Here is a 116,436-nt window from a genome sequence, read left to right on the forward strand (position 1 = left end):
TAGTGATAAAAAGGCGGGATTTGTAAAACTTCACATAGAAAACTGGTAAAAGCTGAATAAATTAAGAACTTTTGGAAGCTATATGAACTATTGTATAGGTTTATTCAATAACAAGTATTTTCCTGAGTAATCTTTTTTCCTTTATCACATGGCCAGAAAAATATACTCAAACCCAAACTAACCAGATGTCCAGCTATTAAAAATTTATTCTAAAGCAAACTGATTCAGGTCACGTGACAGCAGGAAGGGTGGCACGGAATGGAGTTCCAGCTGCTCTCCGGTGCTTCAGGCAGCACAACGGTTACCGTATTCCCAAGGCAGCGACAGAAGAGGATGTCAGAGGCAGGAATAATCTCCAGAAAGGGGAAACGCTTACCGTGGAAGGAAGTCATTCACTTCCTTCTGAATGCTCCTGCTTGCCCTTTAGGCTCAGTATGAGCCCTCTATAGGCAGGGCTGAAGCCAGTGGGTTTGTAATGTATTTGTGATTACATCTCAGTGTGCTGGTGTTAAAAAGCACCCAACCTATTCCCCATTGATGTATTTGAACCGAGAGTATAATATTTAAATACAAAATGAGAGAGAGGAATGAACAAGGCAAAATCAAATAGCTCTTCTTCAGATAACAAAGGCATCAAATCAGAAAGGAAGCATTTTACATATATTTTGCCCAAATATGGCAAACAGTTACTGAAATTAGTGAAGTTAGTGGTTTGTCAGTCATCCAAAGTTGTTAGAAAATTTGAATGAAGGCCTTAAATGAGAGTTTCAGTAAAATTTAAGTGATGCAAAAGCATTATGTTGACCTCTGCACCTGAGAAAATGTCACCCTTGCTATATTTAATGGTGGTACAGTGGCCTGCACGAGATGATCTGACAGTTTTAGACAGCTTCATAGGAGATAAAAATCCACATGACAAAAGGCTACGGTAACACAGACGCAGTTGATAGACACAGCAGAAAAAACAGTGCTGAGTGACCAAGATGGTTAATCTGCTGTTTTCTCCAAGCCATGTTATGAGACACATCGGTGAGGCAACGTGGGACACAACTTCGCATTGATTTTGCCACTGCTGTATCTGATCCATTATTAAATATCTACAAAACTATCCCAATTATCCATATCATTAGTATTAATTTTATAATACTAAAAGCTACAGGAAAGCGCATCAAACGTTTTCTTTAGTAACAGTCCTAACACCAGTATTAAGATATGCTTGCATAGTTCTGTAGAAGGTTTGAATTAATAGAAAAACAGGTTTAAAGAAATAGAAATTTAATTGTAGAGAAAAAAGTGAATGACAAGCAGCAATCAAGATACTACATCAAGAAATCACAATATAAAAGACTACAGGACTGAAAAGTAAAACTAAAATTAACCTCACATTTAAATAATCTACTTATAAAACATCTATGTTACAAGAAAATAGTATTTTCTCACTTTTAGTTTCACAGTTGGCAACCTGATAATCAGGATCACTTCAGAGAAATTAATACACAATTGATAGCTCTACGAAAACATGTTCAATGCTCAGTAACGGCCAAATTAAATGTTAGGAATTATTAGGACACAGAACAAAACGTAAAGCGTTACTATGCCGCTGTATAAATCCATACTGCATCTGACACCATTCAGACTTGAATACTGGCTGTGATTCCTGTTTCCCACCTTGGAATGATGTGGCAGTACTGACGGCACTGGGAAAAGTGGAAAGAATGATTCAAATTATGGAACAGCTTCATATAAACAATGACAGTAAAGAGTAGAAGTCTTTAGTCTAAATAACAGATAAACAAGGAAAGGTGATGAACGCTCGTCAAATCACAACTGGCACGGAGACGCTGAATAGATACTATGCGTCTCTGTGTCCTCCAATACTGGTATTGGGTGTCATTAAAAGCAGCAGGTTCAAGCAAAGACAAGGGGGTACTTCCCGAGAGATCTCATACCTGTGCTGTGAAAACCTTTGCACCTGAACACATCGTGGTCTTTTGGTCATGTATTGAGAGAGCAACTGGACAAATTCACGGACCATTTCAAGCCACCTTACAATACTGCTGATACAATGTTTGAACGAAGTGCAGCAGTGAAAAAATAGCTAACCTAAAACATACATATACAGTCTCAAGAGAAATTAATAGTACTATTTTGTTCTATGTTATGTTTCTAGCGTAGTTATAAACAGCATCTGACATCTGAGCGATGACAGGCATTGCTCTGCAGAGATTAATATACAGGAACTAAAAGGCAAGGCCATTATGCCTCCTCTTCTGCTGATTCACTGGAGGAAACAACATTCCACCAAGTCCCCTTTTCGGATACCACTCACCGTCAATCTATGTTAACCACTGTGTTGCTGTGTACTATACTCCTGTAGTTGTATGGAGTTTTTTTGGTAAAAGATTGGCTCCATTGAGGTCAGTGGTAACACTCCCAGGGACTGTGTGTTTTGTGCTACCTAGGCACAGCGGATTGCAAAAGAAGAAAGAAAACACTGTTGTGCCAGAGTGAGAGACAGACTGAATGAAGGCAGCGTCTCCATCCCCTTGTAGAAGGGGAAGGACAGGTCCCAGGGAGATCACGGAGCCACTCCTGTCAGATGGACAAGTGGTTACTCGCAAATAGCACTGCTGTTACTGTTGAGCAAGTAGGAATGGGCATATTACTGTAACATTCAAATACCCTACATTAATTTCTTTGGCCTGTATTTCATGACTCATGCAGTAGAGCTTCCTGCACTAAGTATCTGTTTATGTGTAAGAATAAAAGTGTTAGCAGTTCATCTCAATCTTCCTCAAATAAAAAAAAAAATCCATTGCTTAGTATCTAGCAGTTGTTGGGAGTTTGACTGTTACTATTGGGGGAAAGAAGTGGTCAATGTTAGCCTCAGGAGACTTAAAGGTACTGTTTGTGCTAAAGAGGAAGGATGAAATAAAGCTCATCAGCCAAGCAAAAGTCAGACTGCTCCTAGAATAGGTGGCATAGGCAAGAACATGTGGTAACAAAAAGTGAGCTGCATTAGGCAAGTAACTCTTACAGGTTTTATAACAATGCTATCCCTATTTAAATGAAATGTGGGACACTGTAAGAAACTAAGGACCGCAAAATCCTGAGACAGAAAGAATTTAATTTGTACAGTTGGCTCCCTTTTTTGTATTGCATGGTGATCAATCATCTAGGCCAACATGAGAGGGGGTGGATACCTTCTTCTGGAACAGAGTACAAGACTCTCTTAAAAATGATAATCAGGAGAATGAACTACAGAAGAGAGACCATAAAACAGTGGTGTTCTTCCTTCCCCTATTAAAAGAAAAAAAAAAACCCAAACACCAAAAAACTGTCTTCTTGTCCACTGTAGTCTACAAATACTGGAGGGCAGAAATGGCAATCACATTTGTTTCAGAAGACCCTTCAATTTGATATGCTGTATTTAGTTGGACTACATTTACACCTAATTTAGTGTCAAGTCACCATGGTTGATAATCACTTCACATTAAGTGCCCCTTACACTTCTCAAGTCATTGATTTGTGTCTTTTGATTTTAATGCCACAAACCTGGATCTTAATCTCTAAAATAAAACTGGGTTTAAATAATGGCCCAAAGACTCTTATTCCAGACTGACATACATACAAACATTTCAGCTTCATGTACACGGGTTGGTTTCATCACAATAAGATTACTTAAGATTAGATTAAATTGGATATTGTCATAATACATTCAGGACTGAACATTTTGACTAAGTTTTTTTGAGCACTGTCCTACTCTCTTGACAATGTGAACAGTCCATATTTGGATTTAATGCAGGTAGTAAGTTTACTTCATTAACAGATATTTTATAAGGTGAAAAGACTACTTAATTGTAAGCATTCGTGTACAACATTGGTCATATTTGATGACATTTTCATCAACTAGGTTAAGACTGAGGGCAAAAATTTGACAGCTGCTATAAATGTACGAACTTGTCTTTAGAATCATTTAAAGATGGTCTCAGAAGTGCTCACAAAGGAAAAAAATCTATCGTTTTGTACTTTAAATAGGAAAAAATAACTTGTCTCTATAAATGATGCGAAATTCCTTTCCTGTTCTTTTGCAAGTTCTCCGTAGAGATGCAGATTATTTCTTTCTCTGACAGCCTTGCATTCATGTTGCCAAAGGCATTTTTTAACATTTTTTAAACTACTGACCAATTTAAAACACTGGAATATTTTGTCATGAAAGATGTTAACTACACAAATTTTTAAAGTCCATTCCTAATTTTTTAAGATCCATAGCTTTTGGGAACTGACATCCTTTGTCCTTTTCAGGACAGGCCTTCAGGGCAACTAAGCTTGTTTGATCATCAAAGTTGGCTGGGAAAGACCAGGCAATGCTGCAAGCAGGCTAAAATAATCCCTGTGGAAAGAGAACTGCAGAAAAGAGTCTGCCTCTTTCTGTCCAGTCCTGGAAGAAACAAGGGGCACAAGGGTCAACACAGTAAAGCTGCTGTAGCATATCCTGGTCATGGAAGTATTTTTTATTTGTAAATTCTTGTTTGAATAAAACAAAAATACATTTAGAGAGAAATTCACATGGATATTATTGCTAGTTATTTCTTGGACCTGAAATTTATTTCTTTGTTCTCAGTATGAAAGGATTTCTGTATAATATACATTAACTGTACAAGAAAAATATATTTTGAGCTGTAAATTGCTTGCTAGCCTAGAAGTTAAGATTTAAACAGTGTACATAGAATTGTCTGAGTCATCAAAAGATAACTGAAGAACTAATATCATAATTTATGGGAGTATTATGACATATATTATTGGAGTTTTATGAAAATCTGTTAAGCTTTTTATTTCAATCAAAAAGATTGGCAGTTATTATTTTAAGGTTCTGAGGATAAAAGATCAATTTCAGTGTGCATATAGCTGCATGAACTCTTTCAAATATATTAATTGCTACTGTTGATTCATATTGTTGGAATTATTTTTGAATGAGTATACCTGAATCAAAACCAAAGCGTCATCAAGCATTCAGCAGTGGATATATACCATTTTGAGACAGACATCTACGAATGATGCACAAGTTCATGAATGAATACTGTATCAGTTATATTAGTGATGAAATTTTTCAAAATTTCTACCTATGAAAGAACTAAGTATAATTGTCAGCACAGATTGGAAATAACAGATGGAGTGATACAGAAATAAAGCCTTTGTAATCCATGAGACCACTAATGGATCCCATTTCCTTATGACAGACATTATTGTCATATTAAATTAATGGCTAGGCAAAGTATTACCTTCTTAGTTATGCATTTATATTCCATAAATATTTTACAATGAGTACTTAAATGTACATCACAATAAAATGTTCACAATGCTTTTGCCACAGCTATTATTGCCAAAAGTTTCTGCCTGAAAAATGGAAATACATTCACATACAGAAATAAATTTGCCAGAGGCTATTAGACCAAGTACTTTAAAAAAAAAAAAAAAAAAAGAAAAAAGAGAGAGAAGACCCTAGGAATGACTTACTATTCCTGGCAAGACATTAAGGATTTCTATGACACTTCTCTTTACAGGCATTTTCAAGTTCCATGGGAGTGTTAAACTCAGTGTAATAGTCAATTACTATTTAGGCAACAATTCTGGTAGTTGGGACCACACTTTTCAAAAAGTGACTCAGCCCATTCTTAGCATGAATTCAGTTTTTGATTAGGAAAGACTGCAATACAGAATTAATATGCAGGAAAAAATAGATGTTCGAGTAAGCTTTAGTCTTAAAAAGTCTTGCTGTCATCAGCCAGGTTTTTTTTACTGTTTGCCAAGCTCCTAATTTTGCTACATGGATTTTAACAGCTTTGCTGTCATGCATATCCCTGTTTTCACAGTACAAATTTTATTTGGCACTGCCATCTTTATTGCATATATTCCTAAACTAACAACAATGCAAGCAGAAATCTAAGCCTGTCCTGACAAATGTGAGAGAGCTTCTGGCAGTGTAATGTCCATTGTCTGCAATCGTTCTGACAGATCACTGAGCTCAGACAGTGCATCATACATGCTTAAATTATGAACAAATTCCATTGATGTAAGAATAATTCTAAATCCAGAGTATTTGGCGCAACCCTTGGCTTCTAAGCCTGGTCCATGGAAGGATTCAGTGATGGGCCTGAGGGCTCTAAATTAATTCCAGACCGCCTCGATATAAACCTGCCTTGAAACTAGCTAGTGAGCATCTAAAAATCTCTGCGGTAGTTATTAGCATATCGCTATATAGTCAACACATCTGCACATCTGGTTTTGATTTTAAGAAGTATATATCAAATAAATTTGTGACTACAGATGTCTCATTCACAACAGATTCTGTGGCACCAAAATATTTTTAAGCTGTGTTTATCACATCATTAAATGAACAGGAATAATAATTCTTCAGACAAAAGGTATTACCAAATGGATGAGTTCATATTTGGAATAGGGAAATTTAAAAAAAAAAGAATAGAGAGCGTGAAATCAGAAGACTATCTTTGCATTTGTATAGACCCTTTCAACTGTGTTGTAATAATTAATAAAAACAGGAAGATATTTTCCAGGTTGGAAATTGAATACTTACCTTAGGATTTTGAAGAGTGACCAGTGATAGAAGCTATCAATTTTTTGTTATGCACCTTGAAATGCATTAAGGCAATACAATTACCAGAAAGCCCTGGGTACCTCCTTGTTTCATAGTGAGCAGCAAATATGAATGGATTTGTATTTCTCTTTAATACTGTGCAAAATCACATAGGTGAAAGTTACAAAATAAGCTACTCTCAAACAGAATGCTCCCTTTATGAAATTCTGTATTCTCACTATTAACTTTACACAATACTCAGCACATGCTATTTAGATTAGTTTCAGACAAAAATAGTCTTCTTACCACTAAAGCAAAACATTAAGTTAATTTGTTTAAGATCTTATCCAAAACCCACTTATACAATGTAATTTGAAGTATGGCCTGATACTGCTGCCTTATCAATAATTACCAATCTTCACCCAGGTATACGGCTTGCCCTTTCATAATGTAGCTTTCTACTGAAGTGATATCAATATATATTTCTAATGCAAATCAGACTGATTAAACATTTCTTCAGAACATATTCAACCCGAGTTTTAAAATCCAGTTTCTGAGTTACAATCTTTACATCATTATCAGTGATTTTTTTTTCACTGACTTCAGTATAGCCACAGTTTTACTTACATCTGGAACATGTAGTTGGTACTGTCAAATTTAAATCAAATGAAGAAAGTATATAAAATATAGTTTATTACTGCTTTTATTGAAAACTGGTGGGTATGTTTGTGTATCTCCAAATTTCATATCATAGCATTTGCCTTGTGAATTTAAAGGATTAATCTAGATACTGGGTATCAGCCTGCAGCAACATACCTGTGAATGGTCTTCTGGGTTTTAGCCCAAATCTGATTACCCACAAAGAAGGAAAGAAATTCAAAAATATAACAGGAATTGACAGAATAACAACTTTATTATGCACATTTGTATTTTTACAAAAGGTTTTAATAATACAGCATTGTGCAACTGTAGCATACAAGTGGTTTACCTCTCCTTTAAGAGACTTTTGAGCATTGGTATCAAATTGACCAACTTTCTCTGGTTTCTAGCCAGGGATGAACTCATTATACAATCACTTCTACAAAGTGAAGTGAATATGAATTTCATAGAATGTTTGTCAGTTCAGGAAATGCCATTTCTTAAGTTGCACTGCTGCACGTACGCATATCACCATTTTAAGGTCTTGTCTTTAAATAGTTGATAACAGTTTTAATATATATCTAGCTTTGCATGTGTTCTTCTTCCATACTTTTTCTTTCTTAATGCATACATCTTTCCAAGATTAGCATAAGTTATGAAGGACCTGTGATGAACATTCACAAGCACTTCAAAGCTCAAGTGCCATTTCTGACCACTCAAAAAGTGTTCAGAAACAGAGGAAACAACTATGATATTCAGATCCTACTTGAAAACTAGGACATACAGGAGAAAAAAAAAATTAACAAACCTTCAAGATATAATTACTATAGGATCAACAAAAACAAAGAAGCCACCAGCCTGGAAGTGCAGAGCTGAAAACAGCTGTCAAATAGATTGAGCTGATAGAGGAACCCAACGCCATCCAGGAAATAGAGCAGAATTCCAGACAATGAGTCCAAGGAAAGGAAAATTGGCTTTTCTGTGTATCACATGGCAAATTAAGTCTACTTGGCCAAATAAATTTGCCTTTTATTTGTTCTTCTATTAATTAAGGTATTTCTCTGAAGGGAAAAAAAAATTCTCTAGGCATTTAAAAAAAAAAAAGGACTTCAATAATGAAGTTGAACAGAGAAGTTGAAACGATGTCAGATCTGCCTTAAGTTCATCCTTAGCTATCAGAATGATCATCATTATCCTATTTTATCTTTCAAAACAACTATGAAAACACATGCATGGTTGACATGAATGCATCTGTCTCCTTTAACAGTTGATTACAAAAGGGTCTGGAAGACACTCTGGAGTAAAAAGGATGGCATTTCCTATTCATGTCCATGGGAAGAATAGGTCTTGGTTAACCACATTCTTGTAGAAAAGTCTCCAGAACAGTCATGGACTTCCTGCTTGTGATATGGATGCTTGAAATGACCTCATCTGTTTTCCAGCTCATTCAAGAACCCAGGCAGATTGCTAGCAGAAACGTCTGATACTTGATATACTATACTTCTGGGGAGGACAGCATACCTCCTTCCGATCTCAAGTCACCCAAGGACAACTTGGGTTGTCAAGAAAGCAAGCATCTGTTACAAAGACCTGGAAGAACGGGTAATTGGAAGAACATTCTAATAATAATGTTGCTCAGACTCAGCCACAAGAAGTCTATACTTCAAAAAAAGGGCAAAACTTCACTGAACAACCAGTAGAAGAGTAAGCTATTTCCTACCGCTTCTGCTTGCTTCTGATACGATGTTCCAGCTCACACCCCTTGTGGTCCATAATGTTCCTTTGGAATGGATGCTAAAGAATCTCTTTCTTTATAATTGTTTTATTCTCCCAGGAAACACAGAAGCCAAGAAAATTGCCTAAGAAATAAGGAGGAGGTGAAAGCACAGACTGCTGTCCCTGCTGCGTCAAGTGGGGCTTGCAGGATTGTTCTAGATGACATATGACCCTCAATAATTGGAGTGTCAAACTTCTGGCAAAAATCTTTGAGCAGTAATCTGATAAAGGTCACTAGATGGTCAAAGATCTTGAGCATATACTTTGAGAAGCACACAAGGTAGTTCCAAATGTGGAATTGAAGCGAGGCTGAAGAGTCCAGTCTTTTATGGAGCACAAGTAACTCAGGAGTTCTTAGGAAAGTAGCCTTGGAAAGCACTTATGAAGCACTGAGGGGAGGTGAAGATCTAGACCACAGAGAGATCTTTTCCTTAACAACATGATAATATGGCAATAGACTGTGTTAGGGCTCTCTGGAAAACAGGTAGTGTGATGCTGCAGGTCTGACAAGCTTCTCCAATTGCCACAATGGTCATGGAGCTGACCCACTACTAAGGTCTTGCTCGGGAATCAGAGGGTCCCAGGTATGGAGTTTTGTCTTTGTCTGGAGTACAGCTCTTTCCCATCCTGACGGAAACAGGGTGTTCAAAAGCAATTCTTTAGTTGTGTTGATGGGACAATAAGCTATTTTGTTGCTACTTGGTCCTGAAGAACCCACAAACCTAATTAACAAATGCTCCTGAAGCTAGTGCTAAAGATCTCAGTGAGCAAAAAGAGAAAGTTACCCAGGAATATGGGCTATCAAAGCAATGGGAATGATTATCTGAGATCAAGAAACAATTGCCAAGATCAATGCACCTCTCAAAACCCCAAAGCAGAACCTAAATAAAGTAGCATAAAAATACCAGCAGTAGCTAAAACTCAGCTGTAAAAAAACTGAAAAAGTTTCAAAGCTGGGAGTCAGTTTTCCACACACCACAGGTACTGTATGAAATGAGGAATCATTTTGATTCAGTAGACATTTAAGAGCAATTGAGTAGAAAGAGGATTCTGCTTATTGTCACATTGACATTATGCAGGGGTTGATACTTGTGCATGCTCCTGCTGCTATCAATAAGATTATCTGACCTATAGTGCTAGGTACAGATATGCTCTCAGCGTGAACATAAACATAGATCAGCTGATAAAGAGAATATTGAATCCTTGCCTAATTCAAACAAAGTATGTTTAGCTTACTATTAATCATCAAGAAAACTTTTTAAGAAAGCTAGCCCTTAGAGAGTCCCATAGCCTGTCTATATGGAAAAAGGAAAAAGGAGGGGGAAAAAGGGGAAAAAAAGGTGGACAAGGAGGAAAAACAGATGACAGATTTCTTATCAGAAGAAACGGCTTTCAACTCTTGGAACATATTGTTTGCATTCCATGTCTAAAAAATTTACATTTGCATTTGTGAACTATGTTCAGTGATTAAGTAATTAAGAATACATGGAAAGTACCTGATTCTATTGGTTAAGGTTCATGTAAGCTGAATTTCTGCAAGTCATTTTGTCATGTAAGACTAACTTTCCAAGTAACTGGGAAAGCACGGCCTGACTTCACAAGCATCTTATAAAATGTCATGTCCATTTATAAAAATAGTTTATATGTGTTTTGGATTAACACAAACAGAAAACAAATGTAGTTGTGCATACTGCCCTGGCAACTGGAAACTTGTTACCTTAGATATAGTAAAATAAACTTTTATATACTTATTTCATTTATGTCCCAAGTCAATATATTCCTGTATCTGCTATAAAACCAAAAGCTTTTAGCTAGACTTCTCCGAAGCATGATCCTATTTATAGATCATTGCTGCCTAAAGCCTCAGTATAAAAAATATATACTAATATAGCCTATCCTCTCTAAGGCTCTCTTATTTTGCTGGGCAATGTACAGAATCAGGCCTCTCAACTCAAAACCTGAAAATTCCTTAGTTATTTTAATTTACATACCAGATTAACATATTTTACAGCAATTCAACGTTTTTCTATTCAGATATATGTTAATTGCACCATTAGATTTGGTACAGATCTATTCGTGTAGGAGACCTGGCTGGGGAGGTAACTAAATAGGATAGATCCCAGGATTTCAATTAACACCATAACTGCCCCATGTACATTTTAACAGTTCCTAAACTATGAAGTATATAAATTAAGTCTGGAAAATGGTTATCTTTTTTTCCCTAATATATCAGAAAGCATTGAAAGTTTAACTAAACATTTCCTTAAAACTGGAATGCTGTTTTCCTTCTTCCCTCCACCCCTTTCACAACTTGCATGAAAAATGTATCAATTGTGGGAAGGGGACATGTTAATAAATAAAAGCAAAACTAAATTTATGTGTAAAGGATAGATTCCTCACTTTCAGCATTAAAGAAAACAAACATGCCAAGTACATAATATTTTAACAAACAGGACTATTTAAGTAACTTCACAGTAAGTAATCAAGGGCAAAACTGAAGAACATAAAATCTTGTTTAAATCCAACCTTTAACAATACTACCTGACATCTGATGTTGACTTTTTAATATAAAAGTGCCTCAGAATTAACAGCAGCAATTTGAATACATGATGTAAGCAACTTCAGTTAAAGTATGTCACTCAGCTTCTTTGGTATTTAGCTAACCCCCTGGTACATAGCTTTTTTGTAATTTTTATATATCAGATAATGAAAGCAGTGTGTAGTGTTTTAAATCCCAAAGGTTGCAAGCATCTAGGAGACCTACATTTAGGAAACTACTACATTGCAATAAGCCTTACAATAATTAAGTACTAAAAAACAGAGTGGCCAGGAATCATAAACTTTCAAACCATTATCAAGCACACATTGGTACTAAGCAGTAATTATTATGAATTTTAGAGTCTTTGTAATTAGCAGCACAGAGAAAAAGATTACAAATCAGCAAATTTTACAAATTAGCAAGTAAGTAAACAATAATAAAGGGTAATACAGGTACATGTTCACTTAATTTACTTAATTGTACTGTTTGTTCACTATGCTTTTTTCTCTAGCAATATTTTGGCATAATATTAACGTTTAATAAATATTCTAATTCTAGTAAAGAAGACATTTTGAATATAGCAATACAAGTAATCAAGTAAAGATAGCATTGCAGTTTGTTGTAGATCAGCGCTAGTGAATACTGTATCAGTGAAATTTATTATGCAATACCTATTCCTCTTGAAAAAAATTATTCGAATGCTAAGTAAATAAAAACCTCTGTAACTCAGCTCATGGCCAATGTTATGCTAATAGTTATAATAAGATACATGCGTTTCATGTAACTTGCAATTGATATAACATTTCTTCCAAATGTAATTAGAATTCCATCAAGGTTGAACTAGACAGATTTTCAGGTCTCAAAAAACCCTCAAGATTTTTTTCCATGCTTCCATAAACTCATACATAATTTAAACAATCACAACAGGAATCGTTATGGAATGGTATAAATGATATTGCAAGTACATGATAAATAAGAAATCAGTTCATGATGTAAACTTAAACATAGTTCTTCACTGATACAGTGTTTGAGTTTGTTATATTAAGCATCAGTCATTGCTACCTAGTTATGACTAATTGAGCATAAGTGCAGAGATATCATAATGTAAACTTCTGGGTTTCATTAGTCAGCTCTGGTAAAACCTATTGCTGTGTCCAGTTCGCTGTCTCTCAAGGTCCTTTCCTCTCAGGTTACTGTTAATTCAAACACAAAGACTCCAAAGCAACAAAAGAACCCTTCTAAATGTGTTGCTTTTGTTATTGCAGGTCAATTATTATTCTTTCACTGCAAGAAAGATCCAACAGGTGCACATGGCCGATTGTTTCTACATCATTACTTTGTACCCCAGTATGCTGGACATGTTTTAGCTATAAATAAGCACATAAAATTTAATCAGCTGAAGTTAATACACTTGCATTATCTAGATTCAGAATTTGTAAAATTTCCATAGCATACCCTCATTTTTGCTTATGTAGTCAATTCAGACAGGTTGTTAATAATAGGGGAGACAGGCTTTTTATGACGGACTAGTCTTTGCTGCTTGGGTAAACCCCACAGAGATTAGCAGTATTTTCTAAAAGATCCTATTTATTCTTACTCATAAAGCCTATCACCTGACAAAAGTGAACATCTTGGAAATATTTAAATACATTTTCACATCCAACTGTTCTTCCTCTTCTTACTGTAACATCATGCCTAAAGGTAATAGGCGCTAGTTTTGAGCACAAAAATAGCTGAGTTAAATGATCAAGCCACTTATCTCTTACTCGATCTTGTGAAGCTGCTGTCTGCTTTACCTACATTTGTTTGCCTTTGGTAACTAAATACAATCCCTCAATGTTTGTAAATAATCATGATGTATCATTATACCATACAGAGGAGACAAAAGCAGCAAACCCATCAGAGTTACAAAAATATTTCAAATCTTTAGTTGGTGTGCAGTTTCTGATGTGGTAAATTCAGGCTCTGAGTTGTCTTAAGCCCAAAGCACACAATGGGTACTGCTTTCGATAAACTGTGAATGGTGAAAGGGAGCGGGAGCTTCAGCTAAGATGCTAAGAGCAGGCTGATAAATTACTGCAATTGTACGCAGTATTGATTATGAATGCTAAACAGTCCTATTGCATTATATGAGGAAGAAAAGTAGCTTTTAGCTAAAAAAGTAGACTTAAATAGGAAAGATTACTGAGACAAGTTGTTTGAAATTGCAACGCTCGCTGCATGTCATGACTTCCTGGACAACATAGAAGGCTCAGGTTATGTATGATGAAAAACTTGGTCTTTACAACTAATAAAAATAAAATTAACCTAAGAAATGCTGGTGCCATGCTTAGGTTTTAGAGGACAGACATAAAACACATAAATTTATCATCTTAAAACCAGACAATTTCTGTCTCCTACCACAATTTATTCCTGTCTGCTTTTTTACTCAGATGAATTCCTTCTGTGGTTAGAATGACAAAATACTTCCACATTAATGAGCTAATTAGCTCAATTGCATAATTTTGCTATTTTTTTAATCTCATGTTGACTCTCCAGAAGAAATAGTTACTAAGTCACAATTACAGGATTCTGTTACATTTGTCCTTCTTTTGGGGGAGGGGGTGGGGAGGAGTTACATTTACATGTTCTGGAGATTTGCTTACATAGACTGTCTTATTAGACCATCATTACTTTGAATGCTAAAATGAAATTAATCTCCAAACATTTTAGAAGTCAAGATAATGATATATCTTTGATATATCTTATAATCTTTGAATGCGTAATATTGCAGATAATAATTTTTTTTTATTCAAGAGGTAAGATATTGTACATATTTCCACATATTTTCTGTCAAAGCACTATTATTCAGACATCTGCAGCCTGATACTTCAAGTCAAAGGTTTGACTTTATTTAATTAGTTTTATTAGTTTTATTTGTTTTATTTAAGTTTTATTTAATTGTGAACAAAACAAATAGTGAATACGTTAATACTATTTTCTTCTAGGTCCAAGCTTTTACAATACTTACCATAAGAAAGCATGAAGTATGATGAACTTCTGAACACATTAAGGCCTACAAGGGTTTCATCCACAAAACTGAATGAAATAATACAGCCAAACAAAATAGTTGATATTATTCTCAAGCATGTGCTGAAACACAGGCCAGACCCTGAAGGGGTATAACTCAGCACGATTTCTTTGCTGGGTTATTTTATGCCTGCTGACAATATAATGTAATTTTAGCAATTTAACGGAATTTAAATGAATGTTAATTAACAAGGACCTGTCTTAATGATTTAGGGTCAATAAAATGGGTATCCGAAAGACATGGCAATGAGAGAAGCTGTCTGATTGATTCAGCTCACTTTTTTTTCCCCTCTGCCTCCCAATAAATGACCTGACTTGGACTGATTTTGATCTTTTTCAGAATATATTTATGCATCTGATGCTCATGTATTAAGTCAGACTTCTCTGAAAAACCAAACCAGCTCCCTAGTTAGATTTAATCTTTAGCACTATTAATGAGCAGAGTCCATAAAATACCTCTATTTCAATTCAAGACAGAAATTTCAATTAGCAAGTTAAGGACTGAATTGCCATCGAAATATTAGTATGTATTCTTAAGTTTAATGCTATTTCACTGAAGGTGTAGATTTTGTAATAAAAAATGATTCAGCATAAAGTAAACTTTTTATAGAGAGATGCTACGTATGAAGAAAGTCACCTATTCTCTGTTTTATTATTAATCTTCAGTTTTGCTTACACCATAGGATGACAAATTGTACTCCAATAATCAGCTTTGAAAAAGTGAAATCTGGCAAAAATTTCACATTTGACAAATTCCTGCATTTTTATTATCAAAAAATTAAACTATCCCGCTATTCTCCAAATAAGCTCATGTAAAAAAATCAGTACCATATATAATTACACAGTGCTCTCATATCTTAAAGCCAGAATTTTGACAGCTATTTGTTGAACTTGATAGCCCATTATCTTTATTTTTATTAGGAAATAAGCATCCAAATTCGTGGTACCTTGGGGAAAAAATTCAGCCAAAGACATCCTCATTTATTTAAATGGATAATTTCTAAACAACTTCTCAAATATTTTAATTTATACATTATATATTGCATAAAAATGATGTTTTAAAAAGTTATGCAATTTCATTAAAACTTTCCATAAAGCTAATATGAAGCGTTAGACTATTCATGTATTTGAAGGAATACAAAGATTATACGTGGCCTGACTATTGAAATCACATCAGCATCAATAGATTCTGCTTGTAAAACATTAAAAATCAATGTCTGTTGACAATTTCACCTTTAAAGTGAGAGCTAGGGCATGATCAAAATACATTTCAGCTGTAGAGGTGCACATCATTACATGCTTATCTGGAGATGCACATGTTGGTCCCTTTCAGAAGAGTCCAGGTTTGTTCAGATGAGGAGGCTGATTGCTTAGATTTAAAAAATATAGTAGTAGAAGCATCTGGATACAGTAGCAGAAGCCAGCATGCTGCTGCTTCTCTTCATAAAAACAAAAATGTGGGCACCAGAAAAAACTTGAGAGACCAGATAAAGATTTGTGTCCTAGTTTCTAAAGAGTTAGTGTTTAATTACGTTAATAGAATATTTCTGCTACTCACTGATTGTTCCTCAAAGTTTGTCGCTGCTTAGCTACAGCTTGGATCATCGCACCGATATTTTCCTTTGCCAGAAATGGGAAATCTCACCTAACAATGGCGTATCATAGCAGCTCCATCTTTCTAGTGCTATCACCCACGCTTTTTAAACTGACAAGTGCTATATCCACTACAGACATCTTATCATACAAGGAACAACTTCTTTCCACTACTCCTTTCCAGTTTTCTTTCGCATGTGCCTGTTTTTGCCAAATTAAACTAAAAGATGTAATTTGTAGTAACTTGATCTTTGCTGCCACATGATGAAGATCAAAATGTTGTGACTTACCTTTGAAACTGACTGCTTTGCTTAATGTGGAATGCAACTGGATCTCTCTTTCCTGCCCTTAGACATGACAAATACATTAACAACACCTTATTGCAAGCATACTGACATCATGCATAGTGAATACACTTGCACAAGAAGCTTCTTTTACCTGTATTTTTTAAATTCCCTTAGTAACTACATCTCGGTATCCTTCAGTTGCTTGTTTCCATTATGTCTGGTTGCCTATGAACCACAGATCTCTCTAGGCCTTTAGTGCTGAAGACATATGAACATCTTGGCAGTTGGTATCATGGCCTGCTTCTAAAGGATAGCACATTACACAGATAAATATGAGATCATCCAAGCAGCTCTAGTTGCTAGCTGCAGCACGTTTCTACAGTTTACCAAACAGAGCAGCCACAGTGTTTGCCACAATACAAAATCAGAAAGATAATACATAATACTGGTGTTTCTCCAAACAGTTATTCAAGTTTGGTTAAGACTTTTGATTTCCCTAAGTGAACCACACTTGTATGGGTTTTCTGGAGGTGTAATATTTCTTTTGTTTGTTGGCCTTTTTTTGCTAACTGATTATGGCTGTAATAATGCCATTTCTTTATTTATTCAAGCATTTGATGTAAAACTCATAACAAAGTTGAGGTACACGCAGTTACTGCCTGCATCATCTTAACTGTCTTTATATTAATTTACAAATTAATTTCTCAAACTGTAATATTCTAAGAAAAAATAATGAAAAACATGGTATTCAGACATTACCTTCCTCATGGACATGAATGAAAGAAAAGCAGCAAATGCAGTAACTTATTAACTCAGAGCTCCAACACATGTCCTCTGTTCCCACCTTTTTTTTTTTTTTTTTTTAACATACGCTCTACACTACACCAGTAGTCAGGTAGTAGAATATTGTTCCCTGAACAAGGCATCAATTTACCCATTCTTCAATAATACACAAGAATTTCTACGCAAATGATCCCAGATTATGATTAGAAAGCCAAGCTATTTAAACCATGTAGCTGGTTTAAATTTCTTTTGTTTCCAATTTCAAAGAACACTTTGTTTAAAGAACTTGATTACATCTAAGTCCAATATAAAAAATGAATCTCAAATAGAACAGATGCATTTTGGCCAAGATAAAGTTCAGTCCTCAGGAAAGCTGTCAATCATATCTGAGACAATTTTGTCACAGAAATACACAAAAAGGAGAATCTAGAAAGCATTGATGTGTCTCATCATTTCCTGAAATATCACCCTGTGAAAGTTTCCAAGTTAGGCATCATATTGTTAATCTCTTTCCCCATGTAAAAAGGGCAAGGATTACAGTCAGGGCACAATTACATACAATAATAATTAGATCTAATTATTATTACTTTGATAAATACAGTATGGAAGGCATGAAGAGAAACTTTAAAGAGGACTTCCTAGAATTTGATTAACCTTTCTGTGCCGATACAAGAGAAAGCACAAAATGGTTTTCTGAAGTGAAGAGCTGGGCAACTGTGTCCAAAGTTATTAAACAGATGCAAAAGTTGTCCACATGGTGACAAACTGATTGCAATCGCAGGACTCAATTAGGAAGGAATAATCAAATGTTTGTATGTGATGTGTCTGAAGAACAGGAGACAACAAAGGTACTTTGAGGTGAAAACCACAGCAATTTTGAACAAAACTGATCCCTGTGCACACCAAGATTACAGGGCACACAATAGCCAGGGCATTGACAAAAAATAAATATTGGGCAGTGCAAACAGAAGGGAATGATTAAAACTTAGAAATATTCAAGTGGATGTGGTAAGATTTAGACATGTTCTGGATGTGTGGGTCAAAGGAGAGAAACAGGCCAAAGAAGATGCCAAGATTACAGCCTTGAGTGAAGAGAGTCATGGTTATATTCTCTGTTCTTTCTAGTTACTCTGTTTTGGAACAAAGAACAGACAATGGAAACAATAACTCAGTATTTTGAAATATTATAGCCCAATTTTCATTTAGAACCTTACCAAATAGCAACAGAAGACATTTGTTTTTATGTTGAGGCCATAGTAGCAATAGTCACTGTTACATAGGTGCAAGTATTCTATCATATGGTACCTTAAGAATCAACCAAAATCACTAAACTACGTATCTTCTTTTGTTAGTGAAACTGAAAGATGACAACAAAAAGTACATTACTCTGAAATCAATTTCTTCATTCCAATTTAAATGAAACACTTTATATTTTTCTGTATTTGTTTAAGGAATAGTAAATGAAAAGGTATTTCTTTATTCTAAAAATTATTCTGTCACAAGGAGAAATTTAGTTAACGCTCTTCTAGTTTATGACAGATGATAAACCAAGTTTTCTTTATACTGAAATTTTTCATTATTAGATTGTAAACTCCTCAGGACAGAGACCTGGAATATGCTAGGAAGAGTATTGTTAGGCAACAGAGATGCTACTAAAGAACAACTATATTCCTATTACATTTTGGAATGAATTGCGTATACATTTCTTCAGGGTGTTTTTGCACAGACATACCACTGAAATAAAAGCTAATTAATTCATGATAAATGATCTGAAAACAAATAAATAGGTGGTGAAGTATGCTGTTGATACTAAGTTACTGAGGGTAGTAGAGAGCTGGCTGAGGGAATCTGCACACAGCCTCACAATCCTGATTGCATAGGCAGGTGAAATTTAATGTAGATAACCATAACGTAAACACAGAAAAAAATCCTATCCTTACCTATAAAACTATCTAGTGGATGCAGATGTTAACAGTCAGAAAATAGATCCTGGGATCTACATAGTTAATGCTACGAAAACAATGTTCAATGTTTGTTCAATGTTCAACAGAACAACATTCAACAATGCTCAGTTTATCTGCTTTCCCACTTCCCTAACAAAGCAAAACAAATAAATGACAGGAATTATAAGGAAAGAACTGGATAGTGACATGAAAACCATTATTTTGACTGCTCTTGTGACTTGAATACCGTGTGTAACTCCTGGTCTCCTCATGTCCAAAAGCATATAGTAGTGCTCCAAAAAAAAAAAAAAAGAGAGAGATTAATAGTAACATGCAAAAAAATCAAATAGACTAAAACTGTTCAGCTTGGAGAACACAAGACTGAGGAAAGATATAAAATCATGAGTTGAAGAGAGAAGGTGACTAGAAAGCAACTGTTCATTGTTTCTACCAAAATTAGAAGAATACCAACTAAGACAGATAGGAAACTTGAAAAAAACAAAACCACATTTCACACAATGCATAAAGTTGCATTGAGCAAGGACCTCTTCCTGTAGTACACTGCAGATGCCAAAAGCCTATGTGATTGGGCAAATTTGTGGAATAAAAAGCTACTGAGAACTGTTAAAAATAAGACACCACTTCTGATTCAGAAAGTGCTAAAGCCACAGATGGTTGCATTCAGGGTATTAAGGGATCACATGATGTCTGATCTCTGTACTCTTCCTTAGGCACTTTCTAGCATCCACTGCTACAGACATACACACTCAAATATGATGTTTTAATGAAGACTACCCTATCTAATTATTTCTGGAATGCATTTATTTATAGCTGAATTCAAGGGAATCAAAAAATAAAGGATATGCATAATAGCAAGATACATCTCAGCCTTGAAAACATTTACATATATACTTGATTGTGGTCCAATTGATATCATTAACATACGAATAGAAGTAAATGAAAGAATATAATCTCCAAAGGAATATCACATTTTCTCTTTTGAAAACTTTTTAACATGGATTCTGTACCATCATATTGGTACTAAGTGTACCAAGTCAGGACAGAATTTCTTTTTCTTTTTTGGGAAAGAGTGTAGGAGTATTTCTAACAGAGGAAGGTGTACGACAGTCTTAAAATTCCATCAATTTGATCTGCCTTTTGAAAAACAAATGATTACTTATTTCCATCTTATGTACAGAAGTTACTTTGTTTGTCACTGCATATTGTATTTTCTGTCAGTAATCATGCTGGACGACTTCTGCATATTGTGAACTTTTAGGCCTGTATCCTGCAACAGCACTTCCTGCTACACCACAGCTTCCCCAAAGCAACTGCTACTCGAGTGCTATTCAAATGTAGCAAATCACAAGCAAAGGCACCAAGAAGAATTCCATGTTGCAATAAGCAAGCAAAAAGTGCAATCACCCACTTACCTGATCTGATTTCTAAACCAATTTAAGTAAAGCAGTAGAATATTATGTGGAAACATGGCTCAAAGGACATTTATTTGAGGTAAATAAAAGGTAAAGATGCACAGTTATAACTTCAAAAGTGGTAAGCAGCTACTCTTCCAGAAACAAACAAACAGGATTAATGAGCAACGGCATTACTCAAAATCCCATTAGCTGCCTATTTTCACTTACAGCAGTCTACACACTTTTAATAGTCTGGGCCAAAATGATTATTTTGGTCCATTCCAAAGGGATTAGCTGTGCAAATAATCAAACCTGGTCGAGCAATGCGGTCTAATCTTTAACTTAGTTAACAAAGACTGAAAAAAAAAGCGTAGAAAATTACTCTAATCCATACTTACTTTTCAGGTGTCAAAAAAAAAAAGAAAGGGATGGTCCTTAAAGGGAAAATACTTCGATACTCTTTGTGTGCTTTAAAGCCCGTACTAGCAACTTTTCCGTGGTATCTCAAAACAAAAAGACAAGATAAAAAAGAAAGTTAAACCAACTCAGCGTTTCTGTCCCTAAATCGCTTGACCAGATGTCCCTTCCCGCCGCTGCGGCGCGGTGGCGAGGGCGGTGCGCTGCCGCCCGGGCTCGGAGGGGCCCGGCCCGCTCCCCACACGCTCCCCCGCGGCGGCGGCTGACTGTCGCGCGGGCTATATATACATTTTCAAAAAGATCTCGTTCATACACACGGAAAGCGCCGTTCCCCGGGGCCCGGGCGCCGCGGGATTCCTCCGCTGGCTGCGGCGGGTGCCGCTGCGGGGGCGATCGGGACGCCCGGGCCGGAGCCCCGCCTGTCACCTCTGGGCAGGCAGCCGCCGGGCACGGGGCGGCGGGAAGGAACCGGCGGCTCGCGCCGGGCGTGGAGCGCGAGCGCGCCTCCCCCTCCGCCCCCGCTACCGTGCGGCCGTTAGCGCGTGGCAGTTAGCGCGCAACCGCTCCCGCGGCGCGTGCCGCCGCAGCGGCTTCCGCGCGCGCCGTGTGCAGCGGCGTGAGGCAAGGCGGGCGGGCCGCCGGCCGGGGGCTGTTCCTCGCCTCACTCCCACCCCCGCCGGGGCTTCGCCGGCAGCAGCGGCTGCCGGCGAGCGCTGGGAGGCGACAGCGAGTCCCTGCCGCTGGATCCGCTCGGGGAAAGCGAACGAGCGAGCGAGACTTTTACCTTTTCTCTCTTTTCCCGTCTTTACCCACCATGCTGCGGACGCCGCTGCCCGCGGAGGAGAGGCGCCAGGCTGAGCCACCGCTTTTCTCCTGAGGACATGAGGGAGGCGCGGCCGGGCCGGAGCTAGCGCGACCCGCGTCTCTCCCCCGTCCTCCCCCCTCGCGCGTCCCCGACCACCATGAGGGAAGAGAGAGAAGCCGCCGCCGCGGCCGCCTCCCACCACGGACCCAGCAAACTCCCGCTGCACTGCCAGCAGCCGCACGGCGGCGGGGCGGCTGCCCCCCTGGCGCTCCCCGGCGGCAGCGGCAGCAGCCCGGAGAGCCTGCGGAACGGCTACGTGAAGAGCTGCGCGACCCCCCTGAGGCAGGACCCCCCGAAGAGCTTCCTCTCTCTGCTGCTGTTCCCTACCGCCGCCGCCTCCTCCTCCTCCCGGGCTCTGCTCAGCCTGGGCGCCCTGGCCGCCGTTGTCCTCTTACTCCTGGCCTTTCACGGCCGGGGCAGCGCCGAGGACCAGCAGGACGGGAGCAGCTGGCGGAGCCCCCGGCCGCTGCACGCCTTGCTGTGCCTGTCCCGCTGCCTCAGCCCCCTCTTCAGCATCGCCTGTGCCTTCTTCTTCCTCACCTGCTACCTGGCCGGCGGCAGGCGCGGGGAGCGCGGCGGCGGCACGACCCGCTGGTGGCTGCTGGCGCTTCCCGTCTGCTGCTACTCGGGGGACTTCGTGGCGCTGCAGTGGCTGCTGCCCGCGGAGGGGCACGAAGAGGAGCCACAGCCTTCCGCCGAGCCTCAGATGGTCCTAGGCAGGCTCCTAACAGTGCTGGGCTCGGTGGCAGCGTTGACCCTGCTGCAGAACTCCCTGAAGTTGCGCCGGAGCCTCCTCGTCTTGGTCTTCTCCAGCCTGGTGTGGCTGGTGTCGCTCACCAGCCTTCATTCGCTTCCCTCAGCCCTCAGACCGCTGCTGGCCGGCTCGGTCGGAGTGGCAGGCTGCCTCCTGGCACTCTGTGGCGGGGAGCACGGCATCTTCTCGGCTCAGAGCCGAGGAGCGCACCACCAGCATCATCACCACCCACGGCTCCCCAGCGTGGAGGAAAAAGTGCCTGTGATCAGACCCAGGAGGAGATCTAGCTGCGTATCCTTAGGGGAAACTTCGGCCAGCTACTATGGCAGCTGTAAAATGTTTAGGAGACCCTCGTTGCCTTGCATTTCCAGAGAGCAGGTAGGTTTCTCTGAAACTGGCGGGAGAAACTTTCTGGGGAATGAGCGCCACTCGCTTTTCCTAACTGCTGTAGATGTCTGTGCGGGATGTCTTCCAACTGTCAAACTCCTATTAGAGGGATGGAGAAAAATGTTAGTCCCATAGCAAGTTTCTCAGCTCGGTTCTGCAGACTCGATATAATCCTTTATGTCTGTATAGAAGCTAAATGATCATAATGTATTTGCTATAGGACAGAAGGCTCGCTCGCTTTTCGTAGGATCTTAAATATTAAAAAGTAGTTCTTATTGATTAAAACAAAACCCCAAACCAAACATCTTCAGCTGCCAGCTACCTTGTTATTTTGATTGTTTCTTTTCCAAAGCCCACCACCTCCTCCGCTTCTGGCAGACTTTACGAGAGAAAGAAACCACAGATTTCTAGCTGCTCGGCACTTCTGGTTCTTCGCGCTTTCTATCGACAAAATGATTGCCAAGTGCTAAAGAAATATCAGGTTTTGAGGGATATTATTTATCAACTGTTGGCGTTGAATGGCAGCTGTCCTTCTGCCTTGCAGATTACTGTTTCTTCTTTCTCTCTCTCCCTCTCATCCTCGCTCCACATAAGTTAACATTAGGTTTGGGTTGATGGGATTTAAGAAACTTCTTTTTACTGAAGAGAGAGCTGTTCAGTAGAGTCTGGAGGGATGCCCGAAACGCTCAGTTTTCTTGAATGGAACTCTGTTGGTTTCTACCTCCCGGAAAACTTTTCAATGAGTCTTGTTTTTTGTAGCGCAAAGCCCCGTGTGGGGGAGGAGTTTGTTTTTTATTTGGGAACTTGCACGTGAACTGCAGGAACATCGAGTTGTGTTGCCGGTGGAACTGGCCCGAGGCTGCTGCAAGTGGATTATCAGCCCGTTATAGGAGGGAGAATAAGGGGAGTATATTTAATAAACGTGCAACTGAACAGTTTCTGGGAAGTGATTGTTGCTGCAGAAACCCCCATCTACTACTGTTGTGGCTGAAATTCATGGATGCTAAATGAAATTTTCTAATTTTGCTTTGATATGTATTCCGTAATGCACTTCTTGTGATTGACTATGAAACAGGTCTGAGGAAATACGAGGTGAATCTGAAATGGTGGAGTAGTTTTCGAGCATTTCTTTCCCTGCATTTGCACAATAGAATAATGCAGCGGTAATTGTTTTTGCATAAAAGGTTAAAATGCAAGTATACTGTAACAGGCTTCAGAATTAACTCATTCAATAATTTTCAAATTATCTAATGCATACTATGAAAGAAACATTAAAATATTGTACTAGCAGTTAAGATATGTAGGGAATATTGTATAATAATTTACTTTCTCTGTTCCTTTCTGGATAGTAAATGCTCTCTTTTTCTGTCACATTTGTCTGCAGTACAAAAACCTCAGAAAATGTGGTTTCACTAACCTTTCTAGATGATAGAAGGTATTTGTTCTTATGCAAGTTACTAAATGCTTCCTTTGATATTCGGCTCACTTCCTAAAGGCATGCGTGTATTTCAAGTTAAGGCATTTATTATTCTTTAAGTAACATCATAAATGTCAACCATAACTAAATACGTAGAATTTATTGGCAGTACTTAAATCATACGTGTTCATAATAAAATGTAACTGTTTGGTAGACTTCCAGAATTTGATATCTTTGTTATCACTAGAAGTGAACAGAAACAACAAAGAGATCTGAAGTTCTTTATTTTCCTAATAGTCTATTATGCTTTACAATAAATATTTGTGCTTTATTAAGCACAGTTTAAATGGGATTCATAGATATATGTTCTGTGCAGTATTTTATATGTGATTTTATAAGGATAACACAGGTTAAATCCTCTGATCTCCTGTCTGACTTGGAGGGAGATCAGACATTGCAGAGCCGATAAAACATCAATTGTTTGGGCGTGGGGGGGAGGGGGGGAAGTAAGCCCATAATGTGTGACTTTATTTGAATAAACACTACAAGGTTTTTATATTGCTTCCTTGAAACAGAAGGAATCTATGCACTTAATACTTTTCAGAGAGCATTTATTATGTGAATTTTCTTTAAGGACTGATTGCATGTTTTGCAGATCTTCATAAAATACTACAATGATTATTTTCCAATATTAATATTTTAAGAGTGAGTTTAATGAGCATTGTTAGAAAGATCAATGGAGTACAAGGAATGTGCTGCAGGTCCACCATGACAGGAATACTCTGATGAATGAGAGCTAAGTTGCTATTGTGATTCCATTAGATGTATTTTGTATGATTGTTATGAACCTCTTGTATTTAGAGGTTTGCATGAACCTTTGCAAGCAGAGGCACATAAGAACAACATAAGAACAACACATAAGAACAGGCAGATGTATCGAATCATAGAATACCAGGTTGGAAGGGACCTCAAGGATCGTGTGGTCCAACCTTTCTTGGCAAAAGCACGGTCTAGACACCCTATCCAGCTGAATCTTAAAAGTGTCCAATGTTGGGGAATCCACCACTTCCCTGGGGAGATTATTCCAATGGCTGATTGTCCTCTTTGTGAAAAGTTTTCCTCTTGTGTAGTTTTTAGTTACTCTTTGAGGAAAATAAGAAATGCTAGTATTAACCTTAAGTTTTCAGTTACTTGTTGATTTGAAATTATGCCTGACTCTCTGTCTAGTTAAATACATGAGAAAATAATTATATTGAGTTGACTGTTTTTTTAATTAATGAGCTCAAGCCAACAATTCTAAGAGGTCTGTGTGCATGGAGAGTGTGTGTGGGGGGGAACAGTTATGTACAACCAGTAGTGTGTGCACACTGGAACTGGATGGAGCTATCACTGTTTTCTGGGATAGAAGTGGAAAGAGGCCCTCTGAGCATGGTCCTGTAAATGCTTTCTAATTTGAGCAATCCTTATGACAAATATTTAGATTATTGCTTTCTGTACTTGAACAGGTATGGCAACTATATTGCTGCAAGGTTGATAAAATTAGATTACCTCTATTCTTACCTTTTATATGAGTATCCATGCTTACTTTAGCCACCAAAGTCTAGAAATTCATGTTGTGTGTGGCTTTTCTGCAGTACATATGGCTAGCAATGTAGTTTGAGGTGGGAGGAAAGAGTCTTGAACAGATTATGTCTTTAAATTTTTATGTGAGTATACTGAAATGCCATTATCAGAATATATAAATACACATAGAAGGAAGCAATATGACTAAAATTAAGGCTAAAAATTATGCAAATGCAATGTCTTTTCTGAACTCTACTGTATTAACACTTCTGCTCACAGAAATTCATATGATTTTAGCAGTAAACAGGCTTTTTGTATTCTTACTCCAGTATTCATCTTGGACCTAGAGAGGAATTGCTTATTAGCAGTATGACTGCAGTATTGATTGGTATTACAAATGTTGTGTAGATGATGTTTTGATTGCATGTATGAATTGGATGCTAATCTGTTAGCTGTGCGTACCGCTACTGGTATCAAAGGGTTTATCTTCATTGGATGTTGCATATTTAGCACTTAATTTTTTTTTTTTCCCCCACATGAAAGCCAAATCAGAATTGGGAATCTAAAAGGTGCTTGTCAGTATTGCAGATCTTGTAAACACTTTATGTCCTGAAAAATATTGTAATAAAACATTTTTTTTCTTTAACAGGATGGTGAACATGTATATGAGAGCAAATAACTATGTGTAGGAACTCATACATAGGAACTCAGAATCCAGAAAGAATATGTGATTTCTAAAATTCATATTTTTACTGTAGTAAAAATAAGAGTAAAGAATAGGCCTTCCTAATTAAATATACAGGATATGTGTTCAAAACAGGCTGCAAACAGAGCTGATACTTTGCCTAGTTACCTGACTAGGTTCAAACACGTGGGAAGGCTGGGATATGTCATGAATAAAGACTGCTTTCGTATTACACTCTGTTAATTACAGGAAGAAATGTCTTGTGGTTAGGTTGTTGAATTGACTGCCACCTCTCCCCAGTTTATGTTCCAAGCTATCTCGTACCTTTGATGCATTACCTTAGGAGGATCAGGACTCGATTTCAAGAGTCTAAAATATTTATGTAACTTGAAATTAATGCAGTTCCTTATTTGCTTAGACAATTTATATCTGTGTCTGTTACCTATTTGTGAAACAAATTATACTTTGTCCTTAAGTACTTGGGGTACAAACTTTCTAGTGCAGAAGCTGTCTGTTAATATGTATTTTACAGTGTCTTAAAATTGTTAAATTCAGATACTGTTTGCAGCCTAGAAACATGTAAGCCTTTACCTGTTGATTGCATCCAATAACATAAAATGTAACTCCTCTTGCTATGTATTTGACAAACTAGCTCTTTGAAATTTTAAGCTTTCCCCTAATGATTACAATGACTGTTACCACAAGTGTGCCTGCATGTCAAGATTTGTTTCTGTTGTTAGCAGAATCTTCGTATCGCTTGGGTTTTTATTGTTTGTCTTATGGGGAAAATCAAGGTAGAAGTGTGGGTGTGTTGAACTGTGAATGTAACCAATTTCAATGGGATGCGAGTGAGTATGGGGAATACACAAAGAGAAGGATTACATGGTGAAATCAACAGTCTTGGAAAACTGTTTTTGCAACCGTATTTCGGATGAGTAGGATTATATTGTTTCTGTCTGGTTCTCTCTGACCTTGACAAAATGTTTTGTGCTAGATGAAATGTGAAATGAGAAGACTCTTGCTAAGAGTTGCATAGTTTTTTCTTTTTTTTCTTTTTTTTTCCTTTTTTTTTATCCTGAAATTATATTCTTGAAGTATTATACCGCAAAGAAAGAATGATTTGAACATGGTCTGCCCATAGAGACCTGTAGAGAGATCAGAGTTTAAGATGGTATCCTCTGGCAAAGTGACCACCAGGGCCATACAGTGGTTCACAGAGGATAACAAGGAATGCTATTAGGGAGACTGAGTGCAGTTAAGAACTCTGTTAGTTAAGTTTACCTTAAGCTGTTTTTTTAGATATCCAAGACTTGGTGGCAGTTCATGTTCTGGACAGGAAAAGTATGCTAAAAGCAAGGAAACATGTCTATAAGTTGTCAGTGCAGCAAAGGGGGTTGACTGTTTCTGCAGGTGTGGTTTCCTGGAAGGAAAATGTAAAAGGAGAAAGGAAGGAGATCAAAGACAACTGCTGTGGAAATGCTGGAGAAATTTGGAGGAAGGTGAGGGTGGTGTACTACAGGAGCAACCAGAGCGCCAGTAGGAAAGAAATGGAGGAAGCTGGGAGAGAAGGTTCCAAGAACTGCGTGATTGACTGTGTCAAAGAAAACTAACAGGATAAATTGGATAAAGTACTAATTTTCAGCTTTGACTAGGAAGACATTTTAAACTCATGAAAGAAAATTGTAGAGATGAGGAACAAAAGGTTCCCAGGAGAGTCTCTAGAATGGCAAAGAGGACAGCCTCCACACTGCGGTTTGTGAACAGTATATTCTGTGAGGGCTTGGATTCGTCAGGGCAGACTGTGCAATATATGAGTGAATGTTAGTGAACCATAAAAAAGATCAATAAGGATCCAGTGGAAGTAAAAGAGTACTAGAGCCTTCCAAACAGACAGGAACCATGGATGCTAGTAAATTAGAGTTCACAGGGTAACAAGTGGACTGACAGATGATGGTATTTGGGAAGGGGAAGTGTGACAGAAACAGATAGGAGAGATCTGTCCTTAAGGAAGACCAGTTAAGTGAATGGCCTTATTGGTGAGTGTAACAATATGAAGTGTTCTAGGAACTAGAGACAGCATAACAACGAATGACTGCTGAAATAAAATTATAGTTTCCGGAGCAGTTTTATATTTGAAAATGGATCATACAGCTTTGGGAAAGGGTGTGATTCATATAAATACAGGCAGCTGCTGACCAGGAGTAAGTTTTGATGTGTTGGGCCGTCCCTACTTTTTCATAGCTTTTATGTGTAGCACGTTCCTTTGAAACAAGTGCAAATTTACTGGGAGAGGGACAGAATAGGGCATGGATATCTAAGTAATTTTTTAATATCCCTCTATTTGTTTGATAGTTCAATATTTATGAAAATCAGTGCTGCTATGCAGAACATTCATGACTACCAGTGCTAACCTCACTTTGTACAGGAGGTGTGGAAAAAGCTGACATATTTCCAATTAAATGACTGATTGAATGGTAATCCTGACAAGTTTTGTTACCCAGTACTGAGTTGCCAACTTTAATGTTTCTTTATGCAAGTCCAAATACCTTCACTAAGCTAAAGGCATATTTGCAGCAAATGTTCCATTTGTTGTTCATTTGATAAACGGAAGTTTGTTTTATGGAATGTTAAAATGATCTTTTTCCTATACAACTTACTATTTTTAAACTATTCAAGATACCATAGAAAATGTACCATGTGAAGCTGTATTTGGGTGCTTTGGATTTGTTTTTGAGAGATCTTCCCTCTTTTATGAGGAACATTCTAGACTTTTTGGTATGAAGTAGCAATATAGGTATGTTGTTTTAGCTATATCCATGCTGGTAATAGTAATTGAGAAATATACATGGGGTTTAGTTTGAGGTGAGTACTTTCAGTATGCCCAAAACAGCCAGTGCTGCTCCCCTGCCCCAGAGGAACTGTACCACTGTTAGGTGGTGATACAGCAAGTCTGTGTCACACCTGCCTTTTTATATCTATTGTCAGTACAGTTTTATCAGCAAAGTTCGTAATATAGAATAAACTCTTCTGAAAGTGTGTGCAACTTAAGTTTTGCAGAGGGAAATTTTATCAGTTTTATTGAAATAACAACTTAACTATGACTACCTGCATAGACACTATGGTATTAGAGTGTCTCTTTTAACCTTCATTATTGGTCATGTTACATTTTCTTTTTTATTAGATTAAACCCTTTTAACAGGAGCTAAACTAAAGGCTAAAAAAGGCATTCTTATACTAGGCTCACTGTCCGCATTTTTAGCACGATTTTTGCTCCAATGTGACCTAAAATTAAAGGCCTGTATTTACATTTAGGGTCTTTTTATTTTTTTTAGAGTCAGTTTAATACTACAGGTTCAATCATAATGTATTTTCTGTGGGTTGGTGTGGTTCGTTTTTGGTTTGTTTTTTTTTTTCCCTCTCTCTCTTAAGCATTGTTGTGTGACACCTGTTTGCTACTTCAGGAATATTATTTTGTTCCTTCTGTCTAGCAGAGTCTCTTAAAGGAATTCTAAATTTCTGGGTACTCTTAAGTTACTAATATAGGATAAGAAGTACAGGTTTTTTTAAGAACAGGTATCGGTGAGTTTTTCTCGTACTTTTGGCTCTCCAGAACAGTTTCTATCCTTTCATACAAATTGCTGATACACCTACCGTTTTTCAACATTTGATGACTGATAAACACTAATCCTCAGATACCTCACTATCTTCTGTGTGAGAGATGTATGGTGGCCAAGGAACCTTACAGTGTGTATGCTTTACAGAAGTGGATGGCCTCTTAGCTGGGCTTGTAACTTTGGAAGTGAACTGACTTTTTGTGAGCTTTCTCTGAGGCAGGGATTGATCTCTATTTATTAACTGCTAATGATGTCCTATAAAATTCAGTGTCATGCATGTAGTTTAATGATGCTAACTTTAAAAAGAAAGGAATGTTTTTGAGAGAAGTCTTAAGTGATTATTGTCTTGATTAATGTCCACACTAGCCTTCATTTCATTTGGTTTGCCACCTAGACAGTGTAATGTGTAAATGCACTCACAGGCTCTTTGATACCCACTCTTGCAATTCCATAGTATGCTACGCATTCTCACTCCCTTAGAATTATCCTCATTACAAAGTATGAAATTAAATTTCAGTTCATTTAAACTGCATTTTTGTAGATACAAGCAGTTATGGTCTTATGTGTGGGTAGTAGCAGAGGGAAATTTGTGTTGAAACCTGAAGGTGTGATTAGCAGACTGAAAAAGTTTAGATCCTGCTGTGCCTGTGAAATGCCATCTGCTCTGGCACTGCCCTGAAGGAATTGGCTCAGACTGGAAGAAGTAAAGGCATACTAGCACACTTTTCCTCTTGACTAGCCGGATCTGCAAGAAGCAGGCTTTATTTTGCTCAGGGAAAGACGAATGTTGATCTGAGTTATACTGTTTCCATTGAGATTGTCCATACAAAAGTGCACAGAAACACAGATGTACCTACTGGGTATTGCTGCTTATAGACTGCGGTAAATAAACACAAACATTAATGATGACAGGAACTTGGTTCTTCCTAACATGTTAGTATAGGATAGAGCAGTATATTTCATATCTTAAGTAGAAAACACAAACAAGCTTGTGTTGTCCACCCTGTATGTGTCCTCTTTCTGTCCTTGTTTCAACTAACTGCATTTTTGGGGCAGCATAGTATCCATTTGGAGATCACTGAAGCACGCTTACAAAGCAAATTTCAAATGAAACTTGCAATGAGAGAATTTCAATTGATTATGCACACAGATGTTTAACTAGGCATCTTCTAGTCGTCTTTTTTTTTTAACTAGTAAAAAGCTGAGGAAAGTTACTTACGATCTTTCCAAAGATTAAAGAAATGTAGTATGTCTATCTGAAGTCAAAATGAGTGATTACAATGACGTAAATAACAGCTTTGTGTTGTTATGACAAAGCACAGTTGAAAGTATGTTGATTACAAGTGTCTGTTAACTTGTTTTTATGTAGTTATGGAAAAGCATTAATTAGAATCTGTATCAGAGTTTCTTGCTACTTTTTATTTACTATAGCAGAATGTTTCCATGCCATGGTAATATTGAAAATCTAATTTTTCCTTCTTTTTGGAGTTTGTGGTTGAACACACTTGATTAAGAAAGAAGAGTTTGGAACAGCTTTAGTGCTAATGACCAGTCTTTTTTGTCATTGCTTTTAATTAATTTATTTTTCATAAATGGCAGCCTGTTTGTTAGATACCAAAGAATTTTTAAAGAAGCTTGAAAATAATAGGTTTGCAAGTGATTTTCTATGATGTCAAGATAAAAATAAGAAAACAGGAGTAGATGAGCAGAGGCAGATGCTGGCTATTGCTTAAGGGTGACCTATGTTTTCAAACCCTCTGAGACAATGACAGTCATATCGGAGACATCTAGAGAATGTTCTGAGGAAGAAAATAGTACTGCAGTCTGTGTGAAGGATAACAATTTTTTATGAAGAGTAAAAATCAAAACTAGTTAAAAGACTCTAAGCTTCAAACCATCTTGTTAAAACCAAGTAAAACTCTGTGCTTACACGTGAAATTTGCGTAACCCATTATTAAGATCATTAAGGATAAAATTTCAGGAGGAATTAATTTAGAAACTGATGTTGTATCTGTAAATATGAAATTGATATCTTGTTCAGGAAAGTATCTTACAACTTTAGAAAAGATTCAAACTATGTTTCATATAATAAAGAGATGCTGTTTTGGGATTAGCTGCAAAAGTCAATACAGGTTTAATAATGGACCTACAAAGGCATATAGTTAGTCTTATGTTATATTTCTTGTATGAGACTAGTTGTTGTTAAAATCTCATTGCTAAAGATTTGTAAGCCTTCTATACTTGCCTTAACACTTATTCTAGTAGGAAGCTCCCTAGAGTCAGCAGAGCACTTAAGCTTTCAAGTGGAAAGGAACATGTGTTTTACAGTGTTTAAGGATTGAGATTATAGTCCTTACTTGTTTAAAAATTCACAGAGTTTAATGTAATTTATAACTTTAGCTCTCTAGTAGCAAGTGTTAACAATCTCAAATGAATACATTCTTAAAGCTATATTCCTTTCACCTGTCTGGTGATAGACAGGATTGGTGTGCCTTTAGAAGGCGCATCTTTATTTTTAATTACTTGTGCCTTGAAAGTACAAGAAAAATAATTTCCCAGGAGATTAATGTTCAATAGTAAATTGCTTACTTGCTTGTCTTGTCTTTTTTGAAATGTCACTTTTCTTTCTCTTTCCCTGTCCTTATCTGTTCTTAATTTTACAATAATTTTAACACCTCTTCCTACCAGTGTGTTCTTTCTCTTTCTACATGTTACAACATCAGTAATTTCGTCCAAAATTACAAGTATTTTTCAGCAAAGACATAAAAATGTTCTGACTGAAAACATTTTACTTTTTTAGAAACCTAGCAATCAAATTATTGTTTTAAAAAATATGTAGAACATTTGGTAACATATAATTTATAAATTAGAAGAATTAAATATTTCTTTGCATTTATAGCATAAAAATGTTTCTAGAATCTCTTACTTCAGTACCATGTAAATGTCCATTATTGAAAAATGATACATAAGTAGACTGCATTTGAAAAGGTGTGTACATTTATTTTTGACTTACTCATACAGACCTTATCCTTTAGTTGATACTATACAATATTGTAAAGTTCTTTGTTTTTTCATTTTATTCTTTTAGTTCTGCAAGTTAGATGCAACGTGCTTACTCACCTGCTTCATTCTCTGTAAGATAACTGCAAATTTGAGCTCTTAATATGTAGGCTTTTGTAGTTAGGAACTTATTCTTTGCTGCCCAAAGATAATCTGTATGTTTTCGGTAGTTTCAAAGCTGAAAACAATCCTCTGTTTGTTTATTTCCTGGATAGAGGGGACAAAGGTTTTCTAGGTTGGTTTGGGGTTTTTTTGTTTGTTTGTGAAGACTAAACCTTTAGCCATCTTGTTTATGTTTTGCCTAACTCTTTCCTATTGTAAAAAAGGGAGGAAGGAGAAATAGGAGTAGTATTCGCTCAAGTGCTGCAGTTGTAGCAAGAGTAGGTGGCTGACTAATGATAATAGAGAATGAACTGTGCCTCAAAAAATAAATACTGAACATCTTACTCCCTTCACTTCTCCTCCATTCAAAATAGAGGGAAAGAATTAGAGGATTTGTATTTGTCAACGTACCGTCCTGCAATGTTTGAGAGCTATAAGAAGCCTTTGCTTGATCTTTATAATACTGATGTTCATATACGAATTTAATTGAAGTATTTCATTCTAATTACAGCTTGGGTTGTAACAGGGTCAGTAGGAGCAGAGGAATCTTTTATGTCCTAAAGTCTTGAGCTTTATTTGCCTCCACAAGGCAAGCAAATTTAACTGGACTTTTGCAGAACTTTTTTTTTAAGGAAATTTTGAACTTTATTTCCTATTTCTGAGTAATACTTTGGCTCAGCATGTCTGTTAGATTTCTAGCTGTGTCCCAGGTCTGTCTTTTTCTTCCCATCAGCTCTGCTTCACTTTTTGGGATGTTCTGCAGTGGTACCCCTGCAGATTTCAGGAAGAGGGGCAAGCCAAGAAAAGCCAGAGTCAAAAAGAACAGTGAGTTCCCTGCATCTGTCTTGTTATAAGCATCATTTGGGAGGTTATCTAGCTTGGTGGACAGAGCTGTATTTTTCTTCTTGTGTCCCAGTCACAGTATAGCAGGAGACAGAGCTGGAGAAAAACTGCATATCGTGACGGTGGATTCCGTAGTTGGTGGATTGTTATAAGGCAGATGACAATTCAGAGTATTGCAAAAGTACTAAATCATTAGTATTTAGATAGACTTCCAAGCCTTATAGAGGCTAACCTTCTATGCAAAATGGTCTTGTTATATATCAGTTACATAACTGAAATGGTTACGTCATTTGGTGCCTGTGTTCATATTTAGATAGAAGTATTTTTTAGTGCCCTCTGACAGGACTTGTATGTGGATGTTCCTCCACTTGATTCTAATCCAGGCATCTAAAAACTCATTTTATCAAAGATGTCCTCAGCAACTATTTTATGTTTTAGTTTTGGAGAACCTGTCTGAACCTGGAATCCCATAACCTAAAGCCGTTATGTGGCTCATGATTTTTCTCAGGGCTCCTTGATCCATTGTTGAATAGAGTTGGAGTGGGAATCTTTTATATCCCAGCATAACCCTGCAACAATAGTCTCGCTAGTCTGTGCTGGTTTGCTTCCCTCCCCTACAGGGGTATTTGGGTTCTTCAGCATGCCTTGTGTCATCACAGGTTTTCTGCCTGTCATTGCCTTTTCATCCCTGAAGCTTCCTGATCTCTTTCGGGAATTTCCGTAATCACATACCAGACTACTTCCTTTATTTTTTTCTGAGCTGGCTTTCCATTCAATCGAGGAAAATTGTCTATTGGTGAAGAAAACATTTCTTTTTTTCTTCTGCCTTCCTACCTACTATGTGGGTACTGCAACATCAGAATGAAGAGGAATGCAGGTGTATGGGAAGAAGCTAAGAAGTGATGCAGAGGAAAACTATACTAATAGCATAGAAAAGCCTGCTGATGGAAACATCTGCATTTAGAGAAAAACATCACTAGATGCTAACAAGTAGTTAATTGCTGACTAAGCCAGAGCATTGATCATACATGTAAACATGGTAGCCCTTTTTAGTTTCCTATTTTCTACATAAGTGTAGTTGCCAGCGCATACCTGCATACTGTTGTTCGGAGTTCTATTTCAGGCCGCTCATTTGTCTGTATCCCTGGGATTTTTGGCCTAAAGCTTCGTAATTTTTTTTTTGAATATGGATAAGTTATGATACTAGATTTGAACAAGAAGGCTTCTGAAGAAACTGGAGAATCCACGATGTATTTGAAAGAATGAGGCTTCCAGCTACTGGAAAATCAGGACTGTTTTAGATCTCCTTTTAGAGCAGTTCTGACTTGATACGAACCTGGCCTCCTGAGTGAATAAGCTTTTGTGAAAGAAATAGTGAAAAGTCCCTAATGTCGCCTCCTCCCTGCACCTTCACGTTTTCGATACCTAGTTCTCTTTAGTGGTCAGGAAGCTGCTGTGACAGGTTGTTCTGGCTGGCTGTCATCTGTCTATTTCAGAATGCTTTAGGGGATTTCCCACTTAAAATTGCACTGGGTACATCAGTTAGTGAAGGTGGGAGACTTTTTTTCAGCAGTAAATTTCATGTGCATTTTTCCTTGGTGAAGCATTGCCCAGAATTTTTAACCAAAAAATATTACTTTTATCTTGCCTTTTTGCTTTCTTTGTGCCCCACAACTATTCCATAGTACAGAAAAACAGTTATGTTTTACACCGGATAAGCACCGATATCAGCACATAAAAGCTCTGTGCTCGAAATAGTTTGTTTCATGTTTATTCATGTCCTGAAATGACCAAATTCAGATTCACATTTAAAAATAAACTGTAAAATTATCTAATTTTTTTTTGTGCAATATATTGTCAGAAAGGCCAGCATTTGCATTTTTTTATTAACGTGTTTGATTTTTTTTTTTAATTTGCTCTAGAATCTGCAGTTTCCCTGCAAGGCAGCTCACTGATGAGATCCATACTTTACGGTTTTTTTAGATCAAAATGTGATTTTTGTTTTCCTTGGTGTATACAGTAACTGTTTTGTGATACATTTTAAAAACATGCTTCCTCCTTATATATGAATACACATCTATTTGAAGTGAATGAGAAGTATGATAGGTCTTCTTGATGTTTATATCTAATTTACTTTGGGTATCGTATAAAATCAGGAAAATTCTGGAACTAGAAAGTTAAAATCAGAGATACAGATGATTCAACGCTTTATGTAAAATCTTCAGGTGACTAATTTTTTTTAAACTTAATTTGTGGCAGAAACTTTCAGTAGTGCAAACGCAAATTAAAAGATATCTGTTATGTATTTTTTTTTCAGATGATGTTTTCTTTCTTATGTTTTCCTTCTCAATTAAAAAGAAAATGCACTGTAGACAGCTCCTGCAAAAGTGTGAGAAAATTAAAAATGCATGCACAAAACCGCTGTAAAAGTTAATTTATAGATAGGACAAGTTAACTGTAAAGATGTTAGTCAAGGGTTAAGCTCAGTGTGTTTCGCTGGCTGCTGAGTGAAACAGGATGCAGTGACTATATTGTCAGACTGCTGGTGTGAGTGCAAACAGATGAGGAAATGCTGGATCAGGCACTTCAGCAACTTGGGCTGTTACCTAGGAAACTGCTTGCGTCATACTTGCCAGCAATTAGCTTACAGTTCTTTTATTTTTGATAGTGTTGCAAGCTGAACTCGACTGTTACAAAGGAAAAGACTGGCTTCATCTCAAACTGTTCGGTTGTGACTGCGGCTATGGTGCTCATGAGAATTTGCGAAGTGCTACTTTGCATAAATTGAAAAATTATTTAAACTCTCCAGCCTACTTCTCCAAAGAACGTTGTAGTTGTGCCTGATTCTGAAAGATGTACAATCAAATTTTTGTGATCTGTATGAAAATGATCTTCCCTAGTTACCAAAATTAAGTACTATGCAAATTTTACCGGTGTTTCGGATATGACCACCTTTTCTAGCAATTATACTGCAGTATTCTTGTGTGTTACATATTAAAACATAGTTTTCAAAATTAATGTTACCTGAGGTCTAACTTCTAAAGCAAGGAATTCTTTTTCTAAATACTTTTTTCCTGCATTGATTAAAATTCAGTAACTTCCAGTGGTTACCTAGCCACTAATATAAACCAGTTAGTGTTGAAAGCAGTGTGTGTTTTATCTCAGAAAATCATCAAGTCTTCTGCATTTCACTTAAAAACTGTAAAAAAATTCACAATAACTGATTTAATATTGATGTACGTTGTTAGTATGGGTATTGCCTTATGGCTAGCTATGGCTAGTTATTTTTTTAGGGAAAAATCATGCAGTGACCAACAGGTTAAACCAAGAGTGTTTGTGTTTTTACTTTTTTTGTTTGTTTGTTTTGTTACATAGGCAAACACATGAATAAACTTAGATTTTAACAAACTAGTATTATAGTACATAGTTAAAGGCTAAACTTGTTAAAATGTCAAGGTTAATAGAGAATACACTTCTGTTCCTCTGTTTGTGTGAAACTTAAAAAGTTAATGTATTTTAAATGTTGGAATACTAGGATTTTCAAATTATTTTGGAAGAATTCTTCCATATAAAACCCCCACATTTTCTTCCTTGTTAAAAGAATAACTTTGACAGATCATCAGTTAGAGCTGTGTTAGTATCTGAAGCTCTTGAGGAAAAAAAACCCAAACAACCCAATCACCAAACCTCCTCAACCCCCACCAAAACCACCCCAAACAAAAAAACAACTCCAAACCCAACTCCCTCCCTCGCCCTGCCCCCGAACCCTTGAATACAAAGCTTAGAAAGATTGAGTATCTCTTGTTTCTGCACATTTATGATAGGTTAACTTGGCTGTAGGAGTCTGGAAGCCCATATTTTTAGGACATTTTTCACGCTGTAGGCCAGTGTCACCTACGGTTAGCTGGTCACTGGGGTTGCATTCCAAATGGTGATCACCGTCTACCTGGCCTGGGATCTTCGTATGGGATTCTCTTCAATTTTATTTCATTTAAAAAAAAAAAAAAAAAAAAAAAAAAGATTTTGTGTGTGGGTGGAGGTGGCTAAAGTACTAGGATGCCATTCTAAAGGAAGAGCAACTGTTTTTGCTGCTAGTTCAAAATTGCTTGACTGACTTGTCCAACCTCACTAACACGTCATTGCATGTGGCCTCTGCTTGGTATGTGCTTTATTTGGTGTGTATTCATATTATCTCAATTGCAAGTTATGAAGTTTTACCACTGAAGTCAATGAGTATTGGGATTTAAATCTGTATGATTAATAAACAGCTAATGTAGATGTTAACAAAGCAAGATCTGGAAATCTCAATTTTGAATTGTGAATTTTGTCCTTAATCTTCTTTATCCCTTCAATTCCAGACAGTAAAATGGAGGTTATGGTGTCATCAGGTCACTGTTGGGTTCCATCAGTGTATGTCCAGTAACACTGCCATTTATTTAGGGCAATGCCTGCAAGTTATGCAATACATCATCCATATTGAATATTTTGTTTTATCCTCATTTAGTATTTTAGCCCTATAAGCCTTGTCAGTCTTCCTTCAATGAAGGAGATGGGAGTTACATGATCACATACTTCTTTTTCTGTATAACTTTTAATATTATTTAATTATCTGAATTTAAGCTTCATTCTGGCACTTCTTAGCTATTTTCAAAGTGCTTTTATGAGCTGACAACATTCAGTTGTTGTTTTCTGAATGTGGTATTCTCAGCCAGACTGTTTGGTGTACATGCATGTTTCAAAAGATAAGTCTGTAATAACAGATGGAACGGCAGCGTAGTAGGACACTACTTGGCTATTTAATCTTTCAAGCATTACAGTAAGGGACTGCAATTTTTTTCAGCAAAGTCTGTGAAGTTTTGTATGATTCCTGGGGAAACATTTGGTTTATATCTGTCGTTGTCTCCTGACTTCCTAAGTCAGCCCGTCTAATACTGTATGTTCTGTAGCTTTTAGAACCTGTCAGATAGGTGGGTGCTATGAAAGAGAAAAGGGATTAAGGTCTCTTCCATCTTCTTCTGATTGTGATTTTTACACAGCAAAACAAATCAGTAAAATGTTCTTTGCAACTCTTATGCTATGAAGTATTTTGTAGAAAATTCCACTGAAAACATAAAGAAAGTGACTGTCAGTCCATCGTTTCTTTATGTATGTAGCTAAAATGGCCAGCAGTCAGATCACCTTGCGTGGATGGTTTTGTACATCAGGAATATTTTCATGCTTTTCTGAGCAACAAAAAGGGTTTTTTCTTTGTTTTGTTTTCTCATCATATGGTTATGTTCCTAAATGATCATTAGAATCACCTAAGATGGGCAGGCTTTTAAAAAATATTATTATTATTCCCATTGTCTAATTTGAATAACTTTCTTCCAGGTCTTTTTATTTTCAAACCATCTTTGCCAGTCATGATTTTTTGTTTCCATGTAATCGTTAAGATCAATAGAGGAAATGATGTAGACTTACTTCTGTCACCAGCCCCTTTCTCCTGATGTTAAAATCTCCCTCTTTCCTCTGAATAGGAAGTTTCTCTACAGCTCCACCCTAGGGCATCACAACTTCAGCCTGCAGTAAACCTGTTATTGGGCTTCTTTGTTTTGGATTTTCAGAGGATAAAAGCTAGGGGGAATTACAGAGAGGCATGCCTTAGCCATCTCTAAATTTTTCTGGCATGTCACAAGTTTTCCTTTACTATTTTGTGATTTTCACTGTTTATTTATTGACTGTGTCCAAGTAAGTAACTTGTTTCCAGTTTCTTCAGTGTCAGGCTTTCTCTCAGTGTGTTTGGTATCCACATAGAATTTGAGTCCTTAATTAATCAATAGAATATAACCGTTCCCTAAAATCTTGTGGAATGGAGAGCTCATTTCTCCTTTTCATTGCCTTAGATTACAGTTGCAGGTGATTTTTCTCAGTTTTCATATCCCACTACAGTTTTCTTCTGGGATAGTACTTTTATAAACATTTCTGACTTAAAATGTTGTCACCTGTGTACTGTAGCTATTTAGAGGAAATATTTTTGCTAAGATGCACCTTGGAGACTTCAAAGGCTTTTAAAGTCAAGTGATATCAGTAACTTTTCTATACCTCCCTCCTTTTTTTTCTCTTTTTTTTTTCCTTTTTTAAAATTTTGGAATGCTGAACTCTTGTATTTGTCTCTGATCTCTTCTCCCCGCCCCCCCCCCCCCCCCCCCCCGCCTTCCTCATTGTTCCTTCACATTTTTGGTGGCTTTTGGTTTGGGAATGCTTTTTTTGCCTCTTTTTTTGCTGATAATACTAGCAGCAGAACTAACTAAAAAGCGTGGTGCAACAGCAGCTCTTGTTGGCTGGGAGGTACGATTGCAGCGCAAGTCTTGATTAAAATTTTGAGTTCTGAGGTCAGAGCATGATAATTTTCTGATGCTAGGGACTATGTCCAAATTAGATTAATTTCTATGTAGTCACAAAAAAGGAATTTTGTTTCTTTTGACCTTTGGACATAACCTTTCTAATCTGAACACCTCTACTCAAATGTTCCAATTCCCTGAATGCTTTGTGGCGCTTCCACTGAAAGGAGTGGTCCTTCCCAGCACTGTCTGCTGGTTCCTGCCCTGGCACCATCCCCCTTTGTGCTGACACAAGCATTCATGAGACTACACAGTGAACTAAATTGGGGAACTAATCCATGTTAAAAGTAATCAGTTCTTTTTGTAGTTCCTTGCCACGTGTCTGCATGAATGCTTTTGCTGCATAAGGGAGGGAGTGACACAGGGATGGGAATGAGCAGCTGAGGGAGGGCAGGACTGCTCTTTTATTGTGGCAATGCCAAGTTGTGCTGGTTTAAGAGAACTAATGGCACTGCAGTGTAAAGAATGGATGTGTTAGAACTTCCCAATAAATCAGTTAAAATAGCATCCCCTCACACCCAAAAGCCTCTATATTTTCCTATGTCTTGAGCGAACTGTTTATTCTGCATTTGTCTACTTGAAGTAAAAGGAACAGAATGCTTCAACTTTGGATAGCTGAAATATGGCGAACAGGTACTTAGAATGCAAGATATTAAGCAATTGCAGTCAGGTGTGGTACCATGCTTGCAACATATAACGTTATACACAAAGTTTTCACAAAGACCTTGAAGGGAAAGGTGCAATTTAGGTACCTAAGTTAGACTTGTACAGTAAATGGGGCAGAGGGTTCTTTTGAAAAACAACTTAAGATTGTGTGGTAACAGACAGAATCATACCGCATTCGTATGTGAGAACAGAATGAACTGGTAAAGGACACATGTGAATCAGATTCTTCCTAATACCTGAGTATTTGGCAGTCATTTAAAACAGTGCTTTAATATTGTTGTGTTTATGTGAAAATTCTTCATTATTTTCAGAGTGAAGTAAAATGAAAACTTTATAAAACTGTAACAACACTTTTGTGAGTCACCTTATGAGTCTTGGACTCTCATCAATTCATCATGCTTCCATCTACAGGACTAAATATGTAATATGGTAGTGGAGAAAAGCTGTTACCTTAGAATGTAGAAGCGGAAGTCATCTGATGCTGAGTCAGGAAGTATGTCTGTCCATCTTTGATGCTTCTAGGTATTTTGATGATTTTTCTGCCCACTTTTGTAGGTATCTGAAGTTTCCAATAAAATAAGCTGCTACAGTAAGGAAGCTTCAATCCAGCTCTTTGCAGTAACCTTCCTTGGCTCTTAATTTTCACGTTGCCAAAAATTCACATACATGACAGCAAGAAAAAGGAAAATGTGATCAAAATGACAGTTTCTTATTAATAGTTCAAGCCCAGACTGAACTTCATGGGACAAAGAGGTCCCATGACTTTGTTCCTGCCAGCTTCAGGGTTCTACCAGGTTTACAATTTTGTATAATATGGCATTGTGCAATCCAATCATGTATCACTTATTCCTTTCATAATAACTCTTAGTCTGTGGCGTGTTCATTTTGTAGAGGTGTTTGCTTTATGTTCTGTCCATCATCCCAGTAGAATCATCAGTGTAAAAGGCATTGGCCACAATGATCATTTTTTGCAGAAGGGGTTGGGAGTGGAGAAATGGAAGCAGGCGCACCATATGTCTCATTTCAGCTTTTGAATAAATTAATCTGTTGAGGAATACGCGCAAATGACTTTAGGTATCTGTTTCTGTTGTGAACGTTTTGAGTTTTCTTCTACGGTATGCTGGAGGTTTGTGATCAAAGACAAAATCTTGTGAAAACACCTGCAGTCCTGCTGCTTTGAGTTGTTAGCTCTACCCCTTTATGAAATCTGAAATATTAGATCTTGCATTGTGCAACTAATAATGCTTTCCTAATACAAGAACAGTTTCTCATCACCTAATTTTTTTTTTTTTTAAATAACGTTCAGGAAGATAAATCAGAAATTTACACTTGATTAAGTTCACTTTTTTTAAACCAAAACGTTAACGAAAATGTTGATCATATAGATGCTTGGCAAAGATTAAACTCAAACCCAGAAGTGAGAGGGAAGTGAAAGGAATGATAAACTGGAGAGAAAACTTCAATCACATAAAGAAGAAACAGGACTATAGAAGCATAAAGTTTGTAAGTAAAGCCTGATGTCAAGCTGAATTCTCTTGATAATTTTTTTGATCTTCCATACCAATTATTCCTAGCCAGAAGATGGAGTCAGAACACTTTTTTTAAAATTTTGTCAAAATAAGAATTTAGCAATTCTTAGGGCTTTATCTGTTTGCTAGTGATTGTACAAGATAATCTGTCTAAACAATGCTGTGTGAAGTATGAAGGAAGTGTGCAGGGTCCTCTGTCACTGGAATTCCCAGAATATGGTCTGTAAGATCTTTAATGAATGGCTAGTTGGCAGAAATATACTGAAGACCTAAAACAGTACAAAGACTTTTCAACTGAAAACATTATTAGAAATATATTGTAAGAAATAGTTGAGGGGAATTAGTCATTGATGGAGACACTTTGGCAAGCACTTTTGAAGAGTGTAAGAGTGGCCCTTAGCAGTCATCCACTATAATGACTGCAAAGTGGTATAATGACCCTACAACATCTCAAGAAAAGGGGGTACAGTGACTACTGTTTGTGATGACTTTGAAACAGCTATATCTAATGCTGCTAATGGTACAGCTGAGACAATTTACAGCACACTGTGAAACCTACTCAGGAAACTGGGTGAACATGGGTGAATATTTTGTTGAATTCCATTCTGCCATTAATCTTTTTGATGAATTGACCATTTGGAAAAGTAGCCCACAAGGCTTAAATATTTTGCCAAAACTCCTTGTTGTGGCTGATGAACTGTCAAAAGTTGAATGTTCTGTGAAATTTAGCCAATGTTTTCTGTAAATGGTCAACGCTGACAGGGATATAAACCAAGGCCAGACTAGGCAATTCTAATCTGATTTCCCTGCCTTATTTTCTATGCCACACTATCTGGGGGCCTCCAGTCAAAAACTTATCTTTCTTATATGTTTAAAGGCTTTGTTCTCAATGCAAATGTACTCTGTGTTGATTTAATTAATTAATTAGCTTGGTTACAGTCCTGTATGGGTTGAGGAAAATTAAAGATTACCCTTTTATCTATTGGTCAGAAACATGCATCAAACAGAAGCGATTTCAGAATCTCTTAAGTGTTTGATCGTATTGGTATTTAATATAGCTTGATCCACAACATGATTACAGATTTTCTTGCTATGTTAAAATGCTAAAAAAGCTGTAATATATTTGTATTTATTAGATTTAATTATATAAAATAGAGCTTTAGTCTCTCTTTTCTTGGAAGCCTTCTTATATATCCTTCTTATAAAGCAAAGGATTCTGATTTTGCCAAAATGCTTAAAGATAATACTTTTGGAAGATAATATTTTGTCAGAAAATTTCAACAAAGTATTCAAGATGTTTCAAATTTTCAATATGAAAACTAGGAATATTAAGATTATCAAGAATACTGTTTAGTGAGCTGATGTGGATTTTTTTTGTTGTTGTTCATTGTGTAACTTCTTGTAAGTGCTTTGTGTAGCTTTATTGATTTTATTTGATTGAAGAATTGCTGCATTCTGCTGTGCTGGTTACTTAGTAATGATTGTTAGAACATTTACTTCAAAGTTAAAAAAAAAAAAAAGAAAAAAAAGGCAAATCCACATACCCCAAAATTCTAAAACTTTATAAAAAGAAAAAAAGTAGAATGCCTAATATTCACAAAACATATGTTTTTCCCACCCCATTTTCAGATCTGTGTATTTAATGACTGACTTGTTATAATGCGTCTAAATATTGTAAAATGCCTTGAATGTTCACACTGAAATCTCATACCTTCAAAGCAGCTACACAACTTCTTTTATATTAGCAAAATTATCGTCAATGTCAAAAATATAATCAAAAAACTTTGAAATTAAATTACAGCTTTTGCATTTTGACATTTAAAACACGTTGCTTAGTATTCTAACTAGTTTGATAAGCTATATGAACTGTACAGTATGCTTTTGTTGAAGCAGTTATAGTCATTTTTAGAAACCATTTATACACACTGAGAAACTGCTTTTTCTAGTTTGCAAAGTAGTAGCTCATTTTCTGTGTCCCGAGGCAATTAATTAAAACTGTTTAAGTGTGATAGTGAGAGTTAACATTGTTTAAACATAATAGTGTGAGTCAGTCTTCTGGTGTTTGTAATAACAAGTTTCCACATCACTTTTTTTTTTTTCAAGCACCAATATGAATTTTTTTTCATTGAAGAGTAAGTCAATTGAACTGTTCCATTCTGCAAATGAATCAGCATTTCTTTTATAAGTAGCTTTTTCTAGTCTTAACCAAGTCATTTTTGTGAACTCCAAGTTGAGTTTCCTCTAAACATCTTTCATCGTTAAAGCTTTAGTCCTGAACTTGCACTACTTCTTGAAATCATAGTCCTTACAAGAAGCTAAAGCATCTTTTGGCTATGTAAATGGATCCCTAAAGTTTACGTTACAAGATAAAAAGTGTTTAAGACATAATTTCCTGTCTTCTATTTTATCTTCATGTTAAATACTAATAAAAGACACTGTCCCATGCTGTCAAATGTCTGGACTTGGTGATGAATTTTTGTTCCCTTACCACAGATGTTTGTTTTCCAGGTCATCTCTAAAGTGGCTATTCTGACCTTCTTTTTAGGTGTACTTCTATAGGTTAATTTATTGGCAATATAACCCTGTATTTAATTAGGACCTTAAGATTTTGTAAATGTATACAAATTTGTGTATGTGCACGTACATGTGTGCACACATCATAGACAGTTTAATTCAAGTACCTTTTTGTCATGCGATCATCCATCCCTAGTATCTTTGAATTCATTGGCTTAGTTCAGTTAAATTTGACAGAGGATAATCATCATGAATAATAAATTTCCTGTAAATTTCATGAAAATCAGTAGCCAGCAAGAGGAGAGAGCCCCTGTTAAGAAAAAGACTGAAGAAGCCACAAAAGACAGATGGAATGAGTACTCTAAATACAGGAAAATGGGACATTTAGAGCTTGCAACTCCAAGTTGCCAGATAATCTAGTCATAAGACAGAAGTTCCAAGGATTTCATCATTTGTGCTCCTCACAGAGCTACTTACCCCTTTTTCTGAAAAAGTGTGTTTACTTTTCTGATATTCCTTGTTGAGATGTTTTATTCAAGTTTTGGGAAGATGATCTTCTACGTAGTGAAACATGACAGTGTATTTCCTGTCGTGTTATAGGACTTAATTTACTGTTCTTCAGTCTTTACCAGTTACAGAAACAAGCTGTCTAGCGATGACAGCTCCAAGATAAATGAAATGCTGTCTTATTTAATGGCTGATTTATTTATGCTCTGAGCCTATCTCACAGTAGACTATAACTTTTTTTGTTTGTAACAGACTGCTAGATGGGAATGGCAGTGGCCAGTCTTTGAAGGAGGCACTCAAACAGGTTTTGACTTAGCATGAGGCATGCTTCACTGCCGTTGCTGGGATGTGAAAGCAAGTTGTCTCACTGGTATTTTATTACGTGTTGTACCTATTCAGAAGTAGAAGAATAGGTCACAGTCTATTCTTGTGGAGCCCTGAATAGTAAAATGGACAGCAGACAAAAGGATGTAGCAAAGAAGCTTGCTTTTCAGGGAAAAGATGAATTTTCATAGAATTTTTCTCAGAATGACCAGAAAACCTGAAGTTTTATTAACATTGATTCCCACTCATTTTCCTCACAGTCTTTTCTGATGCTCCAAGTTATTTTTTTCCCCTCTAAGAAAAGTAAAGTGTGTGTCAGTGAAGTATGTTTCTCATTGTATCTCCAAGTTCACGTTTTCTTTGCAGATAAGAAGATTTGTATGTTTATCACTTATTATATTGTTTGTGTTGTCTATTTCAGCAGTGAGGTGATTTTTTTTTTTTTTTAATTAACTAGCTAACATTTATGAAGGAGAGGGTGAAGAAGGAAAAAAGACACTTAAAACTTGGCCGTTTCTAAGACCAGTTATTAGAACAACAAGATTGATGTCCCAGTAAGTCTTACCTCTTTATGGGATACAAAGCTGGCATTGTAGGAGCATAATTCTACCTAGAATTCTGCAAGTGTGTGCTTAGTGCATTGGTTGCATTTTTTATAACAACTGGACATTTGCTTCTGGGTCTTTGCTTCCTATCACAAGTTATATTTAAAAGATTATCCAGGTGGCTTCTAAATGTCTCTGTGTGGGAGGTTTACCAGCAGTGATCCTTGGACAACAGTCTCCTGCTGGTGCTGTCCATTGAAGCATGGTTGAACTGTGTTCTAGCCTCTCAAAAATTCTCAAAGTATAGCAGTTTGAACAGCTAGTTGTTCCCTTTGGCACCTTGATTGTTTCCAGATACAGCAGCAGAAAAATGATGCTTTGTTTCCCAAGGGTATTAGAAAGCTGGCAACTCAGTTCTCAGCTGTCATGGTGGGAGGTGTGATGGGAAGTAAATACAGAATCCTGGAAAAGTTGACTTAGAGTCCATGTACATGAATATAAATCAGAAAGCAAGCTGAAGCAATTTCTGAACTGTAACAGAAACAACAAGGAAGGCTTTGCTGAGTTTAGTAGAGCCAATTTTTTCTTCAGATCTCTCTGCTTGACTTCCAGATAAACTACTTAGACCTTTGGCTGGTGTTGGAATGTTTCAGTTTGGGATCAAATAGCTATTCTTGGCCCAAATTACTTCTGGACATTGTCCAGAGACAATATTCTTTAGGGGTGCATTGAAATCACAGAAACAGCTTTCTCCCACTCCCGGTAGCAGACCAAAAAAATACTATGAGATAAATGAAACCACACATTATCTGCTTCAGAACAAATTGATGTTACTTGCTCTTTTTCCTTGTCTTGATTTTAGAGAATTTGGGGATGAATTGTGTAAAACTGTTTGCATGTCAGGAAGTAAATATTTAAAAAAAGGAGATTATCCCTGTTTACTGTCTTTTATATAGTTTTTCCACTTTGCATATGGATGGTGGGTTTCTTTTGGTGGAGTGAAGGGGCAATGTTCCTGATTTGGATCACTTCCATTTGATATAGCATATATTCCAGCTAGCCTTCCCAAATTTATAGTAATTCCTATGTTAGCTTAAAGGAAGAGGCAGACTGTGTTCTCTTTCCATGCAGTTTTTGATTGGAGATGTGTACAGCAAAAAACTGTGATAAATGCACACACAGCTTCTCGTGTCTGAGTAACTAATTATAGTTCAGGGGTTGAGAGTAATTGTTGAACATGAGGTTTCATATTGGAAATATGTCAAAAGAATATGAAAATAAGCATTCTGTTTTTTGTAATATTGACTCATATTATTCAATTTTCTTCTCTGCAATGTCCTTTTTTTGGCCATTTTAGTTTTATCTTCTTCCTTCATGTTTTCTCAGAGCCAGCAAGAGGGCTGTGAGCACAAGGTACAGACTCTCTCCGTTATGATGTCTAACAGTACAGTGCATTCCTATTAGGCCCAGCTCTGATGAGAAAACTGCTTAATTTCCATAGCCTGAAGCTGGAGAATGCCTACTAGAGGTGTAATACATAAATCTAGCACTTAACTTTAAATAACATTTTTTGAACTTGGGCAAACTATGCAAATTTTTCTTCTTCAATAGATTTCCAAAAGTGTAACAAGTGGTTAGAAACTTTATAATATGTTGTTATAGAACGGAAAGTATCAGGCTACTCAAAATTTAGGTTTTATTTATAAATTGCTCTGGACCAATAAATAAACCTGTACATACAGTTTTCACACACATTCTTTCTAAATTAAAATTCTGTAACTGTAAAATTAAATTTATTTGGGAAGCTGTCACAAACAGCTTTGCACCTGTGTAGTTTTATGTTGTTTATTTTCAAGGGTCTTCAGAATAATTTTTGTATTGAGTTATTTAAAGTAGAGCACTTCTAAGTTCCTTAAATGCTAGACTTTCTAAACATTTGACTATTTAGAAAATACTGATGGGATGATTATTTCTACTGGTGCAGGTTATTTTGTGAGATCTTTTGTTTTCCTGCTGTGGGAACAACAGGGCTTTGTCCCTGTAAACAGTTACACAATGAAGTTGTTACTGGATTTGAATTTTGGTGTACAGATTAAACAGAAGTGAAAGAAGCTCAAAGCTTGCATTCCAAAACTGATGACTTCTTTTTTTTTTTTTTTTTTTTTTTTTTGGGGGGGGTGGGAGTGGAAATTATACCATTTAAAATATGGAAAAATAAAGCTATTGCTCTTGGTATTCACTGCAAGATATTTAAGCAGATTAACGTTCTTTGAAAATCCCATGAAGTTTTAGAAAAGATCTTTTGTAGTTTTTATTTAAAAATTTGTATCTCTTTTCCTGAAGCTATGGTGAGCCCTGCATACTGTCATTCTTTTTCGATTGTAAACATAGTTTCGGTACTACCACTTTTGCACCAAACGCTGTTCCTAAGCGACTGCTGACGTCAGTTGGTGCAGCACAAGAAGGTTTGTGTGTTTATCTGCTGTGGGCAGACTCTTAGAAAAGACGAAAGTATGTAACTAGATTAGGCCAAAGAGATTGCTGCTTTAAATAAGCATATGTACTGTTTGCAATGTCATACTTTATTTTTCCTGTATTTTATTTTGATTAGCAGTTGTATCTTCTGTTGCATATGCCACAGTATCTAGTTTGCAGGAGATGATAAGGAGGGGTATATATTCTCTTTGCTATTGCTTTAAAGGGGTAGACTTTCTTCTTTTCTATAGCATAGTTAGAATGAGAATTTAAAAGGAATATATGTTGTAGCATAAAGCTTTCACACACCTGATCTCAAGGTTAGAAATAGGACTATTAGAAATGAAAGCAAGCATACAATTTCCAGTTCAAGTGAAACATATTTACTTAGAGATTTTTGGCCAGAGCCTATACATTTGGAAAAACTGGAATGATACTCTTGGAATATTTTACTGCATGCCTTTGTGTCAAACAGAGTTGGAGTGGAGCTGGCTTAATGACCTTTGTGAATTTTTTTTGTCCTTGATTATACTTGCAGCACACTCACACTGAATAAAAATTACCTGTAGCAAAAACTCTTAGTATGAAAATCTTTTTATGAGAGTAAAGGAAATAGTAGTGGGACTGCAGTCATGGTAGGCCAAAGAGTGAAACTAAAAAGTTTATAGGAAGTAGTAGTACCAGATGGTTTAATAAGGCAGGAAGAAAAATGACAAGCATAGAATTTCTTCTTCAGATTGAAGAATAGAAGCAGCAACTTTCAGAACTAAATAAAAGCCGAGAACAATTGCTCCAAATTAACTTAAATTAGATTTAAATTAAAGAAAATGCCTGTGGTACATAGGAGGACATTAGCAAGCATAAAGTTGAAAAGGTCAAGGTAAATAAGGTCCACTTTGAATGTGGCTGTTGTGATGGTCTTACTGGTCTTGAAGTCCACATCAATCTTTTTACGTTTCCTGTACTGTTATATTGTGCTATCCAGTCTGGCTTTGAAAACCTTCAAAGATGGAGACTGCACAGCCTCTCTGGTCACTCTGCTTCACCTTGTCCTACTGCTTGTGTGTCCTCATAGTGAGAAATTTTTTCCTTATGTCTAGTCTGAAATTCTTTTGTTTCAACGTTGCCTCTCATCTTCCCATTACACACCACTGGGTACAGCTTGGTTTTGTTGTCTTGATGGCCTCCTATTAGACACTGGCAGCCTGCTGTTAGGTTCCCCCAAAAGCCATCACTTCTCCAGACTGGATGAGCCCAGCTCCCCCAGCCTCTCCTCACAGGGTAGGTTCTCCAGTCCTGTAGTCATCTTGGTGGTCCTCTGCTGAACTTGCTCCATTTTATTGATGTCTTTCTTATATTGGGGAGCCCAAAACTGGATGTACTGTTCTAGGTATGGTCTCACAAGACCTGAGCAGAGGGGGCAATAATTTCCCTTGGTCTAATGGCTGTGCTCCTGTGAATATAGACCAGCATACTGTTGGCTGCCTTTGCTGCCAGGGCACACTGCAGAGTCATGTTCAGCCCTTCATCCTTTTCAGAAGAGCAGCTCTCAGCCCGTATCGTTGCAGAGGACTCTTCCTTCCCAGGTGCAGGGCTTCGTGTATGTCACTGTAGAATTTCATAAGACTCCTGTTGACTCATTGCTCCAGCTTGTCTAGGTCCCTCTGGATGCAGCCCTGCCCCTGCATGTACTGTCTGGTTCCCCCAATTTGGTATAATCTATAAGCATGTCTTGTAAACTTTCATTGTTCAGAAGAACATAGTGGGTTTTAATTCAGGTTAATAAAAGTTAAGTAGCTGCAGGTGCTATTACTCATTTGCTCTTACTGCTGCTTCTTCTAGGTCTTTATTGAATTTTCATTCCCTTTAACCATATTTTCTTATTATAAGAATCTTTTCTCCAGCTTTCAATAGCAAAGGTAGAGTTAGGAAATGACATTTAATTCAGTAAACTGTTCTTAAACAAACAGTGAAGTTACTCATGAGTTTCATTAGTCTAAAAGCATAAAAATGGCTCAGATTAAGAGTTCATTTAGCTTAATATTCTGTCTCTAATCTCTGATAGATGGCTAAAGTCAAATTTAACACCTCTTCTTATCACTTAAATATCTTTTACATCCTTGACTTGAAGATGTCATATTAAACAGATTTTTGGGGCCAAAAGGTGGGTTAGAACTTTTTCTATCTATCCTATGCATCTGCCTGTTATTGCAGTGTCTCCAGAAGCAGCATACCAAGGGAAAAATCAATAAAAACAGTAACCGTAAGCGGCTGCTTATCATCTTCCCATCTATTACAAGGACTAATGTGCAATTAAATGCATTAAAGATCATGAGGGGAAAAGAAAGTAGCCATAATCAGAGGCTGATGGAAGGATAAAAATATGATAACATATGATACTCTTTTTTTTTTTTTTTTTCCCCCATACCACCTTCCTACACTCTCCTAACTTCCACCTGTTTTTAGCTCAGGGGACTTCCTAATGTGGTTTAGCTATTTAGTTACAAGTGCCTGTTCAGTCTCCCCTTCAAATTATGGGCACTTCCTCCTTTGCCCAGTTTCCCCTTGAACTTATTTAAACTTCCTGCATCTACAACTTCCTTTGATAAGGCAGGTTACTTACTACCTGTTAGTGAAGAACTGCCTCTTTCTGTTTTGGACCTGGCTTGTCCTAGCTCTTTCTAATGGCTTCTGGTTCTTGTGCTGTAAAAAAGTAGTCTATTGAGTTTAACTTTCTACTGACCAGTTTCTTGAGCAGAATTTGCAACAATCATGAGTTCAGTGTAGTGTCATGATACATGACATCTAGCAGTGACAATACGTAATTTGTTTAAAAATTAATTAAAGGTGATTTTAGAGACCAGCTTGATATGTCAAATTTCATGACTTTGTATATTCTTAGACTGAATATATTGCAGTAATGTATAGTTTGGCTGTTTCCTGGAGGTTGATAACTGTCTGCCATTAGGATTTTTTGTTGCAGGATGATGCCATTCAAAGTTCTGCCCAACGATAGCAGATGTTCTTGTGCAAAACACCTGGAGACAAATGAACAGCAGAAAAATCCGCTCACTGAGAAATGATACCATGCTATTACATTTATTTCCTTTTGCAGGGGAAAGGTGTTGATTCTGTGTTGTGTGAGATCAGTTGGAATTACTATAACTGTCTCTGCATACTTACAGAGAAATGGCTGCACCTTGGACATATGGTTTGGGTTTTTACAAGTATTTGTTCTGCAGGTTCTGTTCGTGTTCACAGAGAGTGAACTTTGTATGTTTTTGTAAATAAATGGATTATTCCAAAAATTATCCTTTCAGTGTCACTGACTTCAAAAGGCAGCCACAGCAGAGATCCCAAAATACAGTTTTATAGACAGAGAAAAGCTCACTCTTTCCTTGTTAGGTCATGTGTTAACAGTAATAATAATAATAAAATATATATTTTTAAAGTAACTAATTGTTTATGACTTATGATCTTATAACGATCCTATTTCAAAATTTAGAAGCTGTTGCTCTGGGATACTATATAAAACACATTGAATTTCTATAATGAATTTTTAAAAAATGAACCTGTTTAATTTGTTAAACAGTTTAAACAGTTACTATAATCTCTCCTTGAATTAAGGGTATAAAATATTAAAATGAAATTTTCAAGAACATGTGCGGGTTAACCATAATTATCTTAAATTGAGACAAAGCAACAGGCTTTTATTACATTTCCTAATTGCAGTACAACCTATAGCAACCATTCTTGTCTCAGGTTTCTTAGCTACCATCCTGTATGTTCTATTAGTTTGTGAAACTGTAACTGGGCTCTGATTCAAAAACTTCTCTCTGTAAATTTATAATAGACAAACTGAGAAGCATTGCTCTCTAGACTTGCAAGAAATACCCATGCTGGTTCTTTATAACTTTTTGATAAGTTATTTGCTGGATTATTTTTAGCAGTCCAATGTTACTTTTCAAAAAGTTACATTTTCAGTGTAGTATCATAATATATTAAAGCTGCATTATTTTATAGTCTAGGCTTTTTTCATAGGTTTTCATTACATCTTAACCTGGCAACCACAATTTTAAAATTCTGAAACACAGTGTAGAGTCAACAGAACTTTTCAGAACTCTTTTGCTCATTTACATAGGAAAATTAAGTTTTAATAAGGAAATGGAATAAATTGGGAAGATGTGTGATGTTAGTATGACATGCTGGAAATGGAATAATCTTTCAATGATAATTGGCTAACAGTAAGATTTTGTTGTTTTGCTCATTGATTATACAAAGATTATGAAAATATACATTTGATCTAACTTTGATCCTGTAAATTTCTTCTTCCTACTTTTCATTTGACTTTAGCTTTTATTCCAGATATAAAGTGAAAAAAGTATAAATCTGGTGTCTTCAGAAATATCCTGAAAGGCTAGGACACTTCAACAGATATAGCTTGATTTTTGGTTAGCATGTGTTATACAACAATTAATAGGAAAGTTGGCTGATAAGGTGCATTTATAAAGTTACAAATCAAATATATTTGTACATAAGCGGTGAAGATGCTTTTTGTCTCTGTAGCCCAGAATAAACACTTCTATCAGGGATAGTTCACCTATGGCTGCCAAAAAAAGGAAAGGTTTGTAGATAAACTAGGCACAATGTCTGAAAGAATTAGTTTCAACTCAAATATGGTAATGCCTAATGTAGTCTTTGGAGGCAGTTTGGACATACAGGCTTTATTTTGTGATTTTCTTTTGAGTTGTTCTTTTTTGGAGGCAACCACTTTAACGTGTTGTTCCTAGAATGTATTCATAGCATATTTTGTGAAATATTAGTTATTCTCTTTCTGCTCTTGGTAGCTTTGCCTCATTGCCTTATTTCAGAAACTGACCATTATTTTGGCCAAATAATTTGTTCTCTTACATGTTGTACAGCAGTGGTCCCCAAACTACTTGGGATGGCTAATGGTTACCATCCCACTTTGGCTTACAGCAGTTGCAAGGGGAATTCCATCCCTGATGTAAAAACTTAACCACTTGTTAATATTTGGAGTTCTAATCCTAGCAGAAATGAGGCTTGAAATGGAAATTATCACAACAGGCGAAATAAAATTGGCAACTACTCGTTTTGGTATAAAGGTAAGATGGGGATACAGGATTACATTTATTCTTTCATAGAAAACATCTACTATTGACATATTATAACTCTGTGACCTCTTGAGGTTCCTTTCAAACGGAATTATCCTAGAAGACTATGTACCTGTTGGTGTGAAATTTTGTGTAGACATAGCTAACTAGTTCAGGTACTGCTGAGGGCATGTTTGCAATAGCACATAATTCTTCTCAGGCTGTGAATCTTGGGAAAGGAGCTGAGCAAATATTTAAGTACTGAGTCAACGTTGAACTCCAGCCACTGTGGCTACTGAGCTAGTACTACCTAAGGTTTTTAGTTTGTAGTTCTCTAGGAGTTTTCTAACATACTCCTTGCTAGCTTGTATGAATGAGCTAGAAACAGCTTCGTACCTTTGACTACTACTCATAACTCTTCTGTCATTGTAGAAGTAGGCCATAAAACTTTATATGTCCCATCTTTATTTTCTTGGGATTTAAACTTGAAGAAAACTAGAGAGATCCTCATTACTTTAACCAGTATCTCAAACAGTCTGTTAGCTTACTGTGTTAATGTAAACTTATCAGCATGTATTAAATCTACATTTCAAAAGGTGGTGGGAGCAGACTAAATGCTTAGTGTTCTGAAACACGCATTTTAGATGCCTGTAATATGTTCTCACTGTATAGCACAGCAGTCATAGCAACTGTGTGTTCAAATCATATTATGCCTTTAAATATCATTGAAACCTGAAAAATTCTGCTAACATGATATAAATCTTAAGTTGCACTGATGTTTAACTTAGCATTTTGGTTAAATCTTGTGAATTTTGGAGGAAAATGTTCATATGCTTTAACGATATATTGCAATGCTCTCTTGCCTTTCACGTCAGTGACCGAACTTTTAAAGAATTAAAACTTCTTGTTGATATTTTTAATTTAGTTCTCTTGTCCCCACACTGGTATGAAACCTTTGTTGATTTTGGATGCTGCTGTTTAATGCTGCTGAAGTAATTCACGATAGAATGAGCTTTGAAGTATATTTTACTTAAAAGCGTAAGTCTGTATCTTCCTTTAAAGAAGTGTGTTCTGTATGGGAGAATTATCAGAAATTTGCACCTTTTAAACTGGGGAAAGAAGTGATACCATACAATTGCTGGATCACACAGCAAGCTGAGATTTCAGTGCTTAAACAGGTAGCATCTGGTAAGGCCCTGCTAGATGTCACTCTCCTCCATTAGATTGAGGTGCTACAGTCCCTTTTGAGACTTTGATTTTTGAAGCTTTTTAATAGCTTCATTAACTATTATAACGGTTGAAGCAGCTGTTTGATGGACTGGACCACTAAGAAATCATTACTAAACATTCTGTAACAGAAAAATGTGCTTCTAAGGTCTACAAGAATTCCTCATTGTGTCAATAGTATACTGGATTTATGTTATAGAACTTTAAAAATTGGGCAGTCCCTTACACCAGGCTTTATTAAGAAAGTTAGAAATTAATAGTGGTGTTGTGGGTAGAAATAACACAGTAGAAAAGTTTGCAAAAACTATCTTACAAACCAGTCTGAACAAAAAAAAAGAACAATATTGCTGTTTTTTACAAGTTGTCATCTATGTGTTTAATTAACATCAGTGAAAATCTCACAAGTCTAAAGAATCCAGATAATTGTTGGATATCGAGTGAGTTGAAGTTAATATTGATATTAATTTTAACTGCTAGATAAAGAATGAGTTACATATTATGACAGTAAAAAAAAAAAATCTTGGAAGCTAGAATGAGTATCTCTTCACGAAGCTGTACTGTGCAATGTCAATACTGTCAAGAGTTACTGCCGAATATTGAAGTAGATGGTTTATGTGAGTTAAAACAATAAATGTTTTGTGCAGATAATGTGAATATGTCTTCAACTGAGTGTACATATGAATAATTATGGAAACTATTGCAGGCACTTGTCTGTTCCTCTGCTGTCAGCTAAGAAATCAGATAAACAGCTAAGAATTTTTAAAAATGTTTCAACAAGGCTTTTTCTCCCTTCAGAGATCTTGCATTTTGTGGCACCTTAAGAATTTTAAAACTACATTAATGAAATATTTCTTTATGTAGATTGTTTAGATTTTGCATGAGGGTGGGGTGCTCAGATTAAATCTTTAGATACCATCACTGATTGTTTATTGAAGCAGCCAATCAGAGAAACCAGAAGCGGAAAAACAGCTGTTAACTTCTTCCTGAGGAATATTTAGGATCTCCTTCAAAATAGCAATCAGAGAGCATCTCTGTAATGATGATTGCAATGTCAGCGATCATTCAGAATTCATATTGGAGCAATGGAAACCAAAAGATCTGTTACACTTGTGCTCAGAAAAATTGTTAAAATAAAAAGGGAAAGTAAATAAAGTAGAATCCCTGCAGGTGGCGTAGAGACTATTCAAAGACATCATACTGGAAACTTGAGACAAATGCATGCCACTTATCAAAACAAGATATAAAGATAAAAAGAAAGATGCCATGATTAAATAGGACGGTGAAAAAGGCTCATAGGAAAAAGTAAGCATTCTTGAAAAAAGTTGAGCTTGTATCTAGAACAGACAGGTTAAATGTAATAGTCCAAGGCGGATCAAAAATAATCTGAAGAGCAACTTGTAGAAAATATAAAAAATTATTACTGATATTTGTACAAATACATTAGAAGCTTGAAGCCTCCCAGGATGCCTGTAGGACTAGTAGGTTCTCAGGAATAGAAGGAGCATCCATATAACATGAGGCCACAGCAGGAAAAGAAAAGATTCTTTTTGATAATGTTTGTTGTGGGAGAACCTGGAGAAAATTCCTATGCTGGAAGTTTACAGGCAACGTTTCAGAGTGTTTAAGTCAAATTTAAGTGTTGTAAAAGAAATTTGTTAAAGGAAAAACAGCAAAATGTCAGGACCAGATAACACATGCCCAAGGTTCTCGATAAATTTGAGGATGAAACAACCAAATTGCTGAATGTAATGTGCAGCTTTCTACTTAAAATTGATTAGGTCTCAGCCGACTGCAAGTTGGCTGATGTCATGTCACTTTATGAAAGTTCCCAGGAGAGCTCTAAAGAACTGTTGGCCAATAATCATGACTTTCATAGCAGGCAAATTTGTAGAAATCATAACAAACATTAACATTACTCATTTCAGAGAAAGACGATGTTTTGTGGAACAGTCAACACTGCTTTTGTTAGTGAGTCTTGCATCAAACAAACTTACGAGAAGTTTTTGAAGGAACCAGCAGGTTTGTAGATAATAAAGATCCATCTGATATGGTCTGCTTGGATTTCTAAAAGGCAAGGTTGGAAAAGGGAAGAGAAAGAGGTAACAGGGCTAATCAAAGCTATTGGAAACCCTTTCATACAAGACACTCTGAGGGCTGCTATGGGGAAAGTTAACTTCATCCCAGCCAGACTCAATACAATGGGCTGTGACTGCAGCATGGAAAAAGATAGCTATAGGGAGGATATGACAGTGGTCTGTGAAATCATGAATGGCAGAGAAAGCCATAAGAGGCTAGGGGTATCAGATGTTTGAGCGTGCTTGAGATGGTGTGTATTTTAAGCTATGAAACTTCTTTCGATAAGACATTGCAGATGCCAGAAGTTTAAGGAAGAAAATTCATTGAGAGCTATTGCATATAGTGCCGCTTTGCGGAAGCACTTGAGCTGCAGATTGCTGGATCCTGGGAAGGTTTGGGAGAACAGATTTTTTATTTCTCTGTAGGAATCTTCTGTTGACTTGCCAAAGACAGGATACTAGGATAGGGAGGTTTGTGGTCTGATCCAGTGTGGCTGGTTTATATTCTTGTTTAAACCAGTAGGACAATGTTTGTTACTTCTTTTGTAATTTAAGTGGGTATTCTTGATTGCAATTGCATACAGAAGAGGAGGGAAGAAAGCACAGGTAAATTAACAGTTTTAAAGTCATAATCTGTTTTTGGTTTTGGTTTTTTTTTTTTTATTTAATCAGAGATTTTGATGTTAATAAACTTAATTATGGGTTTTTTGAACTTACATGAATGAATGAAAATAACAGTAGCCAAATTCCCAATATAAACCTACCTTATTTTAACATAGTTATAAAAAATCTTTTGGCCTGTATCCTTAATGATTAATAACAAACTTTTATCTCAGAGCAAACTTGAATTCAAAAGTAGGCTACACAGTTATCTGTTACTGTAAATTTGCTACATAATTCCAGTAATACTTTTACAAAATATTATTCTGTAGGTCCAAGTTCTAGATCTAATATTTAATTTTGCCAAATATTCCCCCTCTCAATATTTAATCATGTTTTTTCTTTTATCTTCATTGGTTTACAATCTCTGCATTACCCAAACCATGAAGAACTTTTAGGGAAAAAACGACAGTTACCTTCTTCCAGTTAGAGTTCTCAGAAGTTGATTCTGAATATTTATATTGTTTGTGCACCTTCCACTTTGTCACCTGAATTACCAGTCATTAGGAGTTTGAGCAACTGAAAGAATCTGATTTGATTGGAATGCCAAAGACAGGGGCAGCTGGTGTATGTGACAGCAATTATTGATACAGGAGTTGCTTTTATTTGATGTATTTTGTTAGCATGAATGCATGGAGTCCCTCTTGAGGAATGCAAATTACAAGTATGTAAAGCTCATTTTTATATAATGCTATAGGTCATGTAAATGTAATACCTGGACTGAATACAGACATATTTCAGTAGAAATTTCTATGGTTTATTTTTTAGCTCTGCACATAGGAAGAGAATGTTTGTTAAAGTTAGGTACAGGGTTCTGAAGTGAAGTCAAACTTTTGTTAAGCCTGTCTAGCCAAAACTGATTAGTATATTGATTTCTAAATTATAATCTAACTTGTCTTTGCCTCCCTTTTCCAAATTGAAAACTACTAACTTGGCACATAGACTAAACTTACCTTATTCTTTCTTTCCTTTTTCTTTCATTGGTTTAAGACCAATGTTGTCTCAAACTCTTCTGTTGTAGGACAAGACTGGAAATTGAAGAGAAATAGCCTTTATGGCAAGGATGTATGTATTGTTATCTTTGTGAAAATCTGCTCTCAGATCAGCTATATTTATTAAAATTGTATTTTGCATACGTTCAATAAAACTTCTTTTGTCTTTATAGCCCAGTACCTGAAGATTCCACCATAATGTATACAATCCTATCTGAAGTGGACTAGGCCTATAGTTTCAGCTCTGAGCTTGGGCTGTGCCCCAGAACTGAACAGGAGGATGGTTTTGTCTGTGCTTTGTCTCTCCCTTGCCTTGTCTTGCCTGATTTGATTGCAGTAGGGATAAGAACTGGATGTGGGTGTGGGGAAGAAAATAAGTTAAAATGTTTTGGTAAGCAGAAGGGAAGAAGTTGGGGCTGAAGGAGAGGAGGTCCAAGTGGTGGTTTGAACTTGAATGAGAATGGGATAATTTCATGTCTGGAGTAATGAGATTGACATGCTAGACAAGGAGGTTATGATGAGAAGCTTGAGAAGTAAACATAACTGGAGATACCTGAAGAATGAAACTGGAATAAGGAGGTGAAGGATGGGTCTGGATTAATGCTGGAAGGGCAGGGCTGTAAATCTTATATTCGAGAGAACAAACAGAAGTTTGTGCCTGCTGAGAAGCATTGCAATCAGGAGCCTGAATGACACCATCTCCCTCTGCTGCAAGCAAGCACCTGAGAAGGGCTCTTAGTGCTTTCTAATATTTATCTGAATAAAAGATACTAACCTGAGTTCTACCGTTGCTTGGTCTAATGGGACAGATCTTCTGGTGGCTTGTCACTCCATCAGTGTGATGACATATGGGAATTTGGGAGTTTTGGTTTGCCTTCTTGAGAACAATTAGGCAGTAGCAATAAAAAAGCTAAAATGGGCTGTGTTTCTGAAGGAATTAAAAAAGTAAATAATTCTGGAAATAAAAGTGCCTATGATTTTGCAAGTTCTAATTATATAATTCCATACACCTCTCCTGTCCCCCCCGGCCGAAATCCTGAAATTTGTGGTGCATCACAGTGAATGAGAGATTTTTTGTTTTGTTTTCTCACTGTAATTCCCAGTTCTCCATGCCCCCAAATAAGTGAAAAGAATGAGTCAGAGGTCAGAAAAAAAGAAGAGATGGGCTTAGGCTTGAGAAAGTTGAACATTACATTGGACAACTGAGTTTTATTCTGACTTCGTCATTGAAATTTCTTTGTGTGGGTGAAATCCTTAGTGTCCCTTAGAGTCCCTAAAATCTAACTTTTCCCAAGTGGTTACTAATTGTATGTGTGTGTTTTGGTTTGTTGTTGTTTGGGGGGGGTTGGGGTTGTTTGTTTGTTTTGGGGTTTTTTGAGGCTATGGATCTGATTTGCAGTAATGGTAACCACTCTTTGCTGTAGCCAAAGACTATCAACCGTACTTTGAATGCCTAAAATCTATGTAAGTGGCGAAAGAAACTGAACAGTCAGTTAGACATCCAAATTTAGCAAGATTATTTTTAATTAATTTTTTTATCATCTGAGTTACTAATCAGTAAAGTACTCCAATATTTTACAAGCATTTTGTAACTAATTTTGTAAGAATGTTTGTGAATATTCAGGTGTTATCATGGTAAGCACTATACCAAAGCCAGAGGAAGTGAAAAAAAAATTGAGTGGTTTTGACCTGCATTAAGCAAATATTGGGACATACAATGAACAATAAGGAAGCAGAGCACTGTGCTCTTTCTGTGGACCTGATCTGTTGTCTTTCAAGTGTGGCAACTCACACTTGCTATATTCCTTGTTGACGGAGAAAATTTCTATCTCATTTACCCATCTGTAAATCCCTTAAAACTAAGTCTTAGTATATTGACAATGAGTGTGTTTGCTTCTTTGTCTATTTATACACACATTAGTGTGATATTTTCTAAACATAATTATTGGGTCAAACATGAGGCTACCTTATGAGACTGAAAATTTCAGAGATACATTTTCTACATTGAATTTTGAAAAATGCTTTCCATTCGCTTGAATAAGTGATGATGAACTACTTACACGCATCACCAAAAAGGAACGTGACAGCTAATTAATTGTTCTGCTGCAATAGAACAAGTTCTGTCAGTCATGAATTGAAATTTTTGTTTATAATACGTTAGCATGTGGCAGTGGTACTGTGATCCTAAAACATTAACCACAATATTTTTAATGTCTAGAACACTGTGAGTGCTGCTTATATACTATACAACTCTATTACAAATATATGTGTGTATATTATACTATACATTACTGTATAGCAGATTTTTATATATTTCCATTCAAATATTGGAGTTCTATGTACAGTAAAGCACTGTGATGCTTTTAAGAAACATGCATTTATGCTTTGCAGTTTTGCTTGAAATGTTACAATACTAATAGCCCTCAATTCACTTCCATTGTACATGATTATGATAAAGCCTTTCCTTTTCCAACAATCATTTATCTTTTCTCCAGGTACAGGCTGGATGTGTTCAGAGAAAATGATCAGTGTAGATAATTAGAGATATGCAATAAATTCTATAGTTTGTAAGACTTTTTAAGAGCTATGCCTTGTTTTGTTTCAGGGTTGAAAGTATGACGAGAAAGGATCATCTTGTGGTTGTAATAGCTGAATGACAAAGAATCTTTATCTGATACAGAGTTGTTATGCTGATAACCAGTCTATTTCAGTTGTCTTTCTGTCTTGGTCTGTCTTTAAAATATTTATCATAATGCTTTCATCTGTCTTGGATAAGATGGAGAAGGTTTGGGTTTTTTGATAATATTATAGAAAACTCATCAGAAAATTAATTTGTATTCTATTCACAGTTTGGAAGGTTTACAGTAAAGAACATATGAGGTCACCCTAAATGCATGGAATAGAAAGAAATACTGAATTGTTTCCTTACTTAAAATGGTCTAAGTTAACCTTTTATCCCATAATCATTTAGACGTGTGGGTGGGTATGTTACTATAGCTTGGCTAGTTTATGATACATCAGCTGTTCTGCAGTAATTGCCAATGGATTGGCTTCTATTTCCAATGTAGTAATACATTCCCACTGTATTTTCTTTGAGGGATGATAACTTGAAGTATTTTATTTTTCAAAAACAGTGAGAGGCTTCAGATGGAGCAGCTGAAAAGTAGCAGCTTGCACCACACTAATTGCCTAATGGACAGGTCTGAGAGGGCCTAATGGTTAGAAAAATGTCCCACTTCACTGGGGTAGATTCAACTCTGTGTGAAACTGCAGCAATTCTTGTATCTTGAGTCATGCATTATCAACCTATTTCTACCAGTTGAGAAACCAGGTAATTCACATTTCCTGGAGTTAAGAGGCATATATATTTAGAACTTTGGATTTATCAGATTGCTTCAAAAGATGATAATAATTGTAGTGCTTTTATTACTTTATTAATAACTTCTAAGAGTTTACTTTGCACTTTCTTTACAATACTACAAAGAAATTTGGGCTACCGCTTGCACAGCACATGTAAGAATGTTAAATGGGCTGATTTAATTTATTACAACATTAATATTAGGAATCTCAGCATTTATCTTTGGTTTGAGTACAGGTTCAGTTAACATAACTTCTATCCCCTTGATTTGACCCAATAGTTTCACATGCTGACTGACAGTTTTAAACTGATGATAAAAGTCTCTTGAGCTGTTTTTTTCTTTGGACTATTTCACCATTTTACATATATTCTGAAGATTTAGGTTAAAATTGCTGAAGTCCAACAAATATTTAGTTGGATAGACAGGCAATTTCTGTCATTTACTCCAGTGGCATCCAAGTTTTTCTAAATTGTGAGTGAAAAATGGTCTCCCAGCCTTTCACTGCCTATATGGGTGTAAACGTGCTGTTCAGAATGACAGATTTTTATCTGCTCACTATGTAGTATGCTGATTTCTCAGCACTTTCTTTTCCTTTCCCACCAACCTGTAGCAATTTGGTTCAAGCATTTGCATGTTAATAGTATAAAAAAAGTCAAATTTGCATCTTTTACCACCAGTAATCATTTTCTATACAGACTGATGATGCAGTAATGAACCAGTTATGAGAGGGCAACTCATGAATATAAATAGTCCCATTTTACAAGTATTTTGCCAAGGTCAGTGGGAGAGAGGAGGGAGGTCAGAAGTAGCTCCTTAGTCACAATCACATCTGGAGCTGAAACAAACTCTTTCTTTGTCTGTAGAAATTTGGCAGTGTTTTAGGGTTGCCAGAGTTTAGATGCTAAAATCTGGGACAACGGCAGAGAACTAAACTGTGCATACATGGATTAACTGTGCATGGAAAGTACAGTTTATCTGCATAATAACCACTTTTTCTGGATGCCCCCTAGCCTTCGTTTCTGCATGTTTGGAAAAGCAACTGTTACCACAGAAATACAGGAAAAGCCATACCCTATATGCTTTTGATAAGGCATTGGATTTGACCGCTAAGACATAACATCTTAATTATACAGGACATCTGGCAGTCCTATGGGGTTCAGTCTGCATTTTTCCCTCATCACAGAAGAAATATTAATTCATGAGCAGAAGCATTCTTTGGATACAGTGATTATTGTTCAAGATAGCACTATTGGCACTTGTTTTTGACCTCTAAACTTGCTTCTGCTTGGCAGCGGCTTTCGGTATTGTCCAAGTGCAGACTGGTGTCTTCTCAAAGAAAAAATATTTTTGTTTTCCCTTATCTGTCAATCTGTCCACTTAAGTAGTCTCTGTTATCATAATATTATAAAATGCGACTCACAAATTGCCTCTGAGGGGGGGGGGGGGGGGGGGAAGCATATCTGTAAGTTCCAAAAAGGGTAGTGCTTATGTGATTCTTTTTGCAGTTTCTCAGTTTAATGCTGGATTTTAAGGAAACTGTCTTGGGAACATAAGCTCTTCGGGGAGACAGGGCACAGGTTGTCTTTAAAAAAACTTAGCAACTCGAGGACAAAAAGTTTATATTATTGCCACAAAGACCACCACAGCCAAGGGACATGATGGTGGGTGCTTTCTAGAAAGTATTTTCCAGCCAAACTAGTCTCCTTTTTTTTATGTATACAGCAGTTATTTTTCTTCCATATCCCGCATGTCAAACTGATGGAGTACATAAACTTTTTCTATAATTACTGACCAATCTTGTAGTTTCACTGAACAAATATTTTATATTTGACAGTCATTATACGTAATCATTCTAGAATAATGCCATAAAGAGGAATCACTGAATATATATGCTTGAGGAGTGAGATCATTGGCCCTTAGCTATCAGCTGATGAATAAACCAAGCATTGTGTCCTCATGCCCCCTGAAACATTCCCACAGGTCTGAAGTACTCTTTGGATATTGGACTTACCACTTTCCAAACTCAAGGCCTTTTCTGTTACAGTTCAGCGTAAAACTGTGGTGCCATATAGATTTGGGAAACTTGAAGTACTTTTAAATTACCTAATAGCCATGGTGATATATGTCTGAAATGACAGAGTTGTGGTAAAAGGTTTTAAATGTGTTTAGTTTTTGTCTGCTGCAGTGGATGAGGAATGGTTCATAATCTGCTATTACCTGAGCTGGAGTGAAGGCAGGAGCAGCATTAGCTTCCTGTGGGCATCATCTGCCCAGTGCAGCAGCCTTAGTACATTACTGATAAGTCCAGAGAGAGCATTAAGCTACTTGAGTTATTTGATTTCTGGTATCTCGGATAGTTTGTCAGAATGGTAGCTTGAAAATAGGATATATCCTTAGACCTTTAGAAGTTTCAAATTATAAGGCTGTTTGAATTTAGTGTTCAGTAGTTGCGTATAAGGTTATGACCAGCATGGATATTACAGCATGGCGCTAGCCTCAGTAATATCAGAAGCTCTGACCATTTTGAAGTAGGAAAGCTTTTCAGGAACTTCTTTGGGAAGGGCATTATTAGCCTGCTTCCAAAAAGGTTCATTCAATGATGAGAAAGCCATAGTGTGAACCATGTGGATCTAATAACTATAAGCCATCAAGTAATTTTTTTTTAAAAACTGTTTTGGATCAATGCAACAAATAGTGGAAGAGGAATGGTGGAAGGAGGTATTGGAATTTTTTATTAAAATTAAGAAATTGATGATGGAGAAATCGGCCTGTAGGCTTTTTCTGTTTATTTTCATACCACTGGAAATATCTATTGGTTGCATTTGTTTTGTGTTTTAATAGTGAGTATTTATATACTCCCTTTTTTATTTCAAAATGTAATGCCTGGTATAGAAAAGCAAACAAGGCAAAAAGCTCCTATTCCAGCAATGTGTGTATATATATATCAGTGGTGTGACCTCTTAAGTGGTGTGTCACTATCCCCCCAAAAGATCACAACTAAGAAATCAATTTCTATCCTAATTCTGAAGTTATTCAGTGTGTTCAGGTGTGGACACACAAGCAAATTATTATAACTTTTCCACAAAACGATATGATGAAGAGAAAAAATATTGGAACTTGCTCAAAATTTAAAAAATCTGTTTGATCTCATCTGGGAATACAGACTTGTCCTGGTTTCGGCTGGGATAGAGTTAATTTTCTTCCTAGTAGCTGGTACAGTGCTGTGTTTTGGATTTAGTGTGAGAATAATGTTGATAACACGCTGATGTTTTAGCTGTTGCTAAGTAGCGCTTATCCTAAGTTAAGGACTTTTCAGTTTCCCATGCTCTGCCAGCAAACAGGTGTGCAAGAAGCTGGGAGGGAGCATAGCCAGGACAGCTGACCCGAACTAGCCAAAGGGGTATTCCATACCATAGAACGTCATGCCCAGTATATAAACTGGGGGGAGTTGGCCAGGAGGGGCAGATCACAGCTCTGGCATCCGTCAGCGGGTGGTGAGCAATTGCATTGTGCATCACTTGTCTTTTCTTGGGTGTTATTTCTTTTTTGTTGTTGTTGTTATATTGCTTTTCATTACAATTATTATTATTATATTATTATTATTAGTTAGTAGTGTATTTTATTTTACTTTAGTTATTAAACTGTTCTTATCTCAGCCCACGATTTTTACTTTTTTTTCCTCCTCCCCACCCCACTGGGAAGGGGGAGGGGGGAGCGGCTGCGTGGTGCTTAGCTGCTGGCTGGGGCTAAACCACGACACTTGTTATGTGCCAATCTTAATTGTGCAGTTCATAGAATCACACAATGGTTGAGGTTGGATGGGACCTCTGGAGGTCATCTGCTCCAACTCCCCTGCTCAAGCAGGGCCACCTAGCGCCAGTTGCCCAGGACCATGTCCAGATAGCAAATGACGGCCTGAATTGGATGTAGCTTTTTGTCTGGGAAAAATAATAATAGGAAAGCTATTCTTGTTGTGGATTTTTCTATAACACACTAAAGATTTTATTCAGTTCATTATTTCCTATGAAGATCAAACATAACATAGCTAGAAAAACTAGCAGAATTACTAAATATTTTCAATCTTTATTTTATGAATTAATAATTTTTTGTCATATTTGCTCTATTTTAGGAAGGTTGTGCAACTCAAAACATACAAAAGATATAGATAAACTTGTAGATTTTTTAAAATATATTGGCTATTACATTGAAAAACTAATTGATAAATTATATTCAACTGGTTTCTATTGAAATGTGATAATGAGGCTTAAAATGCGTCATTGTAGAATAAAGTTCATTTCTGACAGTACTTTTGACCTTCCTCAGTTTGTAGCACTTGGATTTTCCTGCAAATGTCTTTGTCATTGTTTTAACTTCTTTAAACACACAAGTACTCATCGGGGGGGGGGATGATGATTTAAAAACTAAAAAAAAAAAAAAAAGAGGAAAGGAGCTTGGCATTATTATAGATAAAAATATTGGAAAATAATTCTTTAGTCATTTTATACACTTAAGTTTTATTGTAACATGTGAATCATGTAACTTTCTTTTCACTTGTCGAGTTAAACTTGATCCTTGCTCAAATGGACTTCATTACAAAAACTGAAATCTTACTTTTTATAGATTATACAAACCACATTTATATTGCATAAAAATGTATTTTCTTTTCTTTAGTTATTATACAAAATGATTATTTATGAGTTTACCTATAAAATCAGAGCTACTGTGAAGTGGAATGGAAAATTTCATAGCTGTGCCCTAGTATGGCTGACTAAAAATGTTCGTATGGCCCTTCAAGCACTCATAGTATGTTAGTGTCTGACAAATGGCTTCTTGTTTGTTAGATGGTCTAAAATGGTCGCTCCTCAGCTTATACTTCATGATTCTATTACTGCCATTACTTTGTTAAGGAAATGGCAGGCCTCAATATATGCATTTCTGTCTTGTCGGGTTCACTTGCCATTCCTGGCAAGTTTTTATACTATCTGTATAAATAATGAAGTAATAGCATGCCTATAGGAGATTATTCTAAAGTCAGTTATTAGCTGGCTAAATCTTGTGTCATAAAAGTTTGTAGAGTTGTTATCTATCTAAATATTTGTTAAAGGTTTTGATTGTTTTTGTTTCATTACTTAAAGGTGGCAAATGCATTTGTAAGTGTTGACAGTGCACCTTGTATCAAAATGTATTAAGGCTTACAAAGCTAAATTTAGGATGTACAAGTAACAAAACTGTACTATGGCTGAGGTCAGAGATAGCTATTGTTCTTATCTGAACCTGAAGGGTAACTGCATGGCCTCAGCATTTCTGTGTGACAGGGGAATAGAAGGATGGTGCAGTGGCAGGAGAGAGACTCCAGCTCCTTTACATCCCTTAAATGTTCCTGGGGAGGTTGCATGACACTTTATCATGTCATTCACAATTTTGACATTCTAGGTTCATGCAATAGATAGATTTAAACTGTTATCTTTCAATTTTTAGAAATTAGTATGGCAGAAAGAACAATTCCTGTAGAGGAAGAAGTATGTTTATTCAGTAAATAGTATTGGAGGTATAATATGTATTTTAGCTCAGTTTCCAAAGGAAGTGAAGCTTATATGATTCTGCCTTGCAGGCAGAAAGGTGCAGGGGAGTGTTTGTGCTATCTGTATTTGCCTGTACATCTGTCCCCTCTTGCCTGCTAGCTTTTGAACCTGTTGCATAATTTCAAAAAAATTGATAGAGGAGTAGTTATTTTACTGATGATGCAGTTCCTATAAGTTTTGGGATTATAGGTATTAAGGATTGTAAGCTTCTGTGTGAGCTCTACTACTTGATAGAGATTACCTGTGGGAGAAAGACCTCACAAACATTTTAAGTGTGTGGCAATTTCAGTTTCAATTTAAATTTTTTCTGACTGTTCTCTTTTCCTTTTTTACCATACAATATTTCATTAAATGAATTTGGGGTCATTCATATTGAATTTTTGTTTTTTAACTTTCTTACTTTAATAGTGAGCCCTTTCCGAAAGATTTGCTAAAATTATGAGGAACAGAGTTCTTTTCTGTAAATCTTTAACTACATTGCAGGTACCAGGTAATCAAGCAGGAGTTTCCCTTCTGCCTTGTAATCCTGAGGTTTCTAAAGATGTGGAGTTCTTTATGGTTCTGTCTTGCTCTGTGTCTATTCTAAACATGTCTTGTTGAACCAAGTAGCTTGTTTGAGTAGGTGTATGACTGTTATGTATCTCTTTGAAGTTGTTTACATTGTTGGAATTAGAATTTACCAAACTAATTTTGATCTTATGATTTCTAATATACTACTTTATTAAATGTAGTTATAATGAATCTCTTTTTATTTTTGCTACAAGTGCGAACAAATTACTAGGCTTTATGAATAAGTTTATCTATTTTGGGGGGGGAGGGAGAAAGTAAGAAGGCAGAGAGATGACTGATTTAGGCGTCCTCTCAGTTTTTCTAGTTTTGAAACCAAAATGTAACTTTTATACACTTATTTGGGAAAGTAATGTTGGGATAGGGCTTGTAACAGACGTATAGTTGTATTCTTCATTTTAGAGTATCTTCTACTCTAAGATTGCCAAGCAGTGACACTGTAATAATATTTTGGCAAACAACTATTCCTGCTATGTTAGGAAACAAAACAGAGAACTGCCACCAAATAAGGCATATTTACATTTTTAATAATGCTTCTGTTTTGATTTTTCTATTATGCGTGCGGATTAGTTTGTGTTCTCTTTATAAACCTGGAGATAGTCTCCTAATACACAGTTCCTCCAGTTAATCTGTTAAAATACAAAGTGTGGACTAATGTTTTTAGCTCTAACATAGTCTGACTTTTTCCTGGTAAAGAGAAGGCCCCCCAGAAATTGAAACATGTGCAGACCTTTTCATATATTTTGACAATTAGTGAAAACTTGCCGTGAACAAAAGAGCATTGAAAAAAATTAATTTGATATGATACAACTGTCAAAACTTACTCAGATGTGCTCAGCTTGAATCTTGCTTGCTACCTGCCAAAAAAATAACCCTGGCTGCTTTTCAGTTCATGGCTGGAGAGGATTTCTTTATTATGTTCTTAAATTATTAATTTTTCTTAAAGAACAAAATACATGAAACTCAGATGGTAATATTTGAAAGAAGACAATAGAAATAATGTTTGTTTTAATTCCCTACACAAGTAAGGTAAAATAATGTCACTTGTGTAAATAATTATTGACACACTTTTCTTGAGTAAGTACCCTGTGCTTTTTGAATGAAAGGTAGCATTGCATGAGTCTTGGGACTTAAGCAATTATTTAAGATATCTTCCTGCAATTTAAATATTGTCATTTGGTTTCATGTTTTTAAAAAAGTTTGCTAGCGTTTAGGTGAAATTTAATTTCCCACTTTATCTTGTGTAAAAGCTGATAAGAGGGAAAGATCAAGTGGTGCTGCAGCATCCATACACTGTAGTTGAATGCTGAGAGTTCTTCAGGCTGTCTCATACTCTCTCAGCCCTGTTCTGAGCCCCAAGATTCAAAAATGCTTGCATAATTGGGTACTGTTTTGTGACTTATTAATTGCTCTCTTGGGTATATAGTTGCATGTGAGCCAGATTGGCTACTTGCCCAGCTTGCATCACTGGCAGCTGTTTTGCTTGAGGCAGATGGCTTGTAAGAGAAGCACCCATAAATTAGGGCATTGCTACTTTTTTCAAACTGTTCTGTGAGAGAGAACCTGATGAGATGACATTTCAAAGTGTTTTTTGTACACCCAGCTAAACTTCTTTGTAATAGTCTAAATAGCACATTTTACGGTCATCTCTATTTTTTAAAAGAATTTTAGGGCAATACAGACACTACAATGTAGTCAGCATGAAAATGCTAAATTATATTAAGAACCATTGGTGATGTTTTCTACATGAAGGTTCTGAAAAGAAGAATTCCTATCAGAAAGAGGAAAGAGCCTTAATACCCTTTATATAATGAGAGTAAGAGCATTTTTAAGGGCAGTAGCTAGAGAGGAAATGGAATAGTGTACGACAGGAAAACTTCAATGGTCTACTCAAGTGTTTTAGACATATTTGTGTGTAACATTTTTGTTCTGGACTTCGTGCTCACAGTCCCCATGTAGAAGTTTAATAGCTAGACTTCTAGAAAACTACTTCTAAGGAGTAGTATGAGACGTGCAATTTCCTTGTAGTTAAGAATTCTATTATCGTGCTTCTCCATCCATATGTTCACTCTGTAGGTGTACACATACTACTGCTTTGGAGACTGGAAAAATTCTTGCACGAGCAGGATCCATGGACACACACACACACACACCCCTTGCCTTTCTATGTGTCTCCACACCAGAATAAACCAAAAATTTCATCCTAGAATCGTCATTTCTTAAAACTACATAGCAATTTCAAGCCAGAGCAGTTTACTACTTTTGCTGTCTGTTTATTTGTTTGTTCCTGTACTGCTGTATTTTGTTAAAGAAAATTGCTTCTGGTCTTTCTAGTTTGTGCCTCAAAGATTCTTCTTTACTGTTGACCATGCCCACGACCCTCCAGTGGGTTTTAAGAACCACCTTTACTATAGAGACTGCTTCTGAAATTCATGTCTCTGTGTACATCTTTGCAATAAGGCATGCATTGGAGAAATGTGATATTTGATTTGGACTCATACTCCAGGAAATAAAGGATTATTAGAGGAAACATCAATAATTTCCTCCAGTGAAGTCCTAAGCTTTCATGCTGTGGTGGCAAGTTGGGAAGGTTTCTAAATCTAACTGAGGCCCAGTTAGGACATGCTATAAAGGAGGGAAAAATAGGCTCTGAAAAAGAATTGGCCTCTAACCAAATTTAGCTTGGAGAAAATAATTTTTCCTTCTTCCCTAGGGAAACAATCTTCTTAAGCTGAGCAATGTCAGAGCTTTTGATGTACAATATTGGTCCAAGCGGCCTTTGTATGTGGACTACTGTTAAACCTCTGTGTTTCACTGCCTTCTTGCCTTACTGTGAAGAAGTACTTGGGAGCAGCTCTGCTTACAAACTGGCCACAGAACCAAAGTCTGTCTGTCTTTATCATGCTGTTATTTATAAATTGCCTTTTAGTTGTTAAAACATTTAAATAGTTTAGCTTTTGTGGTTATGACAGGTGTGTGTTGATCCCCCCCCCCCCCCAAATATTTTTAGTTTTCTTGAAATGACAGATTTGTTCATTTTACTACTGAGAAGAAATGCTGAAATGTAACAGTGGTCTTCCTGCTCTGCTAAACTTGTTATATAATTCCTCTTTGTATGTGCAAATGATATTGTAGGTATGTGCATATTCTTTTCAAGGAGGGAAGGAAGTTGGAGTCTGAGGATAAATATGAACTATCTCTTGCTGTAAGTGCTCAAATCAGAATTATTTTTTTAAAATAACATTAATTTTGGGAGGATGGGTTTTCTGTGCTCCCACATAGTCCATAGAGATGAGGTGATTTAGAGCACTCCTAGTTAGGCTGCATATGACATAATCTAGAGCAAATATTTAAAACATTCATTCACACATACTCTCTTTCAACTAAAATTAGCTTCTGTGAAAAGACTCAGACATTCTCATAAAAAATAGGCTCTAGAGTAAACCAGTTGGTAGTTATGGGATGGGTGCAGAAATTACTACCATCTGTTCTGTCCTATGTAAGTAAAGAATAAAAATAGTCCCTTTGGGCCTAATATTTCATAACTTTGTGTGTATCCTGTTTTATCTTCTGCTATTAAAGCTTAACTTGGCTGCTCTTGCTTCTTCAGTGTTAAAAGATAATTTCAGCAGTCGGGGGCATAATTGAAGCACAGGAAACACAGGCAACTGCCATCACAGAGCTCCAAAGTAAGAAGAGTATCCTCCCTGTTTGTATTAACCTGGAGTTAGGAACAGATCTTTAATGAGTATTACATTTCTGACTGATACCTGCATAACTGTCTTCACTGACCAAGAAAGCACCACTGCATAGGTAGACCTGGAAAGGTTCAAATCATAATGCTCTGAAGGAGAGAGGGGGTTGAAATAATGGCAAACTGTTGTGTGTGGGTTTTTTTTCCTTGTAAAAATGTGAAAGCACGAAAAAAAGAAACAGCAAAGGCTGTTGGCAATTTTCAGGTGAGTTGGGTTGGGTGGGTTTTTTGGGTTTTTTTGTGTGTTTTTTGTTTTTTTTTTTTTTTAAAGTCTGTCTTCGTCAAAACTTGAGAGAGATTTTTGGTTTGTTTTTCCTGCCATCTACTTCCTACTGACTGATCTGTGGGTCAGAATCCCTGGTAATATGTATGGCAATTAGCCTATGTCTTGCTGATCTAATTGCCCTTATAGGCCAGCTGACTGTCCTTGGCAGAAACAAATACAAAAAAGTTAGACAGTATGAACAGACAGATTGAAAAGAGAGGATTAAAAAAAAAAAAAAAAAAGGAAAGGCAAAAAAGGTAACATAGAAGAAAACATTCCTTCTTTCCATTATTTCAGACAAGGTTCTGTCAATCTATTTTTGCATTTTGGAGTTTATGGCTGCCTGACTTTAATCTTTTGTTTGAAACATTTGATCTGTAAAGTATCTTTATTTTCAGTAGCATCCATGACATATAAACTTACATGTCAGTGATTTTCTTTCCAATTCCACTAGCATAAATAGAACTTTTTCTATATAAAATTTGTTTATTTCTGTCTTAAACGCAGATTATTTACTATAATATAGTTGGAGTGAAGAGAGAAATATTCTTTATCTACTTACCACTACTTTTCAGGGGAATAAGGTATTGGTTATTTTGGTTATCCTTACTTCAAAACATTCCCACTTGAATATGAGAATTGAAGTAGTTTAACCTTACATTATGCTATTTGCAGTTGGACAAAGAAAATGCTGTAGTGATAGACATGAAGAAATCTAGCATGGTTCAAAACAGTAAATACCCCTCACTGGAAGATTTGCTGTTCTCCACTTTTCCTATCATATGACCATCTTTATTTAAGAGGACATGTAAACTTATGTTTAAAAACTGTTCTTTCAGGTTATTTGATCCAGTACAGTGGAATGTGCTCATATGATCATCAGCCATCACCATCAAATTAAAAAATAAGCAATTATGTAGATAGAGCAAATCATGGACCTTTGTATGACAGTCTGAGCAGTCTGGAAAATGCATTTAAAATATTAAATAATCCTTTTGAAAGAAAATAGCAAGTTAATGAATGGTAATTTAGAATCTCACCAGAATATTAGTCTTTCCTTATTTTTCTTTTCCCCTCCCTCAACCTGCTGCTCATCTGGTTTCTCTTCAAGCAGTAATAGTAAAATTATTGGAGGGTGAAGAATGGGGAAAGAACTGAACTTGTTTTCATTTAGGACTGTAATTAGTAATAAACACCTTTTAATTTAAAATTTCAAATACAGCTTCTGAAGGTTACTAGCTAGTTTTAAGGAAAGTGCTAATCTCCTCAAGAATTCTTACACATCTTTTCTGAATTTGGGTTCTTTTAAGCTATTCGGTGATATAATGTTCAGTTTAGAGGCATATACCTTTTGCCTTTTAAAGCAGGTATAGTTATGGTTGTGACAGTGCCTGTCATCTTCAGATTAGACTTGCAATTCACTCTGATCTTCAAAAAGTAGATTCTAATTGGATGTGCTGGTAATAGATTCATCAATATGTTTGTGTAGTTAAGTATAATTGTGAGCAAGTTCTCAGCTTTCTTGGCTTGCTATCTGTAGCTTGGTTCAGTTTTGTGTTTATTTTAATATTTGATGTTGCATTCTATTACTTGGAGATCTGTGCTGTCGGAAGTGCTGCTCTTCTCCTTATTTGTCAGTATAGAACCTTCCTGATTATTTCCAGTCATGTCATGGTTTAACCCCAGCCAGCAACTAAGCACCACACGGCCGCTCGCTCACTCCTCCCCACCCTGTGGGATGGGGGAGAGAATCGGAAGAAAAAGGTAAAACCTCGTGGGTTGAGATAAGGACAGTTTAATAGAACAACACAAGGAGAGAAGAAGTAATAACAACAATAATACTAATAAAAGAATGTATAAAGTGAGTGATACACAATGCAATTGCTCACCACCCGGAACCCAATGCTCAGCCCATTCCTGAGCCGTGATCCCTCGTCCCCCCAGCCAGCTCCCCCAGTTACTGAGCATGTCTTCATATGGTCTCAAATATCCCCTTGGCTTGTTCGGGTCAGCTGTCCTGGCTGTGCCCCCTCCCAGCTTCTTGTGAAAATTAACTCTATCCCAAACGAACCCAGGACAAGTCACCAGCCTGATACTCACATGTTGAAAGTGTAAAGAGAAATAAAGTTGAGATGCGTTAAATGAAAAAGCAAAAGTTCTGTAGCTTGCTTTTTCAATGGATTTTCTAAGCATTATGCAAGATGATGTTTTAGTGTGTTTCTTCATTTATTTTGTTATGTTACTTAGTTTGCTGATGCTCTAGTATGACAGAGGTGATAATGTTAGTGCAATGATACGTTTTAAGAAACTTTCATAATGTGATTAGATACTTTATATACCTGTTTGTAGAGTTTGTGTGTATATACACATGTATGTATAAACGTGTATATATATGTATATGTATATAAAAATATAAGAAGGAAATGTAATAGAGGTTTTCCAAGCTCTTTGATCTGTCTTGTATTTAAGTTTTAAAGAAGGTACATACTAAGTTATTGGTGGAGGAGGGCTAGATCATTAGTGTCAATTATTCTGCAAAAGGAACAAATGGATTAAGTCATATTTGGGCCGTAATATGGACAAATCTGGTGGATAGTATGTATTTTTTTAACCCTATTTCTTTTAAAGGGAATGACTGGGTCATGTGGAACTCTCTGGAAGGAGTAGGAGACTGCTGGTGCCCTTGGGAGCATATTGGGTGGGGGGAAGAGGAGAAGCTTCCAGACTACAAGAGAGGAGGAAGAATGAGATTTACAGAAAGGAGCTGGATGAGAGGAGCAACTCCGTAACCAGGCCTCAGAAGGAAACTTGCCAAGGATAGTACAGTTTGCTGCAACTAGTAAAATTGCTAAGATGGGTCCATTTTTATAATTACTCATTTTACGTTAATTGGAGATAATATCAAACTGGTCCACCCAGCGCAGGCTTTTTATCTTTAATAATAGTCAGTAGTAGCATTTGTTTCAGAAGTGAGTTTTTTTCCCCTCTGGGGTTCTCTGCCGTGTTTTGTCAAATTACAGTTTGGGCCATCCTTAGCTAGAGGATATGTCTGGGCTGTGGTGAGTAGCCATGGATTGATCAGTCTCTGTGAACTTCTTTTAACATCTTTGGTTACATTTAGTTTCTGTAAAAACCTGCATCAATGACTGCAATAATTTAATTATGTAGCATGTAAGAAATACTTCCTTTGGCTTGTTTTAGGCCTGCTGCTAGATGATCTAATTACATGGCCCTCATTCATGTGCTTGTGAACAGTACTGACTAACCATTCCATATTTACCTTCTCCATAACAATGGTAACTATAGAGTGTTGTTACGACCCTCTGTTTTCCTCACACTTGAGGGATCCCAGTCTGTGTAGCTCCTCACAGTAGAAGCAGCTCCATATCTTTGATTTCTCTTATTAGCCTGTTTTTTTTTTATTTCTTCTATATTTCTATATCTACATGCAGCACTCAGGCTGTGGGTGTAGCATGGATTTATGCAGTGACACTGTTTTTTCTCTATTGTTTGATGTTCCATTTCTAATATTTCATTTAACATCTTTGAGAATCAGGCTGATGCAAATGACTTCAAGAACTCTTTCCTGGTTGCTGTTGACGTAATATAGGCCCAGCTTTCTATACATTCTAGTTAGTATTGAATTTCAGCAATGTCTTATTGCCTATTTACTTGCTATATTAAGATCTTTTGATGCTTTTTCACAATCAACTCTATTTCTGACTAGCCTCAGGAATTTTGTGTCACCGGTGCATATTGACACTTCAGACTTCTGTTGCCTTTTCAATTCATTTTGAGTGGGTTGATTAAGATAGATCCCAGCTTGAATCTTTAAGGAAGTCTCTATTTGCAATTTTTTTCTTTTTGTGAACTTTCTACTCTTATTCTTTACTTTCTATGTTTTAACAAATTGCTAATCCAGAGGAGAGCCATCCCTTTCTTCCCATGTAAATGTGATTTCTTCAGGAGCATTAAGGGGAGACTGTGTCAAAGCTGTTTTTTGTTGGTGTAGGGTTTTGTTTGTTTGTTTGTGTTTTGGGGTTTTTTTTGTGTGTGGTTTGTTTTTGGGGTTTGGGTTTTTTGGGGTTTTTTTTGGTTTGTTGTTTTTTTTAAATCAAAGTATGCTGGCTGACTGGTTCACTTTTATTGGTGCGTGCAGTCTGTTTTGAACAGTCCAGTAGATTTGTTGGGCACAGTATCCATGTATGAAAATCCTACTGATTTTTGTCAATGTTTCATTTAAATGGTGCATCTATAAATTCCTTTTGTGGGGGTTCCCCCCTGCCCAGTTCTTGTCCATTTCCTCTGACAGTTTCCCCACCTTCTGGATATCTTTAAAAGCTGATGCTATAGCTGCTAATTTCTAGGCCTGTGGTACAAGACACAACTTGTGATTGGTTATACCACATTGTACAGATTTTACTCCTTTGAAGGTTACTATAATAAAATCTTATCTTTCATGTGTTGGATCAGGCATGATTAAATATTTGATTATTTATTTTGGCCAGTCTGTCTCCTAGTTTAGTTTGTATGTGCTTTACAAGGGTATTTGATTAATATATACATTTTGAATGTCATAAGTTAACTGATACATTAAGTAACATGATACATTAAAAATACTCAAATAGAGAAAAAATTGTAATTGCTACATTTCAGTGTAAAGATTGTAATTAAATGCTGTAGAAGATATTTGTTATATGTATTAATTTTAGAATGGAATCTGTAATTCCTGTAATGGAAAAACCCTTTGTTTTTAAAGCGCAAGGTGTATAGCTTTCTGTTTAAAAAAAAAAAAAAAAAAAAAACAAAAAACAAACTCTACAACTATTTGCCTTTTTCATAAAGATGATGAGGGTTTTTTTTAAATGGAATAGCCAATTACAATGGTCTGATAGGTGTTGTAAAAGCTTTTTCTGCTTGCCTCATTGGGACAGTATTTTTCTAGTCAGATATTGCTGGGAATCTTGGCATCCCATAGTTTTTCTATGGTTAGTGTTAAATTCTAGGTATTTTCTCCTTTTCTGCTTTAAAAAAAAAAAAATGCAGGTTCTAGGAGACGCTAGCTGAGAGTTGAATTTGTTGATAAGAACATAGAATTAGTCACAGATGAGCATAGACTTGTTTTTGTTAGGTTCCTCTCATTAATAGCTATTTTGAAAACATAGTCTGAAAGACTTCATGGCAAACACATTAAAGGCTATTTGAAAAAGGCTGAGAAATGAAAAAATTAGTGGTGTTCCCCAAGGAGAAGTTACTTTGCATGCATTTATAATATTTGATGGATTTATTGGGCATGCTACACTGCAACTTTATTGTAAATAATACTTGTCCCAAATGGCAAATGATATTCTCACTGCCAATGTTGTTCTCTGTAGGCATTTATGTAACTTTCACTATTGTGATGATTTTGCTAAAAATGTTTTGCAGTTTAAAAGAACATCCCAATACTTTTCTGCTTGTATAGAAAAGGCTGGAAAGCTATTCTTATTATCTTACAGTCACTGGAAGACACTTGACCCATCTTGACCGCCTTCTTTCATATTAGTTTCTCCATCTGAGTCATGCTACCAAAATGAAAGAAAAAAAATAATTGTGTTAAGTCTGCATATTTTTAAGATCAACTCAACCTGATATATCACAAGGTTTTCTTTTTCTTGAGGGGGTATCAATTTCACTCATCAAAATCATAGGAAAACCTATTATAGAAACAAAAGTCAGCAGGTTACTTAGAATAAGGAACAAGTCAACTTCACTGTTTTTCACAGTTCTCTTTTGTGCTAGAATTTCATACGCCTGTATTCAGAAACCTTTGCAATAAGAATGTTGCATGTAACTGTAACTTGTGCTCTATGAACAGGGTAGCAAAGTGGCTTAGAGAGTAAGTTAAAACACTGGAGTGAAAACAGGCTTTTGCATATGACTTTCCATTACCTTTGCATATATTAGGTTGTACAGTTATGTCTTCAAGTGTGGGAGAGTCCTGTGATAGATTGAACAGCAGAATGGAACATAATTTATGAAAAGGCCAATGAAGAAAAGAACCTGTAGTTTTGGAGATGTTGATTGTGGGACAAAGATGATTTTTCTTTCCTGGAGGTGTATCTTGAGTTACTGTATTAGCAGAGTGTGACATTCAGCTTACATCCACATAAACTGAATCAATTTTAGGAGGATGTGCTATTAAACATTATAAAAAAATATAGCATTTCACAACGACTTCTGGAGTTTTAGGGTGTTGGGGATTCTTTTTACATCTTTTAACTGAAATCTGAGCTTGTTGATCCCTCAATCTTTTCATAGAGAACTTTTTCACAAGATTAGTAACTGGTAACAACTACCAGAAGTGTCTGGCTGCATGCTCTCTTCCTAGATGGGTGCGTGTATCACGAGGCAAGGTGGAACAGCGTATGTGGCCCTCCCCATACTCCTGGTGGTGATTCCTTTGTTCACTTTGCACATGCAAGATAAGCTTCACATAAACAGCTATCTATGCAAGTCTTGCCATTTGGGGGACAAAGTGGATCTCCCCGAGTAGTTTTATTTAATCTAGTCATCATCTAATGTTACAAGTGGGAAGGCATCATTGTTCTTTCATTTTCATTTAGAACAGCATCACAACATTACTACATGGAAAAAAATTTTCTATGTCCTTTCAGATCTGCTGCCATTTGAGTTTCTTCTCAGCTGCTTACAAAGCTGCCAACTAAAGTACTACTTAACATGAATACATTACAGAAAAGTAAATTGGCACTTTCTGTAGAATGCAGCAATTTGCATTCCCTTGTTCTTCGCTGTTTCTGACAGCATTCTGCATTACATTCTTCAGTTTCAATATTTTTTTTCCCCAAGAGATCTCATCTTGTATTTCCTGGCACTTCAACCGGAAACTTGTCCATTAAGATTTTTTTTAATACTGATTTAACATTTGCTAACACAATTGCTCTTGGAGTCAGACTCGTAATTATACTCCCTCATCTGTTTTTAAATTATTGCTTTTAATTCTTTAGCTTGAGCAACTGAGAATTTAGTTAGTTCGATCCCTGTGTATAACTTCCAACCACAGTACTGCAGTAATAATTGCTTTCCTTTATGACATAATATCTTCTTTGGCTTCTTGACAGTTTTCTTTCAGCTTACTTCCCTAACTTCAGTCCCTGTAATGTTTCTTTTTGGGTCATCATCAAGTTATTGAAAGAAAGCAACACTGATTTGTGTAAAGCTTGTACCTTGTGGCAATTTTGTAAATAAAAATCCTTAACACAACAATTGATGCAATCAAATTAAAAAGTGGCAGTGTTTAGTGAATTAGAGGTTTTGTTACTCTGAACGTGCTGTGTCTCTGAATGAACTAGCCTGGGGGGTTTGAAAATACAGCCTCATAGTCTGAAAAAAATTGTGTCTTGTGCCTGAAGTTAGCTGGAGAACAACTATAAGCTTTTGCAAAAACAAATCATTCAGTGGGTAGAGTGCATGAAAGTGTTGCTGATTGTTTGCTTTCTCACTGTATGAATTTGGCGTTGACAGATTCAGAATGAAAGGGAACTTTGCATAATCTGTATTTAACTTGTGAAATGCCTTTGTGTATGATATTGGATCTTTCAGAAGTTTACGTGGATTCTGAAAAGATAATCAGAGAACTGCAAAGGTGAAAAAATCTATTGACCTTTGTAATATACAAAGGCATACAACATATGGCTCCTTGAGCTATGTTGCTGAGGCTGAAAGAATATTCTGAGAATTAGCACTGTTTACTTAAGAATATTCTTATCTTGAGGTGGCTGCTGTTGTCAGTGGCAAGATACTGGACTAGGCGATCATTTGGTCTAATTCATTTGATGTGAACTGTTCTCACATTCATGTTAATTTTTGGCTGAGAGAGTTGTACAGCTTAATTTTATGCTGCTTGTTTTAGAGGGGGACTTAGGGAGAGAGGAGAAATGTAAGTATTTTTATGAGATTTTAAAGAGAAAGTTGTGATAAAAATCTTTGTGAAAAATTCAGTATCTCCTTTTCTTCAGCTCAGTGCTGGAGAAAAAAAACTTGTGGTCATATGAAATAGTTTCTCTTTGTTTGCTGAAAAGAAAAAGATCTGAGATTCATTCCTATATCTCTAGTGTAATAGGTGGGAAAAAACCCACTTGATTAAAAAATTTAACTCAATAGAAGGGGAAACCGGTTCATGTCTAGTAAGTGTTTTTAGTTACTGCATTAAGAATATATCACCATACAGTAAAATGCTTCAGCATAAGATTTGTGCACATCCTTCTATTGCAGAAAGATAAAATTTCAAGGTTACTCTCTCTGTCTGTTCCAACACGATACATTAACAGTGTGTCGACACAGCAGTAAAGGCTTTTACTATGTATAATTGTAAAATAATGCCAATAGGTAAATGTGAAAAGGATGTTTTGGGAGCAATTTCTAGATTTTGCTTTTTGTAAAATAAACACAACTTTTAAAAATGGTTTTAGGTTTTGGATGACAGTAAAAGAAATACAGAATGCCAGAACACCGAAGCAACCGTACTGGATCAGAGCAGTAATCCACCTAGCACTATTTCTTTTCTTTGATGGTGATTAGAACCACATGCTCTAAAGGAAAATGCTTATAATGGGCAATTAAAGGATCTGCACATAGCAGGCTTTTTTCCTCTGCCCTCCCTCCCCCACTTGCCATAAATTACTAGTTGGCCTTTACTCTGACGTACAAGTCTGACAAAACCTAGAAGGAACAGGAAATGACCTAAGTGTGGTTTTAGCCAGTTTTTTTTTCATTACCTACATAAGAAGAAAAAAACCCTCTACTTTCCCTTGATAGACAAAACACCTTTTAGAATCTTTCTGAAACATTTGAAGATCTTAATATGAAAAGGAAGATCGGAGCAAACATAAGAGGCAGTAAGAAAACTGAAAACTTTCTACAGTAGTAGAAAGTAGAAGCTGACCTGCTGATACTCCTGGTTACAAAAGCAGAAGTAGCATGTCTTTTTAAAAACAAACAAATGAAACAAACACATAAAAAAGAAACAAAAACCCAACCAAACAAAAAAATATTTTCCCGCTTGCAGGGAGTAATGTTGACTTTAAGAATAAGCCTGCTGAAGGCTTATTTGAAACTTTAGCATAACAGTGGAGCGTTTTTGCTCTGTTTTTGTATCTGTGCTGAGGACAAAGTTACTGAAAACAGTAACTGAACACGTGAAGTCTCTAAAGTGACTTGTTAAAATTTACTTAGGTGCAGCTCTTGTTGAAGATTTGTATTTGCAGGGAAGATCAGAATACTGTGGAGTCTGGTGAAAACATTATGGTGGCCAGATACCTGTATGTTCCAGTGTTGTTCTTATGTGTCCAGCCAAGTATGTTGCAGGTACTATTTAATGTATAGAATAGTATTTACTAAAGCAATTAAGTAGAAGCAAGTCTCTTTCCATTGAAGGAAGATTTTAGACTTCTTAAAAAAGTGAAGATAATACCTTCTATGAAGAGTTCAGTAGAGTCAACGACAGAGTCTAGGATAAGGGATATGACTGTTTCCTTCAGTACATGTATCCAAACCTCAGAACCATGAAAGCACACTCAGTTTCTGTTCACAGATTGTGGCTATCTGCAGACTTCACAACCTATTAGCAATTTTACAACCTTGGATAAATAAATTGTATAGAGTCATGAAGTGGTAAGTATTAGGATTCCAAAAATATCCTAGTTTTTTCCTGTCCCATTTATTTTCATGGGAAGGTTTAGTGGGTGGAGGAATAATATCATGACTCTAAATGCCTTAAGTATCATATCGAATGCTTTTCCAAGTGCTGTATTTTGTCTTGATTACAATAATCTACTCAAGTAGCTGTTGTTTTGGCCTGCAGGATTTCACAACAGAATGTTGTCTGTGTTATCTAAATAATGCTACATCTACTTTGACAGAGTCATTCTTTGGTTGCATCACCTTCAGTCTCATACTGAATACAACTTAACTACTTAATAACATACTGTTTTCCAAAAACTATCTTTTCTACACAGAGAGGGAAAAAACCCTAATAAATAAATAAATAAAACAAGACTTCTAGGTTGTATACTGCTGTGTTTCTTTTTGTATCATTAAATTACATGGGTTTAAAAAGCTAATTGATTGTAAGCTGTTACAAAAGACTAATTTAGAAATAAAAGCAATGAATCTAGCATCAGTCTTGTTTGAAAGGCAGTCATGAAAAATGGATATGTAATGTAAACTTTCATATTTTACAATAAATTAGTTTCTCATCTGGTTGTAGAATTTTGCTTTTGAATGAGGTGATTTTTTACAGAGTTGATTTCTGAATCAAGTTGCTATGGTGTTGGTTTCATTGTTTAGTTAATTCTATGCTTGGTTGCTATGGAAATACTTATTTACGGAGCTAATGCCTAATGGTGTCAAACAGATGCTACTAGCAACTAGGAATCTTTTATATTTGATCAATGAAAGACTCAGTCAGAAGTAGAAACTCATTTTTGTACTCATTTTTTCTGATTTTCCAAAATCCATTAGGATTTTGGACCATGGAATGTGAATGGGTGGTGTCAAATAGGACAAGTTTTCTTTTCTTAACAAGCATTAAAGCACATGCTGAATCTCCTGAATAGTATCGTCATCGAAACTAAAACTTCCCACTTACCTAGTTTAGGCAATCAAACAGCAATGTTACAAATCTTAACATTGTGTATGGCCTTAGATGGTGTGCACATTTCAGCTTAGGGTATGGAGCGTATGTATTAGTTATATTGTAGTTTTAAAATTGATTTTTAGATTCCTAAGCTCTGAAACATTTTTTTTGTAGCCGTGTATTTTAAATCTTCATGTAAATATGAATATTGTCCTTAGTATAACTTTGCACAAACACAAGTAATTCTTGAGTAGCTAAGATGATATGATTTTGTATTTTATAAGTTATATTATTCTGAAAATATCATTACACAGTTATCTAGCCAAATGTAGTTTGAGTTGAGCATTAAAGTTTTTTTTAAAAATTGTTTAAAAATGCTTAGTGTACTTTTATAGTAATTTTAGTGGTTTATAACTTGAGAAAATTAAAACCCATAGGCTTTTATTGTGTGTAAACCTTTAGAAGTTTAAAATACTCCTCAAACATGACTTTAGCCAAATGGAGCTGTGGCACTCATGCAAAGAAGATCCAAAAGAACTCCACCCTCCATGGCATCAACTCACTTCTGAAAGACACATCTGTTACAGGCCCCGGAAACACTGTCTGTGCCGTGATAGGAAAGATGACTTTTTATATAGAAAAATCACTAAAAACAAAACAAAAACCCCTGAAGCTCTGCTGGTTTTCATTGACTGTCTTCTCCCATTTCTCATCTGTTTTTAGCTTATTTAGACTATAAGCTTCTCAGAGGAGCACTTTTTTCCTTTTTCTTTGTAAAAATTAATATTGCTTGTTCCTGTTGCTGTTTGAACTATAAACTGTATTAAGGAAGGCCTTTATTACTATTAGCTTGTGTACTTTTTAAACAAATGTTTCGGACATTGCTAACAACGTGTGCTTTGCAAAAGTGCCATCCTTAAGTTTTGGTAATTCTTGGGTTGATATTCAACGATCAGGGCCTTTGCTCCCCCCCCCCCCCCCCCCCCCCCCCCCCCCCCCCCCCCCCCCCCCCCCCCCCCCCCGTGAATAGGTGGATCACAAATAGTGTCAGATAAGTTGATTCTAAAATTCTTGTGTTCAAATTGCATGGCAATTCCTCTGGAGTATATGGAAATACAGTTTTCATTGTTTGAGAAATGTAAACAAAGGGTAATATCTGATGCCTACTGTCAATTTTCCTGTGTATTTCCAGTAAGTGATATGTATTTAAAATCTCCTTAGATTTGACTAAACATCCATAGAACTGAATATTGTGTTCACTCTTCAGAATAGCAACTCTGTGGAGAATTTGATGAGCTTTAACAACTTTTTTAGCCTTTAAAAAGAAGTATTTCCAGTGATGTGAATTCCCTCTGATACTCCTAGCCTGTTTTGAGTGACATGTTTCTGTTTAACCTAAGGCCACCACTGGCTGATGGTTGATGATCGGAAAAGGTCACCTGTACTTAAAGGGGTTTTGTAAGCTGGCTTGTCTTCTTTTAACTGTGTTGAAATTTATTTCATAGGCTAAATAGATTCAATTATTGTAGTTAAACATAATACAGTCCCTGACTGTTAAAGAACAAGGCACAGTACTGTGTTATGCGTGGTTTTTTGTTTTATTTTTTATTTTTGAACTGTCCTTCAAAACTCTCATCAGCTTGACAGACAATTATATAAAACCAGGAAAGTATGATCATTGCTCTTTGGATGGACTGGGAGACTCTGGGGTTAGAGTCAGGTTGATATGAGAAATTCTCCTCCAAGCTGACTGGTAATTTGGTATACATGGTTATGGGGGGAGGGCTATACATTTCTCACCTTTCGGAAGTTCACCTGCAATATCAGAGCCCACTGCAGTTTTATTTTTAGAGGAGCTCCCAAATGCGAGGATTGCTGTGATGTTGGCACTGACAATGGGTGCTCAAAAGCCAAAGTGTGTGAGCTGCTAAGCAGAGGTTTAAGTTGTAGCTTGGAACTTTAATGACTCAAGTCCCTCCTAGATCAGGTGTTTCTTGTTGGAGGAGGTGAGGAAGAATGTTATATGCAATGGATTACAAAATCATAGTATTACAGAGTACAGATCTTTCTGCAACATGTCTTATGGTTGCAAAATCAAAAATTGCTGGGGCTCTGCCTAAGACCTATTTTAAGGTCTGTTCACATTAAGTCAAAATAAACTATCCTTTTTACTCCTGTTGTAAGATTAATGCAACTCTGGGAATATTTTGTAACTTTTGTTGGTGATCCACAATAATTAATGAAAGCTTTAACTGCCAAACTCTCAACAAAAATAATGCCAAAAATGCTGCTTTTTTTGTATTCCAGATTTAACTTGCAAGGCGTGGAGTTAGGCTAATTAAACTAAGTCTGGTAGGTAGTGAGAAACAAAATACAATTTCCTTGCAGGTAGTTTCTGAACAGAATGGTAAGGAGTAAATTCTTCTTTAAACAGAGAAGTTTTTGTAAAGAAGCAGAATTTATCAGCTGTTAACCTTTAAAACTGTCACCCCCCTTGTCCCTCAAACCATTTCAATTCTGCAGAAGGTCTCTGTTAAGGAATATGCTGCTGGTTTCGGTTCCTTTCTCCCGAAATTGTTTTTATGGGGGAGGCTTTCTGGATTTGAGTGCCATCTTGTGGTTTGTTGTAAGCATCTAAGAAAAGATCATAACCCCCCTTTCATTATTAACCTGTAAGGATTTGATTAGAGATGTACCAAGTTGTATTTACCATGGAAAAATATTCAGTGTATAGTGATCTGCATTTTTTCCATTGTGCTTAGTAGAAGAGATTGCTACTTTGTGCCTAAAATTTTCATCAGCTCATTTTAATTACTTCAATGTGTGGCACATGGAATGAGCCCTGAAAATTTTACAGGTAATATAGACTGTGGTAGCCTGCTAGCTGTGTTCATATACTACAGCTGTCTTCTCTCAGGAGATATGACTTCTAATGAATGGTGATGTATAGTGAATTAAAAAAAAAAATCTGTTGGCAACATATGGGTAAACTTAAGTTCTGTTTACTTCAAAGCTGTTTTAATTTCTTTGCTGTAAAGTTGGTGTCCCTGGAGAAGCTTAAATCTTCTGGTTTAAATGACAACAGAAAATTTTCAATCATGGATCCAAGCTGTGAAATTGTTCATTTAAATAAAATTGTGTATAAAGTGGTGCCCTGCCATTTAAAATATCAAACCATTATTTGCATTGGAAGTAGATTTTGCATGAGCTGTGCACATTAGTTTACCTTGTGTATACTGGGTGAGTGTGGGACACAAGATACAGCAGTAACACTTTCCATTGAGTATTTTCTGCCTCTGCAAATTTGAGCCTATTTCTTTACTATAGCAGGACTAAAGCCAAAAGGAAGGTTTTGAACTTTTTTAGTCTTATAGCTTGACCCCCAAAATTATAACAGTATAGCTTATGTGAGCATGCATGTGTGTACATATATGTACACAAAAGCTCCCAATGGCTTAAAGGATGAAAAAAGGAGGTTGCATCAGTAGAAGTAGTTGCAGTTGAAGGTTTGGTATAGAAATGTTCTGCAAGAGCATAGGTATTTTATTAAGATCTCATTTACGACAAATAAATAAAATTAGCTAACATACCACATATTTAAAAGCAAAATAAAATATTAGAAGAGCTGGGGGAGGGGAAGCCTCTTTTGTGTCCCCTAATGGAGGCTGCAAGGTTGCAAGCAAGCTGACGCAACTTCGTGGACCATTAGTATCAAAGGTTGCTAATACAACTAACAAAACTCATGTGGACATCTGATCTTTGTTGCTGGTTGAGTCAAAAGTCAATGAAGCAGATTAATGCAGTCTCTGTGTCTGAGTTTAGGAGGACAGAATGAAACCAAAAGATTTACCTATGTTTGGTACAGTAAATAAATGTCAATCTGGAAAGAGAAACCTGAGAATGAAGAAAACCAGAAAAAGCCAGCCTGCCCAGATGAACAACTCGTTCTAGTTTGTTATGGAAGAAAAAAAACCTTCATCCTTACAATGATCATGCTAAAACCAAATGCATCATGCAAAATGGGTATGGCCAGATAATGTTGGTCGTTATCTTAATGCTTGTCACTGACAGGCTAACAGTCATCTCATATGCTTAGGTTTTTTTAAAAAAAAAAGATGAATGAGGAGATGATAGCTAGACTAATCACTTAAAAAAACAAAAACCTCAAATTCTTAAATTCTTAATTCTTGATTCAGATCTGCTTGCTTTATACAATATGACTTTCTGATATAGCATCACTTACTCCAAGTTTAAGCACATGCTTAAGGATAGATCACTTTTCATAGCAAGGGAATGTCATAACTATTAACTTTAAATATGGCTTAATGGTATGTCTATGAAGATAACAGAAGAGAAAAAGAGCCTTTAAGTGCTGCCCTTGCCTGGGTACTGCTGACACGTCAGCCTGTGTTGCTTTATCGACACTTTCTGCACCTTCTGCTGGACAAGTGCCAGACTGGAACATTGTGTTTTCTCCATGAAAGAGCTGTTAGTCTTAGAGGAACAAAACCAAACATAGTTCTCACCTACAAAAATAAGCAGAAAAACTTACAGGACTGCAGAATATGAACTACCAAGTGGGGTATTGGCACTTTATTTGTGCTTTGTAGCTACAGAAAAGAGGAAAAAAAGGGTTGTCTTTATGTTTGTTTAGTTTGTGAATGCATGTTGTGCAAATGAATTCATTCATCAGAGAATAATTAGAACCTGTCAAGAAGTCACGAAGACTGAACACTTTTGAAACAAAACAGACATCTGACTTTCATTTCTTGTATGTTGTTTTTATTTTTTGTCAGTATAGAAGAAAAATTAAGTGAGTGCTGTTGATGTACGTGAAGCTGATAGTATCTTCAGATTGTGTTGCTGACGTTCTTTTGTGGGTTTGGTGGGTTTTGTGAAGTTATTCAGAACATGTAGATTTGTAACCATATTCAAGCAAAACCTAACAAAACCTCCTGCAAGAAAATGCTTTTAAAATTACCAATTTTTAACCTGAGATATTGGGGAGCTTTTTGCCTTTTTAAAAAATAAATTATGTTAATGTAGTGCTTTCTGCACTGTATTTACAAAATTGCTACTCTTTGAATGGTTCTGGAAAGAAAAAAATATAAAATATATTGGAGGTTTTAGGATAGCTTTGCTTTTATAAGCTGAGGTGAATAGAAGCAGGAAAGCACTGTCACCACCTAATTTAGTGTACATGTTAAATGATTTATAAACAATCCAGAAATATTGAAATAAGGCTATATAATTATTCTGTCATCAAGAGATCTCTGTTGCATGCAATTTCTTCAAACTCTTCTTTAGGACTTTTGCTGGGGTTGCATGCAAATTCTTCAAACTCTTCTTTAGGACTTTTGCTGGGGTTGCATGCAATTTCTTCAAACTCTTCTTTAGGACTTTTGCTGGGGTAGCATTAACTGAGAAAATGGCCTAAGTTACATATAAAAAAAATGAAGGGAGAAGAATTTTATATTACATCACATAATCAAGATTTATTCCATTGTTGGTTTTTGGCATTAGCATATCACCTATTACTCTTCTTTTTTCTTTTTTTTTTTTTTTTCTTTACAGATGATACTTTGGGATTGGGATTTGAAGCAATGGTACAAGCCCTATTACCAGGTTAGTGTATTATGAATCTAATTATTCTTTTGTGAAATGTGATTGAGTACAGAGTTCACTGTAAACTGTCAGATTTCAGTTTTTCTGTTGATGTTTTATTTACCTAAGTTGTCCTAGTACATTCTAGCTCTATGTAGCAGAGGCTTGATATTTAGCAGTGCTGACCAAGTTGACAGAGATCTACTTTCTGTAGTGTATATGAGAACAGTCTCAAACCTAACTAAGATGGGAGTGGTTTTTTTTAAATATCCATTAGCGTAAGGTTAGGGAGTGATTCTCCAGCAATGTTACCAAACTCAGGTCTACCAGATTCTCACCTTTTTTCTTGATTGCTTGTTTCTCCCCCTCTCTCTTGTATCAGCGGTGGCATCTAACCAACTATTGCTGTTCCTGTTCAGAGAATTATGCCAAATAAAAACTACTCACTTTTTGGACAGAATTGTTGGGATTTGTTTCAGTAGAATCAGGGTTAACACAAGTAATGAGGCTGTGGAAATTGCACCTCTATAAGGGGCTTGTAACAGTTTGGCCACCAAAATTTCTGTTGATATTATTGGAAGAGATAGAATACTAAGTTTAATTCTGAGACAAAGTAATGAAAAATTGAGATAAAAAAATTGGTACCAGATCTTTATTTTAAATAGAGAAAAAAAACCTGAAAGCTAATGTTGAATTCTGAAATATTTTTTTATTATGTGAAAAAAACCCACAAAAATTAGTGTCTGAATATGTGTATATGTATATATTTTCTTTGAAAGAATAATACATTGCATTGATGTTTTTAATTTATTTTTAAAATTTGCAGTGGATAAGATGCTTATTTAAAACTTAGAATACCGTGAAATGTTTTGACATGTTAATAGTTTGCAACATTTCCATCTATTCTAGAATGCTGGCAGTGGAAATGGAGCTGATCTTTCAGTACTAAATGAGGCTCGGAGCATGCTAACAGACCTCCTGACTGACCCATCCCTTCCACCACAAGTGATTTCTTCCCTTCGAAGCATTAATAGTTTGATTGGTGCTTTCTCAGGCACAGGCAGGCCAAAGGCTAGTCCATTTACACCATTTCCTGGTTTCTTCCCCTGTCCTGAAATAGAGGATCCTGCTGAAAAAGGAGATCGAAAGCTGCTCAAGGTCAAATGACTTTAATTTTCTTTTGTGTGTGTGTGTTGCCATTTAAAAAAAAAAAAGATAAAGGAAAATTCATCTGGAAAGAATGCTCCTGTATGGGTAGTAGCTTCTTTACTGAGTACCTGTGAACTATGTTTAAGGTCAAAAGAGAGCAGCTGTCCAAACGCATTGAATGAAATGTAGATAGGTACCAAAATGCAAATTCGAGTGGTTGATGGATAGACAGGTAAAAGCACTGATCTGCACTCTGAACACATGATTCCTTGAAATAAACACAGGATTAAAAAAACTAAAAGCAAATATAAAATGAAGATGTTATATTTTCATGATATGGCACAAACAGGGCTGTTCTTGAGTCTGCCACATTCTTGATCTAACAATTACTGTCAGTGTGGCTTTTTCATTGACTTTTTTTCCGAAGAAATTTACTCATGTGAACATCAAACTAGCCGTCAGACAGAAGCAAATCAGCTATGTAAAAGGAAAAATATCTCTTCTTTCTGTGCAGCACATCACGTTATGGGACTAGTGTGTCAATCTACTGTCACTTCTCCATTATCTAGGGTAAACAAGTGAAAGCAAGAATGAAGTTACTATATGACATATTAAGGAATGTGGTGGAAAAACATTCAAATATAGAAACTCAGCTGCAGTGCACCAGAGGCAGTAATTCTAGGGTAGCCTGGTATTGACAACTTGAAGCTGTTTATTGAGGAGGCTGCTCTAGGACGTCCCTGCCCTGTAGTTGCTTCCATTTCCAGGCAGTGGGCAGCTTGGCCCAAATTGATCGACTAGTTGGCTTAGTATTTTGGAGCCAGATAAACTGCCTCGAGCCAGATTCAGCCTGTGAAATGTCTCTTGGGAACCACCGTCAAGACAAATGCTTTTGGGGAAAAGCTCAATGTCTATAGATTATTCTGTGGATGATCCTGCGGGATCATTGCAGTATGAAATTCCTTGGAATGTCACATGGATGTCTGCAGAAATCAGTTGGGTAGGGATCATAATCATTCAGCATATGTTTTTCTTTGTGGATTTTTTTGAAATCTGCTAAGGATTGGTATACCAATGTGAAAAATATAATTTATGTGAATGTGAAAATGTAATTTATGATTTTTAAAATTTCTATATAGCTAGTCAGAATTGTTTGAAATGAAAAACATTCATTGCTGAAGACTTGTTATAAAGATTATGTGAGATTGAAAGATTATGTTTTTTCACAGCTATTCTCTTTTTCTCCTTCCTAAAAGTAACTCTTCCTTTGAGTTTGAGGTTTTTTCTTTATATTAATTTACCTGGTGGATAAAACAGTGCTTGTCACTATCATTCAATGAATATTTGACTTTGATGTATGTTTAGGGGTAAGCCAAAAGATCTACCCCATGTATGCTACTGTAAGAAAGAAAAAGATTTCTCTTTCTTTCAAAAACCAGGTAAGTCAGCACAAACTCCAGAATATGACACACCAAAGAAAATCATAAGAAAGTATTTCTTCAAAATGGGACCTTTCAGACTATATTGAAAGGTTCCTGTTCTCTCTTTCCCTGACTTGGAATATAAAAGGTCTCCTCCATATTTCAAACAAGTTGTTTCTTTGCTGAGGATTATGTACATCTTTATTTCTCTTCCCTGACTGGCTTCCAAAGTGCATTCAGTTATAGTTTTTTTCACTTCTGATGGGGAACTGCCTGTTGTCTTCGGTAGAAAAAAAAGAAAAAACAAGGAAAAGAAAGAAACTGAAACTGGGCTTCAGACCTTGGGTTAGCAATAACTGATTATCTAATACTAACTCTTCACTCTGAGTTTCTTGGTAGTCAACAACTTGGAAAGCGTAAACTGCCCAGTTAGTGCTATTCACTGATCAGTCTCTTTAAATTCCTAAAAAAGAAAAAGGAAATCTTAGTTAGACAAAAACCATCTCAGAGCTGCTCTGCAATAGAAAGACTCTTCACTTCCATCGTGACAGAACTGTCCCCAGATTTCCTAGCGTATGACAGTAGACTGCTTGCCAGATTGGTGGATTTCTGATGTTAGCAGCAGTCATGATTTTAGCAGTTTTCACACGTTAGGCAAGTAAAAGTTGTCTAGGTAAGCACTTGAGTATCCACATCCCGTGTCTCCTGGCCTTGTTATTGCTGGTAACTGAAAGTCTTTTCATAATAACTTTGATTTCTGGCACAGTCTAAATTTTGATTCCAGAGGAACTTTTCCCGTTTGTATAGTGGTTACCAGTGACTTTGCTAGCATAGGGTGATCTGGAGTTCCTTAGTCCTTTGCTACCCATGTTTTGTTTATTCTCTGCTTCTTTATCTAGTAGGGGAAAGTTCTGGAGATTTGTCGTATCCCCAGTGTTCCCTCATTCTTAGAGTAGCCAGGAAGAAGAAAAAGTAAGTGCAGGTGCTGAGACCTTCTTTCCATATTGTGCTAATGTGCATTTGTTTCGGGGAGTGGACCTTTCTCCTCCAATGTTGGGGATTTTCAGCTGTGCTCCCCAGGTTGTTGAGAGCATGCAGGTTGGACTGATGTTGTCCACTGACAGAGAAGTCCATTCTAGCCTGAGAGTACTACCACTGTATGATAGCACACAGAATACGCTCCTCCGGTTCTCTTTCTGGTAGGGCTGGTTAAAGACTGCTGCATGTTTCTGTGGGCAATATGGTGGTCTTATTCCGCCTGTCCAGTTCCATCTTTCTGGCTGTGACTACAGCTTTGCAGCAAAGCAAACAGAGTCAAGGTACATCCCATATCAAGGACTCAAAGCAGTCTGATTTTTCAGGGTAAGAGACTGTACTCTTTTGTGTCAACACTGTTTCATTTTTTTTAAATATGTAATAGCTTTGTGAGTTAAGTATGATCTTTGACCACTTGATGAAGCTTAAAATTGCAAAGTCATTATTTCTGCCAGACTTTTGAAGTGGTAGTATCCAAGGGTCACCTGTCCTCACACATGACCCTGCAGACCTTACTCAATACTGCAAATATTGCTTTGGATTTTTTGTTTTAAACATTTTTTCCTGGCATCATTTTTACTTTGCAAGGTCTGATCACACACATCTGTATTACGCAGAAGAATCTTCCCCTCTATTCCATTGAATGGCCAAATCTAGGGATGAGTTAACAAGTGGATTGTGGACTGAATTCAGTCAGAGATTTTTTTTTTTTTTTAATTTGTTTAAAATACAATGTATAGGTTATTTGTGCAATGGATGCAGATATGCCAGAGCTGGCTTTGCAGTTTCAGTTCAGTGATTCTATCCTTTCTATTAGTTAGGTTCTACTAGTTGCTATTTAAACATATACTTTTCTGAGGGTATTTCAGTAAGGCAGACCTAATAAGTCCTGAGTTATTTCCATACAGAACTCTTTGAGTACTGTTGCCCTGCTTTGCAGAGGGCTTTGTGTTCAAATACAACGGTGATTCCCAGTGTTTGGGCTGCAGTGTGCCTAAACTAACACAGCTTCCAGGCTGGGAGTGGTGAGGTGCCTGGGAAGCTTCCCAGATGCTGTGGGGCTGGTATGGAAGCAGAGAGGGAGCCTTGATGGACCAGAACTGACCTGTGCATTGTGCATCACCCTTTCCACAAGTTCTACAATACTTGCACTGTCAATATTTAGCATCTGAGTTATTGAAATCTCGGGCTATCGTGAGAGCTGGAGAGCTGACTGTGTAGTCATATGATTGGGATGTGTAGAAAAAGAATCCATAATCCTACAGCAACTGACTATTTCTAGATCTCCATTTTTAAAAGCCCTGAAGAGTAATTGTTGGACCACATGGATTTCAGAGTACAAGTATCTTTACAAATTTTAATTTGGGGAAAGAAAAAAAAGGGATATGAAAAATAATTATTCCTAGTAAGCAAAATAATTTTATTGCATCTTTTTATTTTCTTGAGCAATAACAGTGAATGTAAGATACCATACTTACTGTTTCACTATAAAAAATTAACAATAGTCTTCACAAACAATAAATAAAATTTTAATGTCTGTTTTTTAATTTTATGGATTTTAACTATGGTTAAATTACTCAACAGGGATTAAATAGCAGGAATAGCCTGCCAACACCACAGCTGAGACGAACTTCAGGAGTTTCTGGCATTCCACCTATAGAATCAACATCATCTAGATGGGAACGGAGTAACAGCAAGAGATCTCATCAGGAATATAACACATCAAGGTAAGCACTTAACCACATTTTAAGGGCAATAATAAATGTAGCCTTTCTAAAATGTTCATGTCTATAATGTTGGAACTTGGCAGCAGAAGTATTTAATGTAAAATCTTGTGAATTAAGTCTCCAAATTCTGCCAGCATAAACTAGAAAATGTTTCAAGTTAATTATATACTATACATTGTAACTCTGTTTGATCTCAGGTAGCAATCAGGTCATTCTGATGTTGAATGGCATGCTCTGTCATAATAAGTAGGCCTGCATATCAGTTTTAGTAGGAAATGGAAAAAAAAGTCCAACATAAATGATTGCAAAACAAACTAGTTTAACCTCTAAACCTTTACTGACTTCCTCCTTCTCCTTTTTACTTAAAATATGTATCACTTTCCAACTTCCACATACCCCAAAATTTATTTTCTAGTTAAAAAGTTGATATAACTTTCTTGCATTTGGTAGCCACTATTGTGTGTATTGCAACATTTATTATTCCTACGGTCATCAAGCAAGCAGCAAGGTAGATTAAGAAAGTAATCTCTTCTCTACTTGTTAGTCAATATGGTGCAAAGAAAGCTTTTATTTCCAGAATTAAGATTACATTTTGAATTAGGATTAAAATAAGTGTACATTTTTTTCTTTTTGTTTAATGTTGTATATGAGTGAAACTTCACACATTTAGTTTTATTTAAATGTGTATGGCTTTGCTCAATATCTTGTAAGAAAAGTACAACAGATGTTTGAAATTGTGTTGCAGCTTAAATCCGTAAACATGTGTGTGGTTTTGCTTTTTGTTTTTTACTTGGTGTCTCTTAAGACTTCAATGGTTTTACACAGGTCACAAGGAAAGTATAATAGATGCATTTTTTTAAAGAAAATATGAGTTATGCTGATAACTGATAATTACTAGTAGTTGATGAAAGTTTATATACACATGTCCAAGAATTTATTTATCAATATTATACTTAATTTTAGAACCATTTAAATAATTTGGCCCTTGTCAATGGCTTTTTCCCCTTGAATAAAATATGCTCTTCAAGTTTTTACATAGTAAAACTTAATTGTGGTTTGTGTATAAAATATAGTTGAAGATGCTAGTAGCAGCAGTTTAAAAATTGTATGTTCATGTTGATTTGGTTATCACTGTTTGAAAGAACCTTCCCAGTTATATCCATGGGAAATAACCAGAGACCAGAGAAATCGCTTTAAACTTACAAACTGTGGGACTTCAGTTTGAGGCTCAGCACTTCTGGTGCAGACACAGCGTACGTTTACAGAGGGTTTCCTTACAGCTCCTACCAACCAAAGAACCTACTCAAGCTCACCAGATTAAAAGTAGCAATACGGAAAACACCCTCACTCATACTGTATCACTTCTAAATTATCTCTTGACCCTGATGACTCGCACTTCTAGTTAGTCATGTTCCCCTGCCCTGCTCCTGTCCCCCCCCCATAGAGCCCTAGAATATGTGTTCACTTTTTTGTGGTTTGTGTCCTGCCCTTCAGAGTTCTTGCCAACACCTGCACTGTCCCTGTCTCCTTGCATCTGCCAGTGATCGTTCCTATCAAGTTCCATTTAACTTCTAACACATAATCACCTCAAAATCCCCTATGGGTACTTACCTTACAGATAAGGTTAGGTGAAATAACTGAATTGGCATAGCTGTTCCTGCTGCCGAAAGAGGCAGTCCTGCGTTCGTAGAGCACTTTGTCCCATTGGCTCTGGCTCTTGAGTCAGCCCCTTAAATTGTCAGAGAAATAACAGCAATAAGAAGACAGTTTTTCCTGCCTTGGGGAGCTGATTCAGCCCAATGAAGGACCCAATGAATGTTAGAAGAGAAATAAGGAGGAGCAGGCTAATAGTAAAAAAGGAGAGTGAAACAGCAACATGGGAAAACTAGGAGGAAATCTTACCAAAAATCAAAATATTTTTTTACATACAATGGCTGCTTTCAACTGAATTCTAGGTGATTTGAGAAAGATAAGATATTACATAGTGGTACAATAAATTAATATTGCTACAAAATTTGATTTAATGTTCCAGAATTTTTTTTCTATCCATCCAGACTCTTGAGAGCTGCTGTTTTATTTGCATGCAAATTCTTGATTTGGTTTCTCATTCAAACACTAGTTCAAGATGAACTGACCTGGCTTAATATATAGTCTTCCTACACTAAATACTGTTGCAGCATTTTTATGTGCTTTAAAAGAATATGCTTTGATAGCAAAGTGTACAAATAGTAAAAAGTTCAATGTATCCCAGTTGTCAACCGAAACATTTTTTTAAAGTTGACTAACATTTCAGCATCAGACTTCAGAAGAATAAATCTGTGCTTATTCTTTAACTCATTTTTAAATATTTATATATTTAAACAAATGATGGGAGATCAAGTATTATTTCTGTATTTGACTTTTGTTTGCAATCTGATTAAACAAGATTAAATCTGTTTTGGTAAATACAGTTTTCCCATACTGAAATGAAATGAAATAACTAGTTTTACATAAACTATTTTCACTTTAAAGTACAGGTATACAGTTATTTTTAATTGCCTATCGCATTTTTGTTTACTAAAGGAAATATCTAATTGGAATTTTGAAGTGCAATTTCATGCCTGGAACAGCAGATGGCATAATGCATCAATCGAGTTTAACGATTACTGAAGTACAATATGACTTTACGTCAAAAATGGCTTTAGTTTTAAGATGATAATAAATAAAATGATTAATTAAATATGCAAATTGATTTGAAAAGCAAGCCGTGCCTGCATAAGATTGTCATGGGATTTCCAAAGTAACCAATCTTTTAAATGTTCTCATATCTGTTAGAAAATAGCCTACTTTGTTAAAATGTTCAAGAAAAGTAAACACCATGTTAGAAAGTAAAACCTATGGCACTTGGTCTGAATATACTTATTGTGTCATTTTAGGACTGCATAAAGTTTTCTGTTGCTTTCACCCAGTACCCAGCAGTTTTTATTCCATATAATTGACGTATATTGTCTAGCTGATCTTGAATTCAACTTCTTTCTAGTACTCTCTTTTTCTGGAATGGTAGTGGACCTGTAATAGAGCAGTCTGGCCATTTTATAAACATTTTATTTAATAAAAATGGAAGACAAAGTAGGAAAGAAAAAAAATTCTTACTGTTTTATTTTCAGCCAAGGATCTCATTCAAATGGGTCTTTTGGTGCAAACTTGCTGACAATACCGAAACAAAGATCATCGTCTATGACATTGACTCATCATATAGGTCCCAGACGAGCAGGTAAGATCATGCAATTTGCATAGCTTAGTGGCAGGATGTCAAGGTAGTAGTTAGTACATCATGTATTACAGTCGGGTTTTTTCATGTGAATATAGTGCTAAAATAACATCAGCATGTTGCATATATTTAAAAAATATTTTATTTTTAATCTGCTTCTAAGAATACTCAAAATTACAGTTAACATCAGCTTTGTAGAAATCTCAACTATTCACCTAATGCTATATAGCTGCAATATGTTATGATGTTCAGTATGGTTGGTACCTGTTGAAAATTGCAACATTCACATACGTTAATAAGGGATTTTTTTTAGTAATTATGCTTTTTATAATGGAACAGTGTCACTTAGACACTGCTAAATACATGATAGCCATCTGAGATGAATATTTAAACAAATAATGAGATGAATATTTAAACAAAGGTGCAGAGTAGCCAAAGTCCAGATTTACCAGCTTGCTTTCCTAGATTTCACAGACAGAAGCCTGAAGTAAACCCTAGCTTACTGTTTGAAGAGGAATGGGGAATTTCATGGACCTAAGGAAGATGGAGTTGTTTGTTGTTTGTTTGGTTTTTATATCTAATTACCCATGAGAGAACTTTAGATTTTTTTTTTTCCAATGGTTTATTAGGCAGATTTAGATAGATTATCATGCTAATAAAAAAAAGGTACATCACTGTCAAAAAAGGCCAGTATCTGCCCACTTTAATCCCTTGCTTCAAAAATATGATTACAACATTTTGGTTTCTTACTTTGTTTTTAAAAATGTCTCAAGCATATTCTTTCTTTATTGCAAAACAATGAGGTAAAAGGTTTTTGTCTAGGTCAGTTATCAATACTGAATTGTTTTTGACGATTTTTTTCTGGAAAATTTTAAAAAGCAATCCTGAATCAGAAAGGAATATGGAAAGTTTCAGCTACTGATTAAATTTTGCCAAAGCGAAAAACAAAACCAAACCTTTGAAAGCCAGATGTAATAGCACGTTACATAGTTTGCCCATTCAGATGTGTAGCCTAGACTGCTGCGTAGTTGTAGATCTCAAAACTTGGAATAGATCTAGCTACTTTATATGTGTTTAGCAGTGTGAACTATACACCATGTTTTGAAAACTTCCCCATTCTTTACAATTTATAAAGCTTCTTGTCATTTAATTTCAGTCTTTCTAAACAGTAATGTTTTTATTGTAATCTGAACCCCATGTAATGTTTGTTTTGGAAGGTGCTTCTCCTGGCCTGAGTCCTGTGGGTTCACCTAGTCATGGATCTGTCTCCAGTGGGGCTTTCAGCAGCTGGTCACCTGTAGAATTTCCTGATACTGCTGATTTTCTCACAAAACCAAGCATTAATATACATAAGCCTCCAGGATACACATTTAGTTCTCCAGATTTTCAGCAGCAAGTTAAAACACCTGTAGGTTATATGTGTAGCAGGTACAGTAAACTCTGTTACATTTTTAGTAACTTCATATGCTTGAAAAGAATACAATGAAAATGAAAAAAGTATAACAAGACCTATCCATCTACTAGTATTGAAAAAAAGGCATATGATCTCATAATAATCTGTAACTATATTATCGAGGGGAGACTAAAGAATGCTGTATGTATGCCATTGATTTGAAATGGCTTATCCTTGAAAGCAGCAGTTATTGTAGAGAAACAACATTTTACAGATTTTTAGAAAAGGAGGACTTCCTACCTGGGAATTGAATTCTGTATTTTTTAATACTTTCTAAATATTAGGTCTACTTTGTTAATTCATGGAGGTGAGTCCAGGGGAGGTGATGGTTGATTATTTTCTAAGTACACACTAAATCTGTGTGTGCCAAATTTAGGAGAAAATACTAAGGTCACTTGGTGGAGGAACCTTCAAAAGCATGCCTTTTTAAGAAAAGTAATTTGCAGATATTTTTCAGTACAACACAGAAGTAGCAAAAGAATAAAATTACTGAATGTTGTAAATATTTTTCATGTATTCTGTAAGCTGTGGACGTCAGATACTCAAGCCTGTTCCAACACCAGAACCAGAATTTGCAGAATATAAAGACAGAAAATCAGGTGGGATTTCAAAATAGACAAATATTTGATATCAACTTTTTTTTTAAAAGCAAATTAAATTAAAATTTTTATATTTCTACATGAAATTTTTCCTATACTTTAAGTAACTCATATGCATATATTTTATTTTAGTTTGTGACTTAGAATAATCAAGACAATCTAAAGTATTGCCTGCTTCAGAGTAAGGATTTTATAACAGGCTTCCACTCACAGCTTTATAGTTCTGTACTCTATGTATCAAACAAGTTCTTTGCCATCTCAGCTAAACTAATCACTGAACCACTTTTTGCAAGTAAAAAGTTATGCTTCTAGCTTTTCTCAATCTTCAAATAGGTTTTGTCTAATAAAGTTTGTCTTTTACAACTTTTTTTTTGTTAAATTCTTAAATAAAAATGGTTTAGAAACAAGCTATTACTTATATTTCTGTGAAGAATCTGTATGATCAGTTCAAGAATTATTAGACAGTAATAATTTACAAATAAATTATTGATATAATATTTATGTATGTATTTTCTTTAAGGTGAAATTGGAAGTGCTAGTGTTTCAAAAGAATCTTTCCACCATACAGAGAAGAAAAAAGATGAAAGGAAGGAAATGATCAATCAAACACAAAATAATCTGCTTGTAAGCATGTAATTGAAAAAAAACCTTGCAATAACTTTTATCAATACGGTATTTCTTTATCATTTCTAACATGCTGTAAAGAGGTCTTTGCATTGCTAAGAATTGTAATTTCTGAAGGGAAATGGTGCATCGTTGGAATTCAAATTTTCATTTAACAATTTTGTATTTCCAGCTTGCATAAATTTCACTAGAAAATGACAGGGAAGATGGTGATTGTATTAATTTTTTGTTGATCAAAATTAATTTGTGTAGATTTAATGTTGATAGTATGCTCAAACACTGTTTGACTAGTATTTTCTCTTGGATGTTTATGAAAGATGTGGCAATTTCAGTGAGACTTACAAATGAATGTTCATACAGTGCAGTATATTAGAAGTGCAGGTAAACAAATGGTTTAAGCTTTACTAATGTTTTGGGTTTATATATCAATTTTTTTAAAGCTTGTTCAATTAATGAACTGTTAAAGCTCAGTAAAAGTTTTGTTAGCCTATGCATATTTTTGCTTTGTTTTATTAACTCATTTTGTTTAAAAAGAAATAAGAATGAAAATTTAGCACCATCTCACCCCTGGAATGTGCTGCCCCAGAATACAAAATGTCAAGCCCTTAACTGTGCTATTTGTACTATTGATTTATGATTTTCTCATAGCTGTGGTTACAGCACCATTCAATAAGTTCAATAATGATTTATCATTTTCATGGCTTTTTTTGCCAATACAACTGACAAATTAGTTTTCACTCTTTTAGAGATGATAAAATATCTTACTCTCATACAGGTGGAGCAGAGTCCTACATTAGAAACAATGTTATTAGACCATGATTCACTAATGGAGAAGATGAACAATTGGAATTTCCAAATTTTTGACCTTGTACAAGAAATGGGAGACCAGTCTGGAAGGATCCTTAGCCAGGTTTGTTGTCTTTTATTATATGACAGAGGGTGTGTAAAGCTGTCATGCTTATATATTTTATTTAAACTGTGAAGAAGTTTTGCAGTCAACATATATGTGAATGCTAACTTGAAAAGTAGAAATATCATTTCTCATGTACTCCATCTCATTGTAAACCATAAAAAGTGATTTATCTATAGACAACTTGCTCCAAATTTTCTGAATTTTATTCTCAATGTAAAAATAGGTTAGATTCACACTTACTACGTTTTGTAGTAATATGCCATTTCCTATGAAAAATTGTCTCCTGCTTTTAGAATTACTACCGTGTTTGTCAACTATTTCTTTTTTCTTTATTTCAGTAAAATATTTCTGCCAGAGCTACACCTGTGGGGGAAGAGAAGTGATCTTTTAGGCAGTCTTTTGCCTCTTGATCCTACAAACAATGGGATTTTTTTTCCATGCTGCTTTCTGCATGTAGTATCCCTTTTATCTCTTTCTGACTTACTACTAAGCTCTTTCGTGCAGTTTCACGTTGTGCTGAAGCCAATCTACTGGCAGGTGCAAAAGTATGATCCTGTTTGCTCTTCCCCAGCCTCTCCCATTCATCAATGTCATCTGGAAGCTTCTGTCTCTTTATACTGGATTTAGCAATCATGGAGCTATAGTATGAGCTGGATTTGCTTCTGATCTGACTGCAAAATATTTTTATTGCCAGTATCGTAGTTTCCTACCCTGGAGTAGAATGCGTGTTACTCTTGTTCAAAGGTAGTGTTAGGATCAGTCAGCTGGAGGGAAGGAAACAGGTTAGAAGCACTCAGGTGCAGTTGGAACCATAGGCCTGCACCTATACTGAAGACAGGAAAAAACAATGGGGATAATTTCATTTTTGTCATTAGACACTGCCTTTTCTTTCGTAATACACAATATTCTGGGTATTGTTTTAAATCTTCAATTAGTCTTGTTTGATCAAAAGTTTTCAGGTCTTTTGTCACCTCAGTTAGTGACAGTTGTTAATGTACAGACTAGAATGCCACAGTCCACTTCGGAGTGGTGTTTTTACTGTAGTATACTAGTACTCTGTGATCCACATTAGCTTGCGTTTCATTTGTGTGCAATCTGCGGGATAGTTCAAACCTGTAAGTACTTAAGTGTGCAGGTTTCTACTTAACTCTATCGGAATTTCTGTATCAGTTCTTCCTGATATTGTATGTATGTGTACTACTTGTCCTTCTCCTCCTCCTGCCCCAGTCCTTTTGTCTGTTGTGCTATAAGCATCTGATACATATCTTACTTAAGAGCCAATTAAAAACTGTATTTTGCCATCATCAGTTGTAAGGTTCTCAGATTGGGTATGTGTAAGGGGAATGGTTGGGACATGTGGAAGGAGGGATGTCCCCTCATTGTGTTCTTTTGAGCACCTCCCACACTTCAGAACTTATTCTTTCTCTCAAGCGTCTGGGAAAGAAGTGACAAAAATGAGTAGCAGTGACTTGTTTTGAAAAGCTTTCTTAATACTTGCAGTCTTGGGGGGGGATTAGGTCTTTGTAGTCACTAAGTTCTACTTGTAAACCATAATATATTTGCACAGTATATACATGTGTGGGTGTTCTGAGTACATTTTTGAAATATTTTTTCATTTACCAGCTAGCTTTGTTAAAAATACCCAAAAAAAGTCATAATGGATAACAGAAATAGGATTTCTTTGCCAAAGTCTCAAAAACAAATACAGTGGGATTTGGGTTTGGTTGTTTGGGGTTTTTTTCCCCCATATTAATGGCTCTGCTACTATAGTTAAGTAATTTGAATTTTTGAATAATAAGTAATAATATAGTTGTCTTCTTTTTAGGTCACTAATGGAATAAAGCATGAGTTCTTTAACATTATGAAAATTTTTGAGAATATTATTGAAAATAATCAATTGTGCATAGAATTTATCAGTAAAGAAATAAAAGCTTTTATTATTCTGTATTTGAGTGGATGATAAAAATCCACATTTTTGTGCTAAAAAATCATTAAACATATCTCTATGACAATAGCTTTCAGATAACCTTTAATGGAATTTCAGTAATTTCCATCTCTATCAGCAAGCAAAATTTTAAAAACAGGAATATTTTTAAAGTTGAAAAAGCAGACTATGCTTAGGTATATTTTTCAGACTAAAATTCATTTTAATATGTATTTAGGTAACTTATACCTTGTTTCAAGACACTGGTTTGTTTGAAATTTTCAAAATCCCGACTGAAGAATTCATTAATTACTTCCGCGCACTAGAAAATGGCTACCGAGATATTCCCTGTAAGTACTATCCAATTGCATATGTTTTTCTTTTATATTAGTATATCTCCTTTAGTGTGTGTGTATTAATGTTTAATACAGAGGTAGACAATGTCTGAACTTAGTATATTTTTAATTAATACATTTGTCAGAATTTACAACTGATTTAATTAGTTGCAGCAAAAAATTGGTGGACTCCAAAACTGAATTTGTTAATATGTAGGTTGAATATAATCTTAAAGAATTTGAATGAGCAGTTGAATCAAACGTACTGAAGTCAATGGGAGAATATTTGTTGATTTAACAGAAATTTGGTTTAGGCCTGTAATAGAATAATAAGAAAATATAGAATTTTGACAGTAATTATTCATCTTGCTGTTTAGGGCAGCCAAATTTATTGGAAAACAAAACAAGCCCTCCCCCCCCACCTCCCAGTGTCACAGATGTTTGAACCAACCCAGGTGCTTCTAGGTATTGGATTGGAAGCAATGCTAGTGGCTCACCATCACTGATTTAAAAGGCTACTTAACAACACTGTTAAGTGTTAAGTTATCAACACTGTTTCTAGCACAAATCTAAAACATAGCCCCATACCAGCTACTATGAAGAAAATTAACTCTATCCCAGCCAAAACCAGCACATTCTCCACCCCGTATTCCAAACCATTTATGTCATGCTCAGGTCCCACACTATCCAATACAACCTCATTAACCCCCCCCCCCCTTCCCATCCTTTGATATAATACACAGATATCATTCCTTTAGTCTATGGATCACCCCTGTAAAATGCCCATAAAATGTCCATGAAATGTCCACAAAATGTCCATTGAATTCATTTAGCCCATGACTCTGGGCTCCATCTATTATGGTGGTCACTCAGGACAGGAGGGGTGGTGTGTTGGATGGAGTTAATGGGCACCAAAGCCAGCTCAGGTCAGGTCACTGCTGCACTTGCACTGCTTCTTGTAAGGCTTGTCCTCTGTTGGTTCAGGTGGTTCCTGCTATAGTAGTTCCTATAACATGCAACTCTAAAATAATGGGTTACAATAATTTAAAGGCATATCTATTACAGTCTCTACCCCTGGTCCCTTTGGGCCAGGTTATAGGGTTTAACATTGCAATGAACTCCTCCCCTTGCTCCTAGCCTGGCTAGCAACAAGGGATTCCTGCTATAGTAATTCCCAGAACATGCAACTCAAATCCCGGGTTACAACAATTTAAAGGTATTTCCGTTACAATCTCCACCCCTTGCCCCTGCTCCTGCTTGGACTTATCCACAGACTGCAGTCCCTTAGGGGTGTACCTGCTCCAAGTGGAGCCTTATGTATTAGCCACAGTCTCTTCAGGGGTATACCTGTTGTGGCATAGACTTATCCACAGCCACAGTCTCTTTGAGGTGCACCTGTTCCAGTGTGGCCTTCTCCATGGGCCTCAACGCCTTCAGAGATATGCCTGCTCCAACATGGCCTTACCCATGGCTGCAGTCCCTGCAGGGGTGTACCTGCTCTGTCATGGGCTTATCCATGGCCACACACTTTGAGGTGCTCCACCATGACCTCATGCGCAGCCACTGAAGCTTCAAGGTGTACCTGCTGCAGCATGGACTTATCCACAGCCACAGGTGCTTCGAGGTGTACCTTCTCCAGCGTGGACCTACCCTTGGGCCACAATCCCTTCAGAGGTGTACGTGCTGCGACACAGACATAACCATGGCCACAGATGCTTTGAGATGTACCTGCTCTGGCATGGGTTTATCCACAGCCACAGACGCTTCAGGGTGTCCTGCTCCCACATGGACTCATCCACAGGTCGCGGTCCCTTCAACTCGAGTTCACATTGGAGTTCCAGCCTGTCCAGTACAGCAGCACAGAAACAGCAGCAATGCCCTGGCCATCTGCCAGCCCAGGCGCATTGCCATTGCTGTTATCAAAATGTTCCCAGGCACAGCAGAGTAAGATGATCAGCAGTACAGCAGCACAGCAAGCAGCGAAAGCAAAAAGCGGCCACTAACGAGCACTAGACTCTAATACACAGTAGGGCAAGCAAGCCCCATGGCAAGCACAGAAGCCTGTCAATTAATAGCTAAACAGCAATAACAGCTATAAATTCAATCTAGCACATTCCAATCAAATCTGTCGTTATCTCGAACCCTTCGAACCCCATGTTGGGCACCAAAAAGGACTGTCATAGTTTAACCCCAGCCGGCAGCTAAGCACCACACAGCGGCTCGCTCACTCCCCCCCAGTGGGATGGGAGAGAGAATTGGAAGAGTAAAAGTGAGAGAACTCATGGGTTGAGATAAAGACAGTTTAACAGGCAAAGCAAAAGCCACACATGCAAGCAAAGCAAAATAAGGAATTCATTCACCACTTCCCACTGGCAGGCAGATGTTCAGCCATCTCCAGGAAAGCAGGGCTCCATCACGCATAACGGTTACTTGGGAAGACAAATGCCATCACTCCAAACGTCCCCCCCTTCCTTCTTCTTCCCCCAGCTTTATATGCTGAGCATGACGTCCCATGGTGTGGAATATCCCTTTGGTCAGTTGGGGTCAGCTGTCCCAGCTGTGTCCCCTCCCAGCTTCTTGTGCACCCCCAGCCTCCTTGCTGGTGGGGTGATGTGAGAAGCAGAAAGGCCTTGACTCTGGGTAAGCACTGCTCAGCAGTAACTGAAACAGCCCTGTATTATCAACACTGTTCCCAGCACAAATCCAAAACATAGCCCCATACCAGCTACTATGAAGAAAATTAACTCTATCCCAGCCAAAACCAGCACAGGATGTTTGGTGTTTATCTAACTTGTGTCTTAAAAACGTTCGGTGATATAGCCTCTACTAACAATTTAAATTCAATTTTTCCTTTATATTTAATCAAAATCTCCCTTCTAGTAAATTTGGTACATTAAATTTCTTTTTTTTTTTCTTTTTGATCCTTTTGATTATATTTCAGATAATTTTTTTTTATTATATTTTGATAATTTTCAGATCACAATCGTATACATGCCACAGATGTTCTTCATGCAGTATGGTATCTGACAACACGGCCCATTCCTGGATTTCAGCAAATTCATAATGAGCATATAATGGAAAGCGATATGGGTATGTATTCACATAGGTTATTTTTTTCTTTTGCTGTATGAATGTTTTAATGAAACTGCAATAGGGAAAACAAATTACTCTGGAAGAAAATATCCAATTATTCTTATCACTCAAATATTTTTTTGTATTTTAATATAAGGCAGTAGAAATATCACAATGTTAGTACACACCATTCAGAAATATCATGCAGTAGATTTTTAGAAAAATTGTTAGATGAGTAGTGGTTAGTTTGTTAGCCAAGAATACAAGTTCACTTAAGAAATTTTCTATGCTGAATGAAACCTCTGTATACTGCTACAGTCAGCATATTTTTAGCATTTGAAATACATTAGACTAATATTTCTTAACTTTATTGGGAAATTAAATAGACAAACCCCCCCCCCCCCCAACTTCAAAGTATTTAACTTAATTGAAGTTCTCCTTAATGATTTTAGTGTAAAAATGAGTATTTCAGAATTCTGTATTAGATATCACATGCAGACATTCAGACATTGAAGTAACTACCCTAACAATAACTGCATAAGAGTATCCTTGAAAGAGAATAAAGACTTCAAATTCAAATTTTGTATGACATTGGTTCTAATGAAGCTTGCTTTCGTGTTGTCTGTGACTTCATGGAATTAACTTTTAAATTTAGATTTGTAGTTTTTACTAAAATATATACTGTAAGTAAAGTATAATTATTCTAAACATACACTTTTATACTAATATGTATGTATTTAAGAAAAATAAAATGGGGAAATCAAGCACTGAGAATTCTGTTTTATATATGCAGTAAAAAAAGTCAAGATGCAAGTCGTGGCTTTTAAAGGGCTGTAATTTTAAGAAGTAATCTGTGAACTGTACAGAACATCATACAGTATATGTTATTTTTTCCTTACTAATTAGCCCCTCTGCTGTCACCTTTCTCTTTTTTCCAAGTTTGTCCATATCCACTGATTGCAGCCTATTGCATTTTCTTTCTCTAAGTGTTAAAAGGGTTGGGACTAGAGACTTGACTGGAGGAAAGAAAAATTATAAAAATCCTTTTGTTTCCCTTTACCAAAAAGTAAAATTAAAATAAGAAATTATAGTCTTATTGCTTTGGAACTCTTCCAGTATAAATGTTACTAGGATTTTTAATCCTCGCTTATTTTATTAAGGCAAAAGACCCCCTTTTTATTATGCAGTGACAAAATAAGTACTATTGCTTTTTTTTTTTTTTTAAAGTAGTGACTGTGTCCAGGGGAAAGAGGAGAATGAAACTATGACTCTCCTTATCATGCAAATATTTCTAACTTAATGGGTTTAGTTCCTTTTGCAGTAATTTCCACTGTCCCCCGTGCTTTTCCTATAGGTCTGCAAGTTCAAGAAATGGGCAAATTATAGAAATACTAAGGGAGATGCTGATTGATCCTTTCTTGCCCTTATTGAGGTTGGAGAGAAACTGTAGAATGCTCTTTTAGTGCTGTCATTTTAAGAAGGAATGAAATTCCAGGTCTGCATAACAGCAGGAGGTCTTCAGCAGCACGACAGTAAGGGGAAGGCAAAGAAGTGACAGAGACCTTAACAGTAATGTGTAACCTTTGGTATCCATGTGGGTTTTCCAAGATCTGTAGTTTGAACTCTGAGATGTACATTTTTGCTAGTTTTTCTCCTTCTCTTCATTCCCTCCCATGGAACAAATACCTACAAGTGCATTTTAATAATTAAAAGCTTAGATTGTTATAGTTGCTTTCTAATCTAAATGACAACTCTACTGCAATCAAGAGACATAGACTAGATGGCCGGTGTCCCTTGTTCCACTAGATTGCCTTCTGTGCTTGTTGAAACATTCCTCTGAACCAGCCTTCTGCAGCACGAGTGAACTGTAGCTGCAAAGAGAGTGACTTCCTCTGTTTTATGTCTTCCAAGGCACCACACAGTTTTGAGGACCAAGGCAAATCTTTTCTTCCTTCCTCTCCTCTTCTGATGAGGGCAGTAAGTGTGGATATGTGCCCCACACATATTGCCAAAAGTGTAAAGTCTGCATTTCTTTTTCTAAAATTGCGTGGCAAGAGTAAGCTCTGACTGTGGTGAATTAAAAATATTTCTTTTTCCGGGTTATGACTGTTCAAAGCTCTTCTGAAAGTCTCCTTTATTTGTGTGAATGATAGTTATCCCTCAGCATTGTAATGGGAAATCTTTTCTGAAAAAATGGATCCTGAGGTATATCTGTATGTAGTACTAGGTAAAGAATTGGTTTTAGAACAGGAACATTGCACTTACCAGTTTTGGGACACTTCTTACAGGCTCCACAATGTCCTGTAGGATTTTGCCCTCCTTGTGTAATGTCATGAAACAGCTGAAGCTTTTTATGTATTTGTAAGACTGCATCTACGCTTTTGTGGCCATGTGTGTGTGGCCATGACGAATTTATGACTTAGTGGCATTTCAACTTTTCTTTAAAATTGCTGGTTTATCTATAAACAAGAGTATGATTTTTTTTTTTTAAAGGATAAGTCTTTCTTTGCCAATTATTCAGCTCCACAATTACAAGGATAATTATATTAAGATTATGTTTGCGATAGTATCTGGCCAGTCATTTAAAATGTATTAAAAATATGAATGAAATAATGTTCTAAAAAATATTTTATTTTTGTATTTTCAATTTTCTTAGATGAAGCCAGTGGTATTGCCCCTGCTCAAGTCAGCTATATTTCTTCAAAAAGTTGTTCTATTGCTGATGACAGTTATGGTTGTCTGGCATCAAACATTCCTGCTTTGGAATTGATGGCTTTATATGTAGCAGCTGCCATGCACGATTATGATCATCCTGGTCGTACAAATGCTTTTCTAGTGGCTACAAATGCACCTCAGGTAAGAAGTTCTTTAACCAGAAAATTATTTGTCTGTATCTGAGATCAGACTAATGAGAATTTTTCTCTTCTATATCCCTACTGTAGCCTGTTTAGGATCATTTGCCCAATTTAAGAAACGGGGAAATTAATTTGTACTTAACTTGTGTAATACTTTTTTTTTCCCCCCTGATAAATTCCTATGTGTTTTGGACATATTGGTTGTGTATGTGTGTAAAAATAACTTTCAATTTACAAAATTGAAAATAATAACATATATCGATGCAGGTTAGAGGAAAAGATTATTTCATAGAGAGCGGGCCCTAGGACTGTCTAAGCAGCTAATTCATGGATATCTTACACTTTGGGAGTCCTCTGAAATCATAGTGGTGTCTGCAATTACCATAAAAACACGGGTTCCTCTAATACTCCAATTAACTGCATCGCCTAATCTCTGTATTTCAAATTAGTCCTTCATGGTAAATAGCCATTACCTTTAAGGGAGGGTGAGTAAAACCAGAAGAAATCAGTAAGGCACCCTTGCTTTTATCTCCCATATTCAACTTTGTTGTTAGAACAGAGAGTAGAAAGAAAGGAGATGCTATGCTCTTCAGGGTCTAAAAGGCTAAGATGAAAGAGGTAACGGAAAGTAAAGCTAAACAAAATAGCAGATAAGAAATAAAGGTGGGGCAGGGAAGAATTGGACGGAAAAGCACTGAAGAAAAGATGCCTAAACTGCATGGTGAAATATTTTTATCTGAAGGGTGGAATATTATCTGGGGAAGAATATTTATGATGGCTATTTGGATCTCTCTTAATAAGTTAGAGACAAGAAACTTAAATAATAGTAATAACAACATCAACAATATCAATAATAATAGTAAATTGGAAATCAATACAACTTGTCAGGAGATGGAGACTTTAAAAGTGAACTTTCCAGTCAGTTTTCAACAATTCCTTATTGCAAAAAAAGTTTAGGATGTAGACAGTTATGTATTTCTGCTGAAAACAGTATACAAGGAAGAATAAAACCAAACAACACAGACATTCATCTCCAATTTTCAAAAATACACACTTTCATTTTGTTAATGATCTCTTCCTTTCCTCAAAACATAAAGATTCTTTTTGCAGTTTTCCAAAGAATTTTTTTCAGGTCCTATTTAATCTATAGTCAATTAATTATTTTCTAGAATGTTTTGTAGAAACACGGAAGTTGTGAGTAAAATCTGCTACTGTTTTAATATTTTAGTTAACTCATTTGCAGTTAAAATGTATTCATCAGCATTAAACATAGCACATTGAAAACTAGTGATACTCCACACCATTTCACATTAACCACAGTTCTTATATGCTTTGGAGTTCTTTTCATGTTTTTTTTTTAACAATACTGGAATTAAGAGGAATTCAAAGCATATACTTAGATCTGGTTTTGGGGTTTTTTTTTTTTTGTTTGGTTGGGTTTTTTTTTATGTCAGTGTGTGTGCTCTACACATACTGCCAAGAGTGCAAAGTCTACATTTTAAATGGTTTGTGTATGTGTGCCTACAGTGTGAATGTAGATGCCAATAAGACATTGTTAAGGACTTTTAAGGAAAGAAAAAACTTTGCTAATTGTTTGGATTTTTTTTTTTCTCATCTGCCATTTTTGTTTCAATTTAACCCTCAAAACTAGAAGGCAAAACACCATTTCCAATAGTTGTTTTCTTTTTTTTTTTAAATTAAGACTTGTTTCTGACTAGCCCTTAAGCTTCAGAATATTTAATTACAATTTTAAATCTTTAATCTGTCATTTATGATTCTCTCTCTCTCTTTTTTTTTTTTTTGTTTTTTTTTTGTTTTTTTGGTAGGCTGTTCTTTACAATGACAGATCAGTCTTAGAAAATCACCATGCTGCTTCTGCCTGGAATCTTTTCTTATCACGACCAGAATACAACTTTTTATCAAATCTTGATCATGTAGAATTCAAGCGTTTTCGTTTCTTAGTGATTGAAGCAATCCTTGCCACAGATCTCAAGAAGCATTTTGATTTCCTTGCAGAATTTAATGCCAAGGTTTGTTACATTTTCGTGTCTGCACTGAGCTGGTCATGATATACTGATGTTATACTGCTACTCAGTAGTTGTTAGTATTAATAACTTGCATTTAAATTTTTATATTATTTAAATTTAAGTTACTAAAAAAAATGCAAATAGAGTATTTCCTTTGTACAAACCAATTGTAGATTGCTTTGTAGATTGCCTAATAAGCCTAGCAGATGTGACATAGGGACCCACAGGAGACCTTGATCATATCTCACATTGCATCTTCTGAGAGATAGTAAATGACTTTTTTTTTTTACTATATAAGACAAAAAATTATATAGAAAAATTAATGCAAGTGTCTGTTGTGCAAAGCTTGGAGGGAAAAAAAAAATTAATGAATAGTTTTAACTTAATTTTTAAAAATGTATGTGCTCAATCCAGGTCAATGATATCAACAGTCATGGTATAGAATGGAGCAATGAAAATGATCGCCTACTGGCCTGTCAAATATGCATCAAACTGGCAGATATTAATGGCCCAGCAAAAGTTAGAGAGCTGCATCTGAAATGGACAGAAGGCATTGTTAATGAATTTTATGAACAGGTCGGTATGGAAAGTGTAATTTACTCTTTTTTAGTGACAAGCAGATGATCAATTCTTTGCATTACCAAATGTATAACTAAATTAAACATTATTCCTTGTGTTAAATCTTCAGGTAAGGTATTTCCATCTTCTCTTTCTGAATATTGAAAATTTATTTTTATAGGTAGCATACGAACATAATCTTTTACTTCCTATCAATTGTGTTAGAAGCTTGAAAACAAGCTCCCTGCCAATGTTGTCCATTTTTCAGATATTAGTTTATTTTCTTTTGGTTTTTTTTTCCTATAGGATGATTCTGATAAACCAAAATAACTTCTTCCACTTTGGGAAGTTAAGTTCACTGGTATGTTTCCAGGTCAAAGAATATATATAGAATCCACAAGACTGGAAATGTATATTCAGCTAACTCTTAGTGCAAAGACAGAAGATATTTCAAAACTTTCAAAATTAAATATTAAAAATATACATTAGTAACTAACAGTATTAAAATGTAAATAAGATTTTTACAGTGGAACTTTGATAAATAATCGTATCAAGATTAACTGGAAGAAAGTCTGAAAATTTGTTGCCTATTTTTACATTTACAATTTCTGTAAGCCCCCCAAAATATATTCTACATTTCTACTCTTTTATTTTTCTGTAGTCAGCTTTCTGAGGAGTTAACTATTTATGAGGCAACAACCAAGGATTGAAAAATACTTTTCAAACTAGGAAGGTAAAAGTAAACAACAAAATCACTTGGGAGATTTAAGCAATAGCAATGATAATCTGAAGTGCTTACACTTACTGTAAGACCGTAGTATTCTAAGTTGCTCCTTTAGGAAAAACTCTTTTGTAAAACTATCAGGTCCACAGAATTGCTGAGATAAGTGATTACAACTCAGAGTTGTGTATGAGCAACTGTTCAATTTTTTTCTTCTCTAATTTATAAAATGGGAAAAAACCCAAAAGCAAACCACTTTACTCTGGATGTTGTAGTTTATTTCATTCTTCTATGACTTTTGGGGGAAGCCATTTACCAGAATACCTTACTCTAGCTGATTACTTTCCCATTTTCTCTGTTCATCAGCTCAGCAATTGAAGTCAAATCTCTGCCTACCCTGAAGCCGTCCCACAAAGGCAGAGGAATAGCAGCTCCAGTAGAACTAGGTCTCCGTGCACAAGGGTATCTTGCAGCAAAGCTGAAGGGAGGGTTATGGACTATGCAAGTCTGAGCCATAATGTGTCTTTATTTTAAATTGGCCTAATTACTTTTTCATTCCCTTAGTGTATACCATTATTGCCTCTAGTAAAAAGATACAATCCATGTGATGTTTACTTGGTTGCTCAAAAGTAATCTTTAAAACAAAAATTTAAAGTTAATTTTGTGAAAAGTTCTGATAACTTTTTTTATTTCTTTTTCAGGGTGATGAAGAAGCAAGTCTTGGATTACCTATAAGCCCCTTCATGGATCGTTCTTCTCCACAACTTGCAAAACTGCAAGAATCTTTCATCACTCACATAGTTGGGCCCCTTTGTAATTCCTATAATGCAGCTGGGTTGCTTCCAGGGCAATGGGTTGATGAAGACGAGGAGGATGCAGAAAGTACTGAAGATGATGATGGAGCACAGTTAGACAGTGATGATGAAGAAATGGAAGATGATCTTATTTTAAGTAAGTTTCTGTATTTCAGTTGGTGCATATAGTTGTCATTTAATAGATTCAGTCATAGCAATGATGATTGAAAATGTATAGTACAAATATTGTAGATTTTTGCGATTATGCTGCTTCATAAATTTTACTCTTTTAATAAAATTTTTCTTGATACCAGGAGACTTGCAACTTGAAACAGAAACTCATTGTTATCCTTTGCCATGTCACTATTTAAATATTCTGAATAAGCATCCATGGTTTTTGCTCAAATTGACATCTCTCTCAGAACGTGCCATTGGTTTTGTATGTGTGAAATACAATTACTTTGAATCTCAAACAATCAAATATGCTTATAATTTTACAGAAGCTCAAAGAAAAAAAGGTAGACGAGTATTTTGCCAGCTAATACACCATCTCACTGAAAATCACAAAATATGGAAGAAAGTGATTGAAGAGGAAGAAAAAAATAAAGCTGAAGGAGCTAAACTGCTGACTGAGATCTCATCTTTACCTCAAGCAGATGAAATTCAGGTGATTGAGGAAGCTGATGAAGAAGATGAGCGACAACTAGGAGAAGACAAGATGTGCTAAGAAAACTTCAGTGGTGTCCAGTATGATGATAGCCTATTTTCTTTTCCACTGTGCTGACTTAAGCCTGACACAGTTCACATAAAATTGAAAGGCCTTAATACTGTGAGAGGATTCTTTCTACTCTAGTGGAATCCCATTCCTATGCACTTTCGCCACACAGAATATGAAACTTTATTCAAAGATTGAGTATTGTATACCCTGATGCAAAGTTCTTTATGCCTTAGTTGGTATAAGATATCCTGATATAATGCTGCCTTGCTGAATATGGAACTCTTATTTTCCTTGAGGTACCTGCAATTTTTAAAAACATTCAGTGACTTCAATTACCAAAGTGGCAAGAACTTTTTGCTAACAAGGAAATGTGGGATGAATCCTAATATTGTCTTGAGTTGTTTATTTCATGTTGGTTTAGAACATGAATGAGAAAAAGTCTGTGCCTACATGAAAACTATGTTGCTGTTGCAGTGCAAGCCTGTTGTGGGGTGTCTACTTAGTGCAGTAGTGTGCTTAATGTAGTCATCTCAGAGCAACTGTTCAAGGACTGTGACATAAATGCTGAATTCTGATATTTGTGGTTTAAAAAAGAAAAAAAATCCAGGTGCATCTATTTCTGATGCTTTTTATTATTGTGCATAATCTGACGTTTTATTTTTGCAGAAAATATTCAGGTTTGCAGTGGGTGTTCATGATAATTCATTGAATACAAGGCCATTATCATCTGTTGCCTTGCTGTTTTGTGGTAGAACATTAAAAACCTGTTCAGCTACTTAAATTATTAAGGAATTTTATTCTTTTAGTCATAATGCTATATTTCCTGCCCTTACTCAGGTTCCTGTTTAAAAACAAGTCAACCACATAATAGATTTTTATCTTGCACCGATTTCCGGTATTAAATTTTAAGGAAATAAGATCGTATTTCATTTATTCTTTGTATGTAAAACTTCAGGAGAATTAAAGATTTAAAAAAAAAAAAAAGACATAAACTACTGTTTCAAAATGGCTAGTGTATTTTCATGTGCCCCACATCTTTTCTCCCATCACAGACATAGCTTATATTGCCTTCAAGTTTGATGTACATCCTGAAATATACATATGGAAAGCAGAACGTGAAAACTTCATGTAAAGCCTAATAGTAAGATAAACATCACTGTACTATATTACATTTTAGATTGTTGAGTTTTTAAATAAGTAACTTAGACGTTCTACACGAATTTATTTTTAGGAACACTACCATTATAGGTCTAATTTAAAAAAAAAGAAAAGTATAAATTAGGCTACGAGTATGTAAGCAAGCCACAAATAAAGCTAGTTTTAAAAGTGCACCTTTCAGTACTAAACATTTATATGATGTGCAGTTGAATTGAATAAAAACAAATGCACACGTGTGCAAGTTGGTAAATGTATCTTAGCATATTTGTGTTTACATTTACATCAGTTGACTTGAAAAAAAGGTAACATTCCTAAGATAACCTTGTGTAAATTGTATTGCACTATTTTACACAAGTTTTTATTCTGCTCTTTGACTGGCCAGTTTAAATAACTGAAAGGAATTCTGTTTTTATTTTCCACTAATAAGCTTTTTGTTGATCCATTTAGAAGACCACTGAGACGTGCTTTTGCTATTTTATATATTCAGTGCCAAATTCCCCTTTGCTGCCATTATTACTATCACTGCATTTTTTGTAACACGAGCAGTGTTAAAACCAGATATTTCTGTTATTAATAAAATGTTGCACTATTGAAGTGGGCACTTATTGATCATTCACTTGTATTTTACATGTGTTGTTCATATATTTTCCTAACAGATAATTTGAAGACTACAGAAATTATGCTTATTTCAGTATGCTGTATTCTCAGCATTTTGTTTAGCCTATGTGTTTGTATATAAAAAAATCACTAATACTGTTTAGTTTCATTTTGCTTTGACTGAAAAAAAATGCAAATGAGCTTGTCTAAAGTTACTGTTATATTATTTTACTTGACAGTTTTCCAGTTAGTTTCCTTTTAAAAAATGATCGTTAAAAACTAACCTAAAGAAAGAATAAGAAGGTAAAAATAACATTTTATCTTTTACTAAAGCATTGGCAGCATTTATATCTGGTGACAACTTTGCCAGCAACTTTCTCATCTC

The 116,436-nt window shown here is 36.1% G+C and overlaps 1 protein-coding gene across 1 annotated transcript; it reads left to right on the plus strand.

Annotated features, from left to right (window-relative positions):
• The first annotated feature begins 22,018 nt into the window (after positions 1 to 22,018).
• On the plus strand, positions 22,019 to 116,193 carry PDE3B (phosphodiesterase 3B). The gene is made up of 16 exons (XM_050897172.1): positions 22,019 to 23,053; positions 89,092 to 89,142; positions 90,031 to 90,279; positions 94,311 to 94,453; positions 97,600 to 97,706; positions 98,921 to 99,131; positions 99,682 to 99,755; positions 100,276 to 100,379; positions 101,155 to 101,289; positions 103,455 to 103,566; positions 106,528 to 106,641; positions 109,280 to 109,479; positions 111,305 to 111,508; positions 111,920 to 112,081; positions 113,486 to 113,735; positions 114,079 to 116,193. Exons 1-16 carry the CDS (start codon positions 22,019 to 22,021, stop codon positions 114,303 to 114,305), a joined length of 3,378 nt encoding a protein of 1,125 aa, XP_050753129.1. The 3' UTR covers positions 114,306 to 116,193.
• Positions 116,194 to 116,436: the final 243 nt, after the last annotated feature.

The sequence above is a fragment of the Gymnogyps californianus genome, chromosome 5, assembly GCF_018139145.2.
Source record: "Gymnogyps californianus isolate 813 chromosome 5, ASM1813914v2, whole genome shotgun sequence".
In the NCBI taxonomy this organism is placed as follows: domain Eukaryota; kingdom Metazoa; phylum Chordata; class Aves; order Accipitriformes; family Cathartidae; genus Gymnogyps; species Gymnogyps californianus.

Excerpts from the sequence above, each read along its gene's own strand:
- PDE3B (XM_050897172.1), top strand. The coding sequence starts at position 22,019 with ATGAGGGAAGAGAGAGAAGCCGCCGCCGCGGCCGCCTCCCACCACGGA. Across the intron at positions 97,707-98,920 it reads TATAGGTCCCAGACGAGCAG|GTGCTTCTCCTGGCCTGAGT; the intron begins GTAAGATCATGC and ends TTGTTTTGGAAG. Across the intron at positions 100,380-101,154 it reads AAACACAAAATAATCTGCTT|GTGGAGCAGAGTCCTACATT; the intron begins GTAAGCATGTAA and ends ACTCTCATACAG.